The sequence below is a fragment of the Labeo rohita genome, chromosome 23 (genome assembly GCF_022985175.1).
Source record: "Labeo rohita strain BAU-BD-2019 chromosome 23, IGBB_LRoh.1.0, whole genome shotgun sequence".
NCBI classification, from domain to species: Eukaryota; Metazoa; Chordata; class Actinopteri; order Cypriniformes; family Cyprinidae; genus Labeo; species Labeo rohita.
In genome coordinates, this window is record NC_066891.1 from 20,320,496 (window position 1) to 20,441,161 (window position 120,666).

The window sequence follows — 120,666 nt, forward strand, 5'->3', positions numbered from 1 at the left end:
GAAGATACTTACATGTTAAATTTACCCTGATCTCTCAAAAGTTCAAAAGTTTTCACCCCCGACTCTTAATGCATTGTGCTTCCTTCTGGATCATCAGTGAGCTTCAGTGTCATTATTATAAATTTAACTATTTTATAAATTCAGTTGTACCCTATTTTAAGGGGCATTTACCTGTATATTTCTTTAGCTAGCATTAGTGTACCTAAAGTACCGATGCTGAGTTCTAGTAGCGGTCTACACAATAAAAAAATATTACCTGTCAAGCTAAAAAAGAAGCAAATTGAGTATCACATCAAATTGATGTTTACCCTCATTTCTGTCTTCTGGCTTCAGAAGCTTTCTGCTTCTTCGGCTGTACATGTACTAATTCTCCTGTGGCAGGATAAGAATTTCGTTGACTAATTTTCACTCTTTGCATTGCCAAATGGTACTTGCTTATCTACAGAGGTGGCACTCATGAATATCTTGGACAGGCTTCATTGAGACAATTAGGATGTTTTGAGTTCTTGCAGCACCTCTTGAAATTTTAAATGGGTGCTTCACTGACACTTACTGAGCATGTCATGAGCGCAGGTGTGGGGTCCTGTCCCGAAGGGCTCCATTAAAATAGTGTCCCTCTCTGTGCAGAGCTACAGGACAGTGTGTGTAACGCCAGCCATATGCTTACCAGGAGGCCAACAGCTGACTGAGATAATTGACAGAAATCAACATATCTGGACACGCGAGCATTTGTGTGAGATGTGAGCGGGAGGAAATGATTGGCGATCAGCAACACTAGAGTCATTCCACAGGGAGCGCAAAACAAAGTGAGTGGTAATTTAGTTAGTGGAGGGAAAGTTTATAGCCACAGGGCTCAGCCTTTAACAGAAGAGAAAGACAGAGAGAAGGAGCTTGGGGCTTTCTTGTGGTCATAGAATATCTTTGTTGTTCTTTATTTATTCTTTTTTGATGAATAGGAAAATCTTTTTCTTTCTTGTGCTCAGCAGCTTCTAAAAATATTAATTTGTTCTCTAATACTTATTAAAGTAGTTGTATTGTTGTTCTGGGGCTGGTATTGTGTTCCCAAAAATGTATTCTTATGGATTTTATGTCTATAATATAAATCATTTTTATTATGAAGGCTAAATAGTGTATGTGTTAGGCTAATTAGCATGCAGATCAGGTCTGAGTTTGGGGGGGAGGGGTCGGTGGTGTATATAAGGAGAGGACATTCGTTGAGACGACGACACAGTGACATTGTCATTAGCTTGAAGTTAATTAGTAATTAACGGCGCTATTTCACTCAGGCGCATCTCCCGCTCCTCTGACAGGCTCTTTACTCCTCCATTGCGACGAAAACCAATAATGCGCACAGGGGGCTGTTCCTCTGTCACATCCCGCGTGAGTTAATTAAGGGCTTTGCCACGATCCTTAAGACACGTAAAAGCTGTGATATTATGGCATGTCACAACCAGCTGTGTTAAATTCAATAATGTCCTGAAAACATACAGTGCCCTACCTCAGTTTGGATGTTGTTCAAATTCACTATAAGCAAACTAATTAAAAAAGGTTAGTAGTGGGATAAATGAAGAGTTTATTTTAGAATGATTTATGTTTTTAAGATTAGATTGACAGTAGATTTTAAATTACTGTTAAATATTCTCTCACCAGGTTTATTTATTCTTACAGCATGTAGTATTTAGTTACTAGAATGGACTGTTATGGCATGTGGATTGAAAGCTGATGGATGTGTTAATAAACACGTGTACACATGTGAATAAAACCCACATATTTCTCTCCACTTCAACTGTAAATGAATGGGACCTTCCTATATATGAAGCACTGGAGGATTCTTTCATTTTTTCTTAATTTTTTTCTGAACCTTATGATCATTTCCAACACATCTTAGATGATGTATTGTATTAAAAGCATTCTGTTGTGGAAATGACACAATGAAAATAACATTGAAAAATGTCCAAATCTTTTGTTATCAGATATATATGTGAAAATAAGTCAAAATTAAGCAACGAAAAGTTGAAATTATGAGTTACTAAATCATTACACTACACTATAAGTAAAATGTTTTATAAATAGTTGTCTATTAAGGATTTTTTTTTTTTAGAAATAGCTGTCATAATTATGACATAATAATGTCATAATTCCCTTTTTTAAAACTTGATGTCATCATTTCGACCTTTTGTCATATTTTGTCATCATTTTTACTTTTTATGTAAAAAATAAAACTTTTGATCCCATTATTTTGACTTCATAATTATGACTTTTTAATCTCATAATTAATAAGTCATTACACTACACTACAAGTCAAATTTTCTTATACATAGTTGTCTTTTTTTTAAATAAATAGTTGTCATAATTATGTCAGAATTGTGTCATAATTATGCCATAATTACCTTTTCTTAGACATTTCATGTCATAATTTCAAACTTTATGCAATTTTTGTCATAATTTTTACTTTTTATGTCAAAAAATAAAACTTTTGATCTCATAATTTTGACCTTCAATCATAATTTGAATTTTGTTAAGTTGTCATTTTAATTTTTAAGTCAATTTGTTTATAAATAATTGTCTTTTGAATAAATAGTTATTATAATTATGTCAGAATTATGCCAGAATTCCCTTTTTTTAAACCTTGATGTCATAATTTCAAACTTTTGTCATTTTTTTGTCATTATTTTCACTTTTTGTCAAAAATTAAACTTTTGATCTTATAATTTTGACTTTGTCATAATTACGACCTTAATTCATAATGTGAACTTCTTGTCAATTGTCATGATTTCAATTTTCTGAAATCTCTAATCTCTAGACTTTCAACATTTTATGTCATAATTATGACTTAGTATCACATACTTTAAACTTCGACTTTTTGTAATCTCATAATTAATAGTAAGTCATTACACTACACTACAAGTCATTTTTTTTAATAAATACTTGTCATAATTATGCCAGAATTATGCCATAATTTCATTTTTAAAGACCTTTTCATGTCATAATTTTAGTGTTTTGTCATTTTTTCTCATCATTTTTACGTTTTATGTCAAAAATAAAACTTTTGATCTGTTAACTTTGAATTTGACATAATTACAACCTTCAATCATAATTTGAACTTTTTGTCAATTGTCATCATTTCAGTTTTTAATCTCTGTGTCATACTTTAATTTTTTTATGTCATAATTATGACTTAGTATCTCATGCTTTCAACGTTTTGTCATAATCATGACTTTTTAAATCTCATAATTAATAAGTCATTACACTACACTACAATTTATTTTTATAAATAGTTGTCTATTGAGAATTGTTTTTTTTTATAAATGCTTCTCATAATTGTCAGAATTATGCCATAATTCTTTTTTTTAGATACTTTATGTCATCATTTCATTTATTTTTTTGTCATAATTTTTACTTATGTCAAAAATAAAAGTTTTGATCTCATGATGTTGACTTTGTTGTAATTATGACCTTGAATCATGATTTGGAATTTTTGTCAGTTGTCATGATTTTAGTTTTAAATCTCTAAGTATATCATGTCATAATTATGGCTTATTATCTTATACTTCAAACTTTTTGTCAAAATCATGACTTTTTTAATTTCAGAATTAATACTATGTAATTACACTACACTACAAGTCCATTTTTAATAAAAAGTTGTCTTTTGAGATTTTGTTTTTATAAATAGTTATCAAATTATGCCACAATTCCCCTTTTTAAAACTTTTATGTCACAATTTCAACATTTTGTCAATTTTTGTCATCATTTTTACTTTTTTTGTTAAAAATAAAACTGATCTCATCATTTTTATTTTGGTCATTTATGACCCTCAATCATAATTTGAACTTTTTGTCAATTGTCATAATTTCAGTTTCTAATCTCTGTGTCATACTTTCAACTTTTTGTCATAATCATGACTTTTTTAATTGCATAATTAATAGTATGTCATTATACTACACTGCAAGTCAATGTTTTATAAATAGTTGTCAGAATTATGCTATAATTGCCTTTTATTTAGACCTTTTATGTCATGCTCTCAATCTTTTGTCAGTTTCTTTTGTCATTGTTTTTACTTTTTGTCAAAAATAAAACTTTTGATACGTTCATTTTGAATTTGTCATAATTATGACCTTTAATCATAATGTGAATTTTTTGTCAATTCTCATAATTTCAGTTTTTGATCTCTAAATATGTCTTACTTTCAATGTTTTATGTCATAATTTTAACTTGGTATATCATACTTTCAAGCTTTTTTAATCTCAAAATTATGATTGACACAAGCATGATTTTTTCCTAATGTGCCTGAAATAGGTTTCCATATATTTACCCTTATTGTTTCTTTAGGGCTTTTTTCTTTATTATTTTTATTGATTGATTGATTGACTGATTGATAGTAAATGTTTTTTACTATGGATTTTCGTTTTAAAACATTTGTCCCAGTTTGGGACAAGCATTAAACAATAAAATTGCATCTGTAAAATGGCGACACGGTAAACTAATGTCCACACATTCACACACACGCACACACACAAACAAACATGCATCCGTACATCAGCAAAGATCTGGAGGTTGTCACTCAAACGGTCTGGATGTTAACCTGATCAGACTCTGACAGCCTGGGGATGTTATTCTCTATAGTACTCACAGAGTTAAAGCCTTTTACACATTTTACAGTCTGTTCATCAAAATGAGGAAATTCCAAATGGATACATTTGCGACAATAACGAAATGTTCTTTCAGTAACTAAACAATCAGGAACTACAGAACGGCACATTCCACAAATTCAGAATTTAGTACTGAGAACTATAAGATGTATCAGATCAACTATTATCAAACAAAACAAACCTAACATGACAAAACTAAATGTCTGTTCTCTTAAACCTACAGAATCTTCAATACATGGAGACGCATGGAGCACCTCTCATCTTCAGGTGTGACACAGTGTCGGCCACTTTGCCCCAGGCCCCTGATCTCACCCCCCTTCCCACCGCCACGGTAAGCGACATCGCCATCTGTCTCTATGGTAACCTGAGAGAGTCCCGTGAGAGGGGTGACGGATGCCTGGCACACGCACATATTGCCAACTCACCAGCATGGCACGCAGCGACCTGCCATATGGTGCCACCCCATATATCTAGCGACAGAAGCAGAGGAAGACCTGCATGTCCATCCATGCTGATATAGCTCTGGAATTACGACAACAGTGTGAACGACTAGTTGCCGCAATATGGCTCTACAAGATTCATTAGCGTGCGAGGCTTTCCAATACAGGCTACTTGCAGGCATATATTTCGGCTAATGAGCTCCGTGAAAGTGTCTGTTAATATATGTAGATGATCAGAACTGAAGTATACTAAAGAGGCTGTGTGGAAGTTGATGCTTGGACGCAGTTGGTGAAGTTTCCAGACTGGAAACTGAGGTGTAATGATGCTACAAACAGTCGGGAGGTGCTAGCCATGACACTCCAGTTAAACGCACACATATGCCCACCCTCGCACTTTCAATTACACGCATAAAGGCCTCTTTTCAGTATTTAAATGTCTGTGCCAGACGCAGTTAGCTGACTGTAAACCTTTCAGTGAGGTAGGCCTGCTACACCACACTATTTTCTGGACTCTGCTGCCCCCTGGTGGTGTGACTCTCAGTACAACTTTAATATGTAATGGATCACTCTGATGATGTAAATTAAAACACATTTTCTTTGAAAATATACTTTTATGTTTCAGCAAAATGCATTTACAAATACAGAATACCTAATTTACATTGTTCAAAATTTCCTTTTCACCTAACAGTTGTCTTTAAAATAAGAAAGCAATACTGATTAAGTTTTCAGTGGCTTATCTTTATTTTTGTCACTCATCATAGTTGTCTGTCTGGTAAACAAGTTACATTTTTTATTAGCCAATAGTTTAGCTAGTCACTGTGGAACCCTGCTGAAAAAAAACAATAGACACCATCACAAAATTTATAATGGTTTTACTGGTTATAATGGGACTTCTATTGGTTTTATTGGAAACTATAATGGACCCTGTTGGTCTCTACCAGTAATTGGTCACCTTCTATTGGTGGCTTGTTAAAACCACTAAAGCCTAACATGGTTTTAATGGTTAAAAGTTGATGGTTTGTAACGTTTGGAATGCTATTTGTAGTGAAAACCATTAGATGATGGTTTCTATTGTTTTGTTTTGTTTTGTTTTTTTTCAGCATGGAAATTATGGTACAACTAAATAACAGTTATAAACTAGATGAGTAAAGTTCGAGAACAAACTTTGAAGTTGGCTTGAAAAAGCCTACCCTGAAAGTTTGAAGCAATTGCAAAAGCTTTAAGTTTGAAGGTTTAGATAGATTAGATAAATGTTAATAGTACATTGCTAGCATGATTTAACACATTGCTAACATGCTTTAACATGTTGCTAGAATGTTTAAAATGATTAGCAATGGTGTTAGCTTTTTGCTAGCATGTTTCTATCATGGTTAACATGTTTCTAGTATGATTAACATGTTGCTAACATGTTTTTAGCGTTATTAACATGTTGCTAGTATGATTAGCATGTTGCTAGCAAGAAACACGTTGCACTCTACTTTTGTGTCCTTCAACGCTCATTTCTGGGGTCGATAGTTTATAAAAACGTAGTTCTCGTTTTTTTTTAGGTTGTTTACTTGACACCTTGTCACTTAGCAGCTTATGGACATTCTTCTGTTTTTTGTTATACATCAGAAATGACAAGGAGGCAGCATCCCACAATACAAAGTCAATGAAGAGCAGTGGGCGTGGTTTTTATGGGTGGGATGGGTTTCCAGTTAAAAATCGCATTCTGGGGTATAAAATAGTGACGTGATTGGGGTCGCTTCAACCCGTGGTCATCAAAAACAACCCATGGCAACAGTGTTAAAGTAGCCCACTTCCATGGGAAAACCACGGACTTGGCAACACTGGGTGGTGATTGTAGCTTTAAAGCTCTAGGAGGAAATAGGTGTTTAAATTTTAATATAAAAATATTTTAAATAATGCTGTAATGAATTGATGACTCACACTTTGACTACCCTAGTTTAAAAAAAAAAAGACTATGTATTCTCATGTGACCCTGGACCACAATACCAGTCATAAAGGTAAATTTTCTGAAACTGAGATTTATATAAATTTATCTAAAAGCGGGGTAAATAAGCTTTCCATTGATTTATGGTTTGTTAGGACAATATATGGCTGAGACACAACTATTTGAAGAAAAAATATATATAGAGAGAGAGAGAAAATCGCCTTTAAAGTTGTCCGAATTAAGTTCTTAGCAATGCATATTACTGATAAAAAATTAAGTTGTCATATTTACAGGAGGAAATTTACAAAATGTCTTCATGGAATATGATCTTTACTTAAAAATCTGTAATTTTGACCCATACAATTTATTTTTGGCTATTGCTAAAAATATACCCGTGCTTCTTAAGACTGGTTTTGTGGTTCAAGGTCACACATTTTAAAATATTTGTCCCAGATTAGGACAAAGGTTAAAAAACAAACAAAAAAAAAAAAAGTGTAAAATATTATGTAACAACAACAACTGTGAATTCAGGTGTAAATTAAAACACAAAGCATATTTCCCTTGATAAAATATATTTTTATATTTCAGCAAAATATGCTTACAAATACATAATACTGCATTTACATTGTTTACATTTTTTATGACATTTTAAATTAAGAAGAGTTTTCTGTGAAACATATCTTTCATCCTCAACTCAAGATGGAATGACACTGCATTAATTCAAAGATCAGCTATTGTATTTCCTAGTCAGTCTTAAGTGAATTAAGTTTAATAAGGTATGACACAAGCGTAATAAATATGGAAAATTTCTTCATCGCTACTCTAATGCAAGTTATTGTCAGCTGTGATGATAGAACAAACCCCAGAACCATAAACAGTTATGCAGAACAGTCAATTGTAGAGCAATAACACTTAAAAGATCAAATTAAACTGCATTAAATGGAATGGAACAGAATATTTATGCGAGATGACATTTCTATAAAGCTGCATCAATCAAAACAAGAACACATGACAGAAAAGAAACCAGAAAAAAAAAAAAAAAAAAAAAACCAAAACATACAATATGTATAATGAAAGCAAATATCATATAATATAAGCATTTTCAATCTAACCTCTAAATCAGATATAAATCAATAAATATAAAAGTATTCTGAAATACTGTCTACTGTATATATATTACACACAGTGATATCTATTCTATGTATAAAATAACATTTTTTTATAACGCAATTAACATTTGTGAACATTTCTTATGATTTTTGTGTACTGATGTACTGGAAAAAAAACAAATTCCTTGAGTCCCATGCAGAGAACAGTGTTATAGAATAATTCAAGTCTTTTTTCCTGTTTCTTTGCAAATCTGCCATGATCTTCCCTAGCACAAGGTCTGCTACTACAGCAGAAATGTGTTGCCTGTTTTAATGCACACTGAAATAAAAACCATTAAAGCACAGCTAAACCTTCCTAGGCCTTTCCTTCACTTCTTTAAAGTAAGTAAACAGTAACATTTTATTTTAGTCCTAAAGCAATGACAGCTGGGGAATGGGAGATTTACATGACAATTCATGATTTTGTAACCAAAAATATGGTTTAGTTTTTGATTTATAGTACATTTGAATTGAAATATTTTTGGTCAAATAATTCCCAGTTAGATATAATGTCAAGATCTTGTCTCCACATAATAAAGCTTATCACCATAATACATTCATTTCATTGTGCAACATCTTGGTCCAAGCAAATGACCCACGGAGAGGTCTCTAATGACTAAATCAATCAAAGACAAAAACTAGCTGTTTGAAACAAAAACATCCTTTAAAGATCAGAAACTATTCTCAACAGCAGACAGCCGAGACAAAGAAAATGCTTTAAAGGATCAGCCGACGGCAAGATGACCTGGCACATGTTTCATCTAATGACAGTAACGCTTTTCAAACTGGGACGAACTCCAATTCTGCAGTAACAAACTGAAATCTCCATCACACTCTGAGTGTGAAAAACAGCTGAGACGAGGTATTTTAAAATGTCATGCAAAGCCATAACAAATGGTAGTTAAATAATTTAATAAACACTGTCAATACCCAGACTCTCAATGTCTAGCATTTAGTTTTCATCTGATTACATGGACGGTGTATTGACGGTTTTCGAACTGCTTTGGCAACAGTAATAATGATATTTAAGCAACTGCTACCATAAACCAACACGAGTGCTACAGGATAAAAGAGAAATGAATGAACGCAAGGACCTTAACAAAATATTCAGTAACACACTTCATACTGTGGCTCCTAGTGATCTATAACAGATCCATTAAGTATCTCTTACAGCTTCTCTTCAGTCAAGAAAAGCTGAACAGATAATAAAACAGTCTAATGTAGAAACCAGTGACTGTAGAGGAGGTCCCTCTTCAGAAAGGTTTCTGTCAGAGCCTGTCATTTCTGCTGCTCTGCTCCCGTCATCTGTGCTTTCAGATGTGGATGTTGTGGTAACGGCCCTTCGCTAGATCTATGTCCACTCTGCGAGCTTCTGCGAAGCTTAAAAATGTCCCTAAACCCAGCAGGTTCACTACAGTGATGAGGCCAAAAACTGACGCCCAGGAACCAGTGGCCTCGATCAGATACCCCGAGAAATACACCATGATGACCCCTGACAAAACACATACACACAACAGCATTAATGTATACAGCACACTAACAATCCACTTTAAAACTGAGATTGAGTGCTCAGGAGTAATACCAGGTTTACATTTATAAAATATCAATGTTTTATATTGTTCTTACCTGTAAATGCTCCACAGGTATTCATCACTCCTAAAGGAAAAAAAACATATTACAGATTTAAAAAAAGACAAATAAAATAAAGTGACTGAATGGTAATATTTACTATACTGTTTAAATAACAAACAGTCATATTGCATATTGTAAAATTACAATAAATCTGTTCACAAAGAATGACAATAACTATAACAACAAAGTTTTAAAAATTGTCCACACTGACATAGAGGAATGTTAACTAAAAACAATTTTTTTTTGTAAATAAACATGAAAAGAAAATAAAATATATTAAAAAAAAGTAAACTAAAATAACATTTGAAGTGTATAAAAATAAAATAAGTTTAAGAACTGAAAAAAAAAAAAAACACGAGGCATTCCGTGTCAACTCAACCAGAGGTCCCCGGCTCAAATTTTTGATTTTGTTAATAATTTTCTAGTGAAATAAATACATAAATGAAGAAGAAAGGCAAAATATTAAATGTCATGAATAAATATTTACTGAGTAATCCACTATTTTGTAGAGGGGCTCAGAATGACAATTTTCACTTGAGACGCATTTCAGGGGGGGAAAAAATGACATCAGAAAGATGGCATCATCACTGTTATTTTACACAGAGATTTTTAGCTCTGTTAGTAAAACCTGTTGACTTTAGCAATTTTTGTTGCATTATATGCCAACGCTGACCATTCAAAAATGGGAAAAAGCACTTATTCAAGTTTTTTCTCTGAGGTTTGCATGCCTGTAACTCAAAAAGTATTAATGATATCTAAACATCCTTTCAGATTCTGGCTCTTAACAAACTTTCCTTTTGGCATTTTCATTTCTAAGGCCCTTGGTGGTTCGGTTCCAGAGATATTGGAATTCAATATGGTCAAAAACCAAATGTGGGTCACTTTGCATACAGATGATACTTTTTTTTTTTTTTTAAAGAGAAATGTCTGACAAACAAAAAATTCTAAAACTAGAAATCTTGTTTTCTTCTATCAAAACAACCACTTTGAAAATACCTGTCTGAATGACATAAATATTATTATTCCGAAGTTTGCGTGTCTGTAATTTAAGAGGTATTAAAGATATCTTTATATGAGTTTAGATTCCTATTCTTAATAAACTTTTCTTTTGGAATCTTCATTTTCAAGGCCATGTATAGTTCAGTCCCAGAGATATGGGCATCTCAATGGGGCTTCATATCCATATTGTTGAATATTACTTATATTCAGTGGTCAAAAACCAAATGTTGGTTACTTTGCATACAACTGACACTTACTGTATTTAAAAGGCAATGTCTGAATAAATTAAGAGTTCATTTGCAAAAACCGATAACTCCATTTTTATTTATTATTTTTGAGAAATCACATTTTTTTATTGCACATTTCAGGTAATATCAATCAAACTGCAGTTGGGTTGTTTTGATTAAGTAATAATAACTTTAACAAATACAGGTAATTTACAAAATTAAAGTTCCCTGATATGTTTTTTTTTTACATATTAAAAGTTTGTTTTATAGCAAAAGCAGATAAATTCACATTTCATGTTTTATATAGGAGACTCATTTAATCTTCATGATCTCCTCAGATGACAGTGTAGATACCTGACAAACGTTGTTGTGATCATAGACTATATGGATGTGATTACACGCAACACACTGAGCTTTTTCCGCACCATTATAACATGTTGCTTTTGCAAGGTTCTGTGAAAACGTTTCAGCTTTTATTTTTCTTTTACACCCTGAAAATATCACAGGTTCATCAAGTTCGTCAAAGTTACCTATCCTCAATCACTTTTAGTCAGCTTTGACAAAACTTTTCAAAGTGAAAGTAGCCTTGTCACCTAAAATGGACTTATCAGCTTCTGTTTACAAACAACAAAGGCTTGTCAGCTTCCTCAGTAAAAACGTGAACTCGCCTTGGAAGTGGACAATATCATTTTTTTTTTTTTTTTTTTTTCTTTTTTGACAAAATGCGTTTAGGGTTCAGATCGTGCTATATGTGGTGAAAAATGCATGGCAATTAATTTTTTTTTTTTTTTTAAAGTGCCATTTATTGTTTTTTGCAAATAAACTCTTCAAATAATGTTAAAACTAGAAATGTGTCTTGTTCAGAACAGCTGCATAGAACATACCTGTCTGAGTGCTACACGGCCTTAAAAATAAAGATGCCAAAACGAAAGTTTGTTAGGAGCCAAAATCTAAAATTACGATATCTTTAATATTTCTTGAATTACAGGAATGCAAACTTTGGATAAAGAAACTTAAAAAAGTGCTTTTTCGCCATTTTTGCATAATCACCATTAGCATATAATGCAACAAAGATTGCAACAGATTTTACTAACAGACCTACCAATCTCTGTGTAAAAATAACATTATGAAGCTGCCATCTTTCTGAAGTCGTTTTTACCCCCCTGTAATTTGGCTCTGAATCTCAGGTGAAAATTAGAAACAAAATAGTTGATTATTCAGTAAATATTTATCCATGACATTTAACATTTTGCCTTTCTTCTTCATCTACATAACTTTTTTTTTTCAACAGAAAAATATTAACATTTTATTAAGAGTTTTTAGATTTCTTGGATGTAGCCATCTGATAATAAAGGCTTTTTACTTTACAAGAGTGCCATGGTCATTCAAAAGTTTTCTTTTAATATTAATATTTCAGCTTTCATCATTATGCTTGTTTATCTTTCTTCAGAAAATACATTAGCCAAAAATTTGAACCGGGGACAGCCAATCAAAATGCTTCCTACTGACGCATGCACTTAGAATAAACAGTGTTGTTGTGGACTGGTGTGAAAGCTAATATATTTAGTCTCAAGTGTGCAATCATAGTTTGGGTTAAAGTAGAGAGAATGCTACATACCAAACAGAGACCCTGCACAGGATGGAGCGAGATCCTGAACATTCACTGAAACCCCACTAGAAAGACAATTACATTTTCACGTTTACACTCATGCATTCGGCAGACACTTTTACATACATTTTATCAGAGCATGCATTAGCCAGACAACAAGCTTGTGATTACTAGCACTATGCTCTACTATTTGTTTTCTTTTGTTTTGTTTTTTTTCAGTGTGTAAGCAGTAAGTAACATTACCTGTGGCTGAATGTGGTGAGGCCCATAGTAGCGGACACGAAAGCCACAGCTGTGGGGAAGGTAGTGGTCCCACACAAAAACAGAGTAAACACACTGGAGACGCCCATAGAGAAGAACTGAAAAACACACAGATTAATACATTATTACATACACAGTTTGAGGTCAGTCAATTTTTTAATGCTTTTACTTTTTCAATAAATTAATACTTTTATTTAGCAAGAATGCATTAAATAGATCAAAAGTGACAGTAAAGACATTTATTGTTACAAAATTGTTTAAATAAATGCTGCAGTTTGGGCTTTCTATTTATCAAAGTATCCCGGAAATAAACAGGGGTTTCTACAAAATTATTGATATTAATAATTAGAAAGATTTCAGAAGCATTATGTGACACAGAAGACTGGAGTAATGATGCTGAAAATTCAGCTTTGCATCACAGGAATAAATGACTTTTTAAAATAAAATACAAAACAGCAACTATACTTGTATATTTCACAGTACTAGTATTTTTATCAAATTAACGCAGCCTTGTTGAGCATTACAGAGTATATTTCAAACATACCTGCATGAGTTTTCTCACTGACGCAGTATCAAAACCTTTAAAAGACAAAGAAAGGATGAGAGTATTACTGTGCCAGCTGAGGAACATTCAGCGGTTTTATTAGTCAATTACAATCATGTAGACTTGACATTTACAACACCGTAAAACTCAAACAGACTCATAACATGGGTGGGAAAGAGCAAAGTCACGACAGAACAATGATTACAGAGTGTAGCCGCTGACAGTAAGGAACAGGAAAGATTTCTTTGCCTTCCTATTGTCTACCAAAGGCATGAACATGAGGAACAAACAAACTTATATCTTTAAATAAGAAATGGTGGGTGTATTTTTGTAGTATGTGTGGTGTCGTACCCTGACTGATTAGATGGTCTGAAAGGCAGCCACTAAACAGGGAAGAAGGGATGGCCACAAACCATGGGATCACGTTAAACACCCAACCCTGAGGAAACACACATGCAGACGTATAGTCAAACACACACACAGACGCACACAGGAACAGCCAATGAACACTTTTGCGAATAGGAATCAAACACACACTCTGATGCGACGTGATGTGGAGCCCCCTGCTGGAGCTCAACCACAACAGCATCATCTAACATGACTTGCTCTCTCAGGAATTAATTCTCTCAGAGATTGTTTTTCTCACATAGAAGGAGAGAAATCTCAATATACACACTGATATTCTTTTGCTTCAACACAGATCGTGTTCTCACAGAACGTAGTTCAGTTTACCTTGGCATCAGGAAAGGTGTCCTTGAAAAACGTTGGCAGCCATGACAGCAGTGTGAAAAAGGTGCTAGCGGTGCACAAGTGTGTAATAATGACGGCACTGAAAAACAGACAGGAGCATTTAGGATGCATTTGAAATTAATGTCACCAACACAGCCTGTCAGACAAAAGACACTGCAGGTACAATCAGTCATTCTCTTGCCATTGATTTCTTTTTTGAAATCGTAAATAGTAGACAAATATGTTTAGATGTTTATAATTTGTACTAATTTTGAAACAAGTGGATAAATGGGATTGTAGAGGTTGTCTGAGACATTTAATGTTATCAAGCAAAACCCATCTGTTCAGTATTCCTCAGCCTTGTTGTGTTTATATTTGCACTCTTGCGAATTATTGTAACACAAACTTTCAGGTAAATGTTTTTTACATACGCTACCAGTCAAAAGTTTTTAAACAAGAAGAGCAAGAATTCTCTTCTGCTCACCAAGCCTGCATTTTTTTTTTTTGATCCAAAATACAGCAAATGCAGTAATATTCTAAAATGTTTTTACTGTTTAAAATAACTGCTTTCTATTTAAATATATTTTAAAATGTAATTTATTCCTGTGATCAAAGCTACATTTTCAGCATCATTAATCCAGTGTTCAGTGTCACATGATTCTTCAGAAATCATTCTAATATGCTGATTTGCTGTTCAATAACATTTATTATTATTATTACTATTATTTAAGCTTTTGTAACATTATACACTATACCATTCAAAAGCTTGGAGTGAGTCTATTTTTTTTGTAAAGAAATTATAGAAATTAATACTTTTATTTAGCAAGGATGCTTTAAATCAAAAGAATCAAAAGACATTTATAAAGACATTTATAATGTTAGAAAAGATCTCTATTTCAGATAAATGCTGTTCTTCTGAACTTTCTATTCATAAAAGAAACCTGAAAAAAATGATGCTCAGCTGTTCAACATAATAACACTTTTTAAAAAAAATTAAAAAAAAAAAATCAAGCTTTTAAATCACAGGAATAAATTACATTTTAAAATATATTCAAATAGAAAACAGTTGTTTTTAATAGTACAAATATTTCAAATTTTTTCCTGTTTTCCTGTACTTTGGATCAAATAAATGCAGGCTTGGTGAGCAGAAGAGACTTCTTCAAGAACATTAAAAATCTTACTGTGCAAAAACTTTTGACTGGTAGTGTAAAAACTAAAGGAGTTTTCAGAAGCTCTGTGATGGTGGTGTTGAAGTCATGTGACCTTAGTGTAGTTTTTTTCTATAGCCAACATTTAGCTTTTTACTTCTGGTGACTGTATTTAGCTTTAAAATTCCTGCAGGTTGTATCATTTGTAAAGATTATTATGATGAACAAAATGTATAAAAATCAAAAACGTTTGTTGGTCACAGAGCGTATTGTCTGCAATAATGCAAAAACCAGTGAAAAAATCCTACTGGGTTTTTGTCGAGGGAATCAGAGTGATGCAAACTTCTGGGTTGGCCTACAAAATTATGTAATTACTGCAACACTCTGCTACTACTAGAGCACTCCCTCCAAAGCACACTCAATAATTTTACAATTATTATCCACTCTTTCTTTACACATTAGTGTTATTTTTAAACTAAAATATTACAAAAAAAAAAACATTCACATCATGTATGCAGTCAGAAACACGCCATGTTTAGCTGACGGGACAGAGTACTGTGTTACTGTTTCTGAGTGCTCTATATATAGACAGACATGGAACGGATATGAATTAGGCCTTTATGGGAGCTCAGTAAAGACCCTTTGTTCAGCATCCATGCTCACTCTCTCTTACACACAAACACATACACTCAGTATTCAGGTGCTAATCTCACCACACAGCTGGCTGTCTGAAGAGACGCAGCCAGTTTCTCTTGGACAGTTTGGACTGGGTCCCAGCGCTACCCAGAGACTCCAATGTGATGATGGGACCTGACAAACACAAGCACAATCAGTCTTTAAACAACCAGTTGGACACCTGTTAAGGAAGTAATAACAGCACAACTACAGTCTCTGTTCTGCTTGAAGTGTATATTTGACATATTTTAGAATGGCTAGGATGTGGAATTTTAAACAATACCATCAAAAGTTTGGGGTCAGTAAGACTTTTTTTTTAAAGAAAGTAATACATAGTTCTGGCATTAGACTCTAGATGGCGCAGTCTGATAGGTCTAACTTAATCAGACCTATGACATCATTATCACATGGCAAAGCTGTCTGGTTCTCTCCTGTATCAGCAGCCAGTGAGCTCACTGCTTAACATTCACATATATGACTAGTGCTTGCTGTAGCAGTTTACAGCATGCTTTAGAAACCCTCCACCTTCCCCAGCTCCACCTGCAACTCATGGTGATTCATGTATGCTATATGGGGGTTATTCATATATATGTGCAGCAGCAGTATTTCTTACATGCTCACAGCTTAGTGCTTGCTCTGCCGCAGCAGTAGCGTAGCAGATGTGTTCCGATTAATTCATTATTTGACAAACCCTATTTAACTGGCAGCATTCCTCTAATTTTCAGTTTCAGTTTTCAAATTCTCCAATTTCCTTGTGCAAGAGAAGTTGGTCACTCCAAATCTGCGATTTCTCACATATTGCAGATTTACAATGACACTAATTCATTTAAGTTCCCCCAAAAAGGCTGGTCACTCTTGTAAGACAAATGCATTTTGAAGACAGGATAATGCAGAGACAAAACTGAAGCTGGAATTGTTTGCCAGTTCAGCAATGAACAGAGTATGGATCTGTCTCGGGATGTTTAAGAGAAGTCAGACCGAAAGTGCACTCTGCAGTGACCAAGACTCTCATCAGCAGAGAGAATCAAAAGGCTAAGCTCACCTTGGAGCATGTTGTGTGGAGAGAGGAGAACTAGTCCAAAGTTCACTTTAGTGATAAGAGCACGTTTCATTTATTTGGACTTGATGGGAAACATTTTGTTTGGTGTCAAACTGAGGAAAGACTGCTGTCCAGGTCTGTAAAGAAGTCAGTGAAAAGTGGAGGAGGAAGAGTCATGGTTTAAAGGAAGTTTTCTGCAGGGGTTGGGGCTCTACATATACATGGCAGGGTGAATGCAAATGTTTATTAGAACCTCCTTTATATGCAGTTCCCTCCCTGCAAGCATCTCCCAATCAGCCTGCAATTTTCATTCAAGACAATGCCCCCATCACACTGCAAAATGGATAAAGAAGTTCTTTAAAGCTAAGAACACCCCAAGATCACACCAGTGCAGCGTGAGAAACTATTGATGTCCTGCGGCCGCAGATGTGCTGAAACCATTCAAAGCTTCTACTCTAAAGCTGTAGGGCCTCTACACTTCCTACTAATTTCTGACAGCTGTAAACCTCCAAAATTTTAGTTGTAGTCTTTTTTCGTGCTGCAGTGGTTACTGTTCTCTAATTTTAACCACTGTGTTTTTAACAAAATAAAGGTTTTTGATGAAATGAAGGTTATTTTGTCAAACATGTTAGCAGAATAGTGGTATACCTACAGCTAATATTCCTTCAAATTTTAACTGATGAAGATTAACAATATAAAAAAAAAAAAAAAAAAAAAAAAAAAATCACGTATTTATCCACCTTTTTCTTTCCATAAGAGTGGGCACGGCCATTTGTAAATTTTATGGGTCCGGTTTCTGGTCTTATCCACGTCCAGCTATTTTTAGCTGCACAAAACAACTTGTTTTAAAGAAAATAGTTATTTTAAATTAAAATCCTATTTTTACAATATTACTGTTTTTACAGTTTTATCAAATAAATGTAGCCCTGGTGTGCATAAGAGACTATTTCCAAAAACATTAAGATAAAAAATAAGTACTAACCCCAAACTTTTGAATGGCAGTGTATATGGCCACAAAACACAGCTGGCAAAGATATATGTATCTACTACATAAAAAACAACATTCAGAATCATTAAGGGATTCTATCATGATTCTCTGAGTCAAAATCAAATTGTGAGGTGCCAAGAGATTCCTAATGCTCACGTATGTTTGTGCTTCTATATTCTGTACGTACCTTCACCTTTGAGCAGGTACTTCCACATGCAGTACGCCCACAACACAGACAGAAGCCCAGAGACATAGAACACACTCTCCCAGCCATACAAGTCCAACATCAGAGAGCCTACGCCTCCTATCACCAGAGTCCTACACACACATACACGCAGAGTTACATAAATACAATCTGAAAGACATCCGTTATGGTTCTAGATGTAGCAGAGAAAATAGACACAGTTAGAGATCAAACACTAACCCCAGGTATGAGCCGCTTCCTACGGTGCTCATGAGGAAGCCTCGCTCGCTCTCCACAACCTTCTGAGAGCACAGACTGGCCAGAGACGGGTAGTGAACACCTGAGCGCCACAGGAGACAACAATAGCCATTAGTGGATTATTAAGGTTTTAATATTACAGCTAATGACCAAACAAACGGTCAATATTATAAATATAAACCATCTTGTTAAAAAAAACACTAATAAGTTAAATGTTGTAGAAAGTACTAAATAATAATACTTATACATTTATTTATTTTCTAAAATATTTTTTCATGTATTTACTTAAATAATTTAAGATTTAAAATAAAGAAATATATATTTTGGCATGCTTGCACTTTAAAAATATTCACCAAAGCATGGACAAGATGACGGCATTAATTACTTTTAATGAACTTTAACATTTCTGTAACAAAAAGTCAAACTCTGGCACCATTTATGCTGGCAAAGAAATCAAAGACAACTTTTATAGACATGGCATATTTTATAGCAGACTCCACTGTCTTTTTACAGATCCCTTTCACTAGCTTTAAGAGCATACAACAGCAGTACAATGACATACAGTATAATTTCCTTGCAAGGGAAAGCATAATAATGGTTGGATTTGCCAACCACAGCACAATTATCTACTCTTCTCCACAGCAAATAACGTCTTGTCATAAAAACAGCCAGCATTTGCAGGAGGGAACATTTAGCAATTTGCTAGCAATCTGGAAGCAATGATTTACTAAACAAGTTTCCCCAAACTACAGCCTCACTTAAAAAAAACTCAGAGAAAAGCTGAATACTGTTTGGTGAAATTCTACATGCTTAAACTATTATAGCAATTCAGTATCATTAGATCTTAGAAAGTAAACAATCAGCACAGTATGATGGATATAAGCACAGTTATGTAAAGTTCAGCTGGTTTTGCAATGGTGCGGTCACTCACCCTGCAGCAGGCCCATGAGGAAGCGGGAGATGGTCATGGAGACGATGGGCTGGGAGCAGAAATGGGCTAAGATTGGCGTGAAGGCGGTCATTGCTCCCCATGCTGCCGCTGACAACAGCATCACTTTCTCTCCCCCCACTCTAAACAAATCAACATAAACAAGCATTTATGAATATGCCATCAAATCCAAACATGAGTTATTGCACTTGAACACATTTCGGACCATTTCTTCAGCAAACCAGGCTTGCAAACATTAAAAACTTTGTAGAACTCTTTCAGTCCGTAGATCTGCAGCATGGGAGCAATGTAGATGAGCGATTCATTTGCATCACCTACCTTATCATGTTGAGCCCTATTTCAAAACAGGTTGTGGCTCTCTGGTGGTCACTAGACTTGCAGTTGTGCAATTACTGTATTTTAGCTCACATGTGCATCATATTATGAACTCAACTGCAGTAATTTCTTCAATATTATTTGAATGTATAATAATAAAAATTACAACCCGCTTAACTAGCCAACTAGTTAGAAATGCTTTAAATATTAGTTAAACAAGTCGTGGGTAAACTACATCTAATGTGGGACACAAATCTATTGCTAGCTGTTTGACAGTGTAACCAGTGCAATTAGGCAGACATGACGTCTGCTTGTCTTGCTTAATTGCACTGGTTGCATTGTCAAACAGCAAGCAGTCTCACGTTAGATGTACTTAAGCCACATTAGATGTAGTTTACCCACAACCTGTTTAACAAATATGTAAAGCATTTCTGACACCTGGCAACTGTGACGTTTAAAATACAGCCACACCTGTAAAACAAAGACTGCCGTCACGTTAACGTAATATCTGAACAGAAACTAATACACCATGCAGCTGCCCTTCCTTTGACACCTTACATTTTTTTACCTTTATGCACTGTGTTATGATTCAGTGTAAATATATGTTTGACTATTAATATTGAGATGTTTAAACTGATTTATCTGACCTATTAACTGTTGCCCAGCTATAGTTGCAATTATTTACACTGCAAATTTAAGAGACCCCAGAAAAGTTCCACAAAATATTACTAAACAATGACATTTCATTTCTTGTTTCACAAACAGAAATAAGTCAGTAAGTCAGTGGGAGTCTGACCTGTCACTGACGTAGCCTCCAAGGACCTGAGTGAAGCAGTAGCCCCAAAAGAAGCTGCCCAACACCATGCCCGTCTCTCTCTTGGTCCAGGTGAAGCGCTCTGCCATGCTCACTGCACAGATAGGCATTGCCACACGGGCACAGTACAGCAGGCACGTCCCCAGCAACAGCACCACCGTCCATATCCTCGCTACTGGCCTGCAGACAGATACAACCATATGATGCAAGTTTCTTTACACCAAACAAGATTCATATGAGAAGTTGTTACGGGCCAAAGCACATAAATTAAATTTCGAACTGGCATGTACCCATCTAGGTTAATTTGCTCCAGACGCATTGGCTAATACTGATATACTTAGTTTGTTAACCTTTTTATTAAAAAAAAAAAAAAAAAAAAAAAAAAAGGTGACCTAAATAGCACAACGTTTTAGAAAGTTTATTTAAATCCTCTGGTTTAATAAAAAATGGTGAGTGAGCATTCATAGATGTATTCATAGATTTATAGATGTATAATAAACTTAATTTTAATCTAATTTAATGTGTAATTTAATAATAAAACATGCTTATTTGCTTATTCATTTTCCTATCTTGAATAAAACGGTTCATGAAGTTTGTTATAAAATGTTTCAGAACTAAACTAGATAAACAAAGGTAAATTTATGTATTTGAAAACTGACATTAAAATAATTTGCTGTCAAAATAGATTTAAACTTAATTATGTGTCCTACGATAAAGTGAATTTATGTACATAATGTTAATATACTTTTGTTGTATAATACATTTCTATACTTTATTCACTATATTTTATTAGCATGGCAATGTACTTAATTGTATTAGATTAAAAAACACTATTTAGAGGAAAGTTTGGTGAGGTGGTCTCACCTTGTCCAGTTCTGACTCGACTCTGCCCACTTCTTCTGTGATCCAGCTTGTCCGATATTATCAGCGGGTTTCTCCTTAATACTGACCAAATCTGGACAAGAGTTCTTTCCATGTTTTTGTAGAATTGCCATTCAACGACAAATATATCCGTGTTTGACTATCCGCTCTGATATCCTCTCGGGTCAGTCTGTGCGAGCGTGACAGGCAAAAAAGCAAAGCAATGAAAAAAAGATGTTTCTATTCCAGTTTCTGCGCGCAAGCATCTCTTTATAACATCTCTGCCGCATTCACTGCGCTCCGGCGACTGGGATAAATGAGCGGACTTTCGGCTTGCATAGCTGCTATAACGCAGCGGCAGGAATTTCTGCTTTTTCCTGGTTCTTGAAGTGTTGATGATGATCCACGTGTCAGTTTCTTTTTTCAGCCACGCAGTTCCTCCAACCACTGGCTCTTCAAACCAGGAAGTAACGTGACTCAGCCCCTTCCACTCACAACAAAAGGACTTCAGGCATGGTTTCGTCTTTGGCGAAATACCTGATTGTGATAAATATATTTTATAGGACAGGTTTAGCAAACCCAACACCACTAATTAATAAGAAAGCCATTACAGATACACCAATGTAGTGATGTGAAGTCAGACTCGTGTCCGCGAATCGATTCTTTTGAACAATTCGTTTAAAAACGGCTCACAAAATCGATTCGCTTATAGAATATGTAAATATTCTAAACGTTCAAACAAGGTTTAGAGCAGTTTTATATTATAAATGGTGTTTATTATACATATATTCATGCGACCCAGTTCACTTTGCTGCAGTCATAGTTCAGAAGATTAAAAAAATTGCGTTTACATTAAACATCACTAAAACTCATTAACATTTGTTGAATGAAAACGTTTTGCACTTTTAAATAACTTCTGTTTATTTAAACTAACTTCCTTACATGTTGATAAAATGTGATCCTGAACCACAAAACCAGTCCTAAGTAGCATGGGTATATTTGTAACAATAGCCAGCAGTACACAGTATGGGTCAAAATGATGGATTTTTCTTTTATGCCAAAAATCATTAGGAAATTAGGTAATCATATTCAATTAAGATATTTAGTAAACTTCCTGCCGTAAATATATCAAAATGTAATTTTTGATTAGTAATCATTTGGACAACTTTGAAGGTGATTTTCTCAAGATTCTGATTTTTTTGGACCCTCAGATTCCAGATTTTCAAATAGTTGTACCTCAGACAAATATTGTCCTATCCTCTCAATCTCAAAAATGGACCCTTATGACTGGTTTTGTGGTCCTGGTTCACAAATGTCAGTTATAAACAAATTAAGTAACATTTCTACTAAGCTTAATTTTAAAAGTAATTTATTTTTAAGTCCATCAGTAAACTCCAGCTGCTCTTACTGTCAAATCATTCATTGTTTTACTATGAATCAGACATGTCTGATAGAGACAACTGTCGTTATTGTTAAAAGTTAATAGATAAATAGTGAAGGACTCTTTCAGACTCGCTTTGTGAACCGGTTCATCTGATTCACTGAGAAGATCCGACTCAAAAGAACAGTTAGAATTTTGCCACATTATATAGGAGAAAAGAATAGTCAAGTCTAGGTTAATAATATACTACCTCATGTTTTACAGGGTAAAGTCCAAGTTGCCATAAGGTATTCTCATTTGAAGTGTAAGTGGTTTGTGTCTTTTCCCACCAAGAGCAAATAATTATCAGTCATAGGAGGCCAAGGAGGGGGTTTTCATCTGCCATGTTGATTTGTTAAAAACACTGTCTGTAACATTTAATTGGGCATCACAGCATAAGTATTTGGCCATAGCGTTCATCAACAGCAGCAATTTTGAAAATCAGAGAGTTTGGGGATTTAAAAAAGAAAGAATATTTAATACCTATGTAAAGCATCTGACTTCAGAAGCTTACAATTTGATCTCTGCAATATCTATAAATCACAATTGAATGTCAATGTAAGCAGGAATACTATGACAATGTACAGTAGAAAACAATGTCACATGACTTTATAACATTATAATGCAATAACATTAGTACTCGAAAAAGGGCAGATTTTCTTTGACGGGGCCCTTTAACACGCATACAAAATGTATACCTGTGCACTGCAAATAAAAGTTGTGAAAGCACACAGAACTCGTTCTCCGTATTGGTACAATCAATCCACTGTCCTCGATGACACCGCTATTGTGCCGTAGGTACCTCACATCAGTGGACGCGGTCGAATAGAAGGTAAATCTAAATAGTGTGGTTCAGTCCTCACATATATTTGTAGACTTTCTGAACATTTACTGACAAAATAGAAAGATAATAATCCTCTGCAAAAACAAAATAGCTAAAATGCAATCAATTCAGCTCAGCAAGTCAAACATCGTGGTAACAAAAATCACAGAAATCCATCTGCGATAAGAAGTGTTTCCGTTTTGGCTAGGAGTCACCTTTAAATCTTAACGTATTATCTCAATTCCACAGCCCATTTAATGCAAAGTCTCTGATAAGCAACAAGTAAACAAAACAAAAGGTTGATAAAAGGATGTTTGAGTGTCAGTCACTGAGTATAAATAGTTAAGGAAAGGGAAAGCGTCCATTTTGTTCCCCGCAGAATGCAAGCATAGAGATGCCGGTTCGTTTTCACTTGGGGTCCTCGATGGTGCCTTTGCTAAGATCTGTCATTTTGGGGTACTTGACTTTCTTCTGGTCCAACTCGTTCTGAGCCCACAGCAGCAGTTTCAGGAGTTTGGCAAGTTTCGGTGTCGACTCCCTGTTTTCATAGTCCAGCACCGCCTGGTTTACCTCGCTCCACACCTGTCACAGAAGACCACAAGCTGTTAATTAGTGGCAGACTCAATACCACAATTTGACGAAATTTGATGAAACTGACTTAAGTCCACTTCCAGAACAAAGATTGACAGATAATGTACTCACCCCCTTGTCATCCAAGATGTTCATGTCTTTCTTTCTTTAGTCGTAAAGAAATTATGTTTTTTGAGGAAAACATTTCAGGAATGTTCTTTATGTAGTGGACTGCTATGGTGTCCCGAGTTTGAACTTTCATAATGCAGTTTAAATGCAGCTTCAAACGATCCCAGATGTGCTTGTAAAAGATCCCAGCCGAGGAAGAAGGCTCTTATCTAGCAAAACGTTTTTTTTATTTTAATACAAATATTTTTTTAATCTCAAATGCTCATCTTGTCTTGCTCTGCCTGAACTCTGTGTATTCTGGCTCAAGACAGTTAGGGTATGTCAAAAAAATCCAATCGCATTTTCTCCCTCAACTTCAGAAATCATTTCAAAATCATCCTACATCGCTGCAGAAGTACCAACCCCGTCTTTGCAAAGTGAACATGCAAAGAAGATCATACATCCTTAACAAAAATGGTGAAACAGTGATACAGGATGATTTGAAGCTGAGGGAGAACATGAGATGGGAGTTTTTCGACACACCCTAACTGTCATGAACCAGAAAAAAAAACAGAGTTCAGGGAGAGTAAGACAAGATGAGCGTTTGAGATTAAAAAGTATTCTTCCTCGGTTGAGATCGACTGCATTTGGGATCGTTTGCAGCCGCATTTAAACTGCATTTTGGAAGTTCAAACTCGGGGCACCATATCAATCAAAAAGCATAATTTCCTTACGACTGAAGAAAGAAAGACATTAACATCTTGGATGACAAGGTGATGAGTACATTATCTGTCAATTTTTGTTCTGGAAGTGGACTTCTCCTTTAACATAAAATTTACTTTTTTGCCTTGCGGCCAAAGTACACTACTGTTCAAAAGTTTGGGGTCTAATATTTTTGCAAAAGAATTCTATTTCAAGTAAAAGTTTTCTTATGAACAGTTTATCAAAGAATCCTAAAAATGTATTATCGCTTACACAAAAATATTAGGCAGCACAACTTTTTAAAATTGTAAACCTATTTTACATTATTACTGTTTTACTACATTTCTGATTAACGAAATACATCCTTAGTGGATATAAATACAAACAAGGAATAAAATCTTACAGACACCAAACGCTTGAATGATAGTGTAGCTGATGACTAGCCTACTCAAAGAGTGAAATACGTCAACATATTGAACAAACATGGCCTCCTTAAGTAAACCAAATTGTTCTCCGCTCTCTCACTGTACTGGCCTTGAAAGCGAACTTTGATGTCCTGAAGGGCTGGAATCACCATAAAAGGCTTTTTTTTAATTAAACGTTTATTTAAAATGGGATCAAAATGACAATGCTATTGTTTAAAATGTACCAATAAAAATAACTATATTTATAAAGATAAGACAGAACAACCAACGTTACCTTCTGTCTCTGCATCATGTTAAGCAAGTCTCCAAAGGGTGACTCTTCTGGGTTATCAAACGCCAGGAGTGCGAGGGTGCGCTCCATCTCTTTCAGACACTCTCGGCTTTCCTCTCCCTGTTCAGCCAGCTGTGTCTGTGCAAACTCCAATGCAGCCTCAGTTTCCCGCAGGCGAATCAACTCTATCAGGTGCTGTTGCTAAAGGAGGAAAGCCGATAAACTTTACTTGTTGTAGTTTTTAAACAGTTCCCTTGCATCAAAAGGTTCAAGTCACAGTACAACATCTTTCACTATATATATATATATATATATATATATATATGTGTGTGTGTGTGTGTGTGTGTGTGTGTGTGAGAACACACCACACACATATATAACAGCCAGTTTACAAAATAAAAGTCCAAAAAGAATTTAAGCCACAATTAACATTTTGTTATATTAGATAAAACCATTTGGTTGGCTGTTGGGTTCTAAATGATAAAGCAAAAGATCTGCTTTTCATGCGTTTGAGATGTTGTTATCTATGCAATGACATTCAAACATTTGTAGGGTGGCTTCTGTCAAAATACAGCCCTAAATGTCTTAAAGGGGTAGTTCACCCACAAACAAAAATTCTGTCATTAATTACTTGCCCTCATGTCATTCCAAACCCATTAGGCCTTCGTTCATCTTCAAAACACAAATTAAGATATTTATAAAGGAATACAAGAGCTCTCTGTCCCTCCATAGACAGCAAGGAACGCATTAAGGACATCAGTAATAGTCCATGTAACAGTCCATGTAACATCAGTGATTCTAAAAATCGTAGCTTTGTAAAATTACAGTTGAATCACTGATGTCACATGGACTATTTTAATCTTAATTTGTGTTCGAAGATGAACAAATGATTTATGGGTTTGGAACAACATGAGGGTGAGTAATTAATGAGAGAATTTTCGTTTTTGGGTAATATATTCCTTTAAACATATGGAGATGTGTAATATATATCATAAGCAAATTGTCATTATTCTGCTTTACCTGAAGATGAAAGTACAGATATCGGTTAGTGTCCAGCAGCTCAGGATGCAGACTGTTGATCAGTGCAATAGCCTCTTGAATTTGTCCCTTCAGCACCATCTCCCTAATTTTTATCCTTTCATCCAGAGAGTCCAGATCAACACTTGGTTCAATGCCTGATTCCATCCTGAACTTCTCAGCTGCCTCTTTAAACCCCTCTATGTAAATAAACACGAAAATTATGAAACAGATCTTCTGACAGTTGTATTAAAACTGCAATGGAAGGTGAAAAAATAAAACTGATCGCCTACCTGTCACCAAATAATTCATAATGAGACGGTTCATGTCTGCCCGCTGAATATGAACATTATTTAGCTTTTCCATCCACTCCTCTCGTGTTATGTCCTCTGGCTTTTCAGCATAACTCATCATGAAGTGTTCTACATTGGGGGAAAAAAATACATAAAAATGACATAATACTGTATGTGTGCACGTACGCGCATACATACGCTTAATATAAACATACTGTTTTATGTTTACTTTTTAAAGATTTTAATTAGAGAAAGATTAAGGCATCGATACAACAAGCTTTAGAAAATGATAACGAATCAGCTCATTTACAAAGAGAATATATAAATCAACAATATTATGGAAATCAAGCAAGATTACATTTTCGCTTGTGATGACCGGAAGCTCTAATCATAAAGGCCTGTATCATAACATTGAAGCCTGTACCGCTGGAGTGGACATCACAACAGATTTAAAAATGTCCGTAACAACAAACACATATACACGTTAATAAGCATACATATTCTCCAACCATTTATATATCACCATTCGTTTATCAGCACTTATAATATCTTGGCGATTATGCAAAAAAAACGTTGAAATTTACCTGATTGTGTACACTTTCCTCGCCAGCAGCTCGAGAGAAAGGCCGTACTGAGTTCTCGCGGTTTTTCAGGAAAACGAGATTTCAGCGATACCTTCGTTTGGATTGGCTGTCGATTCGCATGCGTTTAGGTAATGGACTGCTTACATTAAAATAATAATAATAATTTAAAGTATTGTAAAAAATAACTGATATATTACGTCGTTTTAATATATGTTGTAACTCATTTTACTTTATTTATCCTCCAGCACTTAGCACTCACACTACCAGTCATGTTTAAAAACAAAACAAAACAAACAAACAAATCCACCAGTCATGTTTTTGAACAGTACGATTTTTTAAGTTTTTTTTTTAATTCTCATGTGCTTACCAAGTGTTAGTTTGATCCAAAATACTATATTTTTACTATTTAAAATAACTGCTTTCTATTTGAATATAAAATGTAATGTATTCCTGTGATCAAAGCTAATTTTTTAGCATTAATAGCGGACTTCAGTGTCACGTGATCCTTGAGAAATCATTCTAATATGCTGATTTGCTGTTCAATAAAGATTTTTTATTATTATTATCCATATTTAAAACAGCTGAGTACATTTTCTCAGGATTCTTTGATGAATTAGCATTATAAAAGGCTCTTGTAACGTTACACACTATAACATTCAAAAGCTTGGAGTCAGTATTATATTTTTTAAAAAAGATATCATAGAATATAATACATTTATTCAGCAAGGATGCTTTAAATTTAACAAAAGTGTTGACAAAGACATGTGTAATGTTACAAACGTTTCTATTTCAGATAAACGCTGTTTTTCTGAACTTTCTATTCATCAAAGAAACGTGAAAATATATGTAATAAATGTTTTTGAGCAGCATATTAGTATATTAGCATTATTTCTGAAGGATCATGTGACTGGAGTAATGAATAATGATAATTTTGACACTAACGAGCAGCCTTTCAGTAGATCGCTTCACATTCAGAATTTGTCCCTTTTATTTGGTCATTTCCTCATGTTCCTCATGGAACCGGCTCCCCTCTTTCGTTTCCGCCCATATTCCTTTCTAGCCCGGCCGTGACGTCAGCGCACGACTCCCATTGAGCGGAGACGCTATTCACGATCATAAGACTAGGACGCCGCGTCTGAGGACCGCAGGTTGATTTACCCCTGTTTGAAGGCCGTTTATAGATATAGAAAATAATTTACGAAGAACTGACGAACTGTACTTCCACCTTCGTTTCTCTCCTAGACGGTAAGAAATGAGAGGAAAATCCTATCTGCGCGCCTAAATCCTGCTACACATGCATGCTGCCCTTGCTCGTGGATTAGTACTGTTGTAGTAGGTTTTTGAGCGAGAAAGCTTAACGCAACCCGGTGCTGACCGGTGAAGCAGCATTAAAGGGATAGTTCACCATTAGTTAAAAAGTGTGTCATAATTTTCCCACCCTCATGTGGTTTAATTACCCGCATGACTGACTTCTTCCTGGACCATAAAATAAAATGTTAAAGACTGACTGATTCAGTCACCGTTAACTGTATCTTATTTTCAGTACATTTAAAGTGAACGTTGACTGTGTCCGACATTCTGCATCTCTGTTTGTGTTTCGGAAGTGGACAGATTTTAATCATGTAACTGATGATAATCTTTATATTTTGGTTGACTATAACGTTGACAAGCAAACCAATATGGATTCTGAGCGCAGAACAGGGAGATTAAAGGCTCTAAATCTCCAACCCGTCAGTCAACACTGTATCGTTTGGCCTCCATCAGTATTGAAACTCTTCCCAGCAGGCTGTCAGCAGTATTTGCGGTTATTTGTTAGATTTGCATCTCAAACGATTGTCTGCTTGCTAATCCTCATACTGCCAGTTGTCAGACTGACAGATAGAGAAGTGATAGGTCTTTTACACTGTATTGCTATCAAGTGTTTGAGTTGTAATTATCTACCCATATCTGGTAAGTCATCATAGCTCGAAAAGCCTGTTAGATTATATGTACTATATGCTTTTCCATGGCTAATTTCATGCAGTATATGTGTTGTGTGGTCACATGGGTTCTGCATTGTGACTCATGACCTATAAACCACCTCACTACTTTCACTTTTCTCCTATTGCAGAACTCTATATGTTTTTTTTTTTTTGTTTTTTTTACAATGGAACTCAATGTGTAACCAAAACTGTTTTGTTACCAACAATCTTCAGTGCATTTTCTTTTAAATACCACAGAAAAAAGTCATACAGGTTTGGAACATGAGGACGAGTAAATAATGACAAAATTTGTATTTTTTGGTGAATTAAAGAAGTCCACTTCCAGAACAAAGATAATGTACTCACCCCCTTGTCATCCAAGATGTTTTATATCTTTCTTTCTTCAGTCATAAAGAAATTATGTATTTTGAGGAAACATTTTAGGATTTTTTTTTTAGGAATGGACTGCTATGGTGCCCTGAGTTTGAACTTCCAAAATGCAGTTTAAATGCGGCTTCAAACGATCCCAAATGTGCTTGTAAATGATCCCAGCCGAGGAAGAAGGGTCTTATCTAACGAAACGATCAGTTATTTTCGTACAAATAATACAATTGAAATGCTTTTTAATCTCAAATGCTCATCTCGTCTTGCTCTGCCTGAACTCTGTGTATTCTGGTTCAAGAGAAGGTACAGTATGTCTAAAAACTCCAATCGTATTTTCTCCCTGAACTTAAAAATCATTTCAAAATCATCCTACATCGCTGCAGAAGTACCGACCCAGTCTTTGCAAAGTGAACATGCAAAGAAGATCAAACACCCTTAACAAAAAAAGGTGAAACAGCGATATAGGGTGATTTTGAAGTTGATGTCTTTCTTTCTTCAGTCGTAAAGAAATTATATTTTTGATGAAAACATTTCAGCATTTTCGTTTCGCTAGATAAGACCCTTCTTCCTCGGCTGGGATCGTTTACAACCACATTTGGGATCGTTTGAAGCCGCATTTAAACTGCATTTTGAAAGTTCAAACTCGGGGCACCATAGAAGTCCACTATATGGAGAAAAATGCTGAAATGTTTTACTCAAAAAACATAATTTCTTCACGACTGAAGAAAGAAAGATATAAACATCTTGAATGACAAGGGGGTGAGTACATTATCTGTATATTTTTGTTCTGGAAGTGGACTTCTCCTTTTACCCCTCAGCGTTTAATTTATTGTCTTGCTTGCTGTGTTTTTTCTAGTTGTTTGAGTATCTGCTACCAGTTTTCCTTCATTTTCATCTTTAGCATGTATTTCATTCCTACACTTTTCTAAATTGCTGCATAACTCTTGAGTCCATCTCATTCAGAAAATCTGCTGAAAGCACCCATTAGCTAATTAACTCCACTTTCTTTGGAAGTTGTGCCAGAATTCGTTAAGGTTTTTGTTTAGTCAGTATTCCAGTAAACACAGCCTAACTAGCTCTGTGTTGTCTATGACAGGGGGTCGTATAGAGACTTTATTTTTCTGCAGTTAGAACAGTAGCATGTGATGGACTTACAAAATGAGAAGGAAAAATCCCCTCTTTGCCTAACATTACTTCAGAAATAATCAGAATAGTACTGTCAAAAAATTGCACACTACCATTCAAAAGTTTGAGGTGGGGAAGATTAATATATAAAATATATTTTAGGATGTAATTTATTAATCCTGTCGTCAGGGTCACATGGTCTTTCATGATCCATGTTATTCTAAAATGCTATTTTCATCTTCAAGAAGCATTTATTATTAAGATCATCAATGTTGAAAACAAGTGTTCTGCTTTTTTTGTGGGAAATGAGATACATTTTTTAGAATTCTTTGAATTGATTGTTCAAAAGAACAGCATTTACTTGAAATAGAAATATTTTGTAACATAAATGTATTTAGTCACTTTTGATCAATCCATCCTTGAATGTTTTTTTTTTTTTTTTTTTAACTTGCTGACCTTTTGAACTGTAGCGTATATATTTTAATATTACAGCGTTATTTGGTTATTATTTTAATATTCACTGTTCTTTTAGACAATTACTTTTAACATCTTTGGTAAACACTGCTGTTGTAATGAAGGTCACAGGCACAGAAATAGATTTGGATGTGACAAACCACTGATGATGTCTGACATGTTAGTTGTTTACTCATCTGTTGAGTTATTAGTCTGTCTGTTTCAGTCAGTTACACCCATTCGTCTGTATGAATCAAGTCATCCAAGCATACTAACACGAAGGACATTTTGACTGTATTTTGCAGTTTATTTCTGTGACTTTGTTTGGGCCGCCCGTACTTGATATACAACAGTACCTGGATAAAACAGAAAGCAAGAATCAAAAGTTAAAAGGATGGTTCACCAAAAATAAAAATTCTGTCATTACTTAATCTCTCTCATGTCATTCCAAACCCATAACAACTTAGTTCATCTTCAGCACAAATCAAGATATTTTTGATGAAATCCGAGAGCTTTCTGACCCTACATACAAAACAACGCAACTACTACACCAGGCCCATAAAGGTAGTAAGGACATTGTTAAAATACTTTTTTAGTGACTTTATTCAATCATTTTTCTCTTCCGTGTCAGTCTTCAACACGTTTACAACAGTACAATGACAGAGGTCAGAAAGCTCTCGGATTTCAGCAAAAATATCTTAATTTATGTTCCAAAGATGAACAAAGGTCTTAACTGGTTTGGAATAACAAGAGGGTGAGTAATTAATGACAGACTTTTCATTTTTGGGTGAACTATCCCTTTAATGATTGATGAAGACCGTACTTTTACTCTCAAGAAACATTTTGTTATATGAGATAGACTCTAGTTAAATACAAGTAAAAATCCTTTTTTGATACTGCTAATTTGGCTGTCTTTGTGACTTCTTACTATTTTGTGAGATACGGCTCTGTGTTGGTTGCCCTGACTGAGGAGATCTTTGTTGGGGAACCACCACACAGCAATCTCTCACAATTCTTACTCAACCTGATATATGGGGGCAGTGCAGCGTCACACTATATTTAACACAGACGCACTGACAGTTCCATGTGTTTAATTGCCAGAATGAGACTTCACTAGTTTATTAGACACTCTTTGACTCAAATGTCACATGACATGGTCACACTGGATTGATACAACCCTTATGTAACTGCTCTTTAAATGATCGTAATAAAGTTTACGAATACTGTTCTCTGAGGTCCGCTTATAATGTTATCAAGATTTTCACATCAAAAACCATCATAATTTAGAAGTAACAGGCTATTTTTACTCCTGTTTTTACCCTTCCCATTAGAACGCTCTGTTTGAACAGGCGTGGTGGATTATAGACTCGTAAGTACACCTCCACTGCTATGATTGGCTAACAATTGTGTATGTTTGACAGCCCACATCCTTTATAGAAGGACACTGCTATGATTTAGGTTAAAAATGCATAAATACTCATTACACATCAAACAATCTGTAATAACAGACAGAGCAATAGTGACCACGTAATAAAAACAGTTACTCACACTTGTATATAGTCGGCATGGCATCGTCCTTTAGTTTCAGTCTTTTTGAAAGTCCTGCATTAAAGTGTGCCTTAAAATCTAATCTGTGGTTAAAATTAAGTGAACAAAGGACCAAGATCTTAATAACATTCTTACTGGCTCTTCATTAAAAATGAAGTTCATCCACACTTTCCTAATGTTGGGATCATTTCACAGCTTTTCACTGCACAGCATCTTCAGAGTCATGATTTATCGTTTGATTTCTGGATAGACTGCATCGCGCATGCAGTCTATCCAGAAATCAAACGATAAATCATGATCATGGATGGGGCTAAACAGGCGGTGATGTAGAAGCAGACATTGATCTGCTTCTGTGGAGGCAGTGTTTAGTCACACTGTTACGTCATAAAGTGGCACATTCCACAACCTGCCGTTTTGGCAGATTGGCTTCAATAAAAGCTGCTTTTAGATTAACAAGAAAGTTTTGAGTTGTGAAACTTACAGGATGTTGTTATAGTACAGTAACCTCTTATATCTCAGAGGATCAAGGGAATTTTGATTTCTCAGTTCATGTCCCCTTCAAGAAGTAATTCTTACTGCATGGTCAAGAGATTGTTTTAATCCTCGTACATGGGTTGTTTCAATCTGGCTATGGTAGAATATAACACATTAACCATTTTGAATGCACCCCACTTGATATAAATGTGCATTAAGTAATGTTTCATATTTTGAAATGATTCAGTTTTGATAAATATTATATTGGAGTGATAACCCAGTGAGGTAAGAGGAAGAGTAGACCAACAGAGATGTACATGAAAATGACCTGAAACTCACCGCTCACATTGCACACATATTTAATGTAGGTCACTGTAAGCTGTCACAGGAAGAAACACACTCAGTCGCCTTTTCTCAAAACAGGGATTTCCAAACTTTTTTTGTCAGATGAGCCCTATTGTTCTAAATTATTCACTTGAAGAACCCCCTGAGATTTTAAATTAATAGTTCAATATTTTAACAGAGGAATTTGCATGTTTGTGGTTTTCTGATGTTGGTTAATGGTGACATAACATGCAGGTAAACAACTAAAATATAGATTTTTTTTTTTTTTAAATTGAAAGTTTATATTTTTATGATTAATTATTAGTTTATCAACTCACAAACCCTAGTTTGGTCCACTTCCAAAACAACAATTCACATATAATGTACTCACCCCCTTGTCATTCAAGATGTTCATGTCTTTCTTTCTTCAGTTGAAAGAAATTATGTTTTTCGAGGAAAACATTTTAGTATTTTTCTCCATATAATGGACTGATATAGTGCCCCGAGTTTGAGCTTCCAAAATGCAATTTAAATGCGGCTTCAAACGATCCCAGATGCGGTTGTAAACGATCTCAGCCGAGAAAGAGGGGTCTTATCTAGTGAAACGATAATTAGTTATTTTCATTAAAAAAAAAAACTATTTAAATACTTTTTAATCTTAAACGCTCGTCTTGCCTTTCTCTCCCTGAACTCCCCTGTGTATTCTGCCTTTAAGACAGTTAGGGTATGTCGAAAAACTCCATTCGTATTTTCTCCCTCAACTTCAAAAATCATTTCAAAATCATCCTACATCACTGCAGAAGTACAGACCCAGTCTTTGCAAAGTAAACATGCAAAGAAGATCAAACACCCTTAACAAAAAAGGTAAAACTGCGACATAGGACTATTTTGAAGTTGAGGGAGAACATAAGATGGGAGTTTTTCAACGTACCCTAACTGTCATGAACCGGCACAAAAACAGTCCAGGCAGAATAAGACAAGACGAGCGTTTGACATTAAAAATATAAATTGTAAAAATATAATATAAATTGTATTATTTTTTATTAAAATAACCGATCATTACGCTAGATAAGACCCTTCTTTTGAGGAATGTTTTCCTCAAAAAAACATTTTTTATTTAAGACTGAAGAAAGAAAGGCATGAACATCTTGCATGACAAGGGGGTGAGTACATTATATGTGAATTTTTGTTTTGGAAGTGGACTTCTCCTTGAAAGTTGTCAAAAAATTTAAATTCTGTCATATTTTACACACCCTCATGACTTTTTGGAAAAAATTAAATGCACATTAAATAATCTAAATATTGATTTTTCCATACATAGCTGTATAGAGGACAAACAAACCAAAAAAACACCATAAACTATCAAAAAGGGTGCATACAGCTTGTGCACTGTATCTCAAGTCTTCTGAAAAATAAGTACAAAATAGCATGAAATTTAAGTCCCTGAAAATGTTTGTCTCCACAGCTTCTCAGGGGGAGTAAATAATGACAAATCTTAAACAGTACTGTGGTGGGTTTTTACTCCGTATTTACACTCTTTGTCACTGACTGACACTCTTCTGTTTGACATTATCAGCCCATCTTCCAATTTCAGTGTTTTTATTTATTTATTTATTTATTTACGTCTTAAAGGATTAGTTCACTTCCAGAACAAACATTTACAGATAATGTACTCACCCTGTTGTCATCCAAGATGTTCATGCCGTTCTTTCATCAGTCATAAAGAAATTATGTATTTTGAGGAAAACATTTTAGGATTTTTCTCCATATAGTGGACTGCTATGGTGCCCCGAGTTTGAACTTTCAAAAAGCAGTGTAAATGTGGCTTCAAAGGGCTCTAAATGATCCCAACTGAGGTATAAAGGTCTTATCTAGTGAAATGATTGTCATTTTCTCAAAAAATATAAAAATGTCTACCTCAAATGTTTGTCTTGTCTAGCTCTGCCATGTGCATGCGTATATGTAATTCGGGTCAATACAGTTAGGCTCCCAAAACTCCCATCTCATTTTCTCCTCCAACTTTAAAATTGTTGCGGAAGGAGTACCGACCCAGTGTTTACAAAGTAAACATGCAAAGAAGGTCAAACGCTCTTTACAAAGAAAAGTAAAACAGCGATGTAGGACGATTTTAAGTTGGAGAGGAAAATGACCAGTTGTTTCGCTCGATAAGATGCTTATTCCTCAGCTCGTTTGGAGCTCTTTGAAGCTGCGTTTAAACTGCATTTTGGACGTTCAAGCTCGCAGACACCATAGAAGTCCACTGAATGCAGATAATTTTAGAAATGTTTTCCTCAAAAAACATAATTTCTTTGCGACTGAAGAAAGAAAGGCATGAACATCTTGGATGACAATGGGGTGAGTACATTATCTGTAAATTTTTGTTCTGGAAGTGAACTACTGCTTTAAGTCTCCAGATATATTTTGATGATGTGCCATTCCTGTCATAACTAAATTTGTTATGAGCACATGTGATATTCACAGTAGAAATCAAAGTAACTTGACTGGCAGATCTGTTTTAACAACTGTTCTATTGTTTCTGTGACCATTGCAGACTCCATGTCTCAGGCTGATGATACACGAGCAACTTTTTGAGCAATGTTGCTAGGCAGTGTTGCCGTCAACGGGCAACCAGGTGAGACACAGTGCTCACAACCGATCTAAAGTGTGCAGATAGACATTTGTTGCCTATTCTGTAAGGGAAAGTGCCCAAGCAACACCGTTTGGCAACATTGCTCAAAAAGTTAGTGGGTTAGTGAGGTGTCTGCAAGAATACTGTTTGCTACTGATATTTTAAAACATACCTCTCTCAGTCTTCCCAGGTTCTGGTACTAAAACCACATCATGTCACAAAGTTTCCTTTCACGGATATAATATGCAAAGTGCAACTGATGTCTTGTTTACCAGAAACTAAGACACTGTTATTTGTCCTGATAGCACTTTTATAGATATTTTTCCTTTTCTTTGGTTCAGACAGGTTGATCATGCCATTTTGCAGTGATTGGCCATAAATTATGATATAATGAAGCAGAAAATGATAATTTCACTGTTTTATAGTCCTGTATTTAGATTTAGTAGACTGACAGAAAGCAGAACAATGACAGAAGGCAACAATGACATGAAATTATGAACACTAATGAGTGTGTTTACGTCAAGAGACTTGAATAATAGAATATCAAGTTCCATGAGCATTATCGTGGTATTCTTGTAAAAAGTTGTGGATCTTGGTTTCTTCATGTCTGATATTAGAAAAATAGCAAGAAAGTTTTCATTAACAACACAAGACCATGTGACTTTTCATAAAAATGTCGCTTAGTGATCTCAGCTATTCATTCATCACATCTACTCCTCATCTGTTTGGTCTCTGTTTTTGTTTTTTGAGATCTTTTGTGCCCATCCCTCTGGCTTTTGAGCACCACCTGTTTGCCCCTTATGTTGTTTTGATAGGTGCTTCAGATCCTTTTAATTGCCTCTACTCTCGAGGGGGGTTGCATAAATAAAGATTTAATGCAATTTAATTAATAGTAATATTCCATCAAATTGAACTGAATAATCCTTATGTATTTTAATTGAATCAATGTACAATCCTTAATCAATTATTCAATTAAAATACTTAATCGATTATTCAGTTCAATTTGATAGAATTTTACAATTAAGTAAAAATTTGAAAATTTTCTGTTTTTCAAATTATTTTTTTCATTTAAACAAAATGAAAATGAGAAATATTGCAACCAGCTGAAATAAAATAAGTTTAAGTGCATACCACATTATAGCAGTCAAGTAGGCTGATAACCAATATTTTGAACCGATAAATATATGTCTGGTGTAAACATATAAATTAATGTCAAAATTAAAAATAACAAGGGCTCTGACAAAAATTTTCATTAAATGCATTTTAAAGAGAAGTTCACTTCCAGAACAAAATTTACATATAATTTACTCACCCCCTTGTCATTCAAGATGTTTGTCTTTCTTTTTTAAGTCGTAAAGAAATTATGTTTTTTGAGGAATACATTTCAGGATTTCTCTCCATATAGTGGACTTCAATGGTGCCCCTGAGATTGAACTTCCAACATGCAGTTTAAATGCAGCTTCAAATGGCTCTGAATGATCCCAGCCGAGGAAGAAGGGTCTTATCTAGCGAAACAATCTGTCATTTTCTAAACAAATTGACAATTTTTATACTTTTTAACCTCAAATGCTATTCTTGTCTCGTCTCTGCAATGCACATGCAAACTCTGTGTAATCCAGGTCAATACAGGTAGGTCGAAAAAGCCATCTCATTTTCTTCTCCGGCTTCAAAATCGTCCTGTATCGCAGTTTTACTGTTTTTTTGTTTTTTGTTTTTTTTTGTAAAGGGCTTCTTTGCATGTACACTTTGTAAACACTAGGCCAGTACTTCTGCAGCGATGTAGGACGATTTCGAGGTTGGGGAAGAAAACAAGAGAGTTTTTCAACATATTGTATTGACCCGGATTACACAGTTTTTGCATCACCAAGACAAGAAGTGCATTTGCGGTTAAAAAGTATATAAATTGTCAATTTGTTTAGAAAATAACCCATTGTTTCACTAGATAAGACCCTTCTTCCTTGGGTGGGATCATTTAGTGCCATTTGTAGCTGCATTTAAACTGTATTTCGGAAGTTCAAACTAACGGGCACCATAGAAGTCCACTATATGGAGATAATTTCTGAAATGTTTTCTTTAAAAAACAATTTCCTATCAACTGAAGAAAAAATACATGCACATCTTGGATGACAAGGGGGTGAGAAAATTATCTGTACTTATACCAATAACCATAAAAATGCTTAATATCAGCAACGATAATCTGCCAGGCCGACAATTAGTCGACCCCTATTTATGTTATATTTCATTTGTTAATTGTTGTTTTATTTCTAGTAATTATTTTTTTTTATGGTTTTAATTTTAGTTTTAAGTTTTGGTTGACAATAATAATTGGTTTTCAGTACGTCCACACTATTGCTGTATGTGTGTATATGTTCATTGTGAACAGACTCTCATCAAACATGCCCCGCTCACTCCTGCTATTCCATCCCTTTACAAACAGACCTTTTAAAACCAGCAGCACATAATACAAGCCACATCATTTCACCTGCTCGGATAGACAGAGAAAAGAGGATGCAAACAGAGTGACGTGGGAGGATGTTAGAACACAAACAGAGGGACCAGAGAACTTGATATGATGGTTAAACCTATACAGGAAAGACCCGGACACTCATGTTCATTAAGCTGTGGAGACTTTGGCAGCCGTCAGGCTGAGATGGCCACTAAAGATTTAGTCAGACCATATGGTGGTGCAGAGACAGGAGGGGGGAGGGAGTGTGCGAGAGAGGAAGAGAGATGGATGTTGTGTTTTAGTGTAAGGCTGCATTGCAGAGCCCTGCTCCTGATGAAAACGTTATTAGTAATCACATTTAATGAACCACTGAAGCAGGAAGTCCGTCTGCTAGCAACCTAGACACACACTTATTGCTGACACATTATTTAAAACAAAACATTATAGTAAAAATATAAATTAGATATAACATAGATTTTTCGTTTGCTGCAGTAAATGTAGGTGGTGTTTCTCTGCTGTCATGACGCTATGGTGTTGTGGGAGGTTGCCGGGGCGTTGATATGTGGTTGCTACAATGTTTTGAGTAGTTTTTAGCACATTGCAATGTGGTTTGGAGGGTTGCTAGGTCCAAAGTCTAAAGAGGCTTTGAGGTACCCAATGATGCTAGAATTATTCTTTTTTTTTTTTTTTAAGAATTATGTAGCAAGGATGCATTAAATTGATCAAAAGTGGCAGGAAAGGCATTCTAAAAGATTTCTGTTTAAAATAAATGCTGTCTTTGTATTCATCAATGAATCCTAACAAAAATATAACAGGGTTTTAGCAAAAATATTAAGCAGCATAATTGTTTTCAACATAATGTTGATAAATGTTTCTTCAGCAGCAAATGAGCATATTAGAATGATTTCTGAAGGATCATGTGACACTGAAGACTGGAGTAATGATGCTGAGCGCTCAGCATTACATCATAGAAATAAATTGGATTTTAAAAAATTAAAAAAGAAATTTATTTTAAATGGTATTATTTCACAGTGTTACTTTTTTTTTTTTACTGTATTTTTGGTGAATGTAACAGTCTTATACACCAAAAATCTAATCTAGATCAAATAGTCTAATACTTTTTTTTTTTTTTGCATTTTACTAAGAGAATCTATTGCCAAAGCAAAAAGCTTTTGATAAAGTAGTCAATGTGGCATCAGTGAATCGATCGTAAGGGTCAGAAAGCTCTCGGATTTCATCAAAAATATCTTAATTTGTGCTCCGAAGACGAACAAAGGTCTTAGAGGTTTGGAACGACATTAGGGTGAGTAATTAATGACACAATTTTCATTCTTGGGTGAGCTTACCTTTTAATTTGTAATTGGCTAAAAACGTAATAGCTCTCATTAAGCCACAGGATTTGAGGTATCATGTTTGTGGCGCAAATAAGTTTATTTAATTACATGATAATTATAATTATTAAGAATAATATGGGATTTGAAAATCCTAAGTATGAGCAATAGTAAATACTGTTAGAAGCATTTGAGCATGTTGTGTATTGCAATTTGTTTTGACACGTATCATCAAAGACTACTCTGAGGAAATGTCAATAATGTTCAGACATTCATTCAGAGGACAAGCAAAATTACTCAAACATACTCTATTAGTGAACCACACCTGGAGGAATTATGGGAGTGTCCCAGTTGAAGAAGCACACCGGTTTGAGAAGGGACAGAAATAACCCTTCACTTATTCAGATGCTCCGCTAATACTAATCTGCTAATACTCACTGACAAGCTGCACGATTAGCCTGGAGAGAAGGCGAAACTGCACAGCACAGAAAGCTCCTCGGATGAGGAAAAGCTGTGTTTGTACTCACTTAAAGAGTTGTAACAAGTGTTTGCAAATTATTGGTTATTTTATTGGTCTGTTGTGTTGTGACAGTGAAATGTTTCCTCTCCTAGCAGCCATTTTGGGTGGGTTTGTCTTAACCTGAATTACTCTGGGTTAATGGGTTAATTGTCTTTGATTCATACTGGAGGATGTAACTCCTGATCCTCCCTGTGTGGAAGACATTGACTTCCTCTCTCTTTCTGCATGTTTTCACTTGTACACATACCTGACAACATATAATCATGTAGCTACTGTAATACTCTGGCTGAGCCAGTTTATCTCTCTGCATAAAGTAAGCTTAATACATTTTTAATGAGGGGAAAACATGTTTAATTGTCCTGAAATTAATGCCACACTGCAAAAAATCTTTTTGCAAATTATGTAGTCTTAATTTTCTTTATCTAGCTTAAAATTGTTGATTAATCCAATTTAAGCTTGCGATTTTGAAAAAGCTCAACATTGTTCTTTTTGCTACTTGAATCAGATTCAGATCATGTTGATTTATGAGTTAAATGCACGTGAATGCTACCACAAAACCATAATTACAAGTGGGAAATGTTCTTGACAAGCCCTGAGCTTCTGAGTTAAGGGTATGTCGGTGAGAAAACGTGTTAGAAGTGTTAATGCAAGGGATAGATACAGTAAAGAACGCCATACTCAGAAGGAAAGCAGCATCTCTCCCTTCCTCTCCAGCTCCTCCCTGAATGCTAGGAGTCACATGACTTCTTTCAGCTGTGTGGATCCTCTGCAGACCTCAGTATGAGTGTACACACTGTTAATGCACTGACTTAGAACAGGGACAATTGGGGGAAATTATGAACCTATGACTCTCACTGATGTAATAATGGTGGTACTCTGTTTTTTTTTTTTCTGCACTGAAGGGTATGGATAATGGGTTTTAGAGTCTCAGAAATGCTATTATATAATGATAAAATCACCTCAAGTTTTATTTTGCACATGTATGCTTTAATTTTCTGTATGTTATGCTGCTTTGTGAAAAAGACAAAGACAGAAAAGCAGTGCTAGAATAAAAGCAGATGCAGGAGTATATATAGCACATTAAACATGTTTCTCTGCTTTTTCTTTCAGACAGAGAAGGTGGTTGTGGTGTGAGGGGAGTGTGTGTGCACGTGTGTGCGAGTAATGGCGGAGCAGCAGAGACAGCGTTCACTCTCCACGGCGGGGGAATCACTATACGTGGTCCTGGGAGTTGATAAGAACACACCACCAGAAGACATAAAGAAATCCTACAGGTGAGACGCACTGACAGACATAGGAATATTGTTCCAACATTGCCATTGCACAGAATTTTTTTGGGGTGGGGATCCTTTCCTTTTATTTTTTTCTTTTTGTAATTTAATTCATAAATGATTATGCGAAGAAACAAAAATTTCAGTGTCTTAAAGGGATAGTTCACCCAAAAATGAAAATTCTGTCATTTACACTGCCTTGTGTCATTCCAAACCTGTATGCGTTGCCACATAAGAAACAAAGTCATACAGGTTTGGAAAGTGAGGTTGAGTAAATGACATTTTTGGATGAACTATGCATTTGCGTTTCCAATTAAATTCACTAGAGGGTGACAGAGAACTTTTTCCTCACTTCCTCTTCCCTTTTCTACTCACATTACCGATTACGTTTGCTAACATTTATTTTAATATAATACTTTTCTAAAATGTGACCCTGGACCACAAAATCAGTTATAATTTTTATTTTATGTATAAATAAGCTTTCCATTGATGCATGGTTTGTTAGAATAGGAGAATATTTGGCTGAGATACAACTATTTAAAAATCTAAGGGTGCAAAAAAATCAAAATATTGAGAAAATCGCAGTTAAAATTGTCCAGATGAAGTTCTTGGCAATGCATATCACTAATCAAAAATTAAGTTTTGATATATTTACAGTAGGAAGTTTACAAAATATCTTAATTGAACATGATCTTTTCTTAATATCTTAATAAATTTTTGGCATAAAATCAATAATTTTGACCCATACAATGTATTGTTGGCTTTTGCTACAAATATATCCATGCTACTTATGACTGGTTTTGTGGTCCAGGGTCATAAATAGTATTTTACATGTTATTTTTAAATAATAGCAGCTAGTTAGCATACCATTTAGTTATCAGAAGGGGAAGTTGTCATAATCAGGTGAAATTCTATGTAGGGCTGCACAATTAATTGAATTTCTAATCATGATTACAATTACAGATGCCACAATTATGTAATCGTTAAAAGGCACAAAAAAAAAGAAAAATTCCACTTACAATATTTTGCTTTCTTAAGATCACAATTACAGTTTCAAAGGAATAATCGACAATTGTGATTTTTGTCATAATCGTGCAGCCCTACTTCTATGCATTTTGTTCCTTAACACAGAAGTAAGCCTATGGGCGAGATTTCCGGTTCATTATTCCCTATAGGGAAATAACAAAAAGAACAACAACAATGTGCAGTACATGCTAAAAATGTTTGCTCTACAAACCAGTGAGCTCATAATTAAGATAATACATTAAAATAATACGTGACCCTGGACCACAAAATCAGTCTTAAGTCGCTGGGGTATATTTGTAGCAATAGCCAAAAATACATTTTATGAGTCAAAATGACTGATTTTTCTTTTATGCCAAAAATCATTAGGAAATTAAGTAGAGATCATGTGCCATGAAGATATTTTGTAAAATTCCTACTGTAAATATATAAAAACTTAATTTTTGATTAGAAATATGCATTGCTAAGAACATCATTTGGACAACTTTAAAGGTGATTTTCTCAATATTTTGAATTTTTTTTTTTTTTTTTTTTTTTTTTTTTTTTTGCACCCTCAGATTCCAGATATTGAAATGGTTGTATCTCGGCCAAATGTTGTTCTATACCATACATCAATGGAAAGCTTATATATTCAGCTTTCTGATGATGTATAAACCTCAATTTCGAAAAATTGACCCTTATGACTAGTTTTGTGATCCAGGGTCACATGGTAAGACGCACCATTTTGCAACATCAAGCAGCAAAACAAGCTGTTTTGTACAGCTAAAAATAGCTGGACACGGATGAGACTGGAAGCCAGACATAAAATTTACAAATGGCTACAACAAATATAATTTTTGTATTCCCCTTTGCTCCAATAGCAAAAGGAAAAAAATCCATTCAAGCATTTCTCTGACTCTCCAAAAAAGGAACTAAATATTGGGAGTTTATGTTGGTCAGAGGAGACCAGTTCATGCACATTCCAAGATAATAAAACACAAAGTATAGTGTTATAAACGCCCATGGAAAAACCTTGCTTGATTTACAATGTTAGTGGAAACATCACATCAACACATTTCTAACATAGTCATAGTTTATAGCCTATTTTAACATAGTCATAGTTTAACATTAACACACCTAAAAGGAGATTGGCAAAGATGCCAGGCAAAGGTCATGGTTGCATTCATCTTCAGGAAGTTCAGTTATTTCCGCTCTTCTAAATTGCAGAAAACTTGCTTTGAAGTTCCACCCAGACAAGAATCCTGACAATCCAGATGCGGCTGAGAAATTCAAAGAAATCAACAATGCTCATGCCATTCTGTCAGACCCCACCAAACGCAACATCTATGACAAATACGGATCTCTGGGCCTCTACGTGGCAGAACAGTTTGGAGAGGAGAATGTTAACACATACTTTGTATTGTCCAGCTGGTGGGCCAAGGTTAGTCATACACTAGCACACACATGACCATTAAGATATATACTAAGTTTAGACCACTACCATTCAAAAGTTTGGAGTCAGTTATATATAATATACAAGTATATGTATGTGTGTGTGTGTGTGTGTGTGTGTGTGTGTATATTCAAAAAGGAAAACTGTATTTCTTGAGCAGCAAATCATCATATTAGAATGATTTCTGAAGGATCATGTGACACTGAAGATTGGAGTAATGATGCTGAAAATTCAGCTTTAACATCACAGAAGTAAATAGCATTTTACAATATATTAAAAAAACAAACAAACAAATAAAAAACCTTGATGAGCATAAGAGACGTCTGACCCCAAGCTTTTGGATGGTAGTGCATATACTAAATTTGTGCACATGCTGTTATTTATGTTAAATTCCCTTTTTTTTTTTGGTCTTCTGGACAGGCATTGTTTATATTCTGCGGAGTGGCCACAGGCTGTTATTTCTGCTGTTGTCTGTGCTGCTGTTGTAACTGCTGCTGTGGGAAGTGTAAACCTCATCCTCCTCGATCAGATGAGCCAGATTTCTATGTGTCTCCTGAAGACTTAGAAGCTCAGATGCAGTCTGATGAGAGAGGTGAGAAACACTGACACACATTCATCCACAACAGTCAAATAAACATGGTAATGTTGACATGAAATCAAAACGGAAGGTTTGTGGCTGTTAGTCCATGTCTGTGAGCTTTTTAATCCCATTCATAAGATACTTATAAAGCATAGTGTAATAAACTTCCAGAAGTCCAGTAAAATGTTTTCTAGATTGAGCCTGTCCTGTTTTCTTACTACCACCTGCCACTGACAACCAATAGCAAGTAGCAATTCATGGTTTGTTGACTTAAAGGGATAGTTCACCCAACAATTAAAATCATTTAGTCACCCTCAGGTTGTTTCAAACGGTATGATTTGTTTCTTCTGTAAAAAAAAAAAAAAAAAAAAAGAAGTACAAGATATGTTGATGAATGTTGGTATCCAAACAGTTTTTGGTTCCCAGTGAATTCCATAGTATTTTTTTGCATACTATGGAAGTAAGTGGGGAACAGCAAAAGAAGAAAGAAAGGAAATCAAACAGGTTTGTAACAACTTGACATAACAAAATGACGTGAGTTTTCATTTTTGAGTGAACTGTCCTTTAATGTGTTTTTTTATTAATTATTAATGATTACTCACTTATTATTATTTTATTTTATTTTGTTTTTTTCTACTGTTATTTTAGTGTTTAGTCATATAAATAATCAAACATAGCAAAGAATGTAGTTCTGCAGGAAATGCAAAATAAGTCACCTTAACCCAAATTATTTATTTTACTTTATTAAAATTTAAATAAATGTTAAATTGCAATAAAAAAATCATTAAAAATGTGTATATTTCTTTTAAATGTTAATTATTAAAAAACAATATTTAGACAAAAAAAACCAACTTTACAGTTGCTTTAAAAACTTATAGTAAAACTGAAATGTAATCAAAATGAATGAATATTAAAATGTTGTGATGAGTTTTATTTTATTTTTTGTCTAGTGTTTATGATTTATTTATTTTTTAATTAATACATCCTACACATTTTCCGTGTGCATGAGTACTTAAATGACAGATTAAATTTGCTAACATTTATTTTAATATAAAATACTATTATTTTACATGCTATTTTTAAATAGTACCTAGTTAGCATACCATGGTGTTATCAGAAGCAGAAGTTGTCATAGTCGGGTGAACTTCTATAGTAGTAATAATTTAAATATAAATATAATTTTAGCTTTCCCATTTGCTTCGAAAGCAAAATGTTAAAATTATAGCATTTAAAACTGATTTTAGTTTCTAGTATTTATTTTATTTTATTTTATTAATTTTTTTTTTTGTTTGTTTGTTTTGTTTTTGTTTTTTTCGGATGTTTTTTTTAAGTAATACATGTTATTAATTATTATTAATTTTAATATCAGCCACTTATCGGTTTCTGGTCATTACTTTAAAGGAGAAGTCCACTTCCAGAACAAAAAATTTACAGATAATGTACTCACCCACTTGTCATCCAAGATGTTGATGTCTTTCTTTCTTCAGCCATAAAGAAATTATGTTTTTTGAGGGAAACATTTCTGCATTTTTCTCCATATAATGGACTGATATGGTGCCCCGAGTTTGAGCTTCCAAAATGCAGTTTAAATGCGGTTTCAAACAATCCCAAATGCGGTTGTAAATGATTCCAGTCAAGGAGGAAGGGTCTTATCTAGCGAAACGATCATTGAACAAAATACAATTTAAATACTTTTTAATCTCAAATGCTTGTTTCGCCTTGCTCTCCCTGAACTCTGTGTATTCTGACTCAAGACAGTTAGGGTATGTCGGAAAACTCCAAGCGTATTTTCTCCCTCAACCTTAAAAAATCATTTCAAAATCATCCTACATCGCTGCAGAAGTACCGACCCAGTCTATGCAAAGTAAACATGCAAAGAAGATCAAACTCCCTTAACAAAAAAGGTAAAGCAGCGATTATAGGAATGATTTTGAAGTGGTGGGAGAACATGGGATGGGAGTTTCTCAACATACCCTAACTGTCATGAACTGGAAAAAAACAGTTCAGGTAGTGCGATACAAGACGCACTTTTGACATTAAAAAGTATATAAAGTGTATTATTTTTATGAAAATAACCGATCGTTTCGCTAGATAAGACCCTTCTTCCTTGGCTAGGATCATTTACAACCGCATTTGGAATCGTTTGAAGCTGCATTTAAACTGCATTTTGGAAGTTCAAATTCGGGGCACCATAGAAGTCCACTATATGGAAAAAAATCCTGAAATGTTTCAAAAAACATAATTTCTTTACGACTGAAGAAAGAAAGACATGAACATCGTGGATGACAAGGGAGTGAGTACATTATCTGGAAATCTTTGTTCTGGAAGTGGACTTCTACTTTAAAATAATTAGCTGTTATTCGTATCAGACAGAACTTTTATTATGTAATGTTTAATGTTCATGTTAATGTCCTCTTGAGTTTGGAGGTGTGTATTAAACTAAATGCTGTTGAGTTTGTTTTGTAATGTTAAGACCTTCAACATATCGTACTTTTACCTCCTTATTTTTAAATAGGAAATGCATTTATAAACAAAACTATTAATCAAACTGTTTAAATGGGTATTTAATAAATGTCCATAGCACAGCTTAGTGCATATTATTGTAAAGGAATAATGATTGTCTCATAACCTTTCATCACAATGTCATCATTTTATCTGTATCTGAAAACTTTTCTTTTCTGCTGACATAACTAAGGCCGTGCAGGTGGGTCAACAATATCATTGGTTTCAATCAAATCCCATAAATAAAATTAAGTCCTGACCGATATTTTTGCCAGTGTCATTTAGTATTACAGTCAAAATGCCTTCAGATTGTTTATTTAGCCAGTGAAAATCTGTTCAGTATTTAAAGTCACTTTCTGGCACTCGCTATCATGCCTGTAATGCTTAGCAACAGGGTTCAGTTTGAGCTGTTAGCCGGTCATATTATAAAGCAGCGTGACACTGGTGTGTGTTTCCACAGATGGCAGCAGCCCCATCGTGATGCAGCCGTCCTCTGCCACAGAGACCACTCAGCTGACTGCAGACTCTCACCACACCAGCTACCGGACAGACGCCAGCTATTAAACCTCCCTCTCTCTCACACACACACACACACATACACACACACACATGGGACCACCATGCCAGAAGAGGTCACGGTGGGCAATGGCTGATCCAGAGGAAAGAGGATGAGCGGTTAGTTAGTATCACTGAAAAACCTGAAAAGCTCCACTGTACAGGGCAAGAAGTGAGTTTTTTTTTATTTGCCTTTAAACCTATATTCCCAAACTTACTGCTGTGTTATATTCAACACACGCACACAAACACACACACACACACACATATAAGGACTTTCTTACAGTGTCCATACAGTCTTCCTGCTATGTTCTGTGGCTCTTGTTGTGCAATTTGCACTAGTTATCACACTGCATTTATCTAAATAATGAATGAAAATAATTTTAATCAGTCATTTTTTTTTTTTTTTTTATCAGTCAGTTTTGATAATGGTTAATAGGGATGCATGATATTAACGGACCGATATCGGAATCGGCCAATAATGGCTTTAAATGTACATTATTTAAATGTACGACCCAGTATGAAAAATTACGCTGTGTCTTGCCGATAAGAGGAATAACTCACATGTGCTCAGGGTGTGCTAGCGATTAGATCATGTCAGCAGTGTTGCTCATTCTTGATGAAAGTTTTGCCTGAATGATGATTAGTTTTACTATTTTGGATCGCTACATTCAATTTGAGAATGCACGTACAGAATGATGCATTCAGTGTGTGATAGAGTAAACGGTATTAGCATTAGTTTTACTTTACTGTAATTATAAAAGGACTTCATTATTGTTTATTTAATTCTAACAAATAAGTTCTTGTTAAAAACGAACCAAAATTAAAAATAATTAGCTTATAATTTTCACATTGGAGAGACTTGGTGTTGTTTCCAAACAAAAGGAAATATATCGACATTGGCTGTCGGCCAAAATGAGTTGAAAAATATCAGCATATTGGCAAAAATCCAATATCGTGCATCCCCAATGGCTAATGAAGCTGGCGTTACACTAATTAATAGTTGTACCATTCAAAAGTTTGGGGTCAGTAATTTTTTTTTTTTTTTTTTTTTGTTCCAGAAAAAATGTGTTAAATTGATTAGAAGTGACAGTAAAGACATTTATAATGCTACAAAAGATTTGTTTCAAATTAGTGCTGTTCTTTTGAGCTTCATGTTCGTCAAAAGTCCTTAAAAACACAAAAATACTAAGCAGCACAACTGTTTTCAACACTGATAATAAAAAAAAATGTAAAAATAATTTCTGAAGGATCATGTGACACTGGAGACTGGAGTTATGATCATGAAAATTCAGCTTTTCCATCACATGAATAAACTGCATTTTAAAATATATTAAAAATAAAAACAAAACAAATCTTACCGACCCCGAACTTTTCAAACTCAGTTATTGACCTTTCCATGCATTTGATTGGCTCTAACTAGCACAAACCTCACAATTGCATCATAAACGTTGTCCTGGGTTGTTTTCATATTTCCACATTTTTTTTTTTTTTTTTTAACAAACAGACCTGTGCCATTTTCATTAAGCAGAAATCACAGTATGTAAGTTGTAATCCTTCAGGTTCAAATAGTTTCTTTACATCAACAGGAAATGGTTTTGAGTATTCTGATATGTTTATTTTTCTAAACAGTAGGGCAGTGTAGTGTAGTCACTGAGGACACTTTGCTGTGTCATGTTGTGTATGTTTATGTGAGCTGTCTCTCGTGTTAATGGCATCTGGTGGGCATGTGCTGTCAAATATAACCATGCAGTGATTAGCTGTGCTTAATTTCAGCCACATATTTTACTGTGGTAGTGTGTGTGTGTGTGTGTGTGTGAGATCAATCACTGGAGCAGGAGTTTGGGGTTGTCAGATACGTACAAACACATACCTTTGTGCCAGGTTATTTAATCTTGAACAGGTGTAGTTCCATCTGTATTCCCAAGGCTTTGGTGAGGCAAAGGTAAAGAATTAGCATTTGCATTCCTCAGGATTGTGGTTTCAGAAAGCATAAGCCCATTCTCAGACAGCTGCGTTCAATACAAGCACATATGGATTGTGGGTACAGGGGTTCAACTGCACAAAACATACAGTATGCTTCCAGTATGGTTCAGTAACATCATTACTTGAGTCTGTAGTTTCACACTGACCCAAAATTGTTAACTGATGCATCCTTTTTAGTGTGATACATTTTTGAAAATGTATTTAAATAACTTATTGTACCCAGTATTTGATCTTGTTCCCTAGTGCCATGGTTTAATGTCATCAGTTCAACATAATATTAGTTCATACGCATTAACAGTATTTTTACTGTTATTATGCCAGAAAATATGCATAACTCTGTGATCTGTATCCTTCAGACTATCACTTGATTTGATCATCTCATAAACACAATTCAGGGTTCCCAGAAAACTGGGAATATCACGGAAGTGTTGAAAAAATATTGAAAATGTCTATTCTTTATACTTTTTCTAGCTTTGCTCAGTCCCAAAATATTTTAGAGGCTAAATTGCTCCTCATGAACTAAAATCCTTAAAAAATGTGGAGCCCTGACAATTGCATCCTCCTTTTTAGATCTTTTCCTTTATCTCTTAGAATACATGCATATTTTTATTTCATTTATTTTTATTTTTTAATAGGAGTGAACATAAACATACAGACTTAAGTGTAGGGAATCTTAATTTCTCTGTGTGTGTGTGTATGTGTGTGTGCTGTTTGAAACTGAGATCTTAATCAGTGTACCATCATCTGCTGTATGTTTTGTGTTTAAATATGTCATTTCTTTAAGATGGATTAGCTGTCCCTGTTTGTGCATACATTCATTTACATGCACTTGAAACGGGATATATGGTAAACTTGTGTAATTTACTCCAAATGTGTATGTTTTAGTTGTTTAGGCTCACATTGTGAATATTTCATAGGTCTGTAGGTTTGTCTCGTAGTTTTTTGTATTTTATTTATGTCTAAATCATTAAGCAGATTATTAGTGATCATGTTTCTAAGCATTTCTAAGACTGAACTGTTCACAATGTGTAACGCTTTTTATTTGCAAAATATTATTTCTCAACACAAGCTCCACTGTAACAAAGATACTGATCTGTTTATTGGTTTCAGTTATCACAGTTTTCCTTTCCATTTATTTGTTGTATTCATTCATTCATGATCATAAACGACAACAAAAACTCATGTGGCTTCCTGTTGCTTCTAATTTAAGACTAAGAGAATGAATGGAGCATTGTGTGTGAATGCAACACCTGAACAGAATCATGTTGGAAATGAAGGGAATGGTATAAACGTGGTGATGAGAAACAATATTTTATTTATTATTTTCTTATGGTTTTTAATAAATTAGATTGTTCAATATGTGTAAACGAATATGACTCTTGTACAGAATGGCTGAATTCTTTTGTGCGTTCTGGATAAATCAGCTGAAATTGTTGTAGCATGAATATAATGTGTCAGAGAGACATAACATGGATAATTGGTCTGAATTACAGCTGTAAAATAAATGTGAAGGAAGCTAAAAAAAAAAAAGTTGTGTTTATGTGTGTGTTTGTGCAAAGGAAATGATGATCTGCAAAATTAAATGCTAATGTTGCTTTAAATTGGGTTAAATTGATCAAAAGTGACAGTAAAAACATTTATAATGTTACCAAAGATTTGTTTCAAATCAGTGTTGGTCTTTTGAGCTTTGTGTTCATCAAGTCCTTAAAAACAAAAATATTAAGGAGCGCAACTATTTTTAACATTGATAATAAAAAGTTTTCTGATCAGTAAAAACTGAATAATAAAATATTTCTAAAGGATCATGTGATAGTGAAGACTGGAGTCATGGTGCTGAAAATTAAACTTTGCTATCACAAGAATAAATTACTTTTTAAAAATCACTTACAGGAATATTTTAAAAACAAAGTTTTGTTTTGGACCCCATTGAGTGTGATTATACGTCGCTCAGTTGAAGGGTAGCTATGTTTTGATGCTGGGATGCTGGTTAGGTATGTTTTGGTGCTGGTTTAAGCTGGTCCTTTGCTGGTTTATGCCGGTTTATGCTGGTCATGTTGCTGGTCAAGGACCAGCATAAACCAGCTAAGGACCAGCTTAAACCAGCACCAAAACATACCTAACCAGCATCCCAGCATCAAAACATAGCTACCAGCATATGCTGTTTTTTCACCAGGGTCAACAGTGCAAAGATATCAGTATAACAGTTTGCAAACATAATGTCACATTTACCTCAGAAAGATCATATTTGGTGACCATAAACTTGTTAGTCAGCTAGAAAAATGAAAAAGCACTAAATAGTCATGGCCAAAAATTTTGGCACATTCAGAAAATGGAACACCTCAGAAAACAGTTGTAAAGATCATGTTTAGATATTTGTTTGCATTGAACAATACAAAAAAACAGAAAAAATGTCAAATCTAAAACAATTTGACAAAATTATTGGCACCCTTAACTTAATATTTGGCAGCACCCCCTTTGGAAAAAAGTAATAACTGAAATAAATCGCTTCCTGTAACTATGAGTTTCTTACACCTCTCTACTGGAATTTTGAAGCATTTATCTTTTTCAAACTGCTCCAGGTCATTCAGGTTTGAAGGATGCCTTCTCCCAACTGCTGTTTTGAGATCTCTCCACAGGTGTTCTATGGGATTCAGATCTGGACTCATTGCTGGCCATTTCAGAACTCTCCAGCGCTTGGTTTGTAACCGTTTCTGAGTGCTTTTTGAAGTGTGTTCAGGTCATTGTCCTGCTGGAAGACCCATGACCTCTGATGGAGACGAAGCCTTATGACACTGGCCACTACGTTGCACCCCAAATTTCTTTGGTAATTATCAGATTTCATCACACCATTCACACAGTCAAGGCAACCAGTGCCAGAAGCAGCAAAGTAACCCCAAAACATCTTTGAACCTCCACTATGTTTGACTGTAGGGACTGTGTTCTTTTCTTTGTACGCCTCATTTCTTTTTCTGTAAACAGTGCCATGATGTCCTTTACCAAAAAGCTCTACTTTTGCACTACTTTCTGTCCACAGTACGCTCTCCCAGAAGGATTGTGGCTTTGTCACATAAGTTTTGGCAAACTCCAGTCTTGATTTTTATGCCTTTGTGTCAGCAGTGGTGTCCTCCTGGGTCTCCTAACATAGTGTCCCTTTTCGACTGATAGTGCGAGCTGACACTGTTGTACCCAGTGTCTGCAGATCACCTTGAATATGTTTGGAAGTTAATCAAGGTGTTTTATCCACAATTCTTATTACATCCAGCAACACACACCTCAATTGCTCAATCTGAGATATTCTTGTCTAATTTACATCCCTGCTCCGGCATCAAAAAAATGGAGGTCGGACTGTGACAGCTGACCTGAGGTAAGACGCTCATGTCAATCAACTATCGTGGGAGCAAACAATCCCTCTTTGTAATTTTTTATTAATTTTGCTCTTCCATCCACGTCCAGGGAGGTTAGCTACAGTGCCATGGGCTGTAAACCTCTTGATGATATTGTGTTTAAATAAATCCATCAAGTCTTTATGACCACTGCCATTTAAATGTTTATATTTCAAAAAATGAATTGGAATAGAAATATGATTATGTAATTGTAACTTTATTATTATAGACACTTTGAGTGTAATTTAAGTGTTTGTTTTCAAGTCAGTTAATTTTAGCCTTCAATATTATTGTAATGTAGTACAAGTTGACTCTCATGTATATTTTACAGCATTAGTTCTTTTTCCTTAAGACAATTTGGCATGTACTTTACCTGATATATATCCAAAATAATTGATATTGAATCAGATCAGTTCGGGAAACAAAACCCAGCCCTAATTGTGAAATATTACAGTTTTTCAGTTTTTGTATTTTTTCAGTTTTCCTCTTTTTCCAACTCAAATACAAATGTACACACGTTTTTGTGTCGAAAGCTTCAAGTCCACTTCATAAACACCCTCTTACGTTCCTCTATTACTGTAGCTGTTCTGGTATTATTGACTTGTTGGCTGTTTCAAAACTGAAGACATGAATAATTGGAGTAACAGGAGATGAGGCATCATCTCTGTTTCCCAGCATTCCACTGGCTGCCTGATATGGGCACGACTGATCAAGGGTAGGGGGTGTCCCAGTGAGCCAGCAAGAAACCAGACACCTTCCCCCTCTCGCACATGCACACACACACATATTTCCAGCTGCAAACCAACACAGGCCCCGTCGCGCTGTACTTTCGAGCGACTGCCCGCTGCCTCGAGAGACTGGAAAACCACACAGCGCAGTGACATGAAGACGGCAGCGTCTCATCTCCTTAGCTGTGGTTTCGCTCTCGTATCTTAGTTTCCAGTGAGTGTGGGGTCAACGGGGGCACACAGCCATGTCTCTTCCACTGGATATACGCTCTTACCACAAAGACCCCTCTTTGGGCACGCTGGAGCAACAACTCATTTGTCCCATCTGTGTGGAAGTCTTCACGAAACCAGTGGTCATTCTGCCCTGTCTGCACAACCTCTGCCGCAAATGTGCCAATGAACTATACCAGGTGTGTATCAAGAGACTCAGAGGATGATGGTTTATGTGTGGATGTAGAAACATAATGTTAGAAACATGTTTACAAGTACTTTTTCAAGCCCTTGGTAAGATGATAAATTCTCAAAATAGCATTTGTGCACTTGATACACTTACAGTTCATCTGTACATGACATGAGCTGCCAGTTTCCTTCATAAACCAAAGTGTTTTCTATGTACCAGTGTGCTATTTGGATTTTACATGACAAATATTTTTTGCTAAGTAGGATGGTCAACATATTGTACACTTGGGTATGTTAAACACAATTCCACATGGAGTAAGGCCCGTTCACTTCGTCCACACTAATGGACAATAATATTCTGATATCATTACTCTGTGTCATTATCATTATTGTTGTGGTGTTTCTTTTCCTATTAGCATACAATTATAATGATTATTAAAAGTTTATAGTTATCACTTCAATTTTCGTTTTTGGAGTGAATGGGCGTTAACTTCCATTTCTAAAGCCATGACTGCAATATTGACACAGTTACCACAAACACAAGCAGTTTTCTAGCGACCATGCTAATATGTGGAAACCAAACAGGTGGGGATTGCAAATGTCTAAACTCAATCCCCAGTCTGAAATCTGAGGTATAAAAATAGGTGATGGCCTACATTTGATGCATTTGAGCCGTCAGGGGCTTAGTACTCACACAACACACAATGGACATAGTGATATGAAGGATAGTCCCTATAAACAGATAGTCCCTTGTGCCTTGTCTGCATAATCCTTCTTTTTCCCTGCACCTAAATTAACTTTGACCCCTCACCAGTTTTCCCTTACACCTCCTCTTAGGCAAAGGTTAAAAGCCAAGCTGTGTATCTGTCATGCAGCTAATTTATGTGGGAGAAAAATGGTGCCATCTCTGGCTGCACCTTCTTATCTGCATGCTTGTCTTACCGTTTTCAGATGCTATCACATCACAATTAACAGATAGCTATATATAGCATCAGTCACATTATGCTGGTGTATATGTTCGGAAGGTGAGCCAAAGGGATTCTACAAAATGTTAGTTTATCCCTGCCCTTTAAAGGGGTCATCGGATGCAAAGTTCACTTTTTCATGTTGTTTAAACATTAATGTGTGTTGACAGTGTATGTACACATCTACCCTATAATGATAAAAACCATGCAGTTGTTTTTTAATTAATCTGTAAAAATAATATCCCCTTTTTCAAATCGAGACATTCTCAGATGCCTGTCGGTGTGAGGCCGCTCCCACGATAGTTGATTGACATGAGCGTCTTACCTCAGATCAGCTGTCACAGTCCGACCTCCATTGTTTCAATGCCGGAGGAGGGATGTAAATTAGACAGGAATATCTCTGATTGAGTGATTGAGGTGTTGTGTTGCCTGATGTAATAATGAACATAGTGGTTGTCATTTACTCCCGACATCTGAGCCGCTGAAGATGCAGTGGATTACGTTTGTTTGTGAATGGAATGGGCCTCCCGATCTACATAAATGTGTGCATATTCACGCAAATTATTCATGATCCAGCTTCACCTACAGCAGAAGTGGGTATAAGTTTTTTTTTATGAATCTCTGCAATCACCTTTCCTAATAACGTGCTAGTTAGCAAGTTTCACGTGCTAAATGAAGCTAAAGTAAACAATCTCTCTGAGCAGAGAGAGGCGGGGCAAGCAGAGTTAATTTGCATTTAAAGGAACAATCCCTCAGAATGGGATGATTTTTGCAGAGCTGATTTTGAAAAGGTAAAAAGGGTGTTGTTTTACACAATCACTGAGAATTTCTAATCAAAGTATATTATAGACTTTTCATTAAGACCCTAAAGAATCATAACAGCTTGTGGAAAATGGGCATCCGATGACCCCTTTAAGAACCAGGGTTGGACATTAATGTAATTAATGTCTAAAAATTTAAATATGCACTACAGGAAGTAACTGAATTAACATTTGAATTGAATTGATGGGAAATTAGAGGGAATTCAGCAAATAATGAAATTGAGTCCATTCTGGTCCATAAATCTATAAAGAATAGAAAACTTTTTTAAATAAATAAATAAATACAACTTTCAAAAATGGTTGCCAAGATTATATTCGTAATTCAGCAACCTTCCTTTTAGTTAAAAATTACACTCAACAACGTCACATGGATTTCTTAGAATTGAAATTCATTTTAATTCAACTTTCTTTGAATTCAAATTTGGATTGTGATTCTAAAATTCTTAAAAGGATAGTTCACCCAAAAATGAAAATTCTTTCATTAATTACTCACCCTCATGTCGTTCCAAACCCATAAAACCTTTGTTCATCTTCGGAACAGAAATTAAGATATTTTTGATGAAACCCAAGAGCTTTCTGACCCTTTATAGACAGAAACGCAACTGACACGTTCAAGGCCCAGAAAGGTAGTAAGGACATTGTTAGACTAGTCCATGTGACATCAGTAGTTCAACCGTAATTTCATGAAGCTACAAGAATACTTTTTGTATACAAAGAAAACAAAAACTATGACTTCATTCAACCATTCACCACACATTCACGAGAGTACCACGACGCCTGTGTTTGGTACTGCTGATGCAAGAGTTGGTGTTCTGACGTAGAATCCGGATGCGCTGCATCTTGTTTACAAGCAGGGGAAGACGCACACTGTACATTAAACAGTAGGGTTGTCATGAAAAATTGGAATCTCTGGAATCAATTCTGAGCTTAGTTTTTTTAACACTAGATGGCGCTCTAGGCTAGTTTTTAACAGCACACTCAAATGTTCACAAAGAAGAGCACTTGTTCATTCAACTGAGTAATTTAAGTGGTTAAGAAATCTCAGGGTCAGAAAGCTCTCGGATTTCATCAAAAATATCTTAATTTGTGTTCTGAAGATGAATACAGGTTTTAAGGGTTTGGAAGGACATGAGTCTGAGTAATTCATGACAGAATTTTCATTTTTGGGTGAACTATCCCTTTAAATTCTTAAATTCTCAAATTTCTTAATGTCTCAGAATCCTGCTAAGGGCATACACTTGACCTCTGACCTCTCACAGTGAGTGCAGGGTCACTCTGAAACTGAAACCAAGAATGAAGTAGTGGCATAAATATATTATCATCTTGATTCCTAAGAAATATCCAGTTGTGCATCTCTGGTAGATAAATAATAAATAATTCAGTACATAAATAATTCCCATCATGCCTTAGGACATCATTATAAATGAGGCAATGATGGTGCTCTGATTCACACTGGACCCATAAGCCTCAGCAGCTGAGAGCTATTAGAGTGGGACTATTTTAGGATACCTGGTGAGATCAGTCCCAAGCTTCTCTGTTTTGTCCTCTCTATTTCATGCCCCTGTCTCTACTGATTAAGACAGGACACACAGAACAAAACACAGACACACATATGCACAGAATCAACCAAGTGGTGATGATGTTATTCAGTCAAGTTAACTATGCTAGCCATAGTTCAGTTTTTCCTAACTATGCTTCTCTTTTTTCTTTCTTAATAAGACTTCTGTAATGAATTATGAAAAGTGGTTACAATTTTCAGTCGATACACATAAGCACAAATACTGCTGACAGCTGAAGAACAGCATGCTGAGTAAGATGTGCAGCCGTCTCTCTTCCAGGTTGGAATTGGAGGACGTTTTCGCTGCCCGTCCTGTCGGCGTGAGGTTGTCTTGGACCGTCATGGAGTTTATGGACTGCAGCGCAATTTACTTGTGGAGAACATTATTGATGTTTACAAACAGGAGTCTGAAAGGTCAGATCAGGAGTCTGTTGAATTTTTATTTTTTGTGTTCAAGTTCTGCACTTTGGTGCAGTTGCTGATAATTATATGACCAAAAAGTTGAAATTTTGTCAGTTAATGAGAACTTTGTAATAGTATAGCAGAGTAAAATGCATATAAAGATCAGCTGTCACTTTGTAAGTCCTTAATAAGTTGTCAGCCTAGTTAAACGCTTCAATTTTTATTATCAAAGTTGTGTTTTATGGTTGTGGGCCAAACCTTACAAAATAATACAATACAATAATAATTCAGAGATGTGCAAATAATGTGTCTTCAGCTCTAGGCCTCCACCGAAGCCTCCTGCCGAGTTCAACTGTAAGGAGCATGAAGATGAGAAGCTTAATATTTATTGCATCACGTGTCAGGTGACCTCCTGTTCTCTCTGTAAGGTGTTTGGGGCCCACAAAAACTGCCAGGTAGTTCCCCTGCCTGATGTTTACCAGCAGCAAAAGGTATGATCTTCAAAATATTTGTGTCGTCATGTTACGTCTTCACACTTTACAACAAATAATCAGTTTGACTTCTTATAGGCTGAACTCAGTGACAGACTTGCTTCTTTGGTTTCCACAAATGACCACGTTCAAGCTTTTGTCAGTGAACTAGAAGCACTCCATAGGAACATAGAGGTTTGTGTGGATCTTTCTAAAGAAATTACTTTACAAAGTTATGCAATAAAACATTAACTACATTTGAGGTCAAAAGTTTACATCCCCCTTTCAGAATCATTAAAAATGTTAATTATTTTACCAAAATAAGAGGGATCATACAAAATGCATGCTGTTGTTTATTTAGTCCTGACCTGAATAAGATATTTCACATAAAATACATATAGTCCACAGGAAAAAACAGTAGTTAAATTTATAAAAATGGCCCGGTTCAAAGGTTTACATTCCCTTGATTCTTAATACTTTGTTTTAACCTGAATGATCCACAGCTGCGTTTTTTTTTTTTTTTTTTTTTTTTTTTGTTTAGTGATAATTGTTCATGAGTCCCTTGTTTGTCCTGAACAGTTAAACTGCCTGCTGTTCTTCAGAAAAAAATCCTTCAGGTCCCACAAATTCTTTGTTTTTCCAGCATTTTTGTGTATTTGAACCCTTTCCAACAATGACTGTATGATTTTGAGATGCATCTTTTCAAACTGAGGACAACTGAGGGACTCATATGCAACTATTACAGAAGGTTCAAATGCTCACTGATGCTCCAGAAGGAAACACAATGCATTAAGAGCTGGGGGGTGAAAACTTTCTGGATTTGAAGATCAGGGTAAATGTAACTTTTGTTTTCTAGTAAACATGTAACTATCTTCTGTAGCCTCTGTAGGGCAGTACTAAATGAAAAAATATGATATTTAGGCAAAATAAGAAAAATGTACACATCTCCATTTTGTTCAAAAGTTTTCACCCCAGCTCTTAATTCATGGTTTTTCCTTCTGAAGCATCAGTGAGTGTTTGAACCTTCTGTAATATTTGCATATGAGTCCCTTAGTTGTCCTCAGTGTGAAAAGATGGATTTCAAAATCATACAGTCATTGCTGGAAAGGGTACAAATACACAAGAATTTGTGGGATCTGAAGGATTTTTCTGAAGAACAGCAGCTAGTTTAACTGTTCAGGACAAACAAGGGACTCATGAACAACTATCAATAAACAAAAAACACAGCTGTGGATCATTCAGGTAACAGCATAGTATTAAGAATCAAGTGTATGTAAACTTTTGAACAGGATCATTTTTATAAATTCAACTATTTTCTCTTGTGGACTATATGTAAACATCTTTTATGTGAAATGTCTTATTCAGGTCAATACTTAACCAATAACATGCATTTTCTATGATCCCTCTTATTTTGGTAAAATAATTAACATTTTTAATGATTCTGAAAGGGGGATGTAAACTTTTGACCTCAACTGTACAAACAAATGATCTATTAATGCATACAATGCTACTTTGACAGGAAAACAGCAGGATCCAGAAACAGATTTTGTCTGAGAAGTTTGATAGCTTGTCTGCTATTCTGGAGGAACGTCGTAAGATCATGACCCAACAAATCACTTCTGAGCAGGAAGAAAAGACTGGCTGGACCCAATCTTTACTGCAAACATATAGTGAGCACGTAGACACAAACTCAAAGTTGATCCAGGCAGTCCAGAATGCCATAGAGGACCCAGAGATGGCTTCTTTTGTGCAGGTACTATAACTTTTTTGGGCGGATCCACATTTTACATTTTGAATGCCAAAGGCATGCAATGTTTGATATATATATATATCTGTTTTATCTCTCCTTTATAGACCTCACAAGACCTTATTGAGAAGTAAGCAAATTTAGCAAGACTGCTCTCAACCATAATCAAAATAATGCATGCTTAAATCAAAACAGAAACAGTATCTTTCCTATTCTCCGAAGGGTTGGTAAAGCATCTAAGTGCTTCACTCAGGAGACCCTGGATCCTGAATATGAGAAGATGGATCACTACAGGGTTGATTTTGAAGCGGAGGAGAGAGTTCTTAACCAGCTGGATTTCATGGAGAGCAAGTATCAGAGACCCAATAGATAAACTTCTTATTAGGGGTTCAAGCATGTAGCACTGAAACTCTATTGTAATTGTTAGAATGGTCACGGATCAGTGATCTCCACGTAAAACTGATTGTGCAGACCAAACCGTAAGTTGTAGAGACTTGAAACTTGGAGCGCTGGTAGTACTCACACTGCCGACAATGTGACCGAGGCTTGTCCCAGTCGGCCTGATGGGGGGGCGCTACAGCAAACAAAACTATGAAATCGCTCATAACTCCTAAACCATCAGTCTCAGGCTCAAGTGTCTTATGTCGTTGGAATCTTTGGCTCACGTCAGACAAAAAATACGCCTTGGATTCGATTGTGAGCCTGACAAAATTTTGGGGTATTTTGGATTTTTTGAAAAACCTACTTTTGCGAACTAGTCCTGGGGTTTTTGCCCGATCGGAGCAGAAAGTGCCGAAAGTTTCTCTGGAGAGTGAATTATCAAAAAAAAAGGGCAGGGCCACTTTTAGTAAAATGCCTATAACTCCTAAATGGAATGAAATATCTCCTCCAAACTCAGAACACTTATGTAAGAGCTCAATCTGAGGTCACAAGGAAAAATTCGTGACACTTGGTGGCATAATAAGAAGGGAAAAAAAACATAAAAATGGCTATAACTGTGTAACTATTTGTCCTATCAACATGAAAATCTGGGTGCACGGTGGTCCGAAGTGCCACAGGTGTCTACGAGAACATTTGCATATCTCAAAAAACATGGCCGCCATTGGCCGACGAAGTTTGAGCACCTGTTAGACAAGGTTAACGGAGGCCGATCAGAATGAAATTCGATGGGCCTGTTCAACTCACGCTCCCAAAAGTCTGAGAGAAGTTTGAAAGAAATCGGCCACTGAGGGGCAATGTCGCATTTTTCAAGTGCATAAACGATTGTACACGTTTTTTCGGACATACGCACAATATTTGTATCATACGATAGAACAACTCATTCTGGACAACTTTGCCTCTATAACCACTGCTGTCAATCAAATTGTTTGTTAACTGATTAAGAAGATGTAAAAAAACATACTTTTGTAAACTAGTCCTAGGTTTTTTGCTCAATCTGGAAAAAAAACACTGCAGTACAATTCTTTGGATTCTTTAGGCCAATAATTATCAAAAACCGCTATAACGGGGTTGTTTAGAAAAGGGGCCTGCCCAAATTTACCAGAAATCCTATAAAGCCTAGAGAAAAATTCAAAACTTCACAAAACCTGCTAAGCACATGCAAAGGGTGATTCTAAACAAGCTTCCAAATTTTTAAGGGGATTGGACCACAGCTGACACTATAACAGTCATAAACATTAAAAAAATAACATTTCTATGCCAAAAATGCTTTTTTAAAACATTGATTTAGGTGGGTACCTTGCTAAATAATATGTAATGACTTTTTCCTTATATTCTTAAATGCCGTAAGCACTTAAACCCTGGTAATCACTGCTTGCAGCTATATTTTATTTGTACAATTCCTCTGATCAATGCTGCCAACTTTACAGTTGAAGAAGAAGCGGAGGAAACACCTGATGAACCAGAGTCAGAACCTGAGTCTGAACCTGAACCAGTGCTGACCCCAGAACCTGACTCTGAACCAGATCAGGATCTGAAATCAGATGGTTCTGAGACGACCAATCCCACACCGGAGATAACAGAGGACACTTGCGGACAAGCAAACAGTTGTACAAACATCAGAAAAGTTGTTTTGTGTGAGAAGAATGGCTTAAGCACTACACAGGTACATTCATCTACTAATGTGTGCATCTACAGTCTGAGTCAAAGTCCTCAAGAACATTTTATGGACATTTCAATAAGAAAACTGGTACGAAAAATATATAATTGCTTCTTTTCTATTTTTCCTTTAGATTGTCACCCTAGGCTTTTATTTCCTGGGCTTTCTGGTCATCCTACAGCGAATATGGGGAAACATTCAGTACCTTATTTTTATATAGCAGAGGTGAAGAAACAGGTACCAATAATGCTTACAAATGTTGTTTTAAATCAAAGCAAGACGAAAGTTTTTTGGTTAAATAAGGAACTGGTTAAGATAAACTGGATTTGCATCATGTCCCTAAAAATAAAGTCACTTACCAAGGTTTCTGCAGACTCACACAGCTGTGAGCTCCACAATAGAATGACTGAGCCCTCCAGTGGTCACCAGTGAGATTTTTCTCTGATTCTCCTGGCTCAATGCTCCAATAAAAAAACAGAAACTCAAAGGAATGATGACTTGTTACTGATCAGAATGGGTTCTCCACCCTTTGTTTCTTGACAAAGTCTTCTTTGTGTTTGTGCAAATAATTAAAACATTATGTACACTTATTTTTGGTTTTGTTTTTTTGTTTGCCCAAAAACATTGACTATTCTTATTGAAAACACATATCTACCAATCTGGATTGACTTTAGATTTGGTTGTAATGAGATGAATGGATGAATAGTTTTTTATAACTGATTAATTTGTTTGTATGCGTGTAATACTAAAAGTTGGCTTGAATTAAAACCCTGATTTTCTTTTTTCTTTTCTTTTCTTTTCTTTTCTTTTTTCTTTTTTCTTTTTTGTCAGCATTAAATGTTTTTCTTACTTAGATTTTTTGTCTTGTTTCCAGCCAAAATATCTTAAATAAAAATTTCTTAAATCAAGAAGGATTTTCTAGACAAGCAAAAATGATTGTTTTGGGGTAAGCAAAATAATCTTAAATATTTTCTGCTTGAAATAAGACTATTTTGCTTGTTCTAAGCAAAAAGTCACTCAATTTATTTATTTTTTTTTTCTGAAAAAAAGACAATAGTTTTGCTTGTCTAGAAAATCCTTCTTGATTTAAATTTTTTTTTTAGATATTTTGGCTGGAAACAAGACAAAAAATCTAGGTAAGGAAAGCATTCTTTTTGCAGTGTAACTGCTTTGAGCAATGCATTATGTGAGAAATTGTATCTGCATCATTGTCATAATAAATTGCTTTCCTCATTGTGTCAGACAAATACAAATGAGTTTATTTTTGGTTACAGAGCGGCACACAGGACATGTAAGGAAAAACACATTGTGGCCATGAATTAAGAATTTGGTTTATTTGATTTATTAATTCTTTCCCTCGTTTTAGGTAGCCTGTTTGTGGGCTACGATTTAACTAAATAAAAATGAAGGAAAAATATGATTAAATAAATTAATAAAATGCGGCCACAGTCAAGTTGTGAGAAGAATATTTTAACTCGTGACACAGTATTTATTTTTCCCCCACGTGTAATGTTCGTGACTCTGTATGATTAGCATCTATAATTAAAAGTTGACATGAAACGAAATTTTTTTCGTTTTCTTTTTTCATACTGTGACTTATATCTGGGGAATGGCTTTTCAAATAAGTAGGACGGGATTGTTTGGACTATCAGAATTAGAGAGATGACATTAAAATTAGTTGTTTTGATATAAAGATTACAAAGGCACAATATTAAAAAATTATGCGCATGCATAAATCGTTTATAAACCCTGCAATATTCTATAAAAATAATGCACGGATAAATAATTTATAATAAAAACGGCAATGTTTCATAATAATTGTCAAATCTGATTTCGTGATGACTTATACATTCTCGGTTCATTTCATCTGTGGACGCATCTCTGAAGATATTCGACTAAAAAAATATTTTAACTTATCGCACATTGCCAGTGCTATATAGAAATAAGCCAATGAATCGTCTAGCTGTAGAATTTGATGGATAAATCATAACTAGGCAGAAAGACCCTGCACAAAAACAAACAAACAAAAAAAATAAATAAATACATACATAAATAAACAATGTTACTATGGTTATAGTAACGACAAATTAACTTTGGTTTCGCAACACTAAACATTTGACCAAGGCATTTGTAACTGTAGATTACAAATGCCACACATTAATCGGTTAATTTTCATAAGGGGTGTTTTCTTATTACAAACGGTTTAATGCGTTCAATTTCTATTCAGTTTGTTAATGTGAAAATGACATGCTTTTCTTAAGCACTGATCTGCTAAATGTTGCTAAAACGAAATAACAGTCTGGCCCAGTGATGTTTTTCTCAGCTATTTTGTTGATTTTAGGACGCAGTATACGTCATCTCAGTGCGCCGGAAAGAAACCGCACTTGGGCAGCTCTTCAAGCTGAGCTGGCTGATCGCTCGGGATCTTGTGTTGGCTTGTCAAGAGCTTTTGGATGTTTTGATAGTAGAGGGAAGACACGTATTTACGCCTCGCAGAGCTTTTTTCCTTCTGAATTACGTAACAGTCAAGACAACGTTTTGAAGATCTAAACCGACGACATGGATTCCGCCAATCAAGGTAAACAAAAACAAAGCCAGCAAACACGATACACAGAATTGATATAACCGTTTATTCGTTTATGGCGTAATGTAGAGTAGCTGTAGCCTTATCTCCGGATCCCAGCGTTGTGAATGTGTGGTGGTGAAGGGGAGATCAGGGCAGGGCAGGCGATCAGGTTACTAATGCATAACAAAAACACATCGAGGCTGGGTGCAGGTGTTTGCGTTACAATCATTTAATTTAACGTTACATCGAAATCACAGATGTATAGGAACATATGGTTCCTTTTTTTGGTTTTTGGCGTGGGCGCTTATGGCTTGGCGATTTTCAACATGGAAATTAGGATATTATTATTAACCCATTAGTAAAGCACCAGTCCTTTATCTGTTGTGCCATATAATGTGATGCCATTTAAACAGGCAGTTTAGGGTCAGTGTGGCTGATGACATGTCTCATCATTATAGCTCAGACACACGTGACACCTCTTTCACAGACTGACCTAAATTGAACAGTTTGATCAAACCTTTGAACTGTGCATATGTGTGTATTGAGTGTCTGAAAAAATATATAAACAATAAATATATGAACAATACACTGTATATTATACACTACCAATCAAAATTTTTTGAACAGTAAGATGTTTAATGTTTTTTAAAGACGTCACCACACCTGCATCCAAATTACAGCATAAAAGGTAAAATTCTAAGATATTTTTACAATTTAAAATAGCTGTTTTCTATTTTAATATATTTATTAAATGTATTTTAATCCTGTGATTTTAAAGGTAAAATTTTAGCATCACTAAGTCACAATAGAAACCTTTGTAACATTATAAATGTCTTTATCATTATTTTTGATCAATTTAAAAGCATCCTTGCTAAGTATTATTTCTATAGTTTCTTTCCCAAAAAACAATGACTCCAAGCTTTTGAATGGTGAATAATGTTACAAAAGCTTTTTATTTCAGATAAAAAGATGCTGATCTTTAGATCTTTCTATTCATCAAAGAATCCTGAAAAAAATATGCTCAACTGTTTTAAGTACAATAATATTAATAATTTAATTTATAATAATAAATGTTTTTTGAGCAGCAAATCAGAAGATTAGAATGATTTCTAAAGGATCATGTGACACTGAAGACTGGAGTATTGATGCTAAAAAGAAATAAATTACATTTTAAATAGATAACAATTCTTTTAAATAGTAAAAATATTTCACAGTATTGCTGTTTTTGCTGTACTTTGGATCAAATAAATGCAGGCTTGGTGAAGAGAGAATTCTTTAAAAAAACATTGAAAATCTTTTTCACTTACTTTCATTTTACTAAAATGCCTGCTTCTCTTTCTGCTGTTTAAGCTTTTATATCTGAATGTGAGTTAGATAAAATCGTTGTGTGTAGAGTGATTATAGGCTCATGCTGTGTATGGAGTCATTAAAGAATGAAACATGTTTTTCTTTCTGTGGTGATGTATTTACTGTGGAAAAGGGAAGTTTGTGTGGAACAAAACAACCAATAAGCTTTAGTTATGTCACATTGATAAATCATGAATTGCTACTTGCTAGTCTGTTGCAGGTAGTGTTAGGGGGCGGGGCATTTTCATTTAAGAGGGCATTTGATTGGTCAAAAACCTTTGTAGTACAGGATGAGTCATCAATATTTTGTTTTAATTTCCATAGACTATAAAATGTGAGTAAATTTTGTCAATACATGCCATCACAACTGATACAGATTTATGTAACGGTTTGAATTGCATAAATAAATTTCTGTCATTTGAAATAACTTAAAGAGATCAGTTTATTTTGTGTTTTTTTTTGCAATTTCAAGAAAATATATTTCTCTGATCAATTTTTTTTTTTTTACAATTTTGTTTAGTTATATTTAACATTCTCTTTCAATCTTACAGACATCAATCTGAACTCTCCACACAAAGGCCTGGGCTCTGACTCTCTCTCAGAGGTGCCTGAAGAGAGAGGAGCGGCCGCTGTGAGTCCTGGGACTCTCCCTCCAGGTCTGACAGAGGAGGAAGCTGAGGAACTGAGACTGGAGCTCACCAAGGTAAACGCCTACAGCCACTGCATCACCATGGATTTCATGATGTGCTTATCTTCTCCAATATGTCTTCAGATTAGGGCTGTTAATTTAACATGTTAATTCAGGATAATTCATTATGCTCATATATTCATGTTATTGTTTACATCTCTATACAAACTGTGACATCCTATTAGGTTGAGGAGGAGATCCACACTTTGAGGCAGGTGTTGTCGGCTAAGGAGCGCCATGCGTCGGAGCTGAAGCGCAAACTGGGCCTGAGCCCCCTGACCGAGTTCAAACAGAACATCACCAAAAGCTGGCAGGACGTCCAGACCTCAAACGCGTAAGCATGCCTTCCTTGTACATGTCCTGCTTACTCAAACCCAGGAGGTAACAGGTACAGTCTTCTGGGTGCCATATGCAAAGTCGGACCCTAAACCTCCTTGACAGACCCAGCAAGAATGAGTGATTTGACATAATTCTAACAAAATTTAGAATTAAAAGGGTTTGTTGAAGTGGTATATGGGAGATGACTCTGTATGATGGCAGATGCAAGCTGGTTCCATCAGTGGAGGAATTCACTAGAAAACTGATGCCTTTCTAACTAATGCACCTTCAGTGTGCTCTCTTCCAGCTCACACTCACACACATTCCTCTCGCTTTATGCTGCTGGAAATCAGCCTAAAAATAAAGAGTCGCAGGTGTCCGGTTGCATTTTCTGCAGGATTGTACATTATCAAATGAAAGCATTCGAAAAAGCTCTTGAGTGGCTGTTCAGGCAGCGGAGATGATCATTGTTTTCTGTGTAATATTATAGATGGGCATCTATGCCATCAGCTGAAAGTCCTTCAGTGTAATTGTTTTATCAGTTGAAAAATGGCAGTCCGGTTTCAAAGGGCTCTGTGGGAGGACTGTAGTCGAGTCAGACATGAATCACCACCATTTATTGTGTTTCAAGCTGGAGCTCACGGCCACTGGTTTGAGTGTGATTCTCAAGATTTTAGACAAACAACAGATGTTTACTGTTTTTGATTCTGTAGGTGGAAAAACTTTGGTTTTATGAGTATGTGTAGTCATTTAAAGGACTTTTCTGAGTTCTGGTCAGTACCCTGGGCCCCTTAAAGGTGAAGTCCACTTCCAGAACAACAATTTACAGATAATGTGCTCACTCCCTTGCCATCCAAGATGTTCATGTCTTTCTTTCTTCCTTCAGGCGTAAAGAAATTGTGTTTTTTGAGGAAAACATTTCAGAATTTTTCTTCATATAATGGACTGCTGTGGTGCCCCGAGATGGGAGGTTTTTGACATACCCTAACTGTCGTGAACCGGAAAAAACGGAGGTCGGGAAGAGCAAGACAAGGCGAGCGTTTTAGATTAAGAAGTATATAAATTGTATTATTTTTTTTATGAAAATAACCAATCGTTTCGCTAGATAAGATCTTCTTTCTCGGCTGGGATTGTTTAAAGCCGCATTTAAACTGCATTTTGGAAGTTCAAACTCGGGGCACCATATCAGTCCATTATATGGAGAAAAATCCTGAAATGTTTTCCTCAGAAAACATAATTTCTTTACAACTGAAGAAAGAAAGACATGAACATCTTGGATGACAAGGGGGTGAGTACATTATCTGTAAATTGTTGTTCTGGAAGTGACTTCTCCTGTAACTTCTCCTTTAATAGCCTGAGGTTGCGTTGGTCTAGACTGCCTTGATGTGAAGTTGTCTACTATTTTGGTAGTGTAATGTTAGCCTACTAAAACATCTGTTGTCATGTTTTTGTTATAGTGTAATCACCCTGTCAGTAGTTTAAGATAAAGTGTCTGTTATTCGTAAGATCCCTGGTTTCTATATTTACTGTAGCAGCATAATGTTCTCATATTTTTAGAGATCCAAAGATCAAATCTGTCTGCAAGCTTTAAACTGGTGGGGTTTTTCAAATTCCAATAACAATATTTTAGAGGGTGGATCGTTTTCACATTTCTGGGGTTTACAGAATTGGAAGTCATAAATGGGTAAACTTACAGGTAAATAGGAGTCCAAAGTAAATATAGTATTTGCTCCAACAGCAAAATAAAAAAGTCTATTTCCAAAGGAGCAAAATATATAGAGAGTTTATATGATTATGGCAGTCAGAAAAGAGAAAGATTTCATATGTAATGCCTCAGCTGTTGTATAATAAACTCCCCTGCAACAGTGTTAAATAGTGTTTTTTTTGTGTGTGTGTGTGGTTTAATGCCAACACACAGTGTATAATGTTATAAATATGCATTACATTTATTGTGAAATATAAGTAAAAAAACAAAACATTAAAATACAGTAAACTTAAAATATAAAACTGTAAAAAGAACACACATAGTAAATATTTTAAAGATTTTTAATGTTTTTTAAAAAGTCCTCTTATGCTCAAAGTTCCATTTATTTTATCAAACACAGAAAAACAAATATTATGAAATATTATTGCAATTTAAAATAATAGTTTTTTTTTCTAGTATACTTTATAATATATTTTATTTCTGTGATGCAAAGCTGAATTTTCATCAACCATTACTTCATTCTTCAGTGTCACATGATCCTTCAGAAATCATTTTAGTACCAAAGTACCAAACTTTGAACAGTAGTGTATACTGTTAGAAAAGATTTCTGTTTTAAATAAATGTTGTTTTTTTAACATTTTATCAAAAAATCCAGAAAAAAAATATCACAGGTTCCAAAAAAAATATTAAGCAGCATAACTGTTTACAACATTGATAATAAATTAGCATATTAGAATCATGTCTGAAGGATCATGTGACACTGAAGACTGGAGTAATGATGCTGAAAATTAAGCTTTGCATCACAGGCATAAGTTCTATTCTAAAATATATTAAAATAGGAAACCAATATTTTAAATTGCAATAATATTTCACAATATTACAGTTTTTTTTCTGTATTTTTAATCAAATAAACGCAGCCTTGATAAGCGTCATAAAAGGCGTCTTTAAAAAAATCTTACTGATCCCAAACTTTTGAACGGCACACTATATTTTGCACACTATCTACTCAAAAATATTCAAATTAGCCACTCAAAGTTGACAGCTATCAGCAGAATAATTTGCCTAGGCAATATTTCAGTCTGTCAGTTCTTCAAACCATTATTGGTTTATTGGTTTGTAGTCAGTCAGAGAGAGTTATCAGTAACCGCATATTTTGCTTTAGTGATGTGGCGTTCTGCAGTTCTTAAGCACGTCTGTGTTTTTTAGCTATGTGGCGATGTCAGAGAAGCTGGGCCAGTGGAATGAGAAGGTTACAGGGTGTGATATGTGAGTGTTTGAACGCATATTTGCAGTGAATGCATGAACTCCTCTCACCTACTCTCGACCTGTTAGTGAAAGTGGAGCATTTGAACACCTGAATCCAGTGTTTCAGAAGGAGACATAACTGCTGCCTTGAGATTTTTTTTTCTGCTCTGGTGATCACAAATCAATGGATGCAGTGCATCAAATATAGACTCAGGTGTTCAAATGCTTCACCACTTGATGGGTTAAATGAACCATCCATATCAAATACATCCTAACACAAATAACTAAAGCTCAAACAGAGTTTGTTGGTTTTTAAAATGCTATGATCTGGTCTCTTGTAGCGCCTACTCTAACCTTCTGTACAATGTACATATTTATTATAATTTTCCACTCGACTAACTGAAACTTTTCTGAAAGACAAAGGCTGTTTATAGAAGAAAATAGGATCTTAATTAGCACATGACGATGGGCAGAGGTATTTTTGGTTCTTAGTTGAAGTGGGCGTCTAAAACATTGACTCATGTCTCATATTTTTGACTCTTCTGTTTTTTTCCCCTTCACAGTCTCTTTGTCCACCCATGCAAGTCCTCTATCTCTGAAATACTCAGGATTCTACAGCTGTTTGCTTCTTTAAAAGTTACGCTGTGCTCATGTACCATGTCTGAATTATCAGCCGCTAACATTTGAATCAGCTGTTTACATCTTTGCCTGTTGAAATTGTTTTTATAGCAAGCAACGCTTTATGTCTGCTCTTTTTACATACACTACCGTTCAAAGTTCGATAGAAGTTTGAAGTTGATAAGATTTTTCTATAATGTTTTTTAAGACATCACCCAAGCAAACCAAGGCTGCATTCATTTGATCAAAGGTCATTTAAAAAGAGTAATATTGTGAAATATTATTACAATTTAAAACGACTGTTTTTCAGTTGAATATTTTTTAAAATGTAACTTATTCTTGTGATGCAAATCTGAAATTTCAGCATCATTACTCCAGTCTTCAGTATCACATGATCCTTTAGAAATCATTCTAATATGCTCAAGAAACATTTCCTAATATTGTTAATATACAAACAGCAGTGCTGGATTTTCAGGATTCTTTGAATAGGAGTAATTGCTCCTCACTTTGAGCAATTTAATAAAAGTAATAATTTCATTAAAAAAAAAAAATCATACTGACTGTGAACTTTTGAATGGTGGTGTATGTACTTTTACAGAATATTGAGCAAAGATGCACCGGATTACTCTGACTATAATAAAATAGCATATCAAACAGGTTCTTAGCTGCTACTGACTGTTAAAGCCGCAGTCATTTTGCTTGCTTTAACATGTCAAAAATGTCAAGTGAAAGAAACCAACTCTTGGACCGTTTTTTTTACAGTACAGTTACAGTAATTCTGAAAGGTTTAGCTGCATAGGCAGGGCTGACATGAGAGGGTTAATCTTGAATCGGGCCCTGTAATGTGACTAAGGTCACTAAGGTCCTCTATGGTTTTCCACAGGTCTTGTGACTTTTTAGCGGCAGTCCTGATGTAGTTGCAGGTTTAGCTGAACCTGTCAGGCAGGCTACGTTATCACGAGTGTGTGAGAGATCTCCCACTTCCCTCTTTATACACAGTTTGAATCACATCAGGCAGAGATGTCTACAGAGAGATCATATGTTTGTGTAAGGAAAGTTTTATCATGTTAAGATGAACAAATGCCACGCCTCAGCATAAGGCCGTTTAATGCTTCCTGAAACCAGTCTGCAGTTTTGTGTACTTGTGTAGTCATGAATATTACATCAGGATCCCTTTTGCAATATCCTCTGCGCTAACATGCTACATGTTTCCCAATAGCTAAAGTGGTTTGTAATGTTGTTTTGACTTTCAAGATTTGCTGTCTGTGACTTTTTGTGCTTGAAAGCTCCAGTATACTCACAAGTTCTAAACACCTTGTGTTTAAGAATGATAACCAGTTTAGTTTTTTTCTGGCTGTGCAGTTTAGCAGCGCTTGTGTTTGTGAGGCAGCATAACTGTATAATTATTTTTTTAAAAATGTGATATGTTGTATGTGTGTGTTTAAAGCACGTTGTGATTGTGAGAGTGGAGATTTGAATGTATTACCTTGTTCGTTTGTACTGTAGATATCTTTCAGCTTCTGCCACTCTGGATGACATTGCCAGCTCTGAAGTGTGAGTTACTTCATTCTTTACATTCATTTTGTGTGTTTTCAGGGATCTTTTCTGGACTCTTAAGGTCATGAAGGGTTAAAAGATTGATTTTAGGGTGGCTTGCTATGCTTTGTGGATATTTTGTTGCTGGGTCATTAGATAATAGAAGCTTACATTGCATTTCAAAGTAGTTGCAAATGTGCTTACTCTATAGATGTGTATTACCATGTAAGTTTGGAGTCTTTTAAGATTTTTTTTGTCTTTAATGCTTACTAATGCTGTATTTATTTGATTAAAAATACAATAAAAAAACGTAATATTTTGACACATTATTATTGCCATGGTGATAAACTGTATTTTAATATTTTAAAGTGTAATTTATTCCTGTGATGGCGAATCTGAAATAGCATCATTACTCCAGTCACATGATCCCTCAGAAATCATTCTAATATGCTGACTTGCTGCTCAAGAAACATTTCTAAATCTTATCAATGTTGAAAACAATTTTGCTGCTTAATGTGTTTATGGAAATAAATACAGCAGAGCGGCATTTATTTGAAATAGACATTTTTGTCACTTTTGATTAATGTAATGTGTCTTTTCAGAATAAGTAAGTATCAGATTCTTTAAAAACAGAATCTTCCCCCAAACTTTTGAATGGTAGTTGAATGACTAACATTTCTGATTACTTTAAGGGTTTCTAAATGGTTTTTGTCATCATGGTGGCTAAAAAGTGGAGAAGTTAATAGACATTGAAGAGTTTCACGTGATTTTTCTTTTTTCTCTCTCCCCACATCCTCTTCTTTCTGCACTCTTCCTCTTACAGGTATAAAAAGACTCAGGAAACGCTGTCTCAGGCTGGACAGAAGACCTCAGCCGCCCTCTCCACCGTTGGCACGGCCATCAGCAGGAAACTGGGTGACATGAGGTAACGTACAAGTCAAAATATCCACCCATGTTCTTCCTGTGTTTCTCTAGTTTTCTTATTTCTGTCACAAATTACAGTGTGACTGTAGTAACTTAGAATTTGAGGAATGTTTAAATCCAGAGAAAACCCTCGATTTTCCAGTTTTATTTTTTAGAAAACATGGAAACCCCAAAGACACTTTAATATGTTATGCATTTTATTAGATGTGTCGAACGCACAGAGTAGCATTATAACAGAACTTTCAGCACTCTCAAATGTATCTAGTATGATAAAACAGCACTGCTTTTTCCTACATACACACTTCCTACAAAAAGCGGAAGCAGTCAACGGTGGCATAATAAAAGCTCTGCTGCTTTTGAGTTGTGTATCATGCTCGTCCCTCATTAGAATTCTCTCTAGTGGCCTCGTTTCGCTTCCATGACTTTCAGCCCCACCCTGCTTCATACTACAGTGAAGTCTTTAATACATTAGCTCATCACTGAGCATAATTTCTGCCCGAGTCCCGTCGGATTGCATCAGCTGTGAGGATGAAAACAGCACACTCAATCACGGCGTCATCAAACTACGCCTTTGTTCCTTTTTTTGTTTTTAATATGCGCCCTCTAGTGGCGAAAACGTACATATTGTGCTTTTAATTTACAATTTTTCTTGGGTAATGTGAATTAAGGCTAACACATGGTTCCTTGTTAATGTTTTGTCTAACTTGGCATTTCAGTTCTGTTGTGTCAGAACTGCTCATGATTTATCTTAAACTGCATTTGTGTGTGTTAATGTGGCATTTCATATACCTCCATCACATGTCTCTGATTTTGTCTTGACAGCACAAATCCAACTCAAATTTATTGATTGTGAATACCAAATAAAGAAAAGCTATTCATATGTGGATTGAAATCTGGTGAAATCATAGTGCAGACAAAACATTGGATTGGAAACTGAGTTGGATTTGTATACTGTTTGAAGAAAGCTTTCATGCCTGTGTTCCCTCTGTCCTTGCTTTCCTTGGTTATTGATCCATTCTTTCACATTTTTGTCATATCCTGCTGTCATTCATCATCATTACTATGAAGCCTTTATTATCCATAATGAGTGTTAATGCAGTGCGGCCACAGTCAGCAGAGCCACTTCATCTGTAACGGGCTGTTCTCCTCCTTTTACGATGAACAGAAGCTCTACCTAACCTGTTCTTTTGGCTCCTGGTTCACTCTGTTCTTACCATTATTTACACATGCATATTTAACTTTCTTAACCACTCCTAACACAAACAGAAGCTAGAAGAAAAGGAGTTTTATGAGGGCCTGAATTTTCCTCTATTAAATGTGACCTGTTGGTAGTAGGTACTTGGTGTTCTGACAAGCAGAGGGCCTGAGACTTATTAGTTCTAAGTATTAAAATCAATAGCTGCTCGATAAATCAGTTTGTAGTATGTGACAGAGAGAAGCTAATAGGTTCATTCAACAGATCAAAAAATTTGCTATGTTTTATCAAAGCTCTGCTGCTCTGTCGATCCATACGTCATCCTTCATTCATCAGACAAATAATTACATTTCTCAGCCACTTTTAGTCATTGTTTCTGTGATTAACATCTATCCATCATATTCACCCCCATAAAATGGTCTGATTGTTTTTTGTTTCACTTCGTTATTCCCTGTACTCCGCTATATCAAAACAGTAATTCTCATAATTTGTTCTTCCTGCTTGCTTTGATCATGCTTATCGCCCAGCCTGATTGGTTTTGTATCCCCTTTTTCTTTTTAAACGCTGCCTTTGCTTGGTCTACAGAGCTCTTCCTTTCTCTAACTCCTTTGGGTAAGATCATCAGATAATTAAAGCTTAACACAGAGCTCTGTTTGTAATACCAAGCCTATTTAATTTTTAAAAAATGTTTTTAATTATAATTTGAATGTAATAATGATTTTAATGTTATTTTAGCTCCGAAACCCTGCTATTTTGATTCCTACCTGCTTATGCATTATTACAGTGCTATACAGTATTATGTTAACAAATGTGATTTTTAAAGATCAGACGTTTGAGCTGTAAACATACCAGCTGGTCTCTCTGCTTTACGTGCTGTCCTGCTTGCTTGCTAACACACACAACTTTTTCTCCTTTTAATGCTTTCGAAGTAGCAACTACTCCATTCGCCATTCAATAAGTATGCCAACTATGAGGTAAAGTACTAGGGTAAACCACTGCCCCTCATCTCAAACCGTTTCTGAGTAATTTGGACATTAAAATATTATGTTTTTAAATATTATTAGCCATTTGTGTGAACAATATTTTTATTTTTTATTTAGATATTTTTTTGAATACACTTATATAGCTCGATAAACTTTGTTGCATGCTTACATGTGGTTTTTAACCTTTTATCATCCAGTTTATAAGCCCACTTGCTCATGTCTAATTAATTGTAATGTTTCTCCTGCTATGAACTCTGGGATTAATGTGTGTTTTTGTTAAATAGGAACTCTCCAACCTTCAAATCATTTGAGGACAAAGTTGGAAACATCAAGGTAAGATTTTACTTTTGAAATGGGATCAAATACAATACCAGTCAAAAGTTTTTGAACGGTATGATTTGTAATGTTTTTTAAAGAATTCTCTTCCGCTCACCAAATCTGCATTTATTTGATCCAAAGTACAGCAAAAGCAGTAATATTGTAAAATATTTGTAATATTTAAAATAACTGCTTTCTATTTGAATATATTTTAAAATGTAATTTATTCCTGTGATCAAAGCTACATTTTCATACATTACATATGCTGATTTTCTTCAATAAACATTTTTAGCATTATTATTATCAATATTTAAAACAGTACAGTGCATATTTTTCAGGATTCTTTGATGAATAGAAAGATCCAAAGATCAGCATTTATAAATAAAAAGCTTTTGTAACATTATACACTACCATTCAAAAGTTTGGAGTCAGTGTGTATGTATATATATATATATATATATATATATATATATTTCATTTATATAAATTAATATTTTTATTTAGCACAGATGTTTGTATTGATCAAAAGTTATGATCAATGATGTTACAAAAGATTTCTATTTCAGGTAAATGTTGTTCTTCTGAAAGACACCTGAAAAAAATCTACTCCGCTGTTTTCAATATAATAATAATAATAATAGTAAATGTTTTTCGAGCAGCAAATCAGAATATTAGAATGATTTCTGAAGGATAATGTGACTGGAGTAAAAAATATATATTCAAATAGAAAACTGTTGTTTTAAATGAAAATATAAATATGTCACCCATAAAATATTTCGGAATTTTACTGTTTTTGCTGTACTTTGGATCAAATAAATTCAGGCTTGGTGAGCAGAAGAAACTTATTTTTAAAACTGTACTGTTCAAAAACTTTTGACTGGTAGTGTATATGATGCTCATTTTTGGCAAATCTGTTAATTTATTCAAAAATACATTTATATTTGAAATATTGACAAAGACAAAATCAAAGACTTTTTTTAATCAAATCTAAGCCATGTGGTACAACCATCATCCAGAAACAAGACATAATACAAGAAATTATATCACATTCATCAAGTTTTTTTTTAATTAGATCTCATATACTCTCCAAGGCTGCATGTATTTGATCAAAAACACAGTTAATTGTAATATTGTGAATCATTATTACAATTTAAAACAACATTTTTCTGTTTTAATATATTTTAAACGTCTGTGACAGCAAAGCTGAAATTTCAGCATCATTACCCCAGTCTTCAGGGCCACATGATCCTTCAGAAATCATTCTAATATGCTGATTTGGTGTTCAAAAAACATTTCTAGTTATCAGTGTCGTATAATGAAAAAGTCCCTCAAGGCCATTTTTCCTTCAAAAAACGTTATAATTACAGCAGATGATTTTTGTGAGATATTAAATATAAATATTTCTTTAAAAAGGATATAAAAGATTACAAAACCGTATAAAATCAACATGACTGTTGTGTAAAGCACGTCTAAGATCACATGCTTTTTAAACTTTTTAAAGATTTTTGCTTTATCTTGGACACTAGGTGTCCTGCATGTTTCTTAATGTTGTTTTCTGTTTGTGTGTGTCAGTATAAGGTGGTTGGAGGGAAAGCCAATGGTGAAAGTGCCCACTCTCCGACCGAGTCAAACCCGGCGCAGGACAACCCTCCGTTCTGAGAGTCCAACCTCTTGATTTAAACACTCATCTCATTCTTTGTGAATCCTGACTACACCCACACTTAAGTTCTCCCAGTTGTCCCGTTCTCTCTCTCTCTCCCGTTCTCGCTGAATTCTTTCGTCCCTCCTTCCTCTGTCTCCTTTGATACCCCTCCACCTACTGCTAGCATGTGCTTGCTCATCTCACTAAAAACATACACACAGTACAGATTCTGTGTCATTAAATCATCACAGGTTGTACAAAAGAAGAGAAATGATGAATCATTTTGTATTAGAAACTATTTTACACTGCTTTGCATAATGTTTTTACATAACTTTTATCTATATATGACTATAAATGAAATTAAATAACTATATTTAAACAGTACTGCCAAGCAGCATTCATCAGATAGCAGAGGGGTATAAAATACACAAAGAACAAACATTTAAATCTGAAGGGGGAGGATTTTAGACCAATAAAGAAACTAGCTGCAGGTTTCTATGCTGCTGAGCATTCAGTCGAGTTATTTTTTACTCTCAGTACAATGTGAAGCAATGCTTTGCTGTACACCTGGTGAATGTCTGACCTTCTCAGTCGGCCTTACACTCGCACTCTCTATTGCTTTATTGGTCTGTTGCTGGCAAAAACATGTTACACAAAGTTTGTTTTATCTTCTTTTTACCTTTGCTCTCTCTTGCTCTCGTTCAGTTGATGGAAATGTTTTATTTATGCCATGTTTATGTCAGAAATCGCTTGCCTTTGCTTTGTGCCATGCTGTGTGTGCCACTTAGTAGATGCCATAGACCTTTTGCTGTCAGAATGTTTCACACAAACTATCACCAAACTATCACATCACAAAGATCACTGTTCAATTCTGTTCAATGAAATAAACCTGCAGTTACTCGTGCACTAACCCAAAATGTCAAATGGGGAGTATGTCGTGAGTAAGTCGAATTTCTTTTGTTAGTGCCATTTGTTGGTTTTTCCCGACAGACGTGAACACAAGTGTAGTCTGTATGGTAGCACGGTCACTTTTACCTGAAGGATATTGGAGTATGTTTCATTATTAAAAAATGTAATCTCTTATTTTACTTCTGTTCTATTCTGATATTTCATTCACTTAAATGGGTGTCAGTGGGTGGCCTTGTTTCAGTATATTGCACGATGATTACATGCCTCATTGGGTGAGATGCAAGGGATGATGCACATTTGACTGTCTGCTGCAGATGATGAGATGCCAACTTCATGTGACTTTCTACTGGAATCCATGTGTAATACCATAGAATTATGTGAAAAGAAACGGTGAAAAGATGAGAAAAGATCTTGAACTTTCAGAGGGAAAGAACTTTTTTTTATTGTTATTATTTTGAGTAGTCATTTTGGGGAGGTTGTCATTTAGGGAACAGGCACCATATAGCTTTAAATTAGAGCTCTCAGTTTAGATTTAAAGGCTCAGATTGTTTTCTTTTAGAACAACAGTGGTGTAATGCTTCATTTATTTTTGTCAATTGTTTGTATATCAATAAAGCATACCTTCAAATGGCCTTTGGTTTTTTTTCCTCTTCTGTTCATAATGATAGACATAAATCTGCCAGGAGGTGGCAGTGCAGCGTTAACAACTGACCAGTGCAGGACTGGAGAGGCCTTGTTTCATTAATTTTTTTTTTTTTTTTTTTTTTTTTTTTTTTTTGCAATAAAGTGTATGTAGAGAACATACATTTGATTAAGAAATTTAAAGATTAATATAATATAGTTTAGTCCATGGCCTACTAGCAAGTCTATGAGATCCATTGTCAGACTTTCAGCCAGCCCAGGTATTCACGGTATATAAATCTAGATTTTCTAGACAGTTTGTAATAGCTTTTTATTAATTAATTGCTATTACGTAATATAATTTTTATTTTTTTTCAGATCATTTGTTACCAGATTAATTGGCTAATAGTTAGAAACTTCATTAAAATACATTAAATTCTGTTTTATTCTTGGACACAAGTTGAAAATGTTGAAATTCATTGTTGGGGAAAGTTACTTTTAAAGGAGTCATCGGATGCCCATTTTCCACAAGTTGATATGATTCTTTAGGGTCTTAATGAAAAGTCTATAATATACTTTGGTTAAAAATTCTCAATGGTAGTGTAAAACAACACCCTTTTTACCTTGCCAAAATCTGCTCTGCAAAAATCATCCCATTCTGGTCGAGGCTGCTTTAAATGCAAATGAGCTCTGCTCGCCCCGCCCCTCTGTTGTCTCTGTGGAGTGACAAGCCTGTTTACTTTAGCCATGTTTAGCTGCTAAATTTGCTAACTAGCACATTATTAGGAAAGGCGATCGCAGAGATTCAGACAAAAACCCTTAAACTCACTTCTGCTGTAAGCGAAGCTGGATCATGAGTGATTTGCGCGAACACATATGGATATATGTAGATCAGGAGGCACATTCCATTCACAAACAAATGTAATCTACTGCATCTTCAGCAGCTCAGATGTCGGGAGTAAATGACGATCACTACATTCATTATTACATCCAGCAACACAACACCTCAATCGCTCAATTCTTGTCTAACTTACATCCCTGCTCCGGCATCAAAACATGGAAGTTGGACTGTTACAACTGATCTGATCTTATGTCAATCAACTATCATGGGAGCGGCCTCTGTGGGTGTGACACCACAACGAGAGGCATCTGAGAATGGCTCGATTTGAAAAAAGGGATATTATTTTTACAGATTAATTAAAAACCACTGCATGGATTTTTATCATTATAGGGTAGATTTGTACATACACTGCCAACACACATTAATGTTCAAACAACATGTAAAAGTGAACTTAGCATCCGATGACCCCTTTAAAAGTGATCCATTAAAATATTGCATTACTAAAAAAGTTACTTACTAAGGAAAGTAATGGCTTACGTTATATTTACGTTTAAATCTGGTCAGGGTTGGCTTGTTTCCTTTTAATATAAAAAGCTCTATTTTTTGACAAATGTAAAAGCCCTTTGACACCAAAAGTGAAATGAATAGGCCTAAGACTGAAGGAAATGTAAATTCACGTCTGTAACTCTTCTTCAGCAACGACGTTTATCGGAAGTCATTTTTGCTCACTAGTACGGTTGACTTGGATTAACGAAGGTCAGCAGCAAAGACATTGGTTAATAAAATGGGATTAAATACATAAAGGATATTTTTGTTATTTAACATTTAATTATCACAGGCTTGCATCATTCCCTGACTTTGCATTTCACTGTTTTTATCATTTTGGGTAATACTGAACTGTTTTTGTTAAGGTGAGATGAGTATGCACGTTGACATACATGGAAAAACAAAGTAACTGACATTGCTTTTTTTTAAAAAAAAAAAAAAACTCAGATATTTCCTTTTAAATTAAAAAGTAATGCATTACTTTACTAGTTACTTGAAAAAAAAGTAATCAGATTATGCAACTCATGTTACTTCTAATGCGTTACCCCAACACTGGTGGAAACAATTGAATATAAGTTTAAAATGTTTATTTATTTATTTTAAAAAGGAACAGAAGTAAATATACACTATTCAGTCTTATTTATTCCTAATTTCTGTTTGTATTTAATAACGTATTTTCTCCAAATTGTCATTTATGGCTAAAAAGCAAACATCTGCGTCAATCTTGCAATATGATTAGGAAAACTAGTTTCATTCATCAAATGCAGAGCAAATTCTCATTATCAACTAATTCGCAGTACTAAACTTTCACGTTCACACTTAATGTGAATACTGATTAACTATGAAAAGTATTTGTTTTACTGTAAATAACCAGTGTGTACTTGAGAAACATGACAAAAACACTCATTCCCTGACCGGGAATCGAACCCGGGCCGCGGCGGTGAGAGCGCCGAATCCTAACCACTAGACCACCAGGGATGTGTATACACCTTTGTTGTGCAACATTATTGAGGTACATCCCCGAATTATTTTGCGATGTATTGCGAATTATTTCGTTATGTACATTTAATGATAATGTCATAAAGTATTGTGCACGAAATTCTTAGTCTTATTAACGCTTTCTGTAAATTTTCAGAGAATAAAGCGCCAGCCGTCCAGTCCTTGCTCTCGCTGGTTTGATCCGGTTCCACGCCGAGGGTGTTTATATAGCAGAGAGAAAGGCCACGCCCCCATTCACGACTGTTGGTCGTCGACGTCATCTCTCCGTATAAATTTAAGCGAACGGGTTGTTTTTGTTAGACAGCATTGCGGTAGATATTTCTGGACGTGGAGGGTCTTATCCATCCAAACCTTTTCAAATGGGCCCCGTCGCCTAGCGTTTTCTCCCCAAAGCCTCCGACTGAATTGAGCAGGGTGCACTAGTAACATCAGCACGATCGGCAAAAGAAGGTGAGATTGCGGTCTTCAGTTAAAATTTAAACGGTGGTCATTGTTTGGGTCAGAGAATCTGAGAAAAGTGCATCTAACGTTAGCATAAAACTATTCGTGTCGTGTATCTTGCAGTAATGGTTCATGTTTGTATGTTTCCTGTATGTAATTCCTATGGGATTATTGTAACTTCCTCGTGTAACGTTAGCTTTCTAAAAAATGCTGTTGGTAGCTTTTTTTTTGACCTAAATGTCTCATGTCAGTGTGGGTAACGTTTACAATACCAATGTGTCACCACAACAAGCTCTCAAACCACACGTGAGAGATGAAATCTTTTAAATGGCTTCCCCCAGTCTGTATTCATTAAACTCCATTGTAAGATTTAAGATGGGAACTTCTTATCCAGTTTGTATGATTTGCTCCAGAAGCAATCATATCTGACCAAATGTCTTCTCAATCTCCTCACAGGGTTTCCATCTAAGTCATTATTTACATAAGTCTGTAAAATGGCAGCCATCCCAGCTAGTGGTTCCCTTGTTGCTACTCACGACTACTACAGAAGTAAGTTGCCTTTACTGTTGTAGTTAAACAACTATTAATAGTTGACGTTACAAAGAGAATTTGCCTTCTAAGACTGTGTTTCTTTTCAGGGCGCATTGGCTCTACATCTAGTAGCAGCTCATGTGGCAGTTCGGAGTATAGTGGGGAGGTCATTCCACATCACCCAGGTGAGTTGCATTTCATTTCAACCTTTTTTTTAAACCCTCACCTTAATCAGTACTTCACTGCAACATGACATGAAACATTGACACACATTATGCAGCACAGTTTGCACTCTTAACAGAGCTCTGTACTCGTCTGATTGCTTCAGAGTAATCAACTGTTTAGGAAATTACAGAAAAAGGACATGCTTAGTCATCTAGGATTGGTTGTCAACCTACATGTCTGTGCTTAGAGACTCTTTATCAGTGATTGCGTTAGTGCCTACATTATTGTATACTTAATCCATTAGAAGATTAGACTGGTGGTGCTTTGCTTGTTCTGACCTGTTGTTTGTGCTTTAGGTCTGCCCAAACAGGATTCTGGTCATTGGTGGTCCAGTTTCTTCTTTGGGAAGCAGAACCAGCCTGGTATGGGAACTCTTACTGAGGAGGCCCAGCAGAAGTGAGTGACTGGATTGTGTTTCACCCATGTAACATGAAGGCTCTGCCAAATGCTGAATCACTTTTAATTGCAGATGAAATTGCAATGTTTATGAGTTTAGGTTTTGTAACATAGGGTGTTAGTGTGTCATCAGTTTTTAAATCCTGAATCATTTCTTCTGATTGGCTCTCTGCAGGTCAGGAGTGGTGAGTGTGACCAATGGGCAGGTGACATGTATTCCACGGGAGATGGTGATGAGGCAAGCGAGCGAAAGTAGTGATGGAGGCAAGTCGGAGGCGGGGAGTTCTCCTCATTCCTGAATCGGACACCAGATCAGGACATCAACGCTAGGGGACGGAATCGGCTCCCTTTTTCTTTTTTCTTTTAATTTCCCATCTATGTAATGGGCTGTTTTAGTACTTTTTTTCATTTTTTGTATTCATTGTTTTATATATTGTCACGTAATAAATGTAAAACCTGAAACTTGCAAAAAAAATTTTGTACATTTTTACACATCTGTAAGGAACTGTTTTTTGTTACTTGTTGTCCTATCCTGTGTTTTTCAGCACAATAAATGGTCTTAAACAGCCCACTACTGCTATTGGACATTTCATTTGTTCATGCATTTATTTTCAGCATTTTGTTTTATTATAAAGAAACCATACACCAGTACACCTGGTTTTGTTTGATTTGACAGGGTTTTTTTTTGTTCTTTACCTTTTAGTTTTAATTGGCTAAGAAAATATACACTGCTGGACAATTACCAATAATTTGTATTCTGTAATCCATGTAATTCATGTTTTTTTTTATTTAGCTTAGTTTAGCTTTATGAGGATATTCTTTTTTCAGTTTATCTGCACATTATTTTGATGTAGTTATGAGGAATTGGGTACGTGTATATTAGCATGTACTTACTTGTCCATGGTCCAAGTGTGCAGTGAAGAAGGGCGCCCCCTTCTGCATTATTCATTTTATGAAAAGTATGATTTGATTATATAACAGGCATGCTGAAGCTAAATTCAGTGTCTCAGATTTTATAATGGATTTGGCAGGGACACAAACAGGACTCTTAGACAATAACTGAAGCGGATAGAATGTCATGACAACTGCTTTTGAATGACGTCAGATTCTCATACAGAAATGATCAAAAACAAAACAAAGGCAACAGTTGCATTTTTTAGGAAAAAACTTTTTAATCAAATAAATGCTTGGAGTTCAGCATTGTGAGCAGCAGGTCCAGGAATAAAATTGGTATTCCAGAGGAATTAAAGACATTTTGATAATCTAGTTAAATCTCTTTCATACTGGACATGGTTTGCATAAACAAAAAAAAAAAAAAAAAAGGACAGAAGATAGTCGAAGGATTTCAAAATAAGCAGTGTGGCACTGTAAATATGGGAAACAGTCCATATGGAAAATTGCTCGCTAGGGATGACGTTGTCCAGCTTTGTTCCTATGTGTACATGGATTTTCCAGGTCACTAAGTTCTGATGGTTGGCTAGATACATGGAAAAGCCTCTTTGTGGCATGCTGACTCTGTTCTTTTTCACTTCTCCTTTGTTCGCAGCAACAGGTCCTAACTAAGAGACTGTGACAGGTGCTGTGTTTGGTAGTTTATTTGAAGATGAAAAGAAATTTTATGTTGACGGACGTCAAAATCTGTAAATGACCAATCAGTTTACTCAGTTGCCATACTGGCTATTTTCTATGTGGCAATATGTACTTCTTATGTACTTGAAAAGTGAAAGCTCTCCAAAACTTTCAATGCCATGTTAAATTAATCTTGACATTTAAATCTAATAATATTACACAACACATTTTTATGTTGGTCCAGCCAACACACATGGAAATTATGTCTTACTTAACAATTTGGAGGTTGGCCAGCATACTGTTAGCAGCAATTTCTTTTGTTTTTAGGAGTAGTTTATCTCTTCATACTGTTGGTGTTGATCAGGGTTGCCAAGTTTTCACAAAACCCACCTTTTTGGTGGGTTCCCTGCTAAAATTTGCATTCCAGGGGCGAAAAAAAATCACATTATTGGGGCGTTTCAACCTGCAGACATGAAAAACAGCAGTGTTAATGTAGCCCAATTTTGCTGGAAAAATGCGGACTTGGCAACACTGATATGTTAATAAAGAAATGCATCTTGAGCAGCAAATCAGCATATTAGAATGATTTCTGAAGGATCATGTGACACTGAAGTCTGCAGTAATGATGCTGAAAATTCTGCTTTGCATCACAGGAATAAATAACGTTTGAAAGTATTTTCTAATAGGAAACATTTCTTTTAAATTGTACTAATATTTCACAATATTATTGTTTTTACAGTATTTTTGATCAAATAAATGCAGTCTCAGCATATTAGACTTACTAACCCCAAACTTCTGAATGGTAGGGTATATACTAAACATAATTTGTCCTTTTCTAGCATTCAAAAGGCCTCCAGATGTCTAGACAAGTAAACCAGAGAAAGAACAAAAACTAGAAGCCTAGTATTACTGAAGCAGCACATTTAAGTTCACTTATTGTGCATATTTTTTTCCAGCACAAAACACTACTCTTGTGCAGGTGTCTACTTCACTGCACGATCAGCAGGACTTTGCAGTTTCGAGGAGGTTCCGCTGGAAATCGGGCTCCTTAAAACCGCATTTATTGTCCAGCCATCGCTCATATGTCCTGAGAAATCTGTATTTAGACAGAAAGGTCATGGTTGTCATAAGGGCTAAATGCAAATCTATTTGGATTGACAGATCTCAGATGAACGTATACCATACCTTGATGTTTGGATTTGGTCACCCAGACAGTCACTTGTCTTTGCTTTGGTTCCATTAAGTTTTCAGAAAGGCTGTTGACTGCCTTCATTTTGTCTGTTGGACAGATGCCTGCAAACATACAGAAACACATATGCAGAATCTGAAGAAAAATACTTCAACTGACCACAGCCCTACTGAGTAAATCCTATTAGGCATGTGTTTTATTAAACTAGCATAATCCCATCTAAAACTGCACTTTGTTCATTTTAAACATTTTTTATAGTTTATTACATTTATTTTTAATTTCTTTAGTACTCAGTACTGTTTAAGTAATTCAGTTAGGTCTATTTCTGGTAATTTCCTTTTTTGGTCAACAAATTAGGCAATGACTATGTTGGTTGAAATGGCTAAAATTGGAACAGTGTGTGCTGTACATTTAGGTACAAGTTCATTCAAGAGAAGCAAACAGAGGTTCAAAAAACCGCAGATAGTCATAATAGCACGTGTACTGTGGCTGGTTAAACAGCAGAGAGCTAAAAATAGTACTGCACTTACTCCGATAAAACTCATTCCGAGCAAGGAGACACACAGGGGCATTTACGGTGGCCATGGTCAGCTTTTATGTGTAAATATGACAGGACCAAATGCTTGGAAAGTCTGGTGTTCTTTGGAACCTGGAAACATACAGCAAAGAAAGAGGAGTTAAGGTCACTGCTGACTTGGCTTTATTTTTATGGTCAGGGAACAAATATCCTCATTAGAGGCACATAAACATGATAGCAAAAGAAAAAAAAATTCTGGGACAAAAGGTCAAAGTCCTACATGAGGAAAAGCAAAACTCTTATCATTCTTTACCATAGACAAAACTTGTTGACTCTACATGAAACAAACATGTTGATTGTCGATGAATCACGAGAGTGTCAAAAGTCAAAGAAAGGACTTTTGTCCCAGTTTTGCTCAAGTTATAAACAGAATACGCTTGTCCTCAAAAAACCATAATGTAAGCCCCAAAGTAGACTTCCATTTTTGTGCATATGCTATAAATGGAATAGGAAGTTCAAATGAGTATAAAAGCATTTTCATAACTTATGGAGAGAAATAGCGTGCACACACACACAAAAACTTTCTATTGTGTATGTGTCGACTGGTGGTGTTTGCGCACACTATCAAATGTAGTACACTTTAAAAGGCTAAGCAGGTTTATACTAGCACTGGGAAACGATTAATCGTGATTAATCACATTCAAAATGAAAGTTTTTGTCACATAAAATATGTGAGTGTACTGTGTATATTTATTATGTATACATAAATACACATGCATATATATATATATATATATATATTATTTTTTAAGAAAAACACGTTTATATATTAAATACATTTATATATAATATAAATGAAATGAATATAAATATATACATGTAAATACATGTAAATATTTTCAAAATATAAACTGTATGTGTCTTTATATATACATAATAAATACACAGTATGCACACACACACACACACACACACACACACATATTATATTATATTTTATAAATAAAAACATATATTTTGGATGTGATTAATCGCGATTTACCATTGCCCGGCACTACTTTATACATAAGATAGTGTAAGAATAAAATATCTAAATGGGCAAAACCAGTGCATTCTGAATATGACTGATTTAGCCTTCATAGTAATTTCTGAATGAATCAGTGTTTTTAAACAGAATGGTTGAGTGAATAATTCAATGAGTCACTCATAAAGGCAGTCACTTCTTTTGTTCCTGAATAAACAAGTCATTTCAAATGAATCGGTTGAATGAATAATCCAATTACTCAAACATTTACACCTGGGTACCAATCAGATTTTAAAAAACTGTTCCATTTACACCTGGCCAGATAAATGTGTTTCTGCAAAACGGATATACACTACCATTCAAAAGTTTGGGGTCAGTAAGACTTGTAATAGTCTTTAAAGAAGTCTCTTATGCTCATCAAGGCTGCATTTATTTGATTAAAAATATAGAAAAAAAAACAGTAATATTGCAAAATGTTTTTACAATATAAAATAATGTTTTTTTATTTTAACATACTTTAAAATAGAATTTATTCCTGTGATGAAAAGCTGAATTTTTATCAGCTGTTACTCCAGTTTTAAGTGTCACATGATCCTTCAGAAATCATTCTAATATGTGGATTTATTATTAGAATGATCAGTGTTGGATAATATCAACAGTTGTGCTGCCAAATATTTTTTGGAACCTGTGAATTTTTTTTTTTCAGGATTCTTTCATGAATAACAAGTTTAAAAAGTACAGTGTTTATTCAAAATATAAATATTTTATAACAATGTAAATTATTTATTATTAACTTTTAATAAACTTTTAATTATTAACTTAATACATCCTTGGTGAATAAAAGTATTAATTTCTTAAAAAAAAAAAAAGAAACAATAAAAATGTACTGACCCCAAACTTTTGAACGGTAGTGTATGTCCGATCTTTAATTCCCATGCTGTATTTAAATTTAATGGTTTACATCAACAAAGATATGTGCTTGCATTATGCATCATCAGCTAATTTAAGATCAAAGTCCACAAAAGGAGAGAGAAGGCATCAACAATAAGTTAGTCTTACTACTTTTAATGAAGATGATTGTGTGTTGAGCGTCTGTGACTTACTTCCAGTTTCATTTGCAGCACTTTGCACATTAGTTTGTTGAAAAGATATTAGGCTACTTATCTGTGGCAAATCAATGTGTGTTGCATTAGCGCTGTCACATAGCGTGCCTATAACACGCTCACTCACGTTTATTATTGAGTAAAATTTACATATGTGTTTTCAACAACCAGATGCATTTACACTTGTCCAGTTTTGTCTGGAGTGTGTCCCAGATCACCTTCTGAAACGGTTTGAGCAGTTGAATTTAAAGATCCACTAAAGTGCTTTGAAACACGCAGGGTTATTGATGTAATTTAAACTGAAACAGGAAGGCAGGGCCTTAGGACATATTAAGCAGTCCCACCCCCTTTCTTTAAAATAGCCATTAGTGTTTTATGTCACACAGCTTTTGACACCGTATTACAGCCACAGCCTCATCAATATTACTATAAAATACAGCATTTGGTGTAGAATTCAAATGAGTCCGATATGTTTTGTAGTCTGCGCCGATTTGCGCATATGATCCACTCCAGACTATCGTTTCTCTGGACCGGTGTGGACTTTGTGCGCGCTGCGGTGGTTTGCGTGACAAAGCATAAAACCAGACTTAATTCAATCCAATGGAGAGCATGTTTACACTGTCTGAATCGTTCCCTGTCTACTATATAGTTCACCACATGCCACTCACTGTACGGAAAATACAAATTCTATTAACAAGTGACCAGTTTCATACGCAGTTTTAGCGTGTATTTATAGTGTAGGGGGCGGGACGCTTCGGATTCTAGAGAGCATTTGATTGGACAGAAAGTTTGATGAGAAGCTGAAGTGAAGGGTGATGTCATCAAAATCATTGATCCATATTGGTGGAAGTTAGAGACTGTAATTTTGAATGCTTATATCTTCTAAATGCAAATGTTGTCATTATTTTGGAGCGCACTAGCTTATAGATAACATTAAGGCTAACTTATTCATACTAAAAGCTAAAAACTTTAACTTTGACTTTATGGGGACTTTAAATACGTCGCGTACACCTGGTCTTTTCACAATCGGATAGCTCAGAGAAAACACATGAAGTGACCAGACCCATACATAGTACCTTGTCGCCACATACTAGAATACCCAGATAGGAAAATGACTCTGGAGCGGATCTGTGCCAGAGGTACCACAAGATCGTTTTACGGATCCGTATCAGAGTACACTTGCACAGAGCAACAGATCCAGAACAAATAAGGATTACAGATCCGGACCGGATCCGGTCAAGACCCTAACTGTATCTGCTAATAAAGTGGTTCATCTGGCCCGGATCCGATCTGAACCCGTTGATGAAGTAGCCCATCCGGCCCGGATCTGATCTGGACCCTTCATTACATGGGTCTATACCTTATTTAAAATGGGTAATCTGGCCAAAACTAGCTATGTAAATATCTAAAATAGAGCTGACAAACATTCTATAGACTATATTGCTCTATAAAAGCTTAAATATTCCATGTGTCACCTATTATTAATATTAATAAACCATAAAATCATTCAAACCTTTAAAAAAATCAGAACTTTCCTTGGCAAATAACAACTGAAACAATCTATAAAAAGTAGGTACACTGTAAAAAGTGATGTTGACTTCAAAAAACTGAGGAAACCTGTTGCCGCTAAGTCAACTTATCACTTTTTAGAGTGTAATCACATAAAAGTGTGAAAGCGTGAAAAACAGTTGATATGTTATGTTAGTTTGTTATGTGTGCCAGATGGGAGTTCACTAGAGCTAACAATGGCTGTTATTGTTGTGTTACTTGGCATAATTCCTTTTTGACTGACAGATCTTCGTCTTATTCTTAATCTAGGGCGAGTTGGAGTATTTCTACCAAAATACTTGTTCCACCTCTAAAAATAAAAAGACTTCCTCCACACTAACACTGAGAGAAGAGACAGTATGCGATCATAGCTGCACAGAGCTAATTATGGAAATGAACTTTGCTCTGTATAGCCAGCCAGAAATGTATCGTTTGATCTGGTCTATATTGGTGCTCTTGTTTTGATGCAGAACACAATGATTCTCAACAGCTCTGGAGTCTCCTGCACAACACTTTCTTTTCTTAGACACATAACAGGCTTTTTTGTTAAGGCTCCCTTAAGCGCAAGAGACTAATCCCTCACTGAGGCAACATGAAATTGGTTCTGAACACAAAAGGCTTTGTGTTAAGGCGGTTTAATCTGCAGTGGCACACACCAGCCATGCTTCATCAGCAAACTCTGATGATGTTAAAGAGCGAAACAGTAAGAGATTAAAGAAAAAACCTGATGCCGTTTGATCGCATTCGAAAGATTGTGAAAGGTTAATACGTGAGCAGAGGCGTCTGGAACTGAATACAGATACAACAGAAAAGTTGATGTAAAAGAGTGTCATTTTTCTACAAAGACACATGTCAGTCGTCCAGGCGTTTTTCAAAGACCAAAAGACAATGTTGTTCTTTGTGAACTGATGTAAGTGGTGGGCGGGTGTGCATGAGGGAGAAAGAAAGAACAAGATAAATATGAAGAGACAGAAAGTTGCCTAAGAGGAAGAGAAACAAAGAAGAGGAACCAGTCCTCACAGCTGTGAATATTACCCTGCTTCATCCACAGTAAAAGTAACAAGCTACAAAGTAAATCTCAACTCAAAAAGTACTGGACACATGGCGTTTTCTCAGAGACCTGTTTGGTTAGTATCATGTCAACAAATCTAGGTCAGTTTATATATATATACACACACACATACACAAGTGTGAGAACAGTAATGCAGCTGTTTATATTCCTAACAAAAAGATATTTGATTAAAAAGGTTGTTTTAAAGTCCATGCATTATGTCTTGATCTTTAAGTGGACCTTGCCTTTTTGTAGGCTGTCTGTCATGTGTAAAAATCCTTAAAGTCCAATAGCAGTGTAAATGTTGAAGAAGGGAAAGCCTGGAATTGTTATGCATATCCAAACACAGTTGAGGCAGCTTTATATCAAACCCCTCCTTTGCTTCAAGCTCAAGAACTGACAAGCTATTCGCTAAGGAACTGAAGGTCCCACCCTGGGGAACACCCATACGCTTTCTTGACCATTTGGGAATGACACTGGGATGAAGGAGATGTTTGAGATGCTTATGTCTTGCTACAATATTTTCCAGCCCCCACAAATACCAGTGGGAATTTTTTGCACACAAGCTTTCACATGGATGCTGTTTTTAAAAGCACTTTATTGTCTGTAAATCTGCAAAATGTTTTTGTTGACTTTATGTGTTCTAGTTATTTCCTTAACAATCTCAGCAAAGGTCAACTCTTTGAGGTAAGAGAAAACCCTGCAAGCCATCATTCCACTTTGACCTATATTCTCCTGGTAAAAAAACAGGAGTACTTCAGAAAGACCCGAGTCATGTGACATGCCTGCTAAAGAGACTTGAATAGGAGGGGCCATTGGGGTAAAGCATGCAGTTCTGTTGACAGTCTTGCCTTGCATTAAAGGTTATTCTGTATAAAGGTGATTAGTGGGAAGAGGGTAAAATGAGGAAAGGGAGAAACAGGTACAGAGTAATTTTTTTGGCGGTTGCTCTAAAATAGAGAAAATAGGAGAAGCTAAAATTGTGCAATTTTGTGTTTAAGATGTACTTATTATCATGGTGTGGCAAAGGGTAACACTAGCACTCCTTGTTCCATTTTTATTCTATTTAACTTGAAAACAAACTTTACCCTCTAACACTAGCATTCTCTATTCTATTCCCATCTACTTGTTTTTTTTTTTGTTTTTTTTTTTTTTTACAGTTGAGGTCAAAAGTTTGCATACACCTTGCAGTATCTGCAAAATGTTAATTATTTTACCAAAATTTAAGGGCATGTTTTCTTTTTTAAATTTAGTACCGACCTAAGTAAGATATTTCACATCAAAGACATTTACATATAGTCCACAAGAAAAAATAATAGTTGAATTTATAAAAATGTTTGTCCTGAACAGTTAAACCCTTTCCAACAATGACTGTATGATTTTGAGATCCATCTTTTCACACTGAGGACAACTGAGAGACTCTTATGCAACTATTACAGAAGGGTAAAATGCTCACTGATGCTCCAGAAAGAACAACAATGCATTAAGAGCCAGGGGTGAAAACTTTTGGAATTTGAAGATCAGGGTAAATTCAACTTATTTTGTCTTGTGGGAAACATGCAAGTATCTTCTGTAGCTTCTGAAGGGCAGAACTAAATGAACAAAAATATGATATTTAGGCAAAATAAGAAAAATGTATACATCTTTATTATTTTCAAAAGTTTTCACCCCCGGCTCTTAATGCATTGTTTTTTCCTTCTGAAGCATCAGTGAGTGTTTGAACCTTCTGTAATAGTTGCATATGAGTCCCTCAGTTGTCCTCAGTATGAAAAGATGGATCCCAAAATCATATAGTCATTGGTGGAAAGGGTTCAAATACAGAAAAATGCTGAAAAACCAAAGAATTTGTAGGACCTGAAAGATTTCAGAACAATTTAGTAATAAAATACAGCTACTGTACATAACTTACAACTTACAATATTAATTAGCTTCCTTATTCTTCATTTTTATTCTTCTTTCTTTACACTTTACATTTAAAAAAAATAAGAAGGTTAATTTAGGCCATTAAGCCTTACATTAGACAGGTTTAAACCTGAAAATGACCCTCACATTATAGCACTATTGAAACAGTCAAAAATGGCTGCTGCAGTTACCCACTCTGCACCCACAACACTGCAAAAATTGGATTGGTGCCAGAGTTACAGAGGTTAGTGGGTACACGTCTATTTGTGGTTGACCTCAATTGACTGTACAATTTTGTAAAAGAGCAACATGAAACCTGCTGCTATATTCATAAATACAGACATTTTCAAATCTATTAATATTACCTCCATCCACTGAATGACGACAATATGGTAACAGCACAGTATGTGGGACATTCTAATCTGTCCAGTTAGCTGCCATTTAGGTGTTGCCCTAAGAAGTGTCGATCATCACTCATGTGGTTACCAATGTGGCACACTGGCACACATCAGACAGGCTGTGGGATACAATGCAGAGCGGCTGACCTATTTTTTAAGATTCAAAACCACAACGGGTTAGTGAACTGCTAAACTGCACAACTGATAGAAGAAGTGATAGACATAAAATATAGCAGCACAAAACAATTACAGGACCATGCAAAAGCAAAAAATAAAAAATAGTGATATACACTACTTTTTATTAAGAATTAGTTTGGTTTGAACTCTTATGACTACTGTTGTTGTGTTGTTGTCAAAGTTTACCTCAGATATTACCTCAGGTGAACTTGGACCAGGTTGAATTCAAAAATATACATTTCAGAAAAGTGCAGTTTAAAGTACCAAGACTGGCCCAGAATCCAATATACAGGCATACTGGAGTTGTCTACTTGAAACTAACCTAAATGGTTAAAAAAATGCAATCACATTACGTGAAAATGTTTATTCTGTAAGCTAGATGGTTTGCTTGCTAAGGTCAAACATATCGATTGTACAGTGAAGTGAAAAACAGCTGTTTTTCCAAGGGAAATGAATGACAGGTGAGTAGATCGATGGTCAGATCCAGCACTGATCACGCTCTGACAGCATGAGCAGCTCCGTGAACCTCCTCCTGCTGCATGGCTGACCATAAATCACTCACACACAGGGAACTAGAGGAGCTTTCCCTGGAAGAGATTTTGTCACTGTAAAACCATCATCACTGGTCTGAGCTGAATACTTGTTGCATTAAGCATCTAACTACTTGTTAAGGCTTACAACAAAGCCTTTATTTGATATTTTATGCTTGTGCAGACTTTTTTTTTTTTTTTTGATTATTTATTTATTATTTAGACAATGGCAAGATGCCCAGCAGGAAAGAACTGAACATAATGGAAAAAGTTATGCATTACTAAGGGACTGAAAGTGAATTACATGTGCATGTCAACATAACATCAATTTTGACAACACAAACCCCAAAATATTTATTACATAAACTCGTAATACTTACTTAAGTCTATGCTGTTGTTTTGCCACGTACCTGGAGGAATTTGTCATAAGGAACTGGATTTGTAGTTAAAGGGATAATTCACCCTCATGCCGTTTCAAACCTGTAAGACCTTCGTTCATCTTCGTTCATCATAGGAAGAAATATTCAGCTATTTTTGATGAAATCCGAGAGCTTTCTGACCCTCCATAGACAGCAACGCAACTGACACGTTCAAGACCCAGAAAGGTATACTTACTATAGTAAGGATTTCATGAACGCACATCGACTGACACGGAAGAAAATAAATAAATAAATATAATATATATATATATATATATATATATATATATATATATATATATATATTTGTTCCTTTATGCACAAAATATTCTTGTAGCTTCATAAAATTAAGGTTGAACCACTGGTGTCACATGGACGATGTCTATGCAGGGTCAGAAAGCTCGCGGATTTTATCAAAAAAAGATGAACGAAGGTCTTACGGTTTTGTAACGACGTGAGGGTGAGTAATTAATGACAGAATTTTTTATTTTTGTGTGAGCTTTCTCTTTAAATGGATATTGCAAACACTAACAGAATGGAAAATGAAACCTATAAAAAGACTAGAGACAAAAAAGATACAGAAACACCTGTTTCTTAACACACTGATTGTTTTTAATGTTAAATGTTTTTGCATATCACCAAAAATGGAAACATCATGGCAAAAAGTAGCGAAAATACAATAATAATTTTTTAAAAAATCACCCCATGTACATTTCATTCTGATACTCTCATAAAGAAATATTGTACCTATCTTTAGAAATATATGCTAAAATGTAATATGTAAAAGGAACAGGAATGAGCCTGTCTCCGGTGACGATAATGACAGTGACGAATATGATCCCATACATCAGCAGTTCTTGTCTTGTCATTACTGGTGAAACCTCACAGTGTCAGAAAACAGCTTATTTGTACGTGAAACACGGCGTCATAGAAAAGCCCTCATAGAGGTATATTGTGTTTGTTGTTGAGGTAAAAGTGTGAAGGTGGCAGTGTTTATGGATAGGCCTAATACATACATTTGATTAACATGTTCTGAAATGCTGTCCTTTATGCTTATCATATACATGTAAATGACATGCCACTAAATAAAACTGAATTAAAAAAACACACAGCACACAACTAAAATAATGGCGTGTCGCCATCTGCTGGTGAGATTTCATATTGTACGAGCCTAATTGATTGTGAGAGGAAGGCCTAACTAGGTTCAATGACTCATTACCAGTAATGTAATTTAGAATGTTACATTTGCCAAAACAGATAAACAGTGTTATCTAAGTCCCGAGACCTTTGAATTTTAAGATAAAGTGATAAAAATTTCTATGATATAACAATCCTGTACTATCATTAATATTTCTTTACATAATGCTGTTGCTGCATCACTCTGGATGAAAATGCTAAACAAAAAGTAATGAAGGAAATTTTACTCAAAGGAGTAACATATTTATGTGCCTGATCTGGCATGTTTTCTTTCTTGCAAGCTTTTTTTTTTTTTTTTGGGCAATGTAAAATTGAGGAAAACAGTACAATTACAATATACATTGTTCAGTCATTATACAAAGCACCATATATGGCTGTATAGCATTTTGCATGTAATTTTGACACATTTATCTAACTTCATACTGAAAATTATAATTCCACTTGTACATTTACATTAAAAAAATAAGAAGACATCGAAAACATTAAAAAAGTATACATACATTCAACATTTCAACTTATATTTCAGTACAGTACAATCAATAAAATCTACTATAAACTTCTCTACAATAAAAATCTATCTGAAAACAACATTTATTACAAAAAATAATTAAATTCAGTCAATAATTACTCTGAACACAAATAAATTAAAAAAAAAAAGTGCTTCATGCATGCGTCTTCCTCATTATCTGCAAAACTGATACAGTGGACTAATCAACAGTCCATCTAATCCATCAAAGATGATTGAATGATGCATCTGTCTTTAAGAATCGATTAAGGTCGGTCTTGTTTTGCTATATGTGACCCTGGACCCCAAAACCAGTCATAAGTAGCATGGGTATATTTGTGGCAATTGCCAAAAATACATTTGTATGGGTCAAAATGATCGATTTTTCTTTTATGCCGAAAATCAAGATCATGTTCCATTAAGATATTTTGTAAATTTTCTACTGTAAATATATCAAAACTCAATTTTTGATTAGTAATATGCATTGCTAAGAACATAATTTGGACAACTTTAAAGGCAATTTTCTCAGTATTTAGATTTTTTTTGCACCTTCAGATTCCATATTTGCAAATAGTTGTGTCTCAGCCAAATATTGTCCTGTCCTAACAAACCATACGTCAATGGAAAGTTTATTTATTTAGCTTTCAGGTGGTATATTTATCTCAATTTCCAAATGTCCCTTACGACTGGTTTTGTGGTCCAGGGTCACATATAAGTCATTTAAGACCACAGGATGTTTGCAAGGGGTGGAATCTAACGGTCCAATTCACCTAAGTCCCTTTAGCTGACTTGATAAGTGTCTAGTTCATGTCTCAGAATCTGAAAAGTTGGACGGTCCTCTGGCTCCGTTCTCCAGCAAGATCGCATAATGTCATAAATGACCTTTGGACATTTAGATGGCAAAGGCATTCTATAGTTCTCTTCTGTGACGAGACGAACTGCTTCATAATTATTAAGACCTATAAAAGAAAGTACAAGGTTTACATAGACAAATTCAAATTATAATGCCTAAGATGACATGGTGAACTATAAATATTTGCAATCATTTATACAGTATAAAATAGTTTAGTAATTAAATATTTATCATGTATAAATTATAAGTAGTATATAAATTAGAAAAATTCAGTCACAAAATGAAAAGCAATACAACAATTCGCATCTTGAAACTGACCTGGATAAGGTGTCGCACCATATGTGACAATCTCATAAAGGAGAATTCCAAATGACCAGACATCAGATTTGTTTGAGTATTGGCCATGACTGATAGCCTCCGGCGCAGTCCATTTATATGGTATTTTCTTTTCATCACATATATAAACAGGTTCCTAGACACAGAAAATTAAGGTTGAACCACTGATGTCACATGGACTGTTTTAACAATGTCCTTACTAACTTTCTGGGCCTTTAACATGACAGTTTGAATTCATCAAAAATATTTTAATTTGTCTTCTAAAGATAATCAAAGGTCTTACGTGTTTGAAACGACAAACGATCTGATGTCTGATGTTTGAAACGACATGAGAATTTTTATTTTTGGTTGAAAAGATATGAGGGTGAGATAATGATGACAGATTTAAACATTTTTGGGTGAACTATCCCTTTTATTGTTTTTATATATATATATATGTGCGGTAAATGTCTTTATGAGTCATCCATTCATTCAATCAATTCGTTCAATTTGTTCGATTCATTCAGGAATGTAAACGGCTGTCTTTATGAATGGGCCTTTGAATCATTGGTTCATACGATTCATTCAAAATGCGAGTTCATTCAGAAACTAAACACCGCTGTGTTGCTTGGAGATGTGCAACAATTCTTCTGTGGCTTCAAAGGTAAAAAAAACCTGAGAATAACATTGTGTTTAAAATAACACAATATCAACTTATTTACTTCACTGTTATATAAAATCACCTTTAAGCTCCTGACAGATCGGGACAAAATCAGCGTGTGATATCGTTTGATATGTGATATGTATAAATACGAGACAAAACATATACAGGGTCATTTTTTTTGCACCAATATCTTGAATTTTTAGGGCATTACTGCATTTATAGAGTTGTTGCTCTGCATTATATTTGTCAACAGTCAACTATACTAAGATGATGTACAGGTCTGGGGGAGGGGCCAGCACGTTAACTGCATACATTTTTTTTTAATCGCGTTATAACTAACTTAACTACTTAAGTTAACATGTTAAACTGACAGCCCTAATTTTTATGCAGTATAGCACACAAAAAAACAGCACATCATTTTAGCTCACCTTAATGACTCGAGCTAGGCCAAAATCAGCAATTTTGCAGACATTTCCCTCTCCGACTAGAACATTTCTTGCTGCAAGGTCTCTATGAATACTGTTATTTGCTTCTAAATATACCATCCCATCTGCCACTTGAGTTGCCATGTCGATCAAAGACTCCATGTCCAGTGCCTTACCCTCTGGTTCTGAGTGATAGAGGTGATATAAAAAGGAGATGAAGTTAAGAAGCGAGGGAGAAAGTGAGACAGCAAAATTACACACACAAGAAAAAAATATTAATTGCTAAGAATGACACATTCCCTAAAATGCAAGACTTCATCAGTCATACATATCTAAGGGACAGTGACTGACTTCTGAGGAAATTAAGCAGGTCTCCTTTCTCTATTAGTTCGGTGATGATGTAGAATGGGGGGGAAGAAGTGCAGACGGCAAAGAGAGAAATCAGGTTCTTGTGACGCAAACGCTTCAAGATCTGCACCTCCAACTGGAATTCCTTATGCTCGAGAGCATCTGTGTAATAAATAGATAGACCAGTTATTTAATATTAGACAGATTAAAAAATATATATGTATTGTTCATTTATTATTTCCAAAAAATATATTTGATATTTATTAGAGAAAGCTTTTAAGCAAAATGTAATTTCTTGTTTTAAACAAACTTTTGCTAGATTTATGCTTAAAACAAGAAAAACTTTGTATGCTTAAAACTAGAAACTGAAAATTTTAGATTTATATAGACAAACAAGACAAAGTTGTATTGCAGTTTATCTGTAGCACTGCATTCATTCATCTCATAATGAAAACGTACCTGTAAGAACTTTATCGCAAGATGCGAAATATGTACCAATAAGTACATAACACTGCAGTTTCATACAGAAATTAACACTAGAGGCGGTAAAACAGCAAGTACTTGTAATCGTTTTCGTACACAGTTATGATTACAGCTCCATATGCTTCACTTTCCAGATGTACCAAGGGCTCGGTAGCTCAGCCGGCACGGAATTGGACTTAGGATGCGGAATTCTTGGGTAAAAATCCAGTGAAAATCATGACTCACAATGAAAGAGCTAAAAGATGAGAGACTGAAAAGCAAGCTAAAATGGGATGCTTGCAAATGTGTTTTAACATCACATATGCTTTTGTTCATACTGTTGGGTTTAGGTGTAGTCCATTTGGTATTTGTTGAGTTATAGCGCCACTCCACGGATATTTCAAGTCAGAACAACGTGACATAAAATGTAAAATATGTACATTCATCTGTTCCGGGGGAAAAAACAAACACTCTTTTGTCACGAAACGCACACTGTGATATGTATTTCATGTTTTTTTGCGAAAAAGTTCCCACAGGTACGTTTTCATCATGAGATCAGGTTGAATATTCCAGTCAGGATTTTGAATTGCCATTACAAATGCCTTTTTTCTGCTTGAGGTATTCAGTTGTAGATTTACTAGTGTAATGTTTAGGATCACTGGCTATCTGCATGACCTACATGGTGTTCAGCCTCAGCACACAAATACTTCAGCAGCCACCTGTAATGTGTGCAATTTACAGTCCAAAATTGTTGGTTGTAACTAGTATTACTAGTATAAAAGATATTCATGTCCTGAGGCTACAAAGCAGGTGTTTGACTTTAAAAGGACAAAGTTATTTTGCTAGTTTTTTGCCCAGTGTCACATTACTCATTTACATCCAAAAAATTGCCAATTCATGTCATGCTTGTCCAGTTCCTCCCCTGAAGGAAATTCCAGAACACGGTAAGTGGCAAAAGTAAAATTGCCAACAGACCCTGGGATTCTGTCTGGAGTATTGTGTAGCTTTTTGTTTTGTCTGTTCTATTTCCTGACAAAGATTTATGATAGTCAGTCTTAGTAATCTTTACTAACTTCTGATCTGCTGCATTAAAGGATTAGTTCACTTACAGAACAAAAATTTCCTGATTATTTACTCACCCCTATGTCATATCCAAGAAATCCAAGTCTTTCTTTCATCAGTCGAAAAGAAATTAAGGTTTTTGAGGAAAACATCCCAGGATTTTACTCCATATAGTGGACTTCAATGGTGGCCAATGGATTGAAGGTCCAAACTGAAGTTTCAGTGCAGCTTCAAAGGGCTCTAAATGATCCCAGTCAAGGGATAAGGGTCTTTTCTAGCAAAACGATCTGTCATTTTTTAAAAATTAAAATGTATATACTTTCTAACCACAAAAGCTTATCTCGCACTAGCTCGACTTCATGCATTACGTAATCATGTACGCATGATGCAGGCGGAAGTACCAGCCCAGTGTTTACAAAGCGAACGTGCAAAAAAAAACAAACGCCCTTTACAAAAAAAGGTAAAACAATGGTGCTGGACGATTTTGAAGTTGGAGGAGAAAATTAGATGTTTTTTTTTGTCCTACCCTACCTTTCTGAACTGGAGTACAAAGACGAAGAACTAACCACGCATGACCGCTCCAACATGATTACGTAACGTGTAAAGTTGCAGACACACATCACAGAGCTAGTGAAAGATAAGCATCTTTTTTTTTTTAAGAACATGACTGATCGTTTCACTAGACAAGACTCTTATTCCTCGGCTGGGATTGAAGCTGCATTAAAACTGCAATTTGGACCTTCAGCCATTTGATCCCTATTGAAGTCAACTACATGGAGAAAAATACTGGAATGTTTTCCTCAAAAACCAAAAAGAAAGAAATACATGAACATCTTGGATGACATGAGGATGAGGAAACTATCAGGAAATTTTTATTCTGGAAGTGAACTAATCGTTTAAACTGTGTTGTCAGGTACATCAATGCATCAACAGTCTTGTCCTTAAAAATAGGTCAAAACCAACATTTTTCCAGTAAACAGTCAGTGGTGAATGAAAGTTTGTCACATTTATACCACTAAATCTTTTTGCATTTTAACTTTCAGCTAGCTGTAAGCTCACCATTGTTTTTGAGGATTTTAATAGCCACCTTAGTCTGATTTTTCCACTTGCCGCTGTAAACTTGAGCAAAGTGGCCAGAGCCGAGCTGCTTCTCAAGACTAAACTGTTCTTTAGGCAGCTCCCATTCATCGACTGTGGAGTGTGACAGATCCCCCAGTGTAGGCTTTTTCTACAGAAACATGAGTCAGTGGTGTCAGGAAGGAAGTTACAAACACATTTCGCTTTATGAGAACTATCCTCACATACTGACAAGTTTAGATACTTTTCAATAAGAAATCAGCTTGTGTTTGGCAAAGTACAGTGAAAAAAATGTTTCTTAATGTTGATTATGTTGATAAAATGAAGTTGACATTCTTATAAGAATGATGAAATTCTTTCTAGCACTTCCTCATTTGACAAAACTGAAAGAGACCAGAAGAATGAGCCAGATGTACTATAAAAGTAAGCAGAGGAGGGGAAAATTAGCAAAAAGGCAAAGAGAAAGAGAGTCTTACCCGAACGCAGGGTCGCCTAAGTAGGTCCGAAGTGGAGAGTGGGTAAGACTGATAATATTCAATTAGCTCTAATACACTGGAAAACTGAGGAGATGGATCCACATAGTACTGACCACTACTATGGAAGATCTTGAAGTGCTTTGCTTTGCCGTGTGAATTCACTATAAGAGAAAAGATTCAGAACTTCGGTCTGAAATTGTACCTTTAGGGATTCAGTATAACAAACTCCCTAATGGCTGTCAACAAATGGAAAACAACACACAAACACACACCTGAAAGTGCGTAGCCCATGCTGTCAGACTCACTGATTCGCACCAGAAAGGATCCATCATCATTTGCTCTTGACATTAGGTGACTCATTGCCTCAACACGGCTTATCTCTCCAAAAAACCACCTAAAAAAAGGAAACAAACATCTGGGTCATATAATTTTCTTTGAGGTAACAGAACATGTATTTAACAATGAGTCATTAATTAAATCTTTTTGTGTGGTGATTTGTGAATGAATTATTCCTTTGAATCAGATTTGTTAAAAAAAACATTTTCAAAATGAGTAGTTGATTAATCAATCCGATCTGTTTCTTTCATTCAACTCTGTATCAGTTCACTTAGATGGCTGTTCACACAAAGCGTGATAACTACAATGAGAACTATAAATATAACTATAAATCATTCTAAATCTGTCAGTGGGGAAGTCTACACCACAGCTATAATGATAAGAGCACAGAAGAATGATTGAGTTCTGTTGCCATAACTTTTTTACTAGGGCCTCAATGAAATATTATTGATAAATCCTTATGTGTCAGTAGGATTGGCGTATATTGATCTGAGAATGATTTTCTCTGATAATATTTCAGCAAACAAGTCATAAAATCATAAAGTCATAAAATCTGAATTTGCAGTGTTAGATATGTAAATGAATCACTCTTTTGATCTAATTGTTTAAACAGGCAAAATGTTTGGAAATTGTTCACTAAACAAAATAAGTGCTGGAAGAGGTGGATATTTAGCCACCATCCATTATAGGATCTAAAAGGTAACAAAACTTGCAAATGTCGTTTATTGTTTGTCAATGCCGAAGCAGCTCCTTATTGCACATGCAGCTTGTAAATGTCAGGTAACAATGATTTATAACCAAAACGTATTAAAAACAGTATCAAACAGTATGAACCTACTGGCCTGTAGCCCAGTACTGATGAAAGGCTACAAACGATGTGTAATTAGTAATTAATAATAATTACATAACGTATATGACTATACATTATACATCCCCTTCATGCCAGGATCCTGGTTATCCTGTAGAGGTTAAGTTTTTGATAACAACTGGCTGGATGTACATTATCTCTTACCTATTATCTTGAGTCACACCTGTGCTAGTGTGAGCTGGCCTTAATATGTTCACAGCTCACTGGAGGGGGACATTATAAGAGAATAACAAATATTGGTCTATTCTTTAGCCAAAACTACAGAAGACTTGGTATAGTGTGCATAAACCAATGTTTTATGTTTTAGTGGGCCTACAATTGCATACTTTTGAACCTTAAAAGCTTTGGTTTTAAAAACTATCCTTTTAAATGGTCTGCATGTGACACTGGGTACAAAAGTCAAATTTTTACTAGTAACAGCGCCAATATGAGAGCTGTCTAAATCATTTTTTACTAGGTACAATTACAATTAGAGAATTCTCCAATTCAGTTCTTACTAGTAACAATTCCATTTAGAGAGCTCTTTAGTTCAATTTTTACTAATAAGAATTTAATTTACAGAGCTCTCTAATTCAATTGTTACGTGTAAGAACTGAAATAGAGGGCTCTCTTAATCAATTACAGAGCTTTGCCATTAAATATATCTTTAATGTGTTTTTTTACTAGTAAAAATTAAATTATAGAGCTCTGTAATTGCACGTTTACTAGTAAGAATTAGAATTATTCTCTAATTAGAATTCTTACTAGTAAAAACTGATTTAGAGAACTATTTACTTGAAATTGTTACTAGTAAAAATGAAATTGTAGAATAAATGAATTAAAGATTAAAGATAGATTAGATAGATTAAATTAAAAAGAATGGAACTCAATAGTATGGCAAGCCGTTTAGCTTAAAATACTTCCAGCGTTATCGTAATCGCAAATAATTCTGTACGTAATTACAATTCAGTTAGAGAGCTCTGTAATTCAGTTTTTACTAGTAGGAATTGAATTAGAGAGCTCTCTAACTGGAATTCTTTCTAGTAAAAATTGATTTAGAGAGCTCTAATTCCCACTGGTAAAAATGAAATCATAGAGCCCTCTAAAAATTAATGGAAGGTAATGAAGACATATGACTATTAAAAATTTATTTGTAGAGCTCTCTCATTGGAATTGTTACTAGTAAGATTTTTTTTTTTTACATTTTCTTGCTACAAGTAAAATTTGATAATTAAATAAAATTAAGTTAAATGCCTCTCTAAATGTAATTTGTACTAGTAAGAACTGAATTGTACAGCTCTGTAATTAAATTCTTACTAGAAAATGCAAACGCCGAGTAACGCTGGGAACATTTTGTGCTAAATCGGCTTGCCATACGCACCAGAGTATGTGATGGATAACCAAGAGGATTTAAACCACAGTCTTGAGTGAGCTAAAAGCTTGTTTCATATAGCCTACAACAATAGTGACTCTGAAATGTAAATTAACTCTGAAATGTGAATTAACGTTACTGCTGGGAAGCTAATTTAGAGACTGAACCTTGCAGATGTTTTGGAGTCTACCTGCTCTAGACACTAGGAAAGTGATTAGCAAACTTGCTGACTACTTTCAGAAGTAGCTTTGACACTTACGGTTGAGACTCCAGGGAGTCCGCACGCGCCAGATAATTGTACGGTACAAAACCGGTGATCACACGTAAGCCGTAAGAGTCGGTTTTCTTTGCGGTCCACCATTCACCGGAACTGTCGAGAACCTCTAAAATTTCTTCAGCTTTGAACGATAACTCCTGGTCGTCGCGTGCCGTAAAGTCCCATAAAGCCTTATAAAGGACAGCATTGTCTTTCTTCCGAGGTGGCGGTATAGGCACTCTCATCTCGATGTAACGGTCAGCAGCCGCATTATCGACCCCATCGCCCTTACTGTCACTGTCATCTTTCACGCAGTTTTCTCCATCGGTCGTTGGGGGTCTGTCCCATAATGACTTGAGACATGGACAAGCTTTCCTCAAACATTCCCCCATTAGATGTCCCCGAGAGACACCGGCTAACAGATTCCCATATGAGACTATTGGTTTGGGGAACTGATATTAAAGTAAAACCTTCCGCATTCGAACCACGCCTGTGGACGACAATGACACAAGTTCATTGGGCTAAACAGGCATACTTTATTATTTGAGGTTAATTGTTTACAGACTAGCAGCATGCTTGTGTAACATAATGAAGTTGGTTTCCTTGTTACACTTGCACCGGGTTACATCGGCAAAACAAAAGTTAAAGAAACTGCAGAAACATATATACTGAAAAAATATTTTATTTACAAGAGTTATCTTCGTGTATAATTCATTGGAAGACAATTGGCTTCTGACATGGATGTGATTTCTACGAAACCGATTATGTGGACACCTACCCAGGTAGTTTTGTCATATATGGCTCCTGTGTTAACCACAGTGTAAGTTTCAAGATTACGTACCTGGTAGAAAACAGTTATTTGTGCAGCCTGCCTTCACATAGGCTAAAGACACTCAACAGTTATAACTTAAAATGGCCGTAGTTTTCACCGTATCAACACCTGTCATTACTCTGGCAGGTGAATCTTTTGTAAACATAAACTCTGACCTGAAAAACATCAGACCAAAAAATCTCCTCTTCCTCTTCCTACAGAAACTGAATGGGCCAGATCAACTCTAGCGGAAAATACACTAAGTGCAGACGTATATTATGACAGTAAATAACAGTGCTTGACATCTTGATCCACTCATGATCAAGAATTGCTACAGATAATCTGGCCCTGTCAGATTATGGAGATGCATGTTTCTCTCCTACACTCTCACTGAATCTTCATCTTCTTTAAAATCCTTTAACAAGCATTTATCATTGCACATAACTTAATTCATATAAGCAATCCAAAAGAAAGTCTGTCGTATGTGCACTTTTGTCCATGCAAATCTTCATTCTCCTTTCTGTCCCACAGGATCTTCAGTCCACCTCTTCTACACCTCAATGGTTTTGAAGTAGATCCTAGAGTAGATATTTTCCAGCTGACTGTGAAGGGCATGAAACGACGGCCGCTTGGAAGCCTCCGCATGCCAGCATTCCATCATAATGCGGTAGATGTTTGGGGGGCAGCGATTTGGACTCGGTAACCTGTACCCCGAAGACAGGATCTCCAATACCTCCTTATTAGTCTTCCCTGTGGGACACAAATTGTGGCACATTGGAGATATACACATGAATGCTTGTATTCAGCTAGGATGCATTAAATTCATAAATGTTTTTTGCACAGGATATTAGAATGAGTTCTGAAGGATAATGTGATACTGAAGACTGGAGTAATGATGCTGAAAGTTCAGTTTTGCCATCACAGGAATAAATGATTTTTTAAAATACCTTAAAATAGAAAACATACCATCATATGGCATCTTTCCACGTGACATCATTTCATACAGCAGTACTCCAAAAGACCAGACATCAGATTTGACTGAGAAACGCTGGTAGAGAGCAGCTTCTGGAGCCGTCCACCGTACAGGAATCTTGGTGTTTCTACTAGCGGTATACACACTATCCTAAACATAAACACACAATTATGTAATAAGCCGGTGGTTCTCAACTCTAGTCCTCGGGCCAATGCTCTGCACGTTTTGTATGTTTCTGAATCTGACACGCTCAGTTCAGTTCATGGATCTTTCTCCTAATGAGCTGATGATCTGAATCAGGTGTGTTAAATGAGGAAGACATACAAAATGTGCAGAGCAGTGGGCCCCTGAGGACTGGAGATGAGAACCACTGTAATAAGCATCATTTTAATTGCAGATTTGCAGGGGCTTCTTATTACCTTGATGATACGAGCCAGACCAAAGTCAGCCACTTTACACGCCAGGTCTTCACCAACCAGGATGTTTCGAGCTGCAAGGTCTCTGTGGACAATGTGTCGATCTTCCAGATATGCCATTCCTTCTGCGATCTGACCAGCCATGTAGATCAGGTGAGCAGAGGTCAACACCTGGCCCTCTGGTGCTATGGAAAGAAATGAAAAAAAGAGGTTAGATGGAAAGGTGAGAAGTTTCTTAAAGGGAACCTTGGGTATTGAGACTTGTATATCTCTTACTAAAATATGTAGTGGAAAACCCATGAAAGATTTACGCTATTTAAAATATCCACATTTTTTTTTATTTTGAACTACGGGGAGCGCCATTATTTCGATGACATCAAATGGCTGCATTTGGTGAGCTACTGGCACTACCTCTTGCTATTTTTACCACAACACAACTTGGAAAATAAAATACTGAGCCGATGCCACATTGTGTGGCTTTTGGTTCCAATTTTCAGTCGAAGGGCAACAAGAGAAGCGATGTAAGTCTTCACTGCTTTTCCTGGTGATTGGAAGAGGAGAAAAAAATGGCTATATGCCTGTGGACGAATAAAACTTCCTAAAGACCCGGATCTTTGTTCTCTCCACTTTAGCCCTGACACCTTTGAGGCTTTTAGTAGACCACAGTTACTAAAAGAGTTTACAAACGGCAGAGACAAGAAATGCTAGATGCCATCCTGGCAGGATGTAAACATGCAGGCGCTTGTCATGATGCCGCAGCCACTGAAGGAGTTTCTCAGCGTGGATTTCACTCAATATCCGGGGGCATTTAGACTCCTCATGAGGAATTTCCATGGTACGCAATTTGGTTTAAGTCTGTATCCTTCGTCACCTGTAAGCTCTTTTAGTAGCTGTGGTCTTCGTATCAGTATTTTATTTTCAGAGTTGTGTTGTGAGAAAAATAGCAACAGGTAGCGCCAGTAGCTCACAGAGTGCAACCATTTCACAACATTGAAATAATGGCACCCCCTATAGTCAAAAATATGTAGAAAATGATGTGGATTTTTAAAATAATGTAATTCTTTCATGGGCTTTCTACTACATATTTAATTGGTTTATCATTTACATTATATTAACCCATTCAAGTCCTAGGCCGCGTGTCCATCAAAACATTTTTCCCTGTGGCTGGCATATTTTTTCAATTGTTCTCAAAGGGAATGTTGTGTTTTTAAAACGCCAGGGGCGTGTCGACCACTGAGCGTCTTTTTCACGCTGAGCATTCAGGCGTTTTTTCCTCGGTGCCGAGAGTTGAAGTCAACTTTGAGTAAAACGCTGTGCTCATCACTGTCACTTTCTAGTCAGCCAACCAATCACAGTGGAGGAAGGGCCGGACTAATACTGGTCAACCGTCACACCATGCTTGTATTACGACTGAACAACAATGGAGAAGTTAATATTGCTTATCTCCACGTATTTACCAGGTGGAATTGCCGGACTACTATAATATTGTTATGAAAAATAATGCTTGGAGAACCATTTCATTCGTGATGCGTTTGCCTTTTTTTTTTAAGATTTGTTTTTTGGCTTTTTGCCTTTATTAGGATAGGACAGATCATAGCAAACAGGAAGCGAAGTGGGAGAGAGAGAAGAGGGCGGGACCAGGAAAGGTCCTCAAGCCGGGATTCGAACTCAGGACGCCCGTAGTGCAATGGGGCTGTATGTCAGTGCGCTGCCCACAAGGCTATCGGCGCTGATGCATCTGCTGAATTTCCTAAAGCGTATTTCATATTGTAGAAGCCATAGCATCTCAACAGAAAAAATGCTGCACTCTCAAACACTCACAGCTGGGCATTTTCAGTAGAGCCCCTGCCATTCTCAGCTGGTTAAAAACGCTTTGGTGGACACGCAGTCTTAATGCCTTAATTTCCTTTAAAAGTGCCCAAGTGTCAAATATCTGAGACCAAACTAAAAATGTTGGCTTTAAAGTATAATTTAAATCTGAAAATAAGTAAATCTAAATTGAAATCTGGAAAGTGCAAAAAAGTTTTGTAATTTAAAGTAAAAGAAAGAAAAGTGAGTAAAAAGATATTACTAATAAATTAATGAGACTGTTCATGTGATTATTTGTACAGATTGTCAGATGTTCTTGCTTCAACTGAAGCTCAAGATCTTTGGATCATCTTAAAACATACTGGAGAACACGATGACCTGAATTATGGATTTCACACAGCTTCGGACGGTAAAGCAGAAGGGGAAGGTAACAATTTTCAATTCAACTTTTCAGTCAAACCATTGTGCTCAATATAATTTCAGTTCAAGAAGTGATGCATTAATTCACTAAAAAGAAAATGAAACCCTTTTTATGTGCTGGAGTGGGAAACGACTTGGCATATAAGGTTATAAACCCCCTGTGTTTGATGACTTTCGTCCTTTTGAACTGTTACCGTAAAACACTGAAGTCACATAAAGCGATAAATTGTCAGTGTGGACGTGATTGTCTGATAAGAGGAAAAATGCAACGTGTGAAATGTTCAGTGGTCTATACAGTAATCTTGTGCAATAGTATATAATGCACATGTAGTGTACAAGGACACAGGGTTCAATGAGACTTACAAGAAATGTACAAGTCCAGTGACACTTACAAGAAAGATACGATTTAAGACTTCCTTTGGTCATAAGCTCAGTGACAATGTAGACCGGCTCTCCACGTGTGCAGAGAGCCAACAGCTCAATCAGTTTAGGATGGTGTAGTTTTTTCAGTGCGTGGACCTCCTTCACAAACTCGTCCAGTTTTGTGTCCTCTGCAGGGCAGAAAAAGAGAACAACAGTTTGAAGATGAAAACACAATAAGAATCACCTTTATCCACTGATATTTTTATCAAAAAACATTAGTAAAACATTGACTTTGCATGCATGTAAACCTTTTGTAGGGGACTTCCAAAATAATATTAGGAACTTTAAAAATGTCATAATAAAAAAAAAAAAAAAAAAAAAAAAAAAACATGTCTGTTTTAGTGCTGTCAAATGAGTAATCATGATTAATCACATCCAAAATAAAAGTTTTTGTTGTATTGTTGTAATGTATATGTGAGTACTGTCTATTTATTTTGTATATGTAAATAAACAAACACATGCATTTTTATATTTAAGAAGAATATTATGTAAATATATCACAAATATTTCTATATAATACCGACTGGATGAATATACAGTACTGTGCGAAAGTCTTAGGCCACTAGTATTTTCATCAGCTAAAAAAATGGTTTACAGTCAGTTAAATATCAGATTACATTTCCAAACATTCATTTTGCCATTAATCGTAATAATCCAGTGAGATTTTTGTTGCACAAGGAGTTTGACAACAGCGAGTGCTCTGCACAGAGATCTGATCTCACCATCATCCAGTCTGTCTGGAATGACATGAAGAAACAGAACAAACTCAGACAGACTAAATCCAGAAGAACTGTGACAAAGTCTCCAGGATGTTTCAAGAAACCTACCTGCAAAGCTGCAGCACTGTTAAAAGTTGTAGGCACTTGTGTAAAAATGCTGTAAAATGAGGATGCTGTCATAAACAGATTTTCTTTATCAATTACCTTCTATTAACTAAATGAAATCAACATTTGGTGCGACCATTCTTTGCGTTTACAGCCGCTTTTGCCCTAGGTGCACTTGCGCAAAATTTTTCAGGTAGCTTTGCAGGTAGGTCTCTTGAAGCATCTTGGAGACGTTGCCACAGTTCTTCTGGATTTACTCTGTCTCTGTTTGTTCTGTGTCTTCATGTCATTCCAGGAAGACTGGATGATGATGAGATTAGATCAGTGTGGAGCACTGGCTGTTGTCAGACTCCTTGTGCAAAAAAAAAATCTCACTTGATTATTACAATTAATGGCAAACAGAATGTTTGGAAATGTAAACCGATATTTTTTACTGACACACTACAGCAAAAGATAGAAATAACTTACTTTAAACCATTTTTAGCTGGTGAAAATACTAGTAGCCTAAAACTTTTGCACAGTACTGTAAATGTATACATTATAAATACATGTAAATATTTTGAAAATATGTACCGTATATGTGTATATTTATATATACATAATATATATATATATATATATATACATATATACACAGTATGCACAAATATATTATGTAAACAAAAACTTTTATTTTGGATGTGGTTAATCGCGATGAATTGTTTGACAGCACTAGTCTGTTTTCTAAAAATGTAAATTTTTTAGGACTTCCCTATGTCCTCAATCTGACTTTCAGTCTTTTGTAATATCCCTCCACAAAAGCCAGTTCCTTAACAGCGGTAACCTCCAGGACGTGAGATCATTTGTGGTAGTAAACACAACAGCACAAACATCAGTGTTGAAGACTGATATAATGAATTCTGATGTTTTCTGGCTTGTCTTACTTCAAAACTTCAAAACATTCAATCTTGTGTGATGTCACACCTTGTTTGAGCATCTTGACAGCCACTTTCTGTTTATTTGTGATCCAGACAGCTTCCCAGACTTCCCCAAAATGGCCTTCCCCCAGCTTCTTGAGTAGCTTAAACTCCTCCCTCGGCCGCTCCCATGGCTCCATGTCAAACAACTCCCTCTGCACATGGACACAACAGGTTACACAAGATCTCTTCCAAGAATCTCTCACTTATATCACGTGTTGCTTTAAGCACAGCGTACGGTAAGGATCATAAAACCAGAGAAGCTGGAGAGTGATTATATTTTGTTAACAGCATAAACATGAGGCAGACGAGAAGAAATGAGAGAAGGAATGAAGGCAATTTGCATTTCTAGGAAAGTTTACACAAGTTTGTTTTTGGTGTGTTTAGAAGGGAAAACAGGCTTTGAAATTTCTGAATAGTATAATTTATTATTTAAATAAATTGCACTACATTACATTAATATGTAACTACATGATTAAAATCTAGGACCAGTAACTGATAATCAGAGACTTCATATCTTTTAGACTTCATATCTTTTACACAGTGAAACTGATAGTGAACATGATTTTGACAAAGATGACATGTTACTGGATCTACATCCTTGTTGCTTCTGGAACAACGTTCAACCATCCAGATTTTAGGATTATAGCTTTATGAACATTCTTATTTTTTACAGGTAACAAAGTCCATTTACTGCTCAACTGTAACATATTTAGAGAACAGTTTAGCATGTACATATATTATTAAAGAAAATAAATGGCAGCATCTGATAAGTTCTTATAGCACAAAATTAAAACATTATGAAAATTACTACAGTGCAAGAAGACTATAGTATAGTAGTATACTACACAGTATACTACGTAGTATAGTGTAATAACACTTTTAAAATGTATTTCAGATTTTTACATCAACAATGTAATCATTATTTTATTTATTAAAGCCAAGTATGAATCTCATCAAGTTAGTGTAGTTACAGTGTAACTATTTTTGAAGTCTTATTTTGACATAACAAAATGGTTATATCTTAGTCTGTGAGTTGTTTACTCACTTTTTTAAATTAGTCTGCACGTTAACGCCATTATATTGTTCATTCACACTGATTCGTGAATGCGGATTGATTTATACACTTTTAGTGTTATATTTTGTAATATTTGCATTATTTTATTTTCGTACTTCAATTTTTTTTTTTCTCATGCAATATTTTGAGGAGACACTGCCTCCCTTGCCTCCTCGGAGATTATAGTAATTAATAAATTAAATCATGGAGCAGATCTTACTCCATCTTACCCTACCTGTACTATTTCACTTTGTTTGCATTCTGTTATTTATTAGAAATTTCCATTATATTACAGTTGAGGTCAAAAGTTTACATACACCTTGCAGAATCTGCAAAATGTTAATTACTAATATAAGAGGGATCATACAAAATGCATGTTATTTTTTATTTAGTACTGAACTGAATAAGATATTTCACATAAAAGACATTTACATAAAGTTTACATACACTTGATTCTTAATACTGTGTTGTTACCTGAATGATCCACAGCTGTGCTTTTTTGTTTAGTGATAGTTGTTTATGAGTCCCTTGTTTGTCCTGAACAGTTAAACTGCCTGCTGTTCTTCAGAACAGTCCTTCAGGTACCACAAATTCTTTGGTTTTTCAGCATTATTGTGTATTTGAACCCTTTCCAACAATGACTGTATGATTTTGAGATCCATCTTTTCACACTGAGGACAACTGAGGAACTCATATGCAACTATTACAGAAGCCTCAAACGCTCACTGGTGCTTCAGAAGAAAACAATCAATGCATTTAGAGTCATGGGGGTGAAAAGTTTTTGAATTTGAAGATCAGAGTAAATTTAACTTATTTTTGTGGGAAACATGCAAGTATCTTCAGTAGCTTCTGAAGGACGGTACTAAAAGAAGAAAATAAGTTTTTTTATTCACAATAAGAAAATGTACACATCTTTATTATTTTCAAAAGTTTTCACCCCCCAGCTCTTAATGCATCGTTTTTTCCTTCTGAACATTAGTGAATGTTTGAACCTTCTGTAATAGTTGCATATGAGTCCCTCAGTTGTCCTCAGTGTGAAAAGATGGATCTCAAAATCATTCAAGTAACAACACAGTATTAAAAAGCAAGCGTATTCAACTATTACTTTCTCTTGTGGACTATATGTAAACGTCTTTTATGTGAAATATCTTTTTCAGCTCAGCACTAAATAAAAATAACATGCATTTTGTATGATCCCTCTTATTTTGGTAAGATAATTAAAATTTTGCAGATTCTGCAAGGTGTATGTAAAGACCTAAGCTGTATATTATAATATGTATTATATTATAATTCATCAAAACAAAAACAATAAAGCATGCTGATCCAGGAATATGCATTCTTGGTAAATTCAGTATGAAATGACCAAAAGACCTTTCACTGAAATAGCAATAAAACATAAACAGTAAAACGTAATCAAGTATTCATATCAAGTGCAAAAATCTGAAAGATGATAACATGAAATGCATAAAGTAAAAGGTGCAAAAGGTTGCTGTGCTATCCTTTTAGGAAGCAAGTGAGTGAATGGGCTTGTGTTAGTGTCTCTCAGTGGAGCTGTGTGTCCACACGCTCTGTTTTTCTGCCTTAGTGTCGTCCCTAAAAAAGGAGGAGAGAAGAGCGGACGATCACCACGAGGCCAAGACAGAGCGCAAGAAAAAAAAAATGAAGCAACTCTTGTAACGAATTTCTGTGAAGAGCGGCTGATTAAGACGAAGGGGATTAGAAAGAAAACCGCTGCAGGCCGAATGGTGCCATCGCCTAAGGCCACTTCTCCAAAATTAGACCACTTCTCTATATCGCTAATTGGATCGTAATGCAGAACTGAGACTCATGAAATGGACGCCTATTTATGAAGATTAGTTTCATGAAGACAAAAAGTTAGGTTTAAAATCAAGATGTCACTCTTGGGTGCGTATGTGTGTGTGTTAAATAGTAAGAGTGTCATACTTGCTGTTCACATGGCTGGTCTAGGGGGCATCCCAGACTTCTGGAGTTGTGCTGGTAGTATTTGATGAGCTCATCCAGAGTGCTAAAAGAGACCTTGTCCGATACAAAGTAAGCACCAATCGCTGAGCGATGAATACGGAAATGGAAGACGCTATTTTCACTTCTGGCTGTGAAGGAGAGAAGAAAATTTTCCAATATTAATATTTTTGGAAATTTATTTTTAGGATTTTTTAACCCTTATTTTTTTGTTGAGATCAACTGCTTATTTGGTTCCAGGAGCACCAATTAAAAAAAGAAATATGATAAAAATACATTTCTTAAATTATCTTCAAATTATTTTAAAATAAACCAAGTAAGCAGATATCACTCAATCTGAATTATTTCAGTTTTATAACAAAGTAGATATGCACTTTAAGAAATATGACTGAAAATGGTTTTCTTAACAGTGCCCAAAAAATAATCGTTACATATATTAATATTTTATATCTGAGACCCTTTAATATAAGTAATATAAGATTTTTAGCAGGGGACTTGAATGTTATCAAATTAAGCATGCTGTGTATGATCAATTTGGTAAGATTAGCTAAATTTATTGAATGGCTTTGGGGTTTTCCAGACCTTTAAAAAAATATTATGCGGTTAAAAAAATACCCGCTACTCTCCTGTGGAGACAGAAAAACGCTTAGTCAGTTAGTCAGAAGACCAATATGGTGTAACAAGCTGTGGGTTAGAAAGAGAAAAAGGGAGAGAGAGAGATGCTGGCCTGAAAGGATGGAGGATAAGCCGAGAGTGGATATCTTAGACAGAAAATAATAAGATGGATGATGTGGAGGCTACGTTGTCATGCAGATCAGAGAGAAAATAGGAGATGAGAGAGAGAAGATGAAAATGGAGATGATGTATGAAAGGAAGACAAGGGAATACGGACAGGTAGTACTGAAGGTCTCCAGGCATTCAAATGAAAGGGAGTGTTAGAGAGGGAGACTGTGTCTCAGAGAGAAGAAATAAGGGAACGAACCTGAGATAGTATATTCATCGCTGTGGCTTTCACTGATCCTCACTAGGAAGGAGCCAGTTTTGTTCTGTGAGCTCAGAAGCAGCTTCTCTGCCTTTTGTCTGTTTATATTCCCATAGTACCATCTGTAAAACAGATGCACATAACACAGCTCAGTGAATGAATGAATACTTCATCATAACCTGTCAAGACCATGACCAGATCATATTTTACCTGCAAAATCCAAAGTAAAAAATTCAAAGAATAAAACTCCTGTCTTCAGTGTCACACGATCCTTCAGAAATCATTCTAATATCAGTGTTAAAACTGTTGTGCTGCCTAATATTTTTTGGAACCTGTCAAAATAGAAATCTTTACTATCACTTTTTTGCATTTAACACATCCTTGCTGAATAAAAGTATCAATTTCTTAAAAAAAAAAAAAAAAAACTTTTAAATAGTAGTGCATATTGTAATACAAAATTACAAAAAATTACAAAATTTCTGTTTTGCATAAAATGTAAACTGTTCTTTTTAAATTTCAGTCATCAAAGAATCCTGAAACAAATATCACAGATCCCAAAAAACACCAAGCAGCAAAACTGTTTCCAACATTGATAATAAATCCGCATATTATAATGATTTCTGAAGGATCATGTGACACTAAAGACTGGAGTAATGATGCTGAAAATTCAGCTTTGTGTCACAGGAATAAATTATATTTTAAAATCTCTTAAAACAGAAAACTGTTATTTTAACTTGCAATCACATTTTACAAAATTACAGTTTTTTTCTGCAAATAGATACAGCCTTGATGAGCATAAGAAACTTCTTAAATCTTACTGATCACAAACTTTTGAATGGCAGTAAATAAATAAATAAATGTGTGCGTGTGTGTGTGTATTATAATTTGTGTAAAAAATATTTTATATATATATATATATATATAATTTTCATTGCAGTAATATGTAAAAATGGTCATTTTCAAAGTATATTTACATATATTTATATATACATAAAACCATTAGAAATGTGCATGTGTGATCTGAATCTCTATTTTTCTAAAATATGAATATTTCGATGTTGATAGATAAATGCACACAGCACTGTCTACTGCACGTACAATTCTGAACTAATAGGTTTGAACTATCAGCTAAAATATTAATAATATAATTATTAATAATGTATGTTTAATAATGTAATTAGTCTTTTTTACATTAGAGCAATTGGATTGCATTACTAAGTAGTACAACGCATGGCATTGTAACTATTTACTGACACATTCTTATTGCTTGTCCCATTATGTCAGCTAACAATGTGAGTAATATGAGTACTGTCGTGTAAAATGCTTGAAAATCCTATATCTGCCATTTTTTTCTGATTTCATACCAGTACCTTTTTTTAAAGACAAATATACCAAGATATTTCACATGAAATATGGTATAATAAAAAACGCCTCCAAAAAATTGTGTAGAACCCCAAATTAGCCATACACCAAGTAAATATTAAGCTGATTTGCGTAATATACTCTGCTTTTAGAATCTACTGTTCACTTATTACGATGTTTGAATTAATACTTTTATTCGTTCGTATTTATTTCAGTGCAAGAAAGAAACACCTCATATTTTGCCCACATTAACCACGTTCAGCTTCTCACAGTAAACACTGTGGCGTCATGCAAAGTGTTGCCATGTTAAATATGGGTGCGGCAGGTGCACATGCTTGTTTAGCACAATCCCATGGTGCTTCAGTTTCACTGAAACTCCGGCAGGTGACAGGTGCAGCAGAGGCCGAACACACACTACTCTGACATAACAACCCGTTACCTATCAACACTATTTAGGAGGTCTTTATAGCAAGGACAATTGGCTGACCCCGATACAGCAACCAAACAGAAGTAAATGATAGCGCAAATAAAAGACAACCACGCACAGCCCATTGTTCACATGGACAATGATAAATCCCATTGTGAATTAAATGAGACAGTGCAGGTATATGAACTTTCCTTGGTTGAGCTCACATATAACCAAAACTAGGCACACTGCTACTGTAATTTCAAAATGGTAGCTCAGGTTTTGACCTATTGACCTTATTGTTAAAGTGTGAATTATAAAATGGTTTTCAGGATCGATTAAAAAAAATACATTTTAAGTGTCTGCAAAATAAAAGATACAGTCGTTTGAGGTTTATCTCACGCAATCTTTGGGTCTGCTATTTAATTGACTTCAATAAACACCTAAGGTTTTGGAGATGTTTTAAAGATAATTAAATACATAATAAAACAGACTGAAACCTTATGTTGCTATTTTTGTGTAAGACATACCAATTTTTTGTTTGGACTTAAGGCTTAAGCGTTTATTAGGTGGTTCTGACTCCTCCAAAAACGCCGTATTTACATAACGAAAATCTAAAATGCAACCTTTGTGTTAGTCCAGTATGAAAACAATAAACGTCAATGGAAAGTTTAACCATTGTACAAAAACAAAGGAAAGTATGTACTGTAGACGTCAAGCTATTCATTCATACAGTGTGCACTTGACTATTACAGAGTGATCATGTTCCATAAAATATAATGGATATTCTAATTAAGAATGCATATATCACTAGAATCAAAAGAAGTATTCATCGGGACTTACCTGTGCTTAGCGAATTCATCCTGTACAAGGGCCACATAATTAGCAGGGACCAGTCCGGACTCCAGGGACCCCGTCAGCTTCTTGGCAAATACATAATCTCCCCTCTTTTCTATGACAGACAGTTTGTCCCCTTCTTTCACCGTCAGCTCTTCTTCACTGCGGGCTACAAAGTCGAAGAGAGCCGCGTATAACTGCGGCGGCTTCTTCTTAGGAGCCGGGACCCGGATATCACCTGAAACCGTGCGGATCTCGGCCGGATGAGCGATGTCCGGATAGTGAAATTCGGGCCATATGCAGTCCCATAACCTCTTCAGGCATGGCATACAGCTGCGACAACACTTCTCCATCCCAGCCGTCGCTTTCTACGGACTCCAGGGTAGCCAGAATATTCGGCAGCTGTCCACCAAGCGAAACGGTTGAAATTGAAAACAAAAGAGGTGTGTGGGTCCCTCACCGATGGTGACCGACCGTCCGTAGCGATTCTGTACCGGGATCCCCTTTGTTGAGCTAACGCGCTGGCCGCGATCATAGCGGAGGATCAGGTGAAACCGGTTCTCTTTCGGGATGGATCACAGAGGTATGCGGAAAAGACATGTTGGATAGTTCAAAGAGACATTAAGACGAGGAGAGGATGCTGTGGTTAAAGTACCTTGAAGAACATCCTCTTTTCATCTAAATCTAGCCTCTACTCGTCCATGACGTCCCTCTTCTCTCCTAATGACCGGTGCAGTGCGCCGCAGCATTTGGTGCCTCTATCCGCTCCGGAGCAAAACGCTTCGCAGTGTGTAAACTTGGCTGCGACCGAGCCGTTTCTCCTGTAGTGCGATCATCTGTTCACTAGGCAAGCGCACACTTGGAGCTGGAAACCATTATCGGGTTATTTTTAGATTCGTCTCTAATAAAAATAAAATCGTCTCCGCAGATATTTGCATTTATTAAAATCGACGCGTATTAATGCGTAATCACATTAATAAGCAGTTGGGAAATAATGCTACTCTGTTAGTTTTAAACACATATGCACACGTTTATTTATTATATACGACGGGGACTTCCAGTTCACAAGTAGCCCTATTATTTTAATTTAATGTGGTAATTAGTCACTAACCCTGTGGTGTACCGCATATATCGTGTCGTCATACGTTCCTGTTTGCATTACAAACCATCGACTGATAACCATTAAACACTTAAAAATGCTATCCTGTCGTGTTTTGGAACATATTCCATTAGGATTTAATGGTTTTAACAAGCCACCACAAGAAGGCAATTACCAACAGAGACCAATAGGCACCATTACAGTTTCCATTAAAACCAGTACAATTCCCATTATAACCAGTAAAACCATTACACATTCTGTGATGGTTTCTATTGTTTTGAGTTTTTTTTGTTTGTTTGTTTTTTAAGCAGGGAGGTTTCTGTCATTTAGAAAACATAGTTGGCTATAGCTAAATCACTGAGTAAATATATTTTGCCGTCACTTAAATGCAAAGGAGGAGATTCTAGAATAGACATCTGTTCTAAAAACGTTAATGTGACAGGAAAGCAGCTCGACTGGCACAAAAAAGTCTTTATTTACGCGAATATCCAACGTTTCAGCAAGTGTACGAGTAAATGTTTCCCGCGTCCGTGATTGCTGTGTAAATATAGTCAGATCGAATCTTATCTGAGTGTCATTAAAATGTCTTTTTAAAGTAAACACACTGTAAAATTTACACCTAAATGCGACTTCTATGCGCACAGTTCAAGTCAAATGTTTACATACACCTTGCAGAAAATAGCAAAATGTTATTTTACCAAAATAAGAGGGAACATACAAAATGTATGTTGTTTTTGTATTTAATATTGACCTGAGTAAGATATTTAACATAAAAGACCTTTACATATAGTCCACAAGAGAAAATAATAGTTGGATTTATGAAAATGACCCCGTTCAAAAGTTTACATACGCTTGATTCTTAATACTGTGTTGTTACCTGAATGATCCACAGCTGTTTTTTGTTTAGTAATTGTTGTTCATGAGTCCCTTGTTTATTCTTTGAATTTATACGCTTTCCAACAATGACTGTATGATTTTGAGATCCGTCCTTTCACACTGAGGACAACTGAGGGACTCTTAATACATTGTTTTTTCCTTCTGGAGCTTTGGTGAGCGTTTGAACCTTCTGTGAAAGTTGAATATGAGTCCCTCAGTTGTCTTTTGTATGATTTTGAGACCACTGATTCACACTGTCATTGTTGGAAAGGGTTCAAATACACAGAAATGCTGAAAAACCAAAGAATTTGTGGGACCTGAAGGATTTTTCTGAAGAACTGCAGCAGTTTAACTGTTCAGGACAAACGAGGGACTCATGAACAACTATCACTAAACAAAAAAGCACAGCTGTGGATTATTCAGGTAACAACACAGCATTAAGAATCAAGTGTAAACTTTTTGAACTTTTCAACTATTATTTTCTCTTGT

General features: G+C 35.4%; 8 protein-coding genes and 1 non-coding gene across 16 annotated transcripts; 4 read left to right on the top strand and 5 right to left on the bottom strand.

Annotated features, from left to right (window-relative positions):
- Positions 1-7,586: 7,586 nt before the first annotated feature.
- On the bottom strand, positions 7,587-21,896 carry slc17a9b (solute carrier family 17 member 9b). The gene is made up of 13 exons (XM_051097309.1): positions 21,406-21,896; positions 20,524-20,721; positions 19,395-19,534; positions 18,446-18,545; positions 18,209-18,339; positions 16,033-16,129; positions 14,175-14,271; positions 13,794-13,881; positions 13,443-13,477; positions 12,881-12,996; positions 12,647-12,702; positions 9,797-9,826; positions 7,587-9,662 (listed from the first exon to the last, which is right to left on the bottom strand). Exons 1-13 carry the CDS (start codon positions 21,534-21,536, stop codon positions 9,484-9,486), a joined length of 1,398 nt encoding a protein of 465 aa, XP_050953266.1. The 5' UTR covers positions 21,537-21,896; the 3' UTR covers positions 7,587-9,483.
- Positions 21,897-23,271: 1,375 nt separating this feature from the next.
- Positions 23,272-27,728, bottom strand: gid8b (GID complex subunit 8 homolog b (S. cerevisiae)). Its single transcript, XM_051097376.1, has 5 exons — positions 27,616-27,728; positions 27,032-27,160; positions 26,742-26,938; positions 25,725-25,922; positions 23,272-24,227 (listed from the first exon to the last, which is right to left on the bottom strand). Exons 2-5 carry the CDS (start codon positions 27,150-27,152, stop codon positions 24,054-24,056), a joined length of 690 nt encoding a protein of 229 aa, XP_050953333.1. The 5' UTR covers positions 27,153-27,160; positions 27,616-27,728; the 3' UTR covers positions 23,272-24,053.
- A 944-nt stretch (positions 27,729-28,672) lies between these two features.
- On the top strand, positions 28,673-51,339 carry dnajc5ab (DnaJ (Hsp40) homolog, subfamily C, member 5ab). The gene is made up of 5 exons (XM_051096830.1): positions 28,673-28,860; positions 41,921-42,084; positions 44,311-44,524; positions 44,957-45,128; positions 48,079-51,339. Exons 2-5 carry the CDS (start codon positions 41,975-41,977, stop codon positions 48,180-48,182), a joined length of 600 nt encoding a protein of 199 aa, XP_050952787.1. The 5' UTR covers positions 28,673-28,860; positions 41,921-41,974; the 3' UTR covers positions 48,183-51,339.
- A 2,995-nt stretch (positions 51,340-54,334) lies between these two features.
- trim101 (tripartite motif containing 101) lies at positions 54,335-64,231 on the top strand. Its single transcript, XM_051095769.1, has 9 exons — positions 54,335-54,680; positions 58,279-58,427; positions 58,732-58,906; positions 58,985-59,080; positions 60,405-60,638; positions 60,740-60,762; positions 60,855-60,979; positions 62,501-62,736; positions 62,864-64,231. Exons 1-9 carry the CDS (start codon positions 54,516-54,518, stop codon positions 62,948-62,950), a joined length of 1,290 nt encoding a protein of 429 aa, XP_050951726.1. The 5' UTR covers positions 54,335-54,515; the 3' UTR covers positions 62,951-64,231.
- An 858-nt stretch (positions 64,232-65,089) lies between these two features.
- On the top strand, positions 65,090-79,355 carry tpd52l2b (tpd52 like 2b). Of its 8 annotated transcripts, none has more exons than XM_051096270.1 (9): positions 65,090-65,308; positions 67,195-67,346; positions 67,517-67,665; positions 72,724-72,771; positions 73,577-73,678; positions 75,458-75,484; positions 75,802-75,846; positions 76,140-76,188; positions 77,746-79,355. In XM_051096270.1, exons 1-9 carry the CDS (start codon positions 65,290-65,292, stop codon positions 77,830-77,832), a joined length of 678 nt encoding a protein of 225 aa, XP_050952227.1. In that variant the 5' UTR covers positions 65,090-65,289; the 3' UTR covers positions 77,833-79,355. The 8 variants fall into 8 exon arrangements, with proteins under 8 accessions (XP_050952227.1, XP_050952228.1, XP_050952229.1 ...); XM_051096271.1 differs by having other exon boundaries at positions 75,805-75,846; XM_051096272.1 differs by lacking the exon at positions 75,458-75,484 and having other exon boundaries at positions 75,805-75,846.
- Positions 79,356-81,638: 2,283 nt separating this feature from the next.
- trnae-cuc (transfer RNA glutamic acid (anticodon CUC)) lies at positions 81,639-81,710 on the bottom strand. The gene has a single exon. It is a non-coding gene; the product is annotated as a tRNA-Glu (tRNA).
- Positions 81,711-82,019: 309 nt separating this feature from the next.
- ppdpfb (pancreatic progenitor cell differentiation and proliferation factor b) lies at positions 82,020-83,895 on the top strand. Its single transcript, XM_051097426.1, has 5 exons — positions 82,020-82,181; positions 82,629-82,721; positions 82,811-82,888; positions 83,225-83,324; positions 83,500-83,895. The coding sequence occupies exons 2-5, from the start codon at positions 82,667-82,669 to the stop codon at positions 83,621-83,623; spliced, it is 357 nt and encodes a 118-aa protein (XP_050953383.1). The 5' UTR covers positions 82,020-82,181; positions 82,629-82,666; the 3' UTR covers positions 83,624-83,895.
- A 12,316-nt stretch (positions 83,896-96,211) lies between these two features.
- Positions 96,212-105,410, bottom strand: ptk6b (PTK6 protein tyrosine kinase 6b). The gene is made up of 8 exons (XM_051095856.1): positions 104,950-105,410; positions 102,408-102,529; positions 102,136-102,296; positions 101,642-101,810; positions 99,062-99,220; positions 98,714-98,895; positions 97,625-97,778; positions 96,212-97,412 (listed from the first exon to the last, which is right to left on the bottom strand). Exons 1-8 carry the CDS (start codon positions 105,336-105,338, stop codon positions 97,234-97,236), a joined length of 1,515 nt encoding a protein of 504 aa, XP_050951813.1. The 5' UTR covers positions 105,339-105,410; the 3' UTR covers positions 96,212-97,233.
- A 91-nt stretch (positions 105,411-105,501) lies between these two features.
- Positions 105,502-119,202, bottom strand: srms (src-related kinase lacking C-terminal regulatory tyrosine and N-terminal myristylation sites). The gene is made up of 8 exons (XM_051095857.1): positions 118,209-119,202; positions 115,598-115,719; positions 114,580-114,746; positions 111,586-111,733; positions 109,768-109,926; positions 107,150-107,331; positions 106,724-106,880; positions 105,502-106,507 (listed from the first exon to the last, which is right to left on the bottom strand). Exons 1-8 carry the CDS (start codon positions 118,553-118,555, stop codon positions 106,308-106,310), a joined length of 1,482 nt encoding a protein of 493 aa, XP_050951814.1. The 5' UTR covers positions 118,556-119,202; the 3' UTR covers positions 105,502-106,307.
- Between the last annotated feature and the right edge of the window lie 1,464 nt (positions 119,203-120,666).

What these genes read in the sequence shown, in the direction of transcription:
- gid8b (XM_051097376.1), bottom strand. Translation starts at nt 27,152, where the DNA reads ATGATGAGTTATGCTGAAAAGCCAGAGGACATAACACGAGAGGAGTGG. An exon ending in TATGAATTATTTGGTGACAG is followed by an intron (nt 26,939 to 27,031) that starts GTAGGCGATCAG and finishes TTATTTACATAG; the next exon opens with AGGGGTTTAAAGAGGCAGCT. An exon ending in ATCTGTACTTTCATCTTCAG is followed by an intron (nt 25,923 to 26,741) that starts GTAAAGCAGAAT and finishes TTCCTCCTTTAG; the next exon opens with CAACAGCACCTGATAGAGTT.
- dnajc5ab (XM_051096830.1), top strand. Translation starts at nt 41,975, where the DNA reads ATGGCGGAGCAGCAGAGACAGCGTTCACTCTCCACGGCGGGGGAATCA. An exon ending in TGTCCAGCTGGTGGGCCAAG is followed by an intron (nt 44,525 to 44,956) that starts GTTAGTCATACA and finishes TCTTCTGGACAG; the next exon opens with GCATTGTTTATATTCTGCGG. An exon ending in GATGCAGTCTGATGAGAGAG is followed by an intron (nt 45,129 to 48,078) that starts GTGAGAAACACT and finishes GTGTTTCCACAG; the next exon opens with ATGGCAGCAGCCCCATCGTG.
- tpd52l2b (XM_051096270.1), top strand. An exon ending in GACATTGCCAGCTCTGAAGT is followed by an intron (nt 72,772 to 73,576) that starts GTGAGTTACTTC and finishes TTCCTCTTACAG; the next exon opens with GTATAAAAAGACTCAGGAAA. An exon ending in ATAAGTATGCCAACTATGAG is followed by an intron (nt 75,847 to 76,139) that starts GTAAAGTACTAG and finishes TTTGTTAAATAG; the next exon opens with GAACTCTCCAACCTTCAAAT.
- ptk6b (XM_051095856.1), bottom strand. Translation starts at nt 105,338, where the DNA reads ATGGGGGAATGTTTGAGGAAAGCTTGTCCATGTCTCAAGTCATTATGG. An exon ending in TTAGGCGACCCTGCGTTCGG is followed by an intron (nt 101,811 to 102,135) that starts GTAAGACTCTCT and finishes ATGTTTCTGTAG; the next exon opens with AAAAAGCCTACACTGGGGGA. An exon ending in TGGTGCGACACCTTATCCAG is followed by an intron (nt 97,413 to 97,624) that starts GTCAGTTTCAAG and finishes TTTCTTTTATAG; the next exon opens with GTCTTAATAATTATGAAGCA.
- srms (XM_051095857.1), bottom strand. Translation starts at nt 118,555, where the DNA reads ATGGAGAAGTGTTGTCGCAGCTGTATGCCATGCCTGAAGAGGTTATGG. An exon ending in CGATGAATATACTATCTCAG is followed by an intron (nt 114,747 to 115,597) that starts GTTCGTTCCCTT and finishes TCTCCTTCACAG; the next exon opens with CCAGAAGTGAAAATAGCGTC. An exon ending in TGGAAAGATGCCATATGATG is followed by an intron (nt 106,508 to 106,723) that starts GTATGTTTTCTA and finishes TGTGTCCCACAG; the next exon opens with GGAAGACTAATAAGGAGGTA.
- slc17a9b (XM_051097309.1), bottom strand. Translation starts at nt 21,536, where the DNA reads ATGGCAATTCTACAAAAACATGGAAAGAACTCTTGTCCAGATTTGGTC. An exon ending in ACACCTTTCCTGATGCCAAG is followed by an intron (nt 13,882 to 14,174) that starts GTAAACTGAACT and finishes GTGTTTCCTCAG; the next exon opens with GGTTGGGTGTTTAACGTGAT. An exon ending in CAGTGAGAAAACTCATGCAG is followed by an intron (nt 12,997 to 13,442) that starts GTATGTTTGAAA and finishes TGTGTTTTTCAG; the next exon opens with TTCTTCTCTATGGGCGTCTC.
- trim101 (XM_051095769.1), top strand. Translation starts at nt 54,516, where the DNA reads ATGTCTCTTCCACTGGATATACGCTCTTACCACAAAGACCCCTCTTTG. An exon ending in GTGCCAATGAACTATACCAG is followed by an intron (nt 54,681 to 58,278) that starts GTGTGTATCAAG and finishes TAAGATGTGCAG; the next exon opens with CCGTCTCTCTTCCAGGTTGG. An exon ending in CACTCCATAGGAACATAGAG is followed by an intron (nt 59,081 to 60,404) that starts GTTTGTGTGGAT and finishes CTACTTTGACAG; the next exon opens with GAAAACAGCAGGATCCAGAA.
- ppdpfb (XM_051097426.1), top strand. Translation starts at nt 82,667, where the DNA reads ATGGCAGCCATCCCAGCTAGTGGTTCCCTTGTTGCTACTCACGACTAC. An exon ending in TACTCACGACTACTACAGAA is followed by an intron (nt 82,722 to 82,810) that starts GTAAGTTGCCTT and finishes GTTTCTTTTCAG; the next exon opens with GGCGCATTGGCTCTACATCT. An exon ending in ACTGAGGAGGCCCAGCAGAA is followed by an intron (nt 83,325 to 83,499) that starts GTGAGTGACTGG and finishes GGCTCTCTGCAG; the next exon opens with GTCAGGAGTGGTGAGTGTGA.